Source organism: Lissotriton vulgaris, chromosome 5, assembly GCF_964263255.1.
Source record: "Lissotriton vulgaris chromosome 5, aLisVul1.2, whole genome shotgun sequence".
NCBI lineage: Eukaryota > Metazoa > Chordata > Amphibia > Caudata > Salamandridae > Lissotriton > Lissotriton vulgaris.
The window spans coordinates 299,372,500-299,516,678 of record NC_141693.1 but is presented as its reverse complement, the minus strand read 5'-3'; the positions used below and the strand labels follow the sequence as shown (position 1 = coordinate 299,516,678).

The window sequence follows — 144,179 nt, the reverse complement described above, 5'->3', positions numbered from 1 at the left end:
ATCAAGCTACTATGTTGCCAGAGCTATGCCCTTTGCTTCATAGAATCATAATTTATGTTGGACGAATAATCTTCTTCATTGAGAGTTTGCTGAAAGACATTCTAGTTTTAGAACAGTATTCTGGAAATTGGGTTTATTGGGAAAACAAACCTTGAACTGTTTTTGAGCATAGATAAGTTATGTTGTGATGGGACAGAGCAATTCCAGAATCTAACATCGTTAGATAGAAATATGGATAGATAGACAGACAAAACTACAGACAGACAGACAGACAAAACTACAGACAGACAGACAGACAGACAGACAGACAGACAGACAGACAGACAGACAGACAGACAGACAGACAGACAGACAGACAGACAGACAGACAGACAGACAGACAGACAGACAGACAGGTAGATAGATAGATAGATAGATAGATAGATAGATAGATAGATAGATAGATAGATAGATAGATAGATAGATAGATAGATAGATAGATAGATAGATAGATAGATAGATAGATAGATAGATAGATAGATAGATAGATAGTGTGTTTGTACAAGATGCATTTAAGGTGCAAGCAGCATTTAGTAAGGGATACATGTGTGGTCAGAGTAGGAAACACAGACTGTTAATGAATGTGAAGTAATTTCCAGTTGCACTAAAGCAACATCAGAACATAATCCACTCAATGTCAGAAGGCAAAAGTAGTTAGAGGTAGTTATCTTGCCAATGGGAAAGGAGGTTAATTAGTGTTTCTGTGGTCATTTATATCTCACTATATTTCAGTTTCAGCGAAGTCAGCTTCATATCAAGAACAAAGAGAGTAGGTTACACAGCGGTACCTTCAAGGCATATCACTGTGACTGTGAGTGTTATTGCTGAACTTTTATAGGTGAATATTAAGGGTATTATTTGCTTTCACATAGCCATTCCTATCTGTAAACAATACCTCTGTTTTCTCGCTTATCCCATTGCCAACTCCCCAGTTCAGCTATTTTTTAACATCACACTGTGTGTGGTCAGTATTGGCGAGGGCTGGAAGAGGGCATTGTTTCGGTTTGATCCAGAGAACACGGTTAGAGCTTACTGCCAGAAAACCCCTTCACAGGCTCTCTCACATCAGATGGTGCCTCATAGTGAGAGAAAATCTCTGATCACTTTTATCTTTGTTAATTTCGTGACATTTTGTGCAGATAAGCTGGTTCTTCTGTCAGTGAGAATTATCCCAGCTACACTGAAAACATCTGGTTACAGGAGGTATTTAATTGTCAGTCTACTGAGTTCTGGACTGTCCTGGTATTCCTCCAAGTCTGAAGTTGTTGCCAGTCCTGTCGCGTTTTAAAGAACAAAACAGAGGCCTGTAAGACTGGGGATGATAGCAGTGGCATTTTTGTGGGGACCAGGTGGTGGAAGTTAATAGTCTGAAAGTGATGTAGATGTGTCCCCACAAATCTGAATTCTGCTAAATACAGCAATGCTTGTTACTTCAGTAACAACAACCTGCTTCTGGTGTCTTGCCTACACTGCTTAGTTTTCACTTGTCTAGACTTCATTCTGCAGTCTTTCTCGTGCATGTGTTCACATTATTTGAATGATTCATCTTCTGCATTTCCTGGTGTTTGTCTCTGAAAATCAAAGGAGAGGACAGTCCTTTTTTTGCAGCACGGGATCAGAATACTGGCACAGATGGACTGCTGAGAACTGTGTCGGTGATCAGCCACACATAATAGAACTGCCCCTACTAACTAACTGTGTGTCAACAGCAAAGAATTGGCACCATTTGTTTAGGCTGTCCATCACCCCCCAATCATGAACTCTCATTGACATGGCTGTGAGCGCTATGTCATGTTTTGCTTAAATGTCAAATTCATTTATTTGTTTACATTGCTCAAGCAGACATTGAAGTAAGCAGAAGGAGTTTCAGTGTGCAAGAACCCTGTGTATGAATGAATGTAATGTAATGTAATGTAATGTAATACGTATTTATTGAGCGCATCTGTCACCCAAAAGGGTATCCTGGCACTGTGACCAAAACATTACCGAAAGATGTTACGCACTACACTACTCTTGGGAAGAGATAGCTTTTTAAACCCTTTTTAAAAGCCGCCAAATCCTGGCAGCTCCGCAGGGGCAGGGAGAAGGAGTTCTAGCTGGAAAACTGAACGACCGACCGCCCATCCTCACCCTTTTAATCCTGGGAACAACTACCAGGAAGGCTGAGGAAGACCTCAGCGGTCTTGCGGCTGAGTACCAGGAGAAGAGATCTTGTAACATCACTGGCCCCAGCCCATGTAAGGCCCTGAAAACAAGGCAAGAGGCCTTGAAATGAATCCGTTGCTGAACAGACAGCCAATGAAGGTCCGAAAGCGCCAAAGACGATGACGCTGAGCGTGGACGAGAGAGGGCCAGCTTGGCAGCCTTGTTCTGAACCCTCTGCAGCTTAAAAACCAAGATGTTAGGGGCTCCTAGAAGCAGTGCATTGCAGTAGTCTAACCTACTGAGGATGGTACTACGCACCACTTCTGTCCTGGCCGCAGTTGGAAGTAACGGCAGAATCTTCCGTAAAGTGCGAAGCAGGAGCATACAGGTCGCCGTGGTTTTATTAACAAAAGCGTCAAGCTGCAGGCTAGGCCCGAACATGACGCCAAGATTACGGGCCGAAACAGCAGCAGTCACTGTGCCCAAGATTGAAGAAGGCCAGAACCCATCAGGTAGAGGGCGAGGCAACCGGTCCAGGGAGCAGTGGAGCACCTCGGTCTTCGCTCCATTGAATTGGAGTGAGTTGTGGCGTAACCAATCTGCCGTTGCAGTCATGCAGCGGTGAAAGTTTCCCTCGAAACCGCATCACCTCCTTCAAATGAAAAAATAAGTTGAGTGTCATCGGCATCGTTAATAACAGATATGCCGAATGACCTAATCAAACTTATTAGTGGACGAAGATATAGATTGAAAAGGATCGGGCTAATTGCTGATCCCTGAGGCACGCCCTGCTTTACATTCTTCACTGCTGACCGAAAAGGTGGAAGTGCCACAGCCTGCTGCCTGTTGCAAAGATAAGAAGTCAACCAGTCCAAGGCCAGACCAGTCCCCCGGCCTTCTGAAGCCTGCCCAGTAACACCGCGTGGTCAACCGTGTCGAATGCGGCCGACATGTCGAGCAGCACCAAAAATTCCGCTCTGCCCATGTTGACACGCGAGCGCAGGTCTTCCAACACGGCCACCAGGGCAGACTCCGTACCGTGGGCCGGCCTGAAGCCAAACTGGGTCGCGTACAGGCAGGCATTGGTTTCCAGAAAGTTAGACAGGACCCTTGTAACCAATTTCTCCAAGATTTTTATAGAAAATGGCAAAAGCGAAATTGGCCTATAATTGGCCGGATTCGAAGGGTCCAAGGTGGCTTTTTTTAGCAGGGGTGAAACCACTGCCAGCTTCCAACTATCTGGAACCGTAGCTGTGGCAAGTGACTGACAGCAGATGGAATGGAGTGGTGGAAAGAGCTCAGCCTGAAACACCTTTCAAAACCTGTGGGGCATAGGATCAAGTGGGGAGCCAGAAGAGACACCATTTGCCACCAAACAGAAGTCCTCCAAGGAAGGAATAGGAAAACAGGTCAACAAGAGCTGTCCTGACTCTCCCCCAGAAACTTCTGGGTTCGTTGTGCTGGCCAATTCTACAGAGGAAGGCACCAACGGTATAGTCTGACCAGAGTCCGAAAGGGCAAGTAGAATGTTCCTAATTTTTTCCTCGAAGGCTGCGGCCAAGGAGTCACATAACTCCTGAGACGCCGGAATAGCTGACTCAGCGCAAGAAGGATTGGATAGGTTGTTGACAAGTTTGAACAATGCCTGGGACTTGTTCGTGGCCTTAGTCAAGGTATCCTCCAGGAACTTTGCTTTGGCCACCCATATCTGCATTTTATATTCTTGAAGGGCTTCCTTGTAAGCCAGTTTATCAGATTCCAGATAGTGTATATGAATATGGAGGCCATTAGGTCCTCTAAAAGAAAGGTTAACATGAGTACAAATCCTATTACAGATGACCAGAATTTCATGAACTGCTGTTTTATTTTTGAGAAAGTATTGAAACCATTTGCCAGGTTTACTGTTCAATTCTTCCAGAATGTTTACTCCCTAATGTGCTCTCTCCATAATAAAAATTGCAATAGTATGCCTTCGATGGCAGAACAGGTGGTCGTGGTAGCCCCATGATCAAATGCCTTGAAAGATACTCAGGGGGTAGTAATGCACATGGCTCCTGGAGCCTGACCATTTCTCCACATGTCTGCTGTTAGTTGGATGGCTGTATCTGTCAGTGCACTTTTGTTGTAGTATAATCCACTTGAGAACCTTGGGGCAGATTTACAAGCCCCTTGCGCCAGTTTTACGCCACTGTTGCGTCATATTTGTGACGAAGTGGCGGCGCAAAGGCAGCGCCATGCTGTGGGGTATTTACAATGTGACGCATCTGGGAGATGCGTCATGTTGTAAAGCCCTACGCCACATGTAGGCGTTCCGGCGTGGGGGGGCATTCCCGCGCAGGAACGCCTCCTAAAAGTGGCTGAGTGAAATCTACAAGATTTCACTCAGTAACTTTTAAGGCCATGCTGCGTCAAAACCCTGTGCCTGCTTGAAGCAGGCGTAAGGATTGACACAGCATGTTAGGGATAGGGCACCCCCGGGCCTTGCTGGAGCTGTGTCGCGCTTGCGACGCAACTCCAGCAATGTGCCGCCTTTCCGACGGGGGATGCGACACGCATCTGCCCAATCGTGCACCACGGTGCGCCGCATTGTAAATGCTGATACATGTCACTGGGTATGGGCTCCCAAGCAGCAAGGCCAAACCCTGCCTAATGTGTACTACAATAAAACTACAAAAAAACTGCCAATGCTGCCAATATAAATCAAAGCCTCTGTTTCTAATGCCACCATATGAATTAAACACTATGAAGGCTACGTTTTAGTCCTTGTGAATTAATCTTTTTGATTTCATTTTTATTTAGATTTCATTTTTTCATTTGTTCAAGCGGATTTTTTATATTTCAAAAGAAAAACATTCCAAAAAAACATAGAATCAACATACATATACATGTTCAACATTGTGCCCCTTTAAATTCATTCATACACATTCTCTCTGAAATTCTCACACTACACACATTCACACTCTCATATTCTAGTAGCAAAAATATTTTATCTGTACATTTTTTATACAATTTCTACAAGAACCATAGTATACAGTTTGCAAAATAAATCAGTCTAATGTAAATATTATTTCTGATTTTCTTATGGTTCAAAAATAAGGTCTACGCGTTTCAAACTCCCTTTTGTTACGGAGTTCTCATCAGGACCGTAAACTCTCTAATAATCACTTTGGTTAGGGGGTCTTTACATCACCGGCAACCACGGCGCAGAACCACTTTATGTGTATGGCTGATGTTCTCACTCTCTTTGATCTTTAATTATGCCCCAGAAAATAGTCGTTTATACGTGGGACGGAGACAGTTGTTTGAAAATGCTCCCTCGACACTACCGCCAAGTGCCTGTTGTTGGTTCTGTTACTCGATTCTATCGCGGTCCGGTCTCTCAGTCCCGGCCGGTCTGTCAATGTCATTGTAAATGCGGCGCATCAGTGGTGGCGCACGGGTGGGCAGATGTATCGCAACTCTTCTGGCGCATCCCTGCTGATTAGCAGAGATGCGCCAGAAGTAGTAAATCTGCCCCCTAATAGTTTGGAAAGATGTTCAGCACAAAGATCCCGATTTAAAGTATGATGGGTTGCCGGCTATTAGTTAGGATGGGCGAGGCATTTCCTCCAACACCCTGGCTGGACTACCACCCACCATATTTAGAGATCTCCTCTGGTTTCAGGTAGCACTCACCAACCCTTTCTGTTTTCCAAAAACCCCATAATGGGAGTTTGTTTTTAAAAAACAAAACAATAACCCACTTTTGTCAGGCTTTCGGTGTAGTGTTTTTGAAAGCGTGCTAGCAGGGCCACAGCCTCAGAAAAAGGAAAGTCCTCCTGACTTCTAATAGTGCTGGCAGATCATCATTTTGGTGTATACTGTCTGTCAAACTCTAAATAAGACCCATAGTTTAGGAACCCCTTTTTACTCCCAATGAATACATGAGGAGGTGAAGAACAAAACATTTTATTCTGCTTCCCATTATGTAAAAGGGCAGTTGGATGGTGTCATGTTAGGCAAAGCCTTTTCGTTGACACTCCATTCCACGTCTGGCACAGTGGGCGCTATGTGGAGGGATCATGGTCTCTTCAAAAAGTTGAGGTGGCATCGCACTGCCTTAGGCACAGGAAGAGTTCATTCTGCGGTCAACACTCTGACCATTGAGATGGTGATGGCGTTGCCAAACTACCCTTTCTGGAAGGTAACCGATTAATCAAACACTTGCTTCTTTCTCTTTGTAGATTACACTCTTGGCAAACTGCTGTGAGGTTTCAACTGACATTTTGTGGCCTATAATATAAAAAGGGACCTTTCCCCAACCTCTGCACTTGTCTTTGGCCTGAACAGCGTGCAGCTGGGCTTCTGGTCTTCAAGGAAGATTCTGGTGGGAATTATTGTATTCAGTTCCCTTCAGTAGGTGCAGAGTGTTTGAAAGGAAACAAATATATTTCTTTCCTTGTCATGGCCTGTAAATTATTTGAGACTGCACGACTGCTGGTAAGCCTTATCTTGTTATTTTGGGTTCTGCGAAGCCTGCACTGGTATCTGGGCTGTGGGGTGAGATGGAGAGAGAGTTCCACCTGGAACTCGTGCACTACATGCTTTCCCTAGCTAGTCCAGAAAACTGACCTCTGAAAATGAGAATGTTGTTAGGTGCAGGAACACCCCTGTTTGTGTTTGTTGAACATTGCTTAATAGATTACACATGAAGCCACTTCATAGTCTACTCACAGATAACAGCTTCAACATTCACCAATATGCCGATGATTCACAGCTCTGCTTGAAAGACTCCTCTACTTCAGGCATCCAATGCCTGAAGCAGAGGGGCTAGAGGTCCCACGCAGGCCCTGGTGAACAAAGTACATTTCCTGGTCACAAACACCAACGCTGGATGCGTCAATCTTCTCCACGCAGTGAAGGCGCAGCGTTAGTTCCAAAGATGGGTGCCAGAGCCGAGAGCCTTAAAGTGATGCACTGGATTCTGCCAGCAGTTGAGGGGATACATCAATCTCACCATGCTGCAGTGGCAGCGGTTTGCTGTCCGATTCGCCAATCCCTGAAGCCAAAGCACTGGTTCTGAGGCAATCGATTTTCCTCCGGTAACCTGGTCAATGCGCCAGTTCTGCTACACACAGACAGGAGCTGCATGGAAATCCGTGTTGCAAGTATCCGGGCCACTTCCAGTGAGCAGGAGCAGGGGTAGAGATTTTGAAATCACTGAATCTCAAGCAATAGGAGGCACATGGACTGAAGGCAGAGTACAGCTCTACTTCAGCAGAATCAGCAGAATCAGAGAGCAGCAGGGCAACAAATCGAAAAGCAGGCCTTGCAGATCAGCAGTCTAGGTTAATCCTTTAAGCAGCATAGCAGTTCTTCTGGATGAGCTTCAGTTGCAAGTCCAGTAGTGTCTGATTTTAGGGGGGTCACAGACCCAGTACATATACCTAAAAGTGGCTTTGATGTGGGAGTGACTTCAAAGCGGCTCTCTGAAGTGCAAAAGTATCCCTTTTAAACCTGTCCTGTCTACCAGGCTATCTGTTGGAGGTAATCAGTCCTTGTGTTTGATACAGTCTATTCACTTGAAGTTGTTAGTCTCCCCCTTCTATCCTGCCCATGCAAGGCCATCAGAATGCAGATGCACATAGATGGGTATTCAGACACACCTATCCTTCCTGTGTTGTGGCTGTCTAGAGGAAATACAGAAAGTGTAGCCGTCGCCCACCCCAGACGTCTATTAGAGACAGGCTGTCAGGCACACAGAGCAGTAAGTACACAGAAATGTCTGCTTTCTAAAAGTGACATTTCTGAAACAGTAATGTTAAATCCAACTTCACCAGTAAGGAGGAGTTCTCATAACCATTTCAAAGATATGAAAAGCTACTTCTCTCGGGTTAAGGAATTACAGCTTTAAAGAGTGTTAAGGAATTCCCAATGCTAGCCTAGGAGAGGGCTAGGCCTCACAGTAGTGAAAAACTACTTTGGGGGTTTGTCACTACCAGGACAGATGAAGATTAAACACACATGTCCTACCTTTCAAATACATGGGACACTTCCCTTCGGGTTACTTAGGGCCTACCCTAGGGGTGATGTATATGGCTTGGCAAGTAGTTTTAAATGCCAAGTCAAAGTGGCAGCAATATGCACACACTGTCACTGCAGTGGCAGGCCTGAGCCAGGTTGGAAAGGTTACTTATATGGGTGACGCAGTTAGTGCTGCAGGCCCACTAGTGGCATTTAAAGTACAGGCCCTGGAGGGTATATGGTGTACCACTTTACAAGGGACTTACCAGTACATCAAATGTGCCAATCAGGTTTACACCAATGTCACAGGGGCGGTGCGTCCATTGGGGCGCAGGGACGTTGCCCCACCTGGCCAAGTCGCACTGCACGCAAGCAAAATACTAGCAAGCAGCAAACTTTAAAGAACTCGCGAGTCGCTCTTCTCAGGCAGGCATTCAATCGGCGCTGAAGGAGGGTGGGGGTGGGGCTGGCTGCGGCAGCAAGAAGAGTGACTGACAGCAGCGCTTACTAAAGCGTAGCTGCAATAGTGCGCATGCTCGATTTTGGGTAGGTCATTTATATGATTTCATATACAAATATAAACAGTTGTAAACAAATAGGTCAGCAGGTACAGTAGAGATATGTTAATAAGTAACTCTACAGAGTTACTTAAATCAATAACCAATAACAATAACCTTTTTACTGCCTGATAAATTCTATTTTTCTTATACACCTCTTGTGTTTGTTTTTTATGTTTATTGTATGTATTGTGACAGCTTGTGTTTACACATAACCAATAATCATTTTTGGAAGAATTGATTTCTTGAAAGGATCATTAATTTATCCTATAAGGTTAGTTGAATCATCAATTGTTGTTAAAACAAATTCCCTTGAAGGCAACTTGAGGTCAGGCAGGGGGGTTGTGGCCTTGGTGTTAAGTTCAGTCTTGAAGTCCGCCAGGTACGCTAACAGGTCTTCCTTGGTCAGCACCATTCCAGATTCAACACTCTCCTGGTCGCCCACCTGTTTTTTCTCCGCCGGTGTGAAGTAGTTTGACACCTTGGTTACGGCTATTTTAGGAGGCATAGATGTGATCACTGCCCACCGCCAGGGAGTCCTGGGCCGATCAGATCTCCGGGGGATCCCTCTCCGTGTTGTGGGGATCAGTCGCGCTTGTAGAAAGGCTACTTTGGTGTGTGCCTAGGTCCTTCTTGGAGTCTGAAATGGTGGGTCTCCTCGAGGTAGAACTTAGCAGTGGCTCGTGGCGGCCATCTTAGGGTCAGGCAAGGGCTGTGAGTTACTGTGTCTCCCTGTACCTGGGCCTCCCTTACCGCCAGGCACTTCGGGCATGTCTCCTGTGATATCTCCTTTGTGGGGTGTTCTGACCTCCATTATGGGGTCAGGTGGGCCGAAATGTTCACTGTTCCTCCCTCCCTGCGGCAGTTTTCTTGGTCCCCTCTCTCTCAGATGGCGAGGGATCAAGGTTGGTCAGACCCAGGGAGCTCTCAGCAGCCTACTCACCGCCTTTGGACTTTGTCACTCGCCGGTAAGCCCTTCGGTGTTCACGTCTCCCGCAGCTCTTCTCTGTGTCCCTCCTATGATTGGTGGGCTTGATTCAGTGCCAAATTCAATTGGATGATAATAATCATATATGAAATATGCTGTGTAAAGTGTTTTAAATTAAGGCACTATATGAATACCAGATTATTATATTTGCCAGCGGTAACGTAATAAACAAAACCTTCATTTTTGTACATTTTAAGGGCTGCTGGCATTGCAGTAAACGCTGAGTGCTCGAGAGAGGGAAACATTTTTGCATGGAATGTCTCAAGTCTGTGTGCATCTTGAACTGAGCCCTGAGATAAGAAAGCTTCTTCACAAATTTGTGACTGCCAATTCATGTGTGAACTGATAAGAACACCTGCCTGTTAGTATTATCTTCTTGCTTGAGCACTGCAAATTCAGAAATACATTGTTAACTCTTTCTGTGGCAACCGTCAAATAGTCTTGCTAGGTGTGTGCATTTTTTATTCGCCTAGGTTGGTAATATGGTACACTGATGCAAGCGTGTATGGGTGTGCCCTGACTGTATCAGGGGCAGACATAAATGGAAGGCCTCTGAGAGATAGGAGACATTTGTAAAATTAACGGTGGACAGATACGATGCATTAAAATACGTTTTGAGTACATTTATAAAATGCTTAGAAAAAGGGGATGATTGTGAAGAGCTTAAAGCAGTATGTTTTGTTTAACAATCTTTTGCTGTCCATGCTATCACACCCTTCATGAGGGCCTCACAGTAACTGTTGAACAAATGAATGCAAGAAGATATGGGGCAGTTTTTAATGTGTTTAATATTTCAAGGCTATACGTTCCCACTGCTTAATAAGCCTTACTTTATCGCTGCATTCATTTGCTTTAAAATGCACCATTTGCCAATCTTTTTTACATTTCTTTCTCAGGAGAGGGACTCTCCCTAAACCCCAGGTTTGTCCATTGAACTTGTTCACATCGCTAACTAGTGTTTTCTATTGAAAAGGGTAGGTCCAAAGCAGTCTTGCTTAGTACCCTAGGCCCCTTCAGAAGTCAGACTTGCTTGGCAACCCAGAAATTCTCTGAAATAATGTATGAGGTTTTTTTTATGAATGCCTAAAAGAACTGAATTTTTCGTCCATTTATCACAGAAATAGTGCTGAAAATCGCACCCAAAAAATTTCTTCGCTGGGGGAGAACCTCCCCGACCCTCCATATTGCTGTCACGCTCGCTTGCTGCACTCGCTCGCATTCGTTGATTTGTTCTGCATACGTCACACCAGTTTCAAATTCCACCAGCTGCCACTGTAATGTCATCCTGTTTAGGGGAGAAGTACATGCACTTTAGCACTGGTTAGCAGTGGCAAAATGCCCAGAGTCCTAAGTCTAACAAAAAGAGTCAGCAAAAACAGGAGGTAAAAGGCAAAATGTCTGGGGGAAGACCACCCTAAGGATGCCAGATTTAACACAAAGTCACTTCGATTTACTCTGGACACCAAAATCACCTCTAGGAACCTTGCAAGAGAAAACATAAAGACAGTTTGGTACCAGCTTTGTCTTCTAAGGAAAGTGAAACAATGTCTTCCAGAAAGTGACTTGGGAACTGTTGATTGTTTGTAACGCCCTGTTTCAAGGCCTTCCAGACTCCACACTGGTACAACTTAAGAACTTCCTACACTTCACAGAACATCTTATTCAGGGCCTGAAGAAATATGATGACAACACCCCATCCTGATAAAACTCCATTGCCTCTCCTTGCCAGCCCTCACCATCTTCAAAACCAGCTGCTTCACCTACTGAGCCATCACGACCAGTATCCCGTTTATCTGCAAACACGCTCAACATCTCCAGTGGTTCTTGGCATGCCGGCAGCCAGGACTCCATCAGACTTCATACTAAGAAGTGTAAAAAAGATAAAAACAAGTCAGCATTTCTTTTCCATCTTTGCACCCAGGTCCTAAAACACCATTCCAGAGTTGATGACTCATCTCTTTAAAGAACACTACTTTACAATGGATTACCAGTCCACAAACCAGCTACCTCTTCTATCACTCGTTGACTTTATGAGTGTCTTTGACCCTGTACTGTGCTCAACTGCCTTTTGGCCTTGTTCCTTCCATAGAAATATCACATACATATATACATACATACATTCAAGAAGTGATTAATTGATTATTGTTGAAACACCACTTTGATGAACTATGAATATGATTTCTTAGAGAAAAGAAATGAGAGATTATTCTTAAAAAACTGAAATAGGTTATTGATTTGAGAACTGTGAACTGTGAACCTTGATTCACTGAGGCTAAGTGCAAGGGAGGAATGAGATACAAATTTACTTTTCTTTAAATACTTACTGAGAATATTTTCACATAATGCTAAGTCATCCTTTTTCAGGAATAAGCACATAGTGTGCGCCTCTCATTCCAGGTCCCCTTTCCTGGTGCATCCTCTGAAAAACTCTTCCCTTCATCTAGTCACTCCGATCCACTGTACTCTTTAGGGTGGAGTCATAACTGCTGTGAGGTGGGTTTTTGGAGGCACGCTTTTCCAGAAAATCACCAGCCTGGCATGTTATTATAGCCTTATAGCCCGCCGTAGAGGGCTATACCGGCTATTAAAGGTCCTCTCCAGCGTTAAAGGCCCCGAGCCGAAGGCGAGGGCCTTTAACAAGGGAGAGGGACTTTAATAGCGGTATAGCCCATCTACGAAGGGCTATAAGGCTATTAGAACATTCTGTCACTAGAGGACAGAATGTTCTAACAAAAAAAACAAAGCCTTTTGAGAGCGTGAGGGGATTGGAATCCCCTCAGGTTCCCTGAAGCCTTTGTTCACAGCCAGACCTGTGAACAAAGAAACATTGGAATGTTGGAGCTCCAGGCTTATACCAGCCATTATAAGCCCGGAGCACTCCATTGTTTTCAATGGAGCTCCCAGCGTTTCCAAATCCAAGCTGTGCTAGTGGTTTGTTGTTTTTGGCTGGCAGCACATAAGACTTTGCTGAAGTTGTGGTGAATGGGTGTAAATAATCTGGGGTTATATGTTCCCATGTAGAAGTTACAAATAGAGACATGCTAGGAGCTACTAGGCCTGGTATTTTCCTGTCATCCGGATGTGTAGTAGAGTACCTAAATGACCACTTTCATCAACTATATCTGGAAGTAGCAGTCCCATTTTCTACCAGTATTTCCACACACATGTATGTGTGACTCTCAGGTGAGTCAATTCACACCCAGTGCCAGGATGGTCGGGCAGGGGTGCGGTGGTATAATAAAGGTGGAAGTTTCTGTGGTTGTGGTTATGGTGTTTTATCTTGCACCTTGGTACTACTTGACCTCTTACCCACCTTCAACAGGGTCTGTCACAAAATTCTTCTTTTCCATCTTCAGTCATAGGGACTCCATGGCAAGGCTATTACCTGGACTCAGTTTAATCTAGGTCCTCAAGGAGCCTACCTTAGTCCCATAATCTTTAACATCTGTATTTCCTGCTTTGCCCTTATCATCAGGGCTAAATTTGTCATATATCTTGTATCTTATGCTGATGGTACCCAGCTCTTCATCCATCTGACTGTGACTACTCTGAAGTTCGAAACAACAGCTTAGTTCATTACATTTTAACAGTTAAGACAGAAATCTTGCTAGTTGACAAAGATGCATCACTTTGTTGTCCTGACTGGTGGCTTGTGTGTCTTGGACCTGCATCAACCCCAGTCTCTGAAGTTTGCATGTGTGGGTCCTTTTGTAATCAAACGTCTCCTTGTCCATTAAGATTCATAACGATTCTACCAGCTTCATACCCTCAGCGCAATTGACCCTTTAATCCCTCTCACAACTCATCAAATAGTATTTCAGACTATAGGCCTCTGCCGCCTAGAGTACTGCAATTTGCTGTACCTTCGCCTTCCATCTTATGCCCTCCAGTGGTTGAAGGGCATTCAGAACACTACAGGCATCTTACTTTTCTTCATCTTAAGATTCCCTCTTTTCGCTACCTCTCTTCTCTGCACTGGCAAACGATTACTCAACATGTCATTTTCAAAGCTCTTTGCCTGGTCCATTATGCTTTCTGCACTCTCTGCCCTTTCAATCTATGGTCCAAAATTCATCGATACTCCCAGTCACAATCTCTTAGATTTTCAACACTCCGATTCCTGGTCTTACCCAGAATTTGTCTAATGTGTTCTGTAAACCATTCTTTCTCATACATGGCTATCAGACAGTGGAACAGTCTTCCACACTCTATCAGATCCCATGGAAATATCTTGCGTTTCAGAAAGCATTAAAAGCCTTTCTATTCTCTACTTAACTTTTTTTTTTTTGCTCCTACCTCACTTCACTGTTCGTGATACCTTAGCACCAGGGTGCTCTTATGGGTGATGGTGCATTCTACAAGTTCTTAAGCATTAGCATTTCTTGCTGCCATTGTTTTGCATTTCTGTGGAAAAAAAAGTAATCTAACAGAGACAGCAGTTCATTCTGTGTTAATAGACATTTTCTCAGACCCACTCTTTCCAACAATTACAACTCCATTTTCATTAGTGTCATTAGCAGTGTGCCTTATAACCAGATTTTTCTGAACTTTCTTTTTACCATGGGACTGTTTACACCTGGGCTTGATGGCATGTGGGAGCAGGGCCAGGTCCTATCACCATCATCAGAATGGGGGATTAGAGAAACTGGGGGCCCGATTCACAAAGGTAAACTAAGATCTGTGTTCTAAGTTTAGACCCGAAATCTAAGTTTATACCTGAAGTCTAAGCTTAGACCCCAAGTTTAACTTTAGACCTGAAGACTAATGTTAGACCTGAAGTCTAAACGTAGACTTCAGATCTAAATTTAGGGCCTGATTCACAAAGGTAAACTTACACTTCTGTGTAAGTTTACATTTGTTTTGGAATTCACAAAACTGCATTTTAATAGTAAGTTATTAATGCAGTGACTCCGTAGTCGGGTGGAGAACGCAGCACATAAAAAGATAGGCATGTCGTATCTTTTTATGTGCAGAGTTCTCCGCCCAGACTGTGTAGTCTCTGAACTCATATACTTACTGTTGAACTGCAGCTCTGTGAATTCTAAAAAAAACGCAAACTTACACAAAAGTGTAAATTTACCTTTGTAAATCTGGCTGTCGGACTTCAGGCCTAAGTTTACCTTTGTGAATCGGGCCCTGAGTGACTTGGGGTGTTTGTTTCTTAGAGACGATGGTGAAGAAGACACTGTTACTGATTAAATAGCCTCTACCTCTGCTGCCACCTCAGATGGATCCTTTTTTGCCACTTCAGTTGGCTGGGACTTGTTTGTGGCACCCATGATTTGCTATAGTTTAGCTGTAACTGAGAGAGAGGACTTTTAAGGGCGAGCCTGGGCAGTGCATGTGTTGGTCTTCGGGCCATGCTGTATTTGAGTATGGAATAGAAGCCCCGCCCACTCTCTGCCCACCTTTTCCATTGGCTTGTGTCATTGTGATTCGTAAATGATTGCTTCTGTTTCGTTAATAGGCTTGTTAGTCCCTCCTTAGTACTGCCTTGTCTTCATTTGAAACCTCCCATGAGGACTGGCCCTTTTACTTCGGTTGTTATGGTTTGTCTTCTTTAGTCTGTAAGCACTATTTTCTTTTGCTTTCCTGCAATGGGGTCACTTTTCAACTCTGCTGACTTTCATATTATGCGTGGCGTATCACACGGGCATAAAGCGGTGCCGGCTTTCTTTTGTTTTGCACGCCCTGGGCCACATGACTAGGTGTAGCTTGCAGTTGGTCTTTGTATTTTATTCCCATACAGTGAGACAAAGGGTGAAAAGCTGTTGGTAGAATGTGTCATCTCTGACTTGATAGAGAGGCAGAGCTGTCCCCTACCACACTTGCACATCACAAAGCCTCTGCCTCGCACACTCAGAAAGGGTTTGATACTTGTCTTTTGTTCCCCCAGACAAGCTGAAGTCAGGGCAGGGAGGCAGGAAATTCCAAGGGTCTCTGGGGGTGGAAACCCTCCAGGAACGTTTCCTACGTGAAAGCTGGAACCAAGGTTAAATAGGGGATCCTCATACACAACTATTCAGTACTCATCCGGACCAGCGAAAGACTCAGAAGAAAAACTGCTGGTCTGTTCTGGTGCAAAAAAGACCGCTACTGTGCTGTCCTGCTGCTCTGCTGCTTTGCTGTCCTACTGCTCTGCTGTGTTTGTGAGAAGGACTGGACCTCCATCTTGAACCCACAACCAACAGAGTGACTCCAAGGGCTATTTGGCTGGTCTCCTGGTCAGAGACAGAAAAGGCTACAACTCTCTTGGGCGCTGCACATAGACTCTGCCTGTTATGAGTCCTAACCCCCAACTGGGACCCTTGCAGTCCTGGACCCTTAGAATTGGGGATAGGGGTGCCTTGCCAGGCTAGCTGTGCTCTTCACCCAAATCCGTACCTCGAAGCGAAGCCTTACAAAGCCTCGCCGAACAGCTTCACCAGAACTCAACGCAGGTCCTTGCATTATGGACCGCCGAGCTCCTTGGAACCAATGCCGGATGATGCAAAGCCTCCCAAAGCAACGCCGCACAGACTGCACACTAGGAAGTAAGGTACTGCGATCAGGAGTCCTTACTTGATCCCTGTTGCTGACCCATCCTCAATCTCAGTCGGCCTAAACTTGTGACTTTTTTCCTGTTCCCGTGCAGCCAGTTAACACAGTTGCCGTTTTGTGCTTTTTAGAAAAATTGTTTCCTAAATCTTTAAATTTGCATAACTCTGGTTCTACTATTATGATTTTTGATGTTTTGGTCTCAAATAATTTATAAAATTGTATTCTAATTTTCCAAATTGGTATAGGGCTTTTGTATGTTGTTTTCCCACTTCATTACTGCGTGAAGTGCTGCATAAATACTTGACACATTGTTTTCAAGTTAAGGCTAACTGCTTTGAGCCAAGCTAGCAGAGGGTTGAGCACAGGTTCATGTGGGGTTTTCTTGTGTTTCACCCTGACAAGATTTGTAGCTGCTGCTTGAGTAGTGTTTCTCCCCCTTAACCAGAAGCCCAATGTCCTACAGAATCTTATATACCAGGCCAGCTTTTGTGGTATTTAAATAGAATTAGCTGTGGCTAAAATAAGCAGAGTCTGGGGCCAACAGTCCCAGATGCTTCCCTTACCCCCTCATGGGTCCTCCCCGTCCCAGTCCTTACCATGTGAGGCAGTCCTGCCTCCACCCAGCCAATCAAAACGCCAGAAATCCAAAGGTCGAAGGTGACATAAGCCCCTCCCACCCACCGCCATGCCTGTTTTTTTTCTGCTCCAACGGCTGTCGGAACGCTGGTGCTCCCGGTTCCTGCCTCTGTTCCTGTTTGCTTCTGGGTGGTTTGGCGGTGCCGTGAGTGTTTCTTTTGCATTTTTAAATGCTTCTGTTTATGGTCTTTTCATGTTTTTACCGGCGCGGCCGCTCCGGTCCTCCGGCCGGCCACGCTCCTGTTCTGGGGTCAGGATGCTCCCCGTTCATGTGCTGGGCTGGGGCGGGGAGCCCTCCTGGTGTTCTGGCCCCAGGTCGTTCCGGCGCTGGTGCTTTAGTGCAGTGGCCGGCCCCTGCGGCCATGTTCTTCATATGTGGCTGTGGGTGGAGACTGCAGGGCTGCCCTTTTTTGTTTTTTTTCTGTTCTCACATGTGAGATTACTGTTTGGGGCAGTGTTTCCTGGAGGTTGCTGGGCACTTCCTTTATTGGTGTGTTGGGTCCTGGTGCTCGCTTCGGCAGCACATATACTGAGCTTGGAACGATACAGAGTAGATTAGCATGGCCCCTGCACAAGGATGACATGCAATTCGTGAAGCGTTCCATATATGGGGTTTACTCCTTTGCTCGCCATGTTTGAGGGGACTTCCTCTCCGATGCATCCACGGAGCTGTTGCTTATTGGTATGTCATATGCCTCTGGTATCACAGGCTATCATGTGCTGAGGGTTCAAGTCCTGCCTATGCTGTCAATGTGACTTGGGATGTTCATTTTCATGCTGTGCTTTGGAAATTTGCATTCTCTTTGTCCACGTAGTATCTTTTGCAGTTTTTCTTGGACTGTTTTCCACTGTCTGCGCTGCTGGTGCATGCGGCTATGCCATCATCTCTTGTTGGTGGGATCGTGGACGTTTTTTCCCTGTTGGGGTATACATTCGGGGATGGTCCATGAGATTTCTGGCGTTTTGTTGCTGGGTCTTTCTCCCTGATTCATTTGCTCCGGCGGGGTTTATTCCCATTTTTTACCGGCCATTTCGTGCTGTCCTGTTGGCTGTACTGGCTGCGGTGTGGCTTGGCATTGCCATGCGGGGTGTTCCTCTCTTTCTGGGGACACGATTTCGCCTGGCGGTCTTTGTCACCTGGTATCCTCCATTTTTCTTCTTTTTTGCACCTTCTCCCTTGGTCTTCGGAGGCTTCTTCCCTGGAGGTCCGGGTTGGGCGGTTGGTGGATTCCGCTCTCAAGAGTTCGTATGCTGCTTCTCCTTTTTGGGGTGTGTGCTTGCTCTTTTGCGGTCTGTGCTTTCTTAGGGGTCCCTCCTTCCGGTCCCGGATGGTTGGGCCTTGTCCTCGGCTACCGGGGCGGCGGGGGCTTGTGAGATTTCTCTCTGGCCTGCGTTTTGGTGCTTTGCCATTCCCCTAGTGCCTTGGTCCTATGCCTGCATTTTTTGCACTACGTTTGGTTCCCTGCCTCTGCGGCGCCTGCTGCTGCCCCTGAATGTCAGTCGGATATGTTGTGCCCGGTAGGAGTCTCCGTGGCCTGGTGGTTGCATCTCTTCCTCTTCAGGTTATGTGTTCCGCTCCTGGTGTTGACCTGCTTGTGGGTCGCCTATCTCCTTTGGTGTTATTGGTCCGGTCTGCTTTGAGAATGGTGATTCCTGTTGGTCGTCATTCTTGGTTGCCGGTTTCCATTCCGGGCCGTCCCCCTTTTAGGCCCTTCTTCTTTGGCGTCGGCCAATTTTTTGTCGCTACGCTCTTTGGTGCTGGTTTCGGTGATGGAGTGGGGCCTGGGGTCCTCTTTCTCTCTGTTCCAGGTCCTGGCTCCCGTTGGTCTTTCTGTTCGGTTCTGCCTCCCGGGGCTTTGGTCGCGTAGGTGCGGCTGTGTCCCTTTCGGTTGTGCCCCTGGCAGCCCGGTTTTCCCCTCTTCTTGGTGGGTAATTTTGGCTTCCCTAGGTGTGGGAGTTGCCTGTTTTTCTCGTTCCCCTCCATCCGGCTGCTCAGAGGTTTGCGGTGGTTGAGTTCCGTTTCCTGTTTTCAGGTGTTTCCTTTCGGTCTCTCTCATGCTCCTCTGGTTTTTTCCACGGTGCTGGCTCCTGCTGTGGGGGTTTGCTGGCCTGGTTCCGGTTTCGTGAGGCGTTCCATATATCCGGATCTGTTCTCTGTCCTGTTGGATCTTCTGCGGGTCCTACTGGGTCTCCCTCCTGCCCCGGCTCAGGGTTGGTTTTGTGTCCGGCAGATGGTGGTTGCCTCCTCGGCTGTGGTTCCTTGGGCTCTTGTGCACCTCGTGTCCTTGGTGTTTCTTCTGATGACTTGTTGGGTCATTTTTCTTGCTGGTTACGAGGCTCTGGTTCCTCTCTCCCCTGGTCTGGTGGCTTTGCTCTCCTGACCTGGTGTGGGGGGTGCATTTCTGGTTTCCTCTCTCCTCTTGTTGTCCTTGGATGCCTGTCCTTGGGTTGGGGGCCCCTTTGGGGTCCTTGGTGGCCGGCTTGTCTGTTGTTCGGGCTGGCGCTCTGGGGGCTCGTTGTTGTTTGGGCCTTCTTGGGGGGTCCCGGTACGTGTCTCTGTTCCTGCGGGCTTCCCTGTCTTGTGTCTGGGCGGCGACTTCTCTGTTGTCTTTCAGAGGGTCTTGAGAGGCATTCCTGTTACGGCGGTTGGTTTCTTTGATGGATGGTGCTCAGGTTGTGCCTTCTTTTGGTGGCTTATGCCGCTTCCTGCCGTCCTCTGTTTGGTGCTGTCTGGTGCTTGTTTCGACGGGACATGTCCTTTTGTTGGGACATTGCGTGGGTGCTTGGGACTGTGCGCTGGTGCTTCGAATGGCCCTGCGCTGGGTTGTCTTGCTGCTTCGTGTAGCATTCCCTCTGTCTGTTCCTCTGTTCCAGGTCCTTTTGTCTTTGGTTTGGGACTCTTGGTTTGGTCATTTTTGCTTCCCCTCCTGTTGCTCTTCTCCCCCGGTTTTTGTTCCGGGGTGGTCTGTCCTCGGGGGTTGCTCTCTCGTTTCCTTGGCCTTCGGGTTTTCTGTATACCTTCCCTCCCGTTTTTCTCCTCCCGGGCGCTCTGCGGAGGTTTGGGGGGTGTCGGTGTTGTTGGGTTGGCCTTGCTGTTTTTGGTTTCCGCTCCTGCTGTTGCTGTTGGGAGTCGGATTTGGCCAGCCTCCCTTGCCTCCGGCTCTGCTTCTGGGTCCGCAGCTGTCTTTGCCCTGTCTTTGGCGCTTGCTTCTGACTGCCTGTCTCTTGAGCGGCTGTCTTTAGCGTCTTTGGGCTGTTCTTCTGTGGTGGCCTGTGGCATGTGTTGGTCGCGTTGGCCTTCCGCTCTTTGGAGCTGTGATGCACTTTGGGGCTCTTTTGTTTCCTGGTGCTCTTCTCTTGGTCGGAATCCATGGTGGGGTTCCTGTTTCTGTGCTGGTTTCTCCGGCTTGGGTTTGTTGGTGGGATTTTTCCCCTTCCGCTTTGTCTGCTCGTTGACGGCGGTCTGTGCTTGTCGGGGCCATGGGACTTCCTCGGTGGTTGTTGCCCTTTGGTGGGTCGGCTTCTTCGGAGCTTTTGCTTCGTTGTCCGGGCTCTCCTGTTCTCATTTCTTCTTTGGGCCTTGCCTGCTGTTTTGCATGGTCTGCGGTTTCCCCTTTCATGTGCTTGTTAGTGGTGGACGTGTTGTGGTTGTCCACTGCGGTGTTTTTTTTGCTGGCCTTCTCTTCCGCTTGTCGGTTGGGTGGGTTGGGTGCCTTGCTCGTTTTGTTTCCTTCTTTGCAGTTTCTGCAGGTTTGAGTTGTTTTGCGGCTTGGATCGGGCTTTTCTGCCTGTTTCTTTGTGTTTCCTTTTGCGGCTGGAGGTGTTCCTTCCTGTTTTGCCTGCTGTGGGGGTTTCTCCTGTTCCCCTTCTTTGGGTGTTCGCGGGGCTCTTCTGTTTTGCCTCCGATGTTCACTACAGTCTCGGGTTTCTCCTACCCTGTTGGTCTCCTGTGGGTTCTGTGTCTGCTTCCTGTGCTGATGGGGCAGGGTCTCTATTCTGGTGCTTTGTGGGGCGGCCTTTTGGCGGTCCCGTCACACTTTTGTGCGACATTCTCGGCTTGATGTTTTTCTTGCCTCTTCTGACGATTTCTGTTGGCGTCTTGTACGCTGCTGTTCGTCGATGCTTTTTTGTTTAAAGTTTTGTACTTTTGCATGGATCCCTGGTGTCCTGCATTTTTTCTTCTTGGTTCTCTGCTTGTGAGTTCCTCACGTGGTAAGGACTGGGACGTGGAGGACCCATGAGGGGGTAATGTCTTTTTACTTACCGGTAATCTTCATTACCCCGATTAGGGTCCTCCCCGTCCCAGTCCTCTTCCCTCCCTCCCTCCCGCTGTGTTTGTGTCTGAGTCTTGTTGATAACAGGCATGGCGGTGGGTGGGAGGGGCTTATGTCACCTTCGACCTTTGGATTTCTGGCGTTTTGATTGGCTGGGTGGAGGCAGGACTGCCTCACGTGGTAAGGACTGGGACGGGGAGGACCCTAATCGGGGTAATGAAGATTACCGGTAAGTAATAAGACATTTCTGATGGCTTTGAGTGGCAGTGCAGAATATCTAGCCATTGCAAGAAAGTGAGCAATAAATCTTTGTCCCTGATGTACATACCCAGCCTTACACTGTAGAACTCTCGTGTACAGCATCAATTACGAGAGGGACTTGCAAATGAAGACCATTTGCTGGAGAAGGAGCACCATAGGGAGAGGTAATTTTGCCTGTGGTGGATATAAATAACCCTTTTACTGAAAACCATACTCGATGCACACAAATTGTATCATCTTCGAACAGCCCCAATGATGTAAGAGGTCTCTCGCTAAACATATTTTGAGTGCTATAAGCCAGGGACGCAGAAATGTTAAGCTGTACATTACCGGGTACCATTTCTAAAAGAATCTATTTATCCCTTTCATTATGGTACTTGTAGTCCTGCATTTATAAGGAGCCAAAGAGAAACGACAGGTACTCATTTGAAAAGAAATGGCATGACTTTATGAACTACTCTCACGTCTGACGCAGGAAAGATTGCGATTTGTGACCTCTGTGGATGTAAAATTCCCATTTGCATTTCTTTTGGAGTGTAAACATTTCAGTCAGCCACAAATTTGTTCGAAGACGCTCTGGGTGGATGCGGCCTTTGCACCTTTGCATTTATTTCCATTGCCTTGCTTTGCATATACCTTGCATTCATTCTACGAAATCTCTCTCCCAGAACTTTAATTTTGGTTTCCAAGCTTTAAAGTCAAGCAATATGCATAGCTTAAGAGTACATTAGAGGTTTCTGTGATTTGTTTTGATTATTGTTTGAGCCAATTCTTAGTTCTAAAGCTATATAAATGCTTTAATTAAGTTGAACACAACAATATATTGGAAAAGTTGCTCTAGTGTCACTAATAACTTTGACCTAGCTTGACCAATCTGCACCAACTGTGCACTTCGATACTACAACATTTGGTGTAGGTTGGTCCAAGGGAGGGAGGGGCCAAGCTATAATGAGGACCTAGATGGGATTACAATGGAATTTTCTCAGGAAATAAACAGGCTTTGGCAAAGCCAACAGATCTCGCCTTTGAGACCTATTGGCTTTGCCAATGGTTTTTATAATGGCTGATGCTGTGTAGCATGGCTAAAGAGGAGACAAAGCGTATGAGTAGCAGCTGCATCATTTTGTGGCTGCACATTTTTCTGTTTATTTACCTATCAGGGTTGGATCAGTAAATTAAAAATGAAGCGTCACAAAAGCTTTTATTTTCTTTTAAAAATCGGTGGGCAAAGAACATGGAAGAGGGTGGATGAAGCAAACTGGAGGGTCGGATGAGCCAGCAACACTAGGATGTTCAGCTAGTTACACCGTACGACCACAGTAGGTGAAGGCTTGTACCTTGCCCTATCGATCTGCATTCCATACCTTGCTTTTAATTTGTTGTGGGTCTTGCAGTTTTTCTTCGTACTTCGTTCCAGATGCACAAATTAAAAGGAACTGCAGGTGAGACTGTCATTGTCTCCAAGGAGCTGTCTCTTAAAGACCAGTAAAAACAAGCATTTGCAATGCAATGGTCTCGGCATCATTAAAGGTAGAGCTATTGGCATTGCTCATGACATTTCTTTTTTTTTCTTTAAATCATAAATAAATGGCATTGTCATTTACATTGCCAATACACAGCACTCTGCACTCAACAGCACTCACTGCTCTGCGCACTCACTGCTCTGCACACTCACTCTGCACTCACTACTCTGCACTCACTACTCTGCACTCACTACTCTGCACTCACTACTCACTACTCACTACTCTGCACTCACTACTCACTACTCTGCACTCACTACTCACTACTCTGTACTCACTACTCACTACTCTGTACTCACTACTCACTACTCTGCACTCACTACTCTGCACTCACTACTCACTACTCTGCACTCACTACTCTGCACTCACTACTCTGCACTCACTACTCTGCACTCACTACTCACTACTCTGCACTCACTACTCACTACTCACTACTCTGCACTCACTACTCACTACTCTGCACTCACTACTCACTACTCTGCACTCACTACTCACTACTCACTACTCTGCACTCACTACTCACTACTCTGCACTCACTACTCACTACTGTGCACTCACTACTCTGCACTCACACCTCAGTACTCTGCACTCACTACTCACTACTCTGCACTCACTACTCACTACTCTGCACTCACTATTCACTACTCTGCACTCACTACTCTGCACTCACTACTCACTACTCTGCACTCACTACTCTGCACTCACTACTCACTACTCTGCACTCACTACTCTGCACTCACTACTCTGCACTCACTACTCTGCACTCACTACTCACTACTCTGCACTCAGTGTACAGTGTACAGTGTTCAGTGTCATCTTTAAAACACCATTGCTGAGAGCACGAGTTCTTTCAACAGATATGGGTTTGGTCCAGGCATTACTGTGTCACCTTCAGATGATGACCGAGAGATGAGGCTTGTCAGGCCAGAATCCCATGCTATTTTATGGGAGGTTCCCTCCAGACGACAGAAGCGTGTGCTTTCAATCCTTATAAAACATAGATATGACATTCTTTTGAGGACATTACAGTGTAACATGGATCAGCTGCTCCAGATGTTTTGCAAGAGGGACAAATGCTCCTTTAGATGATGGAAGACTTTCTTTGTACCTTTCTGAAAAATGAGCCAGAGATAAATAGCGCGGTGCACTGTCACCCTGTGATTATGCAAACAGCTGCATGTGTGCACCATCTTTCTATCTCGGTTGAAAAGAACTCAACAGTCATTTAACAGCTGCTTGTGAATACATGTAGACTACCTCGATGATTGCCATTCACGTGGCATGTTTATTCATGTCGTGCTCATTTTAACAAATGCCATTCATCTTCCCATTGGTTTTCCAGTACATTTGCGTGATCGAAAGTGAAGAATGCCATTCGGGTCACTGTGCCCTTCTTCACGTCAGAGCTAAAACCAAACACAAAGATAACATGCACTTTTGACCAAAAATACGCAATCAATAAGAACGGTAAAACTAATCAATAATGCACCATACTGCATCCAGTGACTGAGTTAATAATGCACAGGCTCCAACTCTCACCCAGACATATGGTAAAAAAAATGCCCCCGGAAGCCCGCCGCGGCCGCCCCGGAAGTCAGGCACGGTCGCCTGTGACGGGGGCGGGGTCACGTCCAGACCGGAAGAGGAGGCAGGCGGAGTCGATGCGTCTCGCGGCCCGGGGCTCCTGTGAGCGGTGTAGAGCCCCGGGGCCGCGCCAGCAGGAGGTTGGGCGCCGCGTGCTCAGAGCAGAGTCCCCGACATTGGCCAGGTAAGTTCCAAAAGGCTGGGGGGGGCTTGGTGCACGTGTGTGTGTGTATGCTCGTGTGTGTGTGTATGTATGTGTGCGACGATGACGGCGGGGGGCCTCGGTGCACTTGTGTGTGTGTGTGTGCGCGCGCGTGTGTGTATGTGTGAGGGGGGGGTGTCTCTGTATGTATGTGCGTGCGTGCATGGGCGCTTGTGTGTGTGTATGCGCATGCGTGTGTGGTGTTGCTGCTTCCCAGGAGACAGCAGCTGAGCGCGTTCGCGAGCGCGTGGCCAGCGGAAATCACCTCCTTGAAGAGGCAATGCGGGTGGCCGAGGCTGTCTCCTGGGAAGCACAGTCCCTGACAAAAGATCTCGGCGGAGACGCGCTTCCGCGCGGCTAGCCGAGACCTAATGATCCACAGCAGAGGTGGGGGGAAGCAGCACAGAGGGCTGTGGGAGCAGAAGGGACAAGGGGAGCACCGGTGGGGGGAAGCAGCACAGAGGCTAAGACAAGAAGTCCAAGGAAAAGAGCAGAACACGAGTGAAAGAGAGCAACATGGAACTAGGCGGGAGAAGCAGACGGGCAAGAAAGCAACACAGGGGAACACACGAGGGCACATGTCTCACAGATGGGGCCGAAAGAAGCACATGGACAATAGAAAATGTGGCCATTTAAAAAACTCCCCCTGATGTTTTTGCACTTCAGGAGGAACATAGGGAAATAAGTGGGCAGAGGGTGAACCAATTCTGCATTATGCAAAATCGGGAAGGCCTCGAACAATCCAATTATGTCTTATCCCTTCTCTGCATGTTATATGATAGGAGAGAGATCAAAAGCTGAAGGACCCTTATGCCCACCCTGCCCTGGCTAGGACAAAATGGATTAAAAAATCTCACTAGTCTTGGAAGTGGCCAAGGAGAGTTGTCCTGGCACTCTTATGGTCCAGCTCTCCACTTTATATGCCCACCAATAGGAGCCAGGTTCATTAAGTTATTGGTAGGGTCTAAGAGATAAAAAAGCAATTCCATGGACATGTGTGATGGCCAGAGTGCCCCTTAGCAGCCCTTACTCACGTGCATGATGGTCCATGGAAACAACCCTGGAATGCAAGAATTCACCCCAAGTCAAGCACAATAAATAGGCAACTTATTAATTTTCTGTAGCACAAACCATGATATACAGTGCATGTTTTCATATACAAATCATATGCAGGGATCCAAGATCTTTATGCTCTTGATGTTTTTATTGGTGCCCTTTAGGAGGCCTCCTGACTGTTTGAACGCTATAAAAATTACCTAGATATTTTCCCAAATGCAAACGTTATAAGAATATTTTTTATTTTACGCATGTAAATCAAATGCATATTTTCCACGTTTTGAGTAGGTGAATGAATTGATTAAGTCAAAATATTATTTTAAAACAAGGGGTACACTTGCTAGATGCATTTAAAAAGGGCAGTTTTTCAACACTCAGGGGCCTATTCCGATGTCGGACGGACCTGAGTCGTAATTGACCGACCTGCTGTGTGTGGTTGGTTGCGGCCCTGCTAGTGGGATGCGACCGAACCCTGTTTGGTCGCATTTGTATGGGTCACAATGCAAGCATGCTTTCCGAGCGGAAAGCATGCTTGCAATGTGAAAAGCAGGGGTGCAGTTCATCCCTGCACCCTGTGGCCGGCACCCCAAGGCGCCTGCCACCGGGTGCAGGGATCGACAGAGGGGCACCATAGGTGCCCCCAGGCTGCCATTCAGCAGCCTCACACCTGTGGGGGCCCTGCTGGGGGCCCACAGAGACTGTTTCCGACTGCCTTTTCATGCCGGACACACCGGCACGAAAAGGGAGAGGAAAACTGCCATCGTACTCCCTCGGTCGGAAAGAGGCGACCGGGGTAGTACTGGAGGATTTCCGGAACGGCAGACGGGCTCTCTGAGCCCGTCGTAGGCCATCCGAAAATCCGAGTCGGATTCCTTTCCAACCGGCCCCATCGGAACGGCTCGGTCTGTCGCGTTCTAATCTAGGACCCTGATCAATACTGTGACCTTATGCCCCTATACGGCTATAATCCATTTATTCCCCTATAATGGCATAAACGATCAAGAGCGATATTTCAGAAACTCGTCTCTGGCCTAACACGATCAGAGCCACATTTCAGAATCTCTTCCGCTGCAGCTCATTAGAGCAAATGACACAGCAGAAGCCACTATCTAAGATTCCTAGATTACACTCCGAGTTCTTCAACAAGATAAAACTCAGTAACCTGGGAAAGCCCCGCTTGCTATGTTTTGATTAGTAATAGAACTCTAATGAGCACTGAGAGACGATCACTTCCTAGTGACATCTTTATCGACGTCTTATGTCCAAAAACTTACGTCAAACAAGGCACCTTTCAGGTATAAATATTACCAACGTTGCCTTAAGCAAACGCTGCCTCAACGACATCGATGATAGCGATGGTGTGGTGAACACAGGAGCAGAACAGCTGTCCCTTGCAGAGCCCAGCAGATGCAAGCAGCCCACGGACGCTGCCCCTCCTCCTCCTTGACGCGCTGAGAGAGACGCTGTCTTTTCTCCTGCCGAGAAAATCCAGCTCCGGCGTTTCCAGCCTACTCTTGCGAGTGACTGGGATATCGAGTCCTGGAAGGAGATACAAGACCTCCAACATTCTATTCCAGAGGTATGGTGTTGACTAAACCCTTAGAGAGAATTCTTGAAGCAAACCTTGGCAAAACCAACTTAACTAAAACTGCTACTTACTTACTCCCTCCCAAGTATTAGGCTTAGGTCAGGTACACTGGGGTAGGCGTAGTTAGAAGCACCAGTTGAGTACGTTAGCTAAATGTATATATGAATGTATATATTTTATTCATTTTAACCATTGTATGGCTAAGAAACCATATCAATGCTTTTACAGTATTATTTCGCAATCCTCTTTTTACTGTACACACTTTTTATAATAACTAGTCTTGCAATTGTGGCAATTCATTTCTCTTGTATGAGAAGAAAGACTGTTCAATAAATAATACCTTTTATTGAAAACGCCCGTCTCTCTACTCTCTACATCTTGGTGAAAGTAATCTGCACAACTGACTGAGTAAAATAACTGTCTATTGTTTCATACGACTCTAGAGATTGACTCTTATTCTAAGAAGCAAAGTTGTCATGTTTATGCGGTTGTTGGAAAACTGAATCCCTTCTTGTCTGTACCAGGGAAGCTGATCACTTCCTATTCAGTCAAGAAAGTTTCCAGTGACCTCTGAGCTAGTTGGTAACAAACCCAATTAAGTTTAGCATAGTCAGTAGAGACCTGGAAGATCCGCACTTCTACGTCCATACTATTGTTTATGTTATTTCAATGCGCAGGGCCTATAGGGAAAATAGGAACTACACTACATGGCGCCCAACGTTTGGTAAGGCGATAAAACTAACGCAAGACGTTAGAGTAACTCAGTCGTGCATTTTTTCACATAGACCCCTTTCTACCGTAAATACTCCAATAGACGTCTGGAGTGGGTGAAAGGTTAAAATCCGCCCGAACTTAGTAGGAAGAGATTCCTATGTAAAGCTCTGGTTTATTCAACGTTGAAGGATACAGTGTTCCAAAATATTGTGCACCTAATCTTTGTCTCCTTGGAGACCTGCTCTGCAAACCTTGCATTTATACAATGCCAGGAGAAAACGGAACCTCTGCACCCGCAGTAAATGCGACTGAGCAGGGTCCCGACGGTACTACTGAACCGGGTGCAATAATCATCCCGGCACATTTAAGAAAATCTATAACGTCAAAACTTATAGAAAATTGACTGACCACACAAGGTGGCACAGTCGTCTTCGTGATAGAGGCACACGAATATCGGCAGACAGAGGTATTCTCTTCATGGATAAAATTTCCAGCGGCAAACCCGCAACACACGAGTTCCACTACTATATAGTAGGGGATCCACTGGAAGAGTACGCTCCTTTCGAGGAGATTGAAATCCCATTAAAATTCCAAGAGCATCTGCTCTGGTTTAAAGGCGCCCTAAAACATAATGATCATATTACCAGGCTCGGTCCACTAGGTAGACCAGGAGCAACGTGGCCGGTTCTAGCCAGCTACACACCACACCCAGACATTGATAAAATGTCAAGTGAAGAACTCTTAGTTAAAATAAGAGAATTAACAAAGGCATATAGAGAGTTAGTTCAATTAACAATGGAGGATAAAACGATCCGCCAGAAGTTGAAGGAAACAGATTTAACAGATCAACCAATTGAGCTTGCCAGAATTATAGAAAAATGTTATGAAGAATTAGGTAGAAACAGCTTGGGTGGGAAACCCGTGAAACCCCAACTGCTCGAAAATCCTGAAAAATTATTTATTAAAAATAATTCAAACACTCCTAAAAAGAGCTGGGATGGAAATAAACAATCCACTCCCAAAGGAAAAAGTTTTCCAGTCCAGAGGAAGGTCTCCTCGACGGAGGGAAAGAACTCCGACTCGAGAACACCAGTCTCCCCAGAGGGAGCCCTCTGAGAAAAGATATAACCTTAGAAATAGGGATAATTTGAAAAAGCCTGATAGATATCAAAGTATTGATACACGTCCCTCTCGATCTTTTTCGCAGAAATCAGAAAGAAGAGGACGGTCAGACCCAGGAGAGCACACCAAGTCCAAAGACAAGAAACCTGCTCAAAGTAAAAAATCTCAATTTCCAAGAAAGAAGGTAGCCAGTATTAGAGTAATCGAACATGCCGAGAATACTGAGGACACAGTTGAAAAACGGGGAGTGGGCACAGACAATGCTAGACAGTGCAGCAGAAATCAGTATAGCTTGCAAGATCCTGATGAGTCATCTGGAGACAGTGGAACGAATGAATACATTCACGTAGAAACTGCCGACACCAGAGTTAGCGAACCTCATAAGATATACGAAATAACATTGCGTATAGAGGGAGATAAGACTAGGAAAATAAGGGGTCTATTTTGGGATAAACTCTCAAAAGGCTATGACATCCTGTTAGCTGAAAAAGACTGGCCCCCAGAGTTTGTCAGGGAGTGCCCTCGTGGCGAAGAAATGATTATGCCTGCCTTCTCGAATCACATTCCGATTCACACTAAATATATATATGCAAGGAAATGGGCAGTGGCCCAGGCACCAGCATTATATAAAAATCATGTAGGATGGGATGAGGACTCTCCTCCTCACAAAATCCAGTTAAAAAGTCAACCGACTGCACAAAGGTTGTATCCCATTAAGCAAGAAGCTAAAAAACAAGTCAGGGAGATTTTAGATCAACTTGAATACCAGGGGGTGATTGAAACATGCACCTCTCAAATGAACAATCCTTTGTTTCCTGTCTCCGAACCAGACAATTCATACCGTCTAGTTTTGGACTACAGACACCTTAACGCATGTTGCTAAACATTTGCAGTACAAAATTCGCATAGTGCTGCACTAATGAATAACATAGTTCGTAAAAAATATAAAGCGACATTAGACATATCAAATGGTTTCTTTTGTCGAAATATTGCACCGGAAAGCAGGTACTTCACCGCTTTCTCAGTAATGGGGTCACAGAAAAATTTCTGTAGGCTCCCACAGGGATTCAAGAACAGCCCAGGACTATTCTCAGCCAGAGTAACAGAGTTACTACAAATATATGATGATGAGGCATTATCTTATGTCGATGACATCTATCTAACAGACGACGACTTGGAGACTCACTTGAAAAGAGTGAACACCATTATACTTGGGTTCGCAGCAGAGGGTTACAAATTCAACTTTAAAAAGTCTAGAATTGCCCATCTGACAGTATTATTTTTAGGATACGAATTATCAAGTGAAGGAAAAAGCCTAGCGGACAACTTCTTAGAGAAGTGCGCTGTACTCCAAGCACCAAAAACGCTGAAGAACTTACAATCGATTCTAGATTTTCTGAATTTCGAAAGAACTTACATTCTAAATTATGCGGAGAGGGTTAAACCTCTCTACGAACTAATTAAACCTGATTTTAAACCAATCAACTGGACTCAAAAACACATAAATCATTGCAAACAGACATGTTAGCTCAAACTAAATTAGAAACACGTGACAATACACGAAATCTTGTAATCCGAGTCATCCCAGGAAGATGCGGATTCACGTACCTGACCTCTAATGAGGGAGAAACGGTACCAATAGCTTACAAATCACATTTGTACACAAAGGCTGAAATAAAATTCAGTTCAACAGAGAAAATTCTAACTGCGGTTCAGACTGCTGTAGCGAAAGAAAGGGCCCTAGCACAAGGTAAACGAATAATAATCGTTACAACCATACCGGCTTTAGAAGCGGTAACTAAAGCAAGCATTCCTAATGCTAAAGCTTTACATCCGAGATGGATACAATGGGTTAATTCTCTCGTTGTAACAGACGTAGTATACGAATTTGATCCTAACCTAAAGACACAGGAATTTTTACAATATGAATATGAATGTCCTCTGCCAATTGAAATCCTGCCTCTGGAAGAATACGGAAGTATCATATATACAGACGGATCAGCACAACCCGCAGTTGTGGGTAAACAAGCTTACAGTGCTGTGTGCGCGATTGTTAAAGGTCGTTGGCACAAAGGTAAATTTAGACCACTGGTCACTAAAACACAATCTCTAGGAGATTGCTCAGCTCAACGAGCTGAACTGGTAGCATTTAAGATGGCGCTAGAAAATACTGATCGCGAATTCCCCACACTTATAGTGTGCGATTCATATTATTGCGTCCAATCTTATAATGAATACTTGCAGAATTGGGTGGAAAATGGTTTCAAAGATGCAAAAGGTGGCACAATCAAGCATAAAATGCTTTGGGAACAGGTAGTTCTTTTACAGAAAGAACTACAAAAGACTCACGTGATACACACTCTGAATAATCAACGTGATGGCGTTCACGTTGCAGGGAATTCATTGGCTGATGAAGCCGCGAAGGCAGCTGTGCAAACGGCTTCCGTAGCTGCGATTACTCGGTTACAAACAAAAATAGACAGCGACATTCTACAAGCTGTCAGTGCGTCAGTAAAAAATGATAAGAAAACACTCCCAAAAGGCTTTCCAGAAAAGTACTTATATTTAACAGATACGAATAATGTTCCTTTTGCTCGAATCCCTGGAGTGGGGGATAGAGTAATTTCAAACATGGAACAAAGGTTAGGACTAATCAAAGCGGCACACGAAGGGCTTGCTTCTGCACACGCTGGCGTTTCCGCAACAATATCACTATTAAAACAGAGACATTGGTGGCCTCGCATGAGAATACAAACTAAGAAGTATGTATTAGAATGCGAAATATGCCAAAGAATGAAAGTATCAACAGTAAAACGACCAGCGCAGACACCCCTTCTCCTCTCGGATAAACCATTTGCATGTGTTTACCTGGACCACTGTGGTCCCCTGCAAACGGACGGCAACTATAGATATATCATGGTAGCAGTGGATTCCTGTACGAGGTTCATATGGATGTGGCCCCAGCGCTCGGCTGACGCCAGAACGGTTATAAAAGATCTGCGAGTCTTTATCGGCACATACGCAATTGCCATGTTCCATTCTGACCAGGGTCCTGCTTTCAGCTCTCGAGCTTATAAGGAGGCCATGGCCAGCATGGGCGTTGGCTTGCGGTATTCTTGTCCGTCACACCCCGAAGGGAACAGTGTGGTAGAAAGAAAAAACCGGGACATAAAGCAATCTATAACAGCGAAGGTATTAGGTTCGGGTGATGGGTGGGTCAAACATTTAATAAGTGTCCAGTTAAGTCTTAACAATTTGCCAAGAAATTCTCTAAAAGGTTTCAGCCCATATGAACTATTGTTCGGAACTAGAATGTACATTCAGGACTTAGATAGTCAGGTATCAGTTGTAAAAGATAAGAAAACAGACTTTGACATCAAAGACCGTTTGGCTGTTTTACAGGACTTGAATGAAACAAGAAAATCCTTAAGCAACATAAAATTAAAGCAACAGCCAACTACCACTGACGAGGCACCACCAGCCCCAGCAAGGCCTGTCTGGATTCCAAAGATTGGGGATCTAGTCAGAGAAAAAATAGCGGTGAAGAAGGAATTTGGGCCTTCTTAAAGAAAAGCAGTACCTGTCTTAGCAATCAAGGGAACAAGATCAGTAGTACTACCGCCCCTTGCTGGTAAAAAGGAGAACAGAGTTGTATCAATCGACCTGGTAAAACCACAAGCATGTGGCCTATAATCAACAGTAGGCCCAGTGGACTCCCAAGAAACAACAGAATACCCAAACTTGCAACAATTCAAGAGGTTCAAACTGAAAGACTAATCACATTTGATAAACCTGCAGTGCACTGGGAGGGACTATGCAATAATGCCATGGAACTCGTGCCTCTTGAAACACAGATTGAAACAGTTCGTCAAGAAACACCAGTCTACAATGATGTGGCATCAGAATGTGCTACCGAAGGACAAATTGAAAGAACAATTCCAACAATTGACAGAACTGCCTCTGGCTACTTCATCAACTTCGATAACTTTTCTGAAGATCAAAACGACCCTGAAGTGATGCCAGAAACTAAAAAGACTTTTAAAGAAAAAGCAACGGAACTCTTTCATCAACTCAAGGAAATTTACCTTGTCTCTCCATGGTTAGAGTTCTGGTTTGGTCTTGGTGTATTTTTCCTCCTGCTTTGGCTCATCATGGTACTTTGTTTGGGAAAATTCATTGAAGGAAAATACAGTACAATGGACACAGCAAGTCAGAACATCAACTTAGTCCTCAAACCACACAGATCATCCCACGTGAAGAAAAGAGAACTGTCAACAGTAAATGTCACAGCCATTCCAATACCCGGCGGGGTAGTATGGGACAAAACTGACTATAAAATATATGGTCCGGTCGAAATCCTGAAATATCCTCATCAGTTCAAGGTTTCCTTAAGTGACTTTGTTAAACCAAGTACATTTTCTGATGATTGGGATTTTGAAAGTATTAATAATATGATGTCTGATTTAGTGTTGTCAGCAAGATTTACAGAACATGATTATTTACAAGGTTCGTCATTTAGTCTGGATGAGGGAACAAGTAGGTTTTCAGATGTTTCCTAAATGCCAGGTGGCAGTCCATAAGTCTGAGAGCCACGGGCAATTCGTTCCATTTGGATGCAGCTATGTGGGAGAAGGCTCTCTCTCCCATTCTGGCTCTCTTCACTCGAGTAGTTCCTGCTCTAGCCGTGAATTGAGAGCGGAGATTTCTAGTTGGTGCATAGAACTGAATCCTATTTCTGAGGATAAGTGGGCCTGTGTTATATAGTGCTCTGTGTGTTATACACAATATTTTGAATGTTGCTCTCTGCCTCATTGGCAACCAGTGAAGCTCTCGTAGGCAGCTCTTGGCTGAGTCAAACTTTCTCTTCTTTCATATGGCTTTGGCCGCCGCTTTCTGCACTAATTGTAATTTGGTGAAGAGATATTCTGCCATGCCTACAAACAGGGAGTTTCCATAGTCCAGCCTGCTCATCAATAATGACTGGACCAGGATCCTTCTACACTCCATGGGAATCCAGGGAAAGACTCTTCTGAGCATCTTTAACATGGCAAAGCCTTTGCCGCATATTGTAGCTACGTGGGATTTCATAGATAGTGTGGTGTCAATCATTACTCCCAAATTCCTTGCTGTCAATGTCGGAATTGGAGGGGTACCCAGGGATACTGGCCACCAGCTGTTGTTCCACAATTGAGTGTGTCCACCGAACAGTAGTATCTCTGATTTGTCTGCGTTCAGTTTTAGGCAATGGCTATGCATCCAGTCAGACAGTTCGGTGAGGCAATTTATCAGCTTGTCCTTGGGGTCGTTGCCAACACGAGGAGTGGGGGTTCTGGCCGCGAATACCTTAATCCATTAGTGTTTACATTAAAGTATGTATCTTTTGCTAGTTAAGGGCACTATCAGCAGCCGCCACTTAACTCATAATTGGAAACGTTTTTGCACAGTAAGTGTGTCACAGAACAAAGCAGAGCCATTCGTTTCATCTCTAGCACCAAGCTAGAAATGGCGGTTATTTTCTTTTTTTCTTTTATTTTTTTAGTGCATTTTTATGAAGCGCGGACATTACCCGAAGGTGTCAGAGCGCTGTAAAATAGAGCCAGTTACATTACACGAGAACAGTGGAAACTCATTAAAACATTACAAAGAAAAACAGGAGACTAATAAGCATTTGCAATGCAATAGGTCTCGCATTAAGAAAGTGTGAGCTATTGGTATTGTAAATGACACTTTTTTTAATATGTGTTGGCTTTGAAAATATATAAATTAATCGCATTGTTATTCACAAAGCCAATAGCTTACACTTTCCTAATGTGAGGCCTATTGGCTATGGCAATGCTTATTGGTAGCAAGCAAGGACAGTGCTGTTGTGGTGCTGAGTGATGATGTGGTTGGGCTGAGTGATGTGGTGGTGTATTAGAGTGATGTGGTGGTGTATTAGAGTGATGTGGTGGTGTATTAGAGTGATGTGGTGGTGTCCCAGAGTGATGTGGTGGTGTCCTTGAGTGATGTGGTGGTGTCCCCGAGTGATGTGGTGGTGTCCCTGAGTGATGTGGTGGTGCTCCTGAGTGGTGCCCTTGAGTGATGTGGTGGTGCCCCTGAGTGATGTGGTGGTGCCCCTGAGTGATGTGGTGGTGTCCCTGAGTGATGTGGTGGTGTTCCCGTGTGATGTGGTAGTGTCCTCGGGTGATGTGGTGTTGTCCCTGAGTGATGTGGTGGTGTCCCTGAGTGATGTGGTGGTGATCCTGAGTGATGTGGTGGTGTCCCCGAGTGATGTGGTGACGTCCCTTAGTGATGTGGTGGTGTTCCCAAGTGATGTGGTGGTGTCCCTGAGTGATGTGGTGGTGTCCCTGAGTGATGTGGTGGTGCCCCCGAGAGATGTGGTGGTGTCCCCGAGTGATGTGGTGGTGTCCCCGAGTGATGTGGTGGTATCCCTGAGTGATGTGGTGGTGTACCCGAGTGATGTGGCGGTGTCCCTGAGTGATGTGGTGGTGTTCCTGAGTGATGTTGTGGTGTTCCCACGTGATGTGGTGGTGTCCCTGAGTGATGTGGTGCAGCAGCATCGACACTGAAGCTAAGAACACGCAGGGTTGAGTGCTACAAAGCGCGGTCAGTTTATCAAAGCACGGAATGATTGAGCCGGGAAAAAGCAAGGGTTAACAGGAAAACCAAGCATTTACAATGCAATAGGTCTTGCATTATTAAAGTTTGAGCTATTGGCATTGCTAAATAATGCAACACCAATAGCTCAAACTTTAGTAATGCGAGACCTATTGCATTGCAAATGCTTGTTAAGAAATCCTATGTACATGAGTGGTCGAAGTGGGCGGTATCGGCAGGGCACTTACTTTTTTAATTTAATAGAATCCGTTACTCTACTTTTTATTTTAAAAATGTGTCCCAGGATGGCACAAATTGCCAAGGCCTATAGATAAGGCTTGGCCGTTCCGGGATAGGTAGGGTGGCCAGAGAAGGAAAAGGACGCTGTCTGTTGGAGTGAAAAACGTTTAATGTTGTTCAGGGATGTGGTCTTTTTAAACCATACTGCTTACATTTGGTAAGGATATAAGTGATGGACATTCGAATGGGTCCCTTACGGACCTTATAGTGATGTCCTTAACATTTCAGGCAAAAACACTGATTGATTTCTGAACAATAAGTGCAGAAGCGTTAAGGTAACCATCTTGTTCCTGCCTACATTTCACTTGCTTTACTCAATCTTGCATTCCCTATGGGTGTTTGCTTTTTTCCAGGATGTTATTACTTTTTTTTCAGTTAGCATATTACTCCTGTCCAGTGCATAATTTCAATTGAGTCGCATACAGGTGTTTATAGCAGGCACAATTGGGTTGTAGCTGAAGCCAGTGTGGGTTTCTCTCAGGTTGGCAGCATGGTATTCAGTGGGGTAGATGATGTGGCACTATGTCTAGAGCTGCCGAATTTGGAACTGGAGAACCAGGTTCAGTCTACATGACCAGTTCCCCGGACCACTCTCCTCAGGGAACACATTTCCATGTTAGACCTTACAAGGCCCCGCAAGACCTTAGAAGGTCTGGTGTCTTAGCACCAGCAGGTGAACCCTAGCAGTGGCAAGTGTGGGTTAACCGCGAAGGCCTGTCCACCACAATCCATACTGAAATTTACCTCCAGTCTTGCTGGCAGGCCTATGAAGCAGCACACCCTAGAGTAATTGTGACTTTGTCACTGAGGTTACATGACCCTTGAGCCCAGTCTACCTCACACATTGGTACCTCAAATGGCCTTGTTTCAGCAGTAGTAGTGCAACTCATCAGGTTTCGGCAATGCAGGATTGCATGCACACAAAACTAAGGGGCCGATTACGATGGCGGACGAACTGGAGTCCGTACGCCATCGTGGTGGTGACCGGGACAGTCTGCAGTACATGCAGAATTTCTGCACACCACATTAGGATGCGACTGCCACCATGGCTGTCGCATCTTGCATTTTTAACATCTCGGCGGGTGCTACTTACAGCAGCACCCACTGCACCGCTGATATTTTTGTGGGGGTTGGTCCGACCCAGGTCCTTCTCCCCTGCAGATTACTCTCCACAAGGTCCAGCCATTCTGGGATATGGAGGTCCTGCTTAACCTGCCCCAATCTTGCCTTCCAACTCATTCTCATATCGTCACAGTCAGCCCTGCTGCGATCGAGACCAGTCAGAAAGGGGCAGATCAGCTCCCGCCGCTGCTAAGAAAGGGCTCACAGCTTTGGACCCAGCCCCACCCCGGTCGTGGGCAGAAAATCACAAGATAATTGATTGGTCAGCGCAGAGCTGCAGACTCATGCGTCTGCATCGCTGGCTACCAAACCATGCCCCATGGCCACTGCCTTTCTTTGTATTTCTTATTGTAGTTGTATTAAAAATTGATGGCTTGAGGTTATCCATACAAAACAATGTCTGTAGCCAGACATAAAAATACAGCCTGAAACCCACTCCTGGCCATTGGACAAGGCAGAAAAAAGCTTGCAGTAGCATACAGTCCCCACCCCCAAAAGGTTGAACATCAGCAACTGTCATGGCCCTTAGGTAAGGCCAGAATAGGAGCTAACTTTTAATCTGTGGAGGTATGACATCTATTAGGCTTTCAGGAAAAAAAAGCTCCCTGGGGCCCCCCAAAGAGATTGAAAAGAAGAAAAAAAACACAAAAGATAGCACCAGTCTTTAAATCTGTGTTGACTAACAACACCGTTTTGAATACCGAACTATAGGTCTGATTACGTTGGCGGTGAACCTGCCACCGGCAGGCTGCCAGTGGCGGGTTCACCGCCATCGTAAGGCCAATTACCACCCGCCAGATTAGGATGGCAGGCAGTGTGCCTGATGGGCGAAAAGCCCGTCCACCACGGGCCTGACAGAGGCAATCATTAGGATTGCATGTCGGACCGCGCCGCATCCGCAGAATGGTGGTGGTGCCGAGCAGGCACCGTACTCCAGATCAGGATGCTGGATCCCCGCCAGCCTTTCCATGGTGGTTCAACCGCCATTGAAAGGCTGGTGGAGATGTACTTTGGGGACCCGTTGCAGGCCCCCCTTGTGCAAGGGCAGTTGGTGTGTGGACTTGAGGGGCACCGTCCATTTCCTTGCAACATGTGGCAAGCACCGCATGGTGCCTGGCACTTAGTGAATTGAAATGTTAACAGTGCTTTTTTAACAATTCAGCGGGTGCTGCAGCCAGCAGCACCAGCACCAGCTGCAATGTAAAACATGCCGTTTGCGGCTGCGGTGATGGCGGTCACATCCTAATTTCGTTTGCGGGACCACCGTCTTATAGGCGGGTGGTCCCCATCCCCCGGACGATGGCGGACAGACTGAAGTCCGTCTGCCATTATAATGACCCCCAATGTTCCTCTCATAATTGTACCAAGAACAGCATTTTGATTTGTGCTGCTGTTTTATAATCTCTCTTCGTGTTCTTGAAGGCTGAAGGGGATTCAACAATCTCAGGAAACATATTGTGTGTAAACTTTGGGATAGGTGTATTATTTAAAACTGCAGCCTATAATGGCCCAGTTTTCTGTCTATACACTGACCTCTATGTTTACACAGGTCTTACAGGTTGAGTGTTCAGACAGCAGAGCTGTCTCTCGTGGTACCCAGTTTACACAGGCGCAAAATTCAAACTGAAAAGCTATTGTTCAGTTTCCAAAAGCCCTAAATCACAAAACTATATTCAGATTGACCCTGATATTAGGCTAGCAAGTTTCAGACAGCAGAACTATCCCTCAGTTTACATAGATCTTGCAGGTTCCAAACCTAGACTGCAGATGTATTCTCTTCAGTCCTTTTGAAGCTCATTTCCGGGGCAGTAGGGCTATAAAAAGTTACCCATGTTTGCCAGGCACAAGTCCTGGACCTACTCCCCACTTGCTGTGGATTTTACAATCTAGGTGCCTCATATACAAGAAAATGACACAGCGCAGCACCACAAGCCATTTAGCTGCGTCGTGCTGCATCATTTCCAAAGCACAGGAATGAGTCGTATTAACAACAAAAAGAAGCATCCCTGCGCTGGCGCATAATTGGCTGCCATGCACCAGCGCAGGCACCTTTGCATCATTTTCCAGGGGGCCTGCGCCGCGTGGATGATTGTTTTTGTGCCGGAAGGGACACCTTCCTGCACAAAAACAATAATTAATGGCATTTTCCTCTTTCTATGCATAGAAAGAGGAAAAAACGAGGAGAAATAAAAGTATTTCTCCTTGTTACACTATTGTTACGTCATTCCTACACCTCCCCTGGGGAGGCGTAGGATTACTCCTCCTGGAACCTCGGTAGGATTCTGAACCATTCCCAGTTTTCCAAAATATTGTAAATCTGGGAATGCGTCAAGTTGATGTATGTTGTGTGGGAACACCCACAGTAACACCCACAGCAACATCCATGGAATGCCCCTTTCACAGAGAGTAATGCGTGAAAGGGGCCCATATTTACAAGGCCATGAAAAGTCGCACAGGGTGACTTTACCTGGCCGTGTAAATAGGGGCAAGCCCATTGCGCTGCCTGTGCATCCAAAAAAGGTCATGCACCGACGGCGCAATGGGCTTGTAACTAAGCCCCTTTCGCTTTAACTACTGAGCAATAAATTGTGTTGCTCATATTTTCAAGACTTGTGCCTTACACCACAGAAATACACCTCAGGGTATTCATCAGTGTGACACTGTGCTGTGTATCAGCAGTTGGAGAGGATGGTGCTCTTCTGTGTATTTCAGAAAGGGATTCAAGATAGTGAGGCAATGGCAGGCAGGCGGGTCGAATTTCGGGTCTTTCGGCAGGTAGGTAAACTGCTGTGTTTGGTGACAGCACACCGAGAAGGAGGTATCATATCCTGTTAGACGAATGTGGTGTTGAAAAATACTCGATGAGCAGCCAAGTATTAGTGGTAAAATTCCTAGAGTTTATTCTTGAAGAAATTCCAGTAATAGAAGTCCATGACTTGGAAAGGCTCCGCCAAGCTCTCTTTTTCAAAAAAAAGTTTTTATTATGTTTAGAAGCTTTGTTTTTTGGCAACAACTATTTTTATTGGAATAAATTAAGTACTAAAAAATAACAAATATGCTAATAAACAAGTGTTCCCTACTACAGTGGAAGAAGGAGATGTCACCACGAGTCTCTTTCTTGGATGGGCAGGTGGCGTCAGCCACAGGTCCCGGCATAAGGAGAGAACATGGAGACTCCAACCTCCATTTTATGTCTGACGAGAAAAGGGAAAGACCCAGTCAATCAAACAATCAACCAATCAGTGTTCTTATGAAGTGTGACTACTCACCCGTGAGGGTCTCAAGGTGCTGGAGGGTGGATCTGGAGTTCATTCGAACAGCCAGGTCTTGCGGTCCTTCCTGAATTATTGCATCACTTGCCTAGGGTGCAGACAGGAAGTTCTAGGTCTTGACTGCGAGGTAGGAGAAGGATCTTCCTCCAGCCGTGGTCTTGCTGATCCGTGGGATGATGGTCAGGCCAGTTGGGCAGAGCGGAGATGACTGGTGGGAGTGTAGAAGGAGAGGCGGTGGTTAAGGTATGCAGGCCTGGCATTGTGGAGGACTTTGTAGGCATGCATGAGGCACTTGAAGGTGATTCTTTTGTTGATAGGTGGCCAGTGCAGATCTCTCAGGTGGCCGGTGATGTGGCTGCGGCGTGGGATGTTCAGGATGAGTCTGGCAGGGGCATTCTGGATGTTCTGTAGTTTCTTTTGGAGTTTCTGGGTGGTGCCGACATAGAGTGTGTTGCCATTGTCAAGTCTGCTTCTAACGTCAGTAATTGAACACCCAATAACGTGGTGTCATCGCTCGCTCTTCCAGGTTGGAGAGGGAAGAGGAATCAATCCCAATCCTTGCAGTTATCACTTGTTGTGGGTTACTATGAGTTTGGGGAAGTGGACACCCTGCCAAGAAATGGCATGGCTCTTGGCATGCCAAAATCACAGTTCCCCTACCTCATTTTAGAGGCGATGAACTGGTAGCTATAATCAGATGCTAGAGGTTCAGCTGTCTCTGCCACCAGAAGCCTCACCTGGGACCCAGTCTGCTACAGGAACGCTGGTGAAGACCGGACTGGCCATTCTGCCAAAAACAACCTTAGCAACTTAAAGCATCAAGGCAGAGCACTGGAAAGACATAGGAATAAATCAAAGCTGCCTCACTGTACCGCTCGCAGAGTAGACTTTAGGAGCTACAATAACCTTGCACCACAGCTAGAACGAAATACTTCCAAGTCCGAAATACTGAAGAAAGTTATTCAGCCAACAAACGTATTCATACCTGTAAGGAGTTGGTAACCCATAGTCCAATATTATAATAAGCCTTCTGGTACATTCTAATGAGATATGTTACAACCTCCTAGCCTACTTGAACAGGGAAATTGTTGCTCTAAAACGCAGCATCTCTTCCCCCACCCCCTGATCTGACGACCCTCACTCAATAATACCTGACTGATGTACCTCTTTGGTGAGTTCTTGTTAGCCACTGATTATATCCGAAATATCTTGATATCCTTCAGAAACTTCTCCCCATCATGGGATGTTTGTAATGCGAACATGGTTTGCCTCTTTCTGAATATCATCACCAGAATATTCAATACCTCCTTTTCTGGTGGAGCAAGACCTCAAAAGGCCATCATCACCAGTTGTTTAAAAAAAATCTTTGCCGACCCACACAGTGTTTCAAGCTACTGACTTATCTCAGGCGTACCTTGTTTTGCAAAGGCACTTGGAACAGTAGTAATGCATCGCTGTTAATCGAACCTAAAATCAAATGGCCTTCTCATAGATTTCCAATGGGATTTCAGCCCACTCAGGGGGACAGAGTCAGCACTGCTAAATAGGCAGGAACAGCTCCTCAATGACACAACGTAGGCATCGTCCGCACGATGTAGGTATCGTCCGCTACTTGATTTCATAAGGCCTCTTGCCCCCGTTTCACCACCATACGTCAGCAGCTGCTCCTCAACAGCCGCTGTAATACTACTTTAATTTACCTCCTGCTTGTAGAAACGAGTTTTAGCAATCTCCTGAATCTGAGTAAGCCACATTCCATTTTAAGAGAACGGTAAATAGTTGGATGGGGATGAACATTGCACATGAATGGCCATTCCTCTGAATGTTTTGTTGCAAGCCCAAGGGATGGACAGTAAGTTAAGAATGGAAGACATAGACACCTGGTTGAAAGATAGTGGTCAACTTTGTAAAGCGGAACGTGGCCTTGTAAGACGTTGTAAATGAGGCATCTGAATTTGCAGGGTGCCAAGCGAAGGGGAGACATGGCCTTGTTGTTTCAGACTGACGGTAGATGGGCAGGATGGGCTCTTTGGGGTTTGGTTAATTTGTTAGGGAGTCCAGTGTAGACGCAGTGCTTAATTTATCAAAAAGATACGTGTCAGGGCTCTTTTCCGGAGGCCACTGCAGCTTGCACCACCCATTGCTCCTGCTAGGCTGCCAATGGTTGTAACAACACAACTACTAACCATCCCACTCCTACAAGTGTGCCAATTCTGACTGTTCTAAGGGTGATCGTAGACACAAATCTGCCCTCTGACCACCAGTCTCCACATGCTTCTGCATCATTAGGATCCTCCATAAAGTGTTTCCTTTAACCCAATACAAACCCATAAACAAGTGGTTCTGGCTCTCATAATGCCCAAGCTTGACTGTTGTAATACACTCTTTCTGGGCATTAACAAATTGGCTTTAATCAAGCTGCAACCAGTACAAAATGCAGCAGCCAGATTGATACTAGACATTCCTATGTACCAGTCAGTCTCAGTAATCAAGACGCACTGGTTACCTGTGAGAAAGTGCATTATGTATAAGGCTCTGTACCTTGCTCACATGGCTATACATGGACCACAACCTGGAGCAATGAGATCTATGCCCCAGTGGTACGTCCCTCTACCAGACAACTTCATTCCGCTAATCAAAAAATGTGGTTGCTGTCCCCAAATTTCAAAAGGCAAGATGGGGAGGTAGAGCCTTCTCAATTGCTACACCCAAGCAATGGAACTCCCCTCCATGACAGGACACTATTTTGAAGACACATTCCTCCTTTAAAAAAGCACTGAAAACTTAGCCCTTCACTATAACTCCTTGGGCATAGAACTGAGAGACTTTTCCCCAGTACATGTTTCATCTGAACTACTAAGTTTTTAGTGCCTTGACACATCTGGCTATTAGTGCGCTTTGATAAATCTAACTTCATTCATTCACCGCTTCATTCAGAGTTGCCCTTATGGCTCTGCCAGACTGCCCTATAAGGCCAGTCCAACTCTGGTATTCTGATAACTGGCAGAATGTGTGGCATACAGAGGGGACTATACAACAGAATAGGGTGTGTAGGGTTGACATTTCATTTTGTCACTGCCTTTGGCCATCCTGCTTTTCCTTTCATTATTCTGATTGGCTTAGTTTGTTGTCTTTGATACTCTTGTCATAACATATATCCGACAATCTGTGCCCATGATGAAAAAGACTGTTCAGCTACTCCCCAAGCTGGCTCTCCTTTCATAGATCTAATTAATCTATCATGAATGAGCCCCCGAAATACTGCTGAGCATAAGGGGTTTGTATAAGTAAACGTAAATGTTGCTTAACGCCAACATATGCAATGTAACTCCAATCAGTTTGCATTGTAACACAGTGTTGTTCTGCAATTTTATACAGAAAAACTGTTCTGTAGAAAAGTAAAAGTGTGTGTATAATGACAAAATTGTGTGTACAGTCACAAAAAAGCCTGTATGGTAACACGCAGGAATTTTTGTCTGGTAAAACATTTCTGTGTAGCGTAACTCGTTTGTGTACAAAGTAATATACAGAGAACAAGGTGATGAGTATAAACAATGTAGTTGTTGCACGCTATGCCGTCAAAGGAAATCAGACACAATTTGTTGTTAGTTGTGTTGGATGTAAACCAAATGCATGAAAAAATGACCACATCTGTGAAGATGTCATTTGGTTCCATGCCCTATGTTCCAGCATGGAACCGGGTCAGTGTAATGTTCTAAAAGAGTCAGTTGGTCCCTGCTGGCTGTTGGATGAGGTTGTTTATTAAATATCTCTTGCTTTTATCACCTAAACGTGTGGATCTGCTTTATTACAACATCCTTATCTGGCCAGGCAGTTATAGTAAATCTTTTGTTCTTTCAGATAAGCTTTGCGGCTTCTTGCGAAATGCTGAGTGACAACGAGGCCTTCCCATCGTTTCTAAGGACGGTGCCGAGTGACGCGATCCAGGCCCGGGGGATGATGTGGCTCCTCAAAAGACTGGGGTGGGACTGGATCGCAGTCTTGGGCAGCAGCAATAAATATGGCGAGGATGGACTCTACCATTTCTCCCTCATAGCCAATGAGATTGGGATCTGCATTGCATATGAAGATTACCTCCCCAGTGATGCTTCTGCAGAATCTCTTCACAAATCTCAGAAGATAATTGGAAAGATCCGTGAAGCTAAAGTCAGTGTGGTTGTCCTCTTTTCATTGGAAGATCAGGCTCAAACCTTCTTGGCCGTGGCTCTGATGGCCAAACTGAAAATGGTTTGGGTCGCCAGCAGTGGATGGTCGCTCTCCAGCACAATTCGCCAGATGCCGGGTATAGAAAATATTGGCACCATCATTGGCTTCACAGTCAAGAGTCAACCAATAGCAGGACTGGAGGGCTACGTGAGAAATGTCCTTGGACTCCTGGCAGTTCAAGCAAAGCGGCCCTCCACAGACCACTCTGCAAGCACTTGCAATGAAGGTGCAGAGGCGGACTATGAGCGCCAAGCATTCCAGAATTCATGCACGGAGTGCAGCAATCTCAATCCTGACAATGCCTCCATGATCCATGACCCAATGACACAGAGGATGATGTACGGTGTCTACACTGCTGTGTATAGCGTGGCGCATGCTCTGCACAAGATGCTCCTCTGCAACAGAACCCACTGCCAGCTCAACGCCTACCCATACGCATGGCAAGTATGTTTCACTTTTCGCTTCTTTTTTTCAACTCAGTCATGTCGCTGTCCCACTGGTAAGGTACATTACCAGAATATCCTATCTTAAATATGCTACAAAAATATTGTAGCCAATATATCCCTCCACAATGTCGTGAAGGTAAGAATATACAGGTAAATGTAGATTTACAATTTTTACCTCCACTTATATGTACCTTGATCTACCTCTGCAGGGTACATATACGCAGAGGTAAAAATAGTAAATCTACATTTACCTGTACCTTCTTACCTTCATAGCTGTGGAGTTAAGAATAGTAGATATATACTTACTTATATATCCTATACTTACCTTCACAATATTGTAGTAGTGAACATTTTGGCTTTGATATTTTTGTAGTGCAATGTTTGTCAACAAGGTATTCTTTTATACAACCCCCTGGGAAATTCCCACAAGCCCTTTAAGCAAAGAGTAAACCCAAACATACAGGGTAGAGGGAGTGACTCTTATACAAACATCTAATACTTTACGTTTTCAAAGGTGAAGATATGAAGGTCCTTTGTAGGTTATTTTTATATCTCTCTGATGTACTACTCAAGAAATATAAATGTTTTTATACTAAAGAGTGGTTTTGAAAAGTTGAAAATTTAAATAAACAGAACTGAAAAAAATATAAATAGAGCATTTTAAAGGCCTTCATTAAATATGTAAGTAAGTAAGTTAATCCTTATTTGCAGATTAACAAATTAACAAAAATCATTGCAATGTCGGAAAAGTACAAAAGTTAAAATTTCATGGAGCATACTAGATTAAACACGACTCTGTGCAATACATCTTGCCGTGTAGGAATGACGACAAGCTTAAAAACCCTTTAAATATGTAATGATTGTCAACTTTATTATTGTCAATATAGATTTTCAATGTAAAAAAAGAAATATAAATTGTCCGCGCTGTTCAGACTTTCAGTAGCCAACATCGCATCAGTAATTCAATGGCGCTCCACAAAATACGTAAAACCTAACCCAAAAACGCATTGATCCAAAGTAGGAGAACACTAGAGCCATCCTAATTTCTGTCCTCAAATAGTATAAACCGCCCTATTTATATTAGCCAGTCCTTTCAGATGTTTCAAGCAATTGATTATCATTCACCAGTGAGTGCATCAACAAAACCTAATGTAACTTGACATTAAAAGTCCAAGAAGAATTTGCAAGGAGCCTGTCTGAAGAAAGCTTCTTCCACAGCATAACTTTTAAAACTTAAGAACCTTTCCTCTGATAGCGGCTGACACTGTAGCCTCGGTGGAAAACCATGCCTTCTTTTTAGGTTTTGCGCCTAGCGTTGCAGTGCGCAGCAGTACTGACGCAGTGAGAGACTTCTTGTAGGGGTTTGAAAACTAACCTAGGAATCGCTCACGCTCGTACGTGTGCTTTTCCTTTTGGCCCACGCTATTGGCCTTTGAGTGCGTCTTTTTAACAAACACAGCGCGCAATTGGCCAAAAGTGGCGCATTGCTCTGCCCTTGGCCTATTGGTGTTGGTTACCTGCACCGCCGCGGGCTTGCTGTTTTTGGATCCATTTCACAGGGAAGCAACTAAATGAAAGAAGGAAAGAGAGGTTGTGAACCGTTTCTTCAAGTCACGGTTTAATTAATTTCGTTTTTCTACTTGTTACACTGGTTAACATTTGCAAATGTATTTGCACATGTCGGCTTTTAAATGAGCAGACACACAGCATTGAATACATTTAAACAGGCAGTGTGGTCTAGCTCGGTTCTAACTGGGAAGGGCGGTGTTTCAGTCCGGACCCCGCCTTCCTAATTTGGGTTTACACTACTGCACATTTAGATAAATTGTCTGGTGCATAGGCAGCACTTGACACCACAACTAGCACCTTGTCCACTGTTTTTTCCTTTTCCTTTACTTTATCACAGCTGTGTTATGGGTTGGTGGTTGGTGATGATGAGAACCTGAGGATGCAGGTGAGTACCTTCCTGCTCACTCCCATGGTGTTACTTCCGTGAGGCACCACCAAACTTTTTCTCACTTTTTCTATCTTTACTTTCGCTCACATGAGCTTGGTCCTACCACACCAGGGGGTGGGTTTGACCATGGGAGACTTAAACTAATTGACGCAACAAAGTTTTTTTAACAAGATGGTGATCCAGATCCCTCCAGTACAGACGGTATACGGTTAACCACTGGTTCAATAGATTGAGTTTATCGATTACAACGGATTGGAAGGGTTCTGAGAAATAGATTCACTGTGTGAACAGGTCCGTTGTTGTTTGTGAGCACAGATTGATGAACCAGACTTTAATGTTCTAATAACAGGCTTCGAATAATATCTGGGGAAAGTGTATTTTCGGAGCTCGCTTCCAGAGCCAAGGTCTCCCGTAATACACTCTCTCCAAATACTCTCGTTAACATGCCTGTGTTAGTGCATGCTCGTCACCTGTGTCCCCGTGCTCGGCCAGATTGTGTGGGACTGAATCTGTATGGAAGAAGAGTTTGAAATATGGTCCGCCGGTTGGCTGGGTATTTGTGTCTCGATTAGTGACGAATGGCAGAATTCACTGCAGGAAAGGAATGTGTCCGTGACTCGTCACCTGAAAGTTGTCTCCTCCCCAGGTCATCGCCTTACTTTTGTGTCTTTCACAACTGCATGTGACGCAAGACCCGCTCCAAGAAGTCCGGCAGTCTGTGTGTCGGCGCAGACCCCAAACGGAACTGGGATGCTGGATTCTGAGGTAGAGGCTGGTGCCGTCTTTTTTGATGTGTTATTTTTAAATATAGCGTTACTTTGGGGCATAACCAGGGGCGGATTGGCAAGGCGGGCATTCGGGCATGGGCCGAAGGGCCAGTGCCTCAGTGCCCTCTGTGGGCCGTTTTTTTTTTCTCCCCTGTCCCAGTCCACAGAGAGTGGACTAGGAAAGGGGAGAAAAAAAAACGGCCAACAGAGTGCACGGAGAAAGAGACACAGAAAATGAAAGCAGCCTCGCTGTGCGGCCAGACAGCGATTGTCAGCTGTGGCCTCTCCTTCACCCCTACCCTGCCAAGCAATCAAGCTGAGGCTGGGCAGGGGTGATTGTTTGCAATAATCGGCCTCCCTGGGGGCCAGGTGTTTCTCAGGCCTTTGAGCCATATGCACCTTGGCCCCCTGGCGCCCATGCAGCCCAGAAACGGTGTTAGTCTTAACACCTCGCCCACAGCCCTTCACATTCAGGGCATAGTGGGCGAGGAAGAATGGGTCTTGCTGTGGGGGCCTGGTGATGTTTGGAATTTTTTTATTTTATTTATTTATTAATGCGATTTTATATAGCGCGGACTTAACCCGAAGGTGTCAGAGCGCTTCACACTAGGAACAGCAATAATACATGAGTAGAAAAATATAAGTGGACAAATTACAAAAGCAAACGTTAAGTTACATGAATCAAAAGTGACAATAGTGAGCAACCAAAATACAAGAGGAGCAAACGATGCATTACAGGAGGAAAAAGAGATATGTGTGCAGGTTACAAAAGCGTACAAAATACAAGTAGAGGTATAATACTGCAATTAAAAGCAGACACTCCAGCACAAGAACAAACATTACGTAGGCAATGGTGGCACTTGTGCAAGTATCTAAAGCAAACAAAAGTGAGAGGTAGCAAACAGTGTGTTACAAGAGAAAAGTGACGTGTGCAAGTTACAAAAGGGTACCATAGACAGGTACAAGGGTAATACTACAATAAATGTCAAATACTCAAACTGCCAGTACACACTGGGAGGCACTTCCCATGCACCAGCTTCACCTCAGCCTCCCCCCTGGCTACCTGGCTACCTTGGATGACCCAGAAAGCTGTGTTTTGTGCTCTCCTGCCAGGACATTTTCCCAAGGCCTGGAGGGTTGATTAATTTACTAATTGCAGGGGCCTTACCTCTGTTCATGTGCTCCTGAGCTGAAGGTCTGGGGAGGGCTAAGTAGGTTAGTAATAGCAGGGGCTTTGCTGCTTTTCAGGTGCTCCTGTGCTGGAGGGCTGGAATAATTTTGTGACAAAAAGGGGCCTTGCTATTTTTTTTAGTTGCTCAGCATGTAGGCCATTGTCACCTTGGCCCTGTGTCCTGTGCAAGAACAGTATCCTCCCACTTTCATTCCTTGTCTGTGCAAATGGTGTTTCATGAAAGGGCACGCCCCTTGAATGTGGGCCACGCCTCTTAAATATGGGCCACGCCCCTTGAATGTGGGCCACTTTTTTCGTCAGTGCCCGGGCCGAATTGTGATCCCAATCCGACCCTGGGCATAACCCCATAAATAAACAATTACTTTGACCACATTAACTGCGCCCCTCCATTAATTGTCCAACATTACTTCCTTCATTCCTCTAGCCCCGCCCAATCCTTGCTGTCGTTCTTTCCTTCTTCCCTCATTCTTAATCCCTCGCCCACAACATTGCTTCCTTTCTTACTTCCCCTTTACCGTCTTTAATTCCCCGATGCCTCTCCTCTGCCTTTCTTCCATTTTTCCTTGCTTTCTTCCTCTCCTACATCTCTTCCACCCTCCCTCTGCCTCCATCCTGCGATACTCACCACCCTTCCTTTCTTCCCCACTCTCTCTTAACAACCTTCCCTTCTTCCTCCCACAATCCTACCGACACCGCATTCATTACTTTCCTTAATGGCTCACTGTCATTCCACTTTCTTTTCCTCCTTACATTGCTCTCTCCCTTCCTCCTCCAGTCAAACTAACTTCATTTACACATAAAGCAAGTACGTGATTCACAGCTGTGAAGCCCCACAGCTCCTCGTGCAGAGCCTCGACACACAGCAGCAGCACGCGCTCAGAAAATGTGGAACTTAGCAACATTTTGAATGTGATGAAATGAGTCACTAATCTTTTGTTGGAAAACCGCTGTAGGCTTCTTCAAACATTGTAGTGTAACAACAGGTCGATGGGGTGCTAGTAGGGCAGGTGTTGCATGACACGGGCTCATTAGAATAGACGTTGTGCCGAAGAAGACACCATACTGCCGCGGACCCGCGTACTTCATAGTCCGTTCTTCTCATGCAAAGACCGTGTGCAGGGGCTCGAAGTTTTTGTTAGGAGCTAGTTTCCAGTGCTGCTTCTGAATCCCAGTGCTGTTGAGTACCAGGGGTGCCTATGCCTGAATCCACCCAACGCCACTTCCTCCCATCGCCCTCCACTTCCTACCTATTCCTCTCTCTCTTGCAGTTTTTTCTCATCCATTTGATTTCCTTGTCGCTGTTTTCCTAGCTTTCTCTTCTACCTTCTGTGTCCCTTTTTTACATTTCGATCTCCGATCCCCAAAAATGAGTGCCTCTCCCTACTACGTGCAAGGACCGGTACAAATTAAGCACTGACTGCGGGCGCATCCTTGGTAGGGCAGTTCCTTCCCTAAAATCCTAGGTATGGTGGGTGTCACTTTCGCAGCTTTGTCCTTACCCAGTAAGAAGCACCTTCAATGACTCCACAGCAGCAGCTCTGATTTTGGACACCCCTGGCAGCAGAACGCTGAGTCAGCAGATACGTCCCGCCTCTATAATTCTCACCCTGTTTCCAGGCACTTTAATTAAAGGGGTCTCCCTATTCCCCCACACGGTCTCGGCACACAATGGCCTCCGTGACGTGTGTCTCAGAAACACAAAGAGGCACTAAAAGATGAACTGCGCCGCCCTGCATAGCTCTGCGCTACCAAGGCGATCGCCTTTGCGAGGAGCGGCCCTGGCACCAGCAGTGCCCTGGAAAGGACCCTTCACAGACAACCTGCCCGCTTTTTGTTTCATTTCTTTCATGCATTGAATTTAATTACATTAAACAGCAGTTGAATTAAAAAGACATCCTGTGCATTTGAAGGCCGCAATCACTGGAGGAAAGCCTGGCACACCTTTCACCGCAACCACGGCACAAGTTTTCACGTTTTGCAAATTATGCTTAATTTTTTAGGTTTTGACTGGCGATGCGTACGAAGTACGCATGCGCCCAAAAACTTTATGAGTTGTGTGTGGGATCGGGTCTACGCCCCCTCCTCCCATTGGCTAGCTCCATAAATGGAGGCTAGCCATTGGGAGAGGGCTCCGTCCGTCAATCTCGGACCAGATTCGGGGGCGTTCCCGAGAATTTTTGGCTTTTGGCTACGTCAGCCGAAAGCCTCTTCTCGGGAACGCCCCCGAATCTGCTCCGGCATTGAAGGCACCCGGAAGAAGTCCAAGTGAGTGCTTGCTCTTTTTTTGTGCTTTTTTTTTTTGCCCGTTCCCACCCCCTCTCCCGCTCTCCGTGTCACCGGACCCGTTCCCGCCCCCCTACCGCTGCCTCGGCTCCCGTTCCCGCCCCCCTACCGCTGCCTCGCTCTCTATGTCTCCCCGGCCCCGTTCCCGCCCCCTACCGCTGCCTCGGCTCCCGTTCCGCCCCCCTACTGCTGCCTCGACGCTCTCTCGGCCGCTCTGCTGGTTCTCCCGGGTCCTGTGCGCTGATTCCCGATCGTGGTCCGCGGCGCCGCCTGCCCGGAGCCCCCTGAATCCGAGGGGCGGACAGAGGACCGGGGCGGTGACAGCCTGTCACTGGCGAACTCCGGAGAAGCAGCGACAACTTCGCCGGATTTCAGGGGAAGAGCAACAGTCCTGTGTGCATGTAATCTTATTTGGCGCAAGAGGGGAGCATTCTGCTGCTTTCCACAACACCAGCCTTTATTTAAAGTTTTTTTTTCCAATGCTGTTAAAGTAACGTAGACTTAAACATATGCATGTTTGCAAGAATGCTTTAAATTAGTTAATCTAAGAAGACTTCCTCCTGTTTTTAAACGTTTTTGGGAATGTTGGCTCTAAATGCTGCACGTGAGATCCTCTGCTCTTCTTTTGGCGTGTTTAGTGCCATGAGGGAGCACAGTCCTGCTTCGGCCTTTTAACAGTAGTCCCTTGGCATCGAAATGAGAGACCGCGTCTCCCGTTCTTTCGTCGCCACTTCCAGCCCTCCTGTAATAGTGTTGCTGTGTGTCATGCTGCCGTGGACTTGTACGAATGCTCATCGTGCTTCTATTGTTTGAGCGATGAGCTTGTTTCTTGTGCCTGTCTGCCCCGAGGGGGCTACACTTTTCAGGATCTTTAAGGCTGAAACTGTTGCCTTTATCTGTTGGATGTAAATGTAAATGTAAATGTAAATGTATAGGCATTTATATAGCGCACTACTTACCCGGAGGGTCCCAAGGCGCTTCGACCGCTGCGAAACCCTTCCTGGCTTCCCTGAGAGATGGTCCCTTAATGGGTATCTCCAGGGTGAGACCAGGCATCCCCGGCGGTCTGGTGGGGCCGTTAGTGAAGATGAGGCAAGCTAATGCCCAGAGTTGCCGAGTGTGATCGCTGATCAGAGTGGGCACCGAGGCGAAAGAATTATCGAGTCCGCTGACCCTGGTCCAGAAACCTGCCGCGCCGGGAATCGAACCCTGGTCCCGGGCCGTCCTCTGCTCTCGGGTCTGCCGCCTCTAACCAGTGAGCCACACTACTTCACATTCATGGATACAGCCATGTATGCTTCATCCGTGTGCTGGGCACCTCGACTGTGGCGTGGCTTCTGGTGGGTGTCTGGCAGGCTTCTCGCAAGTGAAGGGGTTATGCCAGGTGGAGTGAGCCAGCTGTTACTAGCCCATACTAGCCGGTCTTCCAGAGGCTTTAGCCTCCAATGGATAGTGACTTCGTCCGTCTTAGGAGCCCTCTACTCAAACTGAACGTGCATCCTGTTCTCAGAGGAGACATTGGAGTGGACACATGGGGGGCTAGAGGAGCAGTCTGAGTTTGTGTCACGGCGGGGCCACCACAGGGGCCCAATCCACACAAAGTTTACAATAAAAAGCGCCAACCCAGGACGTGCTGTGGATGACATTGTACAGCATCGCCACGTGACTCCTGCGACAAACGAGGCTCATTCGAGGCCGACAAAGGCGCGCACCGTCCCGCGCTCGAGTATTTGCAGACAAATCAGGTAAGTACACGGTTGGGACTGAAAACCACAGCAGGGAGAGCAATAAAAAGGAATTAATTGTGCTTTTTCCTGGTGGGAGGGTGGGTGGGGGAGGCCTGCCTTGTATATTCAGTAATTGCATGGGTTGCTTGATGTGTTTTTTCCATTTAATTATGCTCTCTGCTTATTAAAGGGACTCAGTTGCAGAAGTAAACTGCAATTTATGGCGCAAACAAGGCAAATGATTTAGTTCTGGTGGAAGTCGGCCGAGCTTTTAAAGAATTGCTTATGTGGGCCCCTCCGGCCTAGGGGGCTTCGAGGAATCCGCTGCAGCGAGCGGTCAGGGGGAGGCTGGGGGTTCACTGACGTTTTCTACTATTGACCACTGACGTAGCGCTCACCACAAGGTGACAGGTTTTTAGGCACTGGGCCTTGAGCAAGGGAGTAGCCAGGAAAATAAAATACCCAACTCTTCGTGTGACACAACGGAGCAAAGCGCGCGAACTCGAGCTTTCCTTTGGAAGCCAGTGACACTTGTTCCTCTTATTGAAATAGTGTGGAATTATGCAATTTACAGCATGATAGAATTTTTTTGTTCAAAACTGCATGTATCTGAATTGACATCTTTTGTTCATTTTTTTCTTCCTTTCATCTTTTTTCCTAATGTTCTTCTTTTATCTTGCCCTCCTTTCTATGCATCTTTCTTCTCTGCTTTCTATTCTTTCTATTTCCCATTCTCCTTTCATTTATTACGGCGCATACGTTGCTTTTTCTTACTGCATTATTTAGTTACGTCGGCTCCACAACCATGCACATAATTCCAGTGGCCTTGGTTATAATCTCGCCTTCAGCATTTGTGCAAAAATCGTGTGCGAGTAAGCACAAGAGTTTGTTGAAAGTAAAATAAAAGTAAAGTCTTTCAAAAAGGGGTCTTCCTCTCCTTTGGTAGCAAGGTTCCCACTGCAGGTTTAGTCCCCGAGGATAGGGACAGGCTCTCTCCTTCAGCTTCCTTGGGTCCTTCTCCTCAGGCAGAGGGGCGTCTTGGTTCACAAGCAGGATCTAATTTACAAGGAGCAGGGCTCCTACTTTTATACCACATGTGCCCCTGTTGCCTGCGTGTGCCCTCGTGTGCCCCTGTTGCCTGCTTGTGCCTCCGTGTGCCCCTGTTGCCTGCTTGTGCCTCCGTGTGCCCCTGTTGCCTGCTTGTGCTGTGTGGGTGTGTGTGGAGGGCTCTGTGTGGCTGTGTGTGTGGGAAGCTTTGTGTGGCTGTGTGTGTAGGAAGCTTTGTGTGGCTGTGTGTGTGGGGGGCTTTGTGTGGCTGTGTGTGGGGGGGGCTCTGTGTGGGTGTGTGTGTGGGGGGGGCTCTGTGTGTGTTTGTGTGTGTCATTTGCGAGAGATAAAGCTAGTGGCATTGTAAATGACAATGCCATTTATTTATGTTAAAAAAATAAATAAAAATAATGTCAAGAGCAATGCCAATAGCTCTAACTTTAACAAAGGCAAAACCATTGCATTGTAAATGCTTGTTGTTATTATGCAACAATACTGTATCCTGGCATCGCCATGGAGAGAGTAACTGAAACATTTTGCAAATGTTCGACCTGGCACCCCGTCACCCTGAGGTTAACCAATTCCATTGGTTGGCATTGGAGTCTCGAGCTTGTTCCTTTCTATTGAGAGTGATTTTTGTGTTGATCGTTATTTTTGTGTAGCTGTCTTTTGGCAATAGGCCTCGCATTACTAAAAATTAGAGCTATTGGTGTTGCATTATTATTTGCAACGCCAAAAGCTCAAACTTTTACTAATGCGAGACCTATTGCATTGCAAATGCTTGTTATTTTTCTGTCATTGCACATTGTTTCCTGCTAGGCCTATGGTAAAAATCACATCTTGTCTAAATCTTACTTTTGTCAAGAAAAAATCACAGTAAGATTTTTGTGTAACCTTTATGTATATTTTAGTAGTACAAAAGAAAACAAGATATAAAACACAGGCTCTACCGCGCAATGTCATGAGAGAAGATAAACAATAGGAGAGGCAAAACCCCAGGATGAGGACGGGATGGGGGCTCGATGGGTGACCCTCGACTCCTCAATTAGTCAATTACAGAAAAAGAAACTAGAGGGAAAAGGAGGGCGATGGCCAGGGTCACGAAAGAAAGAAAGAGGTGGAGGCCGAGGGGAGGGAAGACCCTGGCAGTGCATATGTAGTGACACACAGAGAAGGGGGCACCACCAAACCACAGGGGGGAGGGAGACATGATGAAAGGGCAGTGAGGGGGGGAAGGGGTGGAGGGTGGAGGAAGTGAAGTTGGGGAAGTGAGGAGTCCAAAAGGGAAGGGATGCCCAGAAGTATGACACACCTCTGAGTTCTGGGGCAGGTCGGGCTAGAAAAAACCTGGTCTCATCAAAATTCGTCCGTTAAGAATGGGGCCCACACCTCCTGAATAGGCAACCCTGTGGCCAGGGGTCGGGCGCCCTTAGTCGTACCACTGGTCGGAGCCCTGCCGGGCACAGGAATGGCAGGTATGGGGGACAGGGCAGTGACGTCCTCTGGAGGCACAGCCAGAACCTGGGTGGCCATTTAAGGCCTCTTTGTCCCTTTTAGATCCTGCCCGGAATTTGAGTCAACATCAACGCGGGGTCAATCACCCACCCACCCTCGCAGAAAGGTGAGGCTCTGGCAGATAATTATAAATGGGCATGCACGAGAATGAGATTTAGAGACTGGACTGACCCCAGGAGGGGGGGGAAGGATTGGTGTCTACACCGGGCAGGCGGGTAGGGGTGGAGCGACCTGCTGGTGGTCCTGGACTCTCCTGCCCTAACCTGTGACGTATGATCTGACTCAGGGGCGCAACTAGGTCTTAATTTCGGGGGGGGCTAACATGGCAAATGAAGGGGCGTGGCTAATGTTAATCAATGGGGCGGGGCTAAAATGGCAGATAATCAGAATCGATTAATGCTCAGGTCAAGCGGAGAAAACATGTAATAAATTCTGCATTTGAAACTGGACAACAATTAGCGCACACGTTTTTGTTAATTTGATGCATTTATATGCTATTGTCTTATGAAAAAGGAACAGAATGTACTGAGTTAAAAGGCCAATTTAATATATTTTACTACAAAGTAGTAAACTACCCTGGCACCCCAAAGCCCATCCCCACCCTGAACCCTAAAATTAACCCAAAACCCATACCCACACTGAACCCTAAAATTACCCCAACACCCTAAAAGCCATTGCCACCCTGAACCCTAAAATTACCCCTGGCACACCAAAACACATACCTACGCTGAGCCCTAAAATTACCCCCTGGCACACAAAACCCATACCCACCCTGAACCCTAAAATTGCCCCCCTGACACCCGACAACCCACACCCACCCTGAAACCTAAAATGCCCCCCTCACACCCTAAAACCCATCCCCGCACTGAACCCTAAAATTAACCCCATGGCACCCCAAAACCCATTACCATCCTAAACCCAACAATTACCCCCTGGCACCCCAAAACCCATACCCACCCTGAACCCTAAAATTGCCCCCCTGACACCCGAAAACCCACACCCACCCTGAACCCTAAAATTCCCCCCCTCACATCCTAAAACCCATACCCACCATGAACCCTAAAATTAACCCCATAGCACCCCAAAACCCTTAACCACCCTAAACCCTAAAATTACCCCTGGCACACCAAAACCCATACCCACACTGAACCCTAAAATTACCCCCTGGCACCCCAAAACCCATGTCCACCCTGAACCCTAAAATTGCCCTGCCCCCCTGACTCCTGAAAACCACACCCACCCTAAACCCTAACATTTCCCCCCTCACACCGTAAAACCCATACCCGCCCTGAACCCTAACATTAACCCCCATGGCACCTCAAAACCCATTACCACCCTAAATCCTAAAATTACCCCCTGGCACCCCAAATCCCATACCGACCGTGAACCCTAATATTACCCCTGGCACCCCAAAACCCATACCCACCCTGAACCCTAAAATTACCCCTGGCTCCCCAAAACCCATACCCACCCTGAAGCCTAAAATTGCCCCTGGCACCACAAAACCCACACCCACCCTGAACTCCTAAATTACCCTCCTGGCCCCCAAAACCCATACCCGTCCTGAACCCTAAAATTACCCCTGGCAAACCAAAACCCATTACTACCCTGAACCCTAAAATTACCTCTGGCACCCTAAAACCCATACCCACTCAGAACCCTAAAATGACCCCCTGGCACCCCAATCCGTAACCCACCCTGAACCCTAAAATTAATCCCTGGCACCCTAAAACCCACACCCACCCTGAACCCTAAAGTTACCCACTAGCACCGCAAAAAATGAACACTACAAACTAACACTACACTTGCATATTCGATGGGGACTCTCCTCTTTGACGTTTCCATATATGTAAGTCAAAAACAACATTCATTTAGAGTAACCTAGATATGCAGGCAGTAGGTAATGCTGTGCTGAAGAATGCATTAAAGTTACTGAAACTTACATAAACAAGCATTTTCAATGCAATAGGTCTCGCATTATTAAAGTTTGAGCTATTGGTGTTGCATTATTTAGCAATGGCAAAAGCTCAAACTTTAATAATGCGAGACTTATTGCATTGCAAATGCTTGCTCTAAACTGGTGTGGACTCCTTTTATAGTGTTTTTACTGTGTTACTGTCTGGGTATGCACAAATACTTTACACATTTCCTCTGAGATAAGCCTGACTGCTTGTGCTAAGCTACCAGGGGGTGAGAAGGTGTTATATTAGCGGTGTAATCCCCTTACCCTGACTAAAATAAGGGTCCCTACTTGGACAAGGTGCAAACCTCTGCCAACTAGAAACCCCCATTTCGCCTATTATGCAACTTGTTACCTTTTGAACTGCACTGCATTTAACACTTTGGACAGTTCCACAAAAGTTTGAAATGTGTTCTCGTCTGCTAATTCAGAAACATCAAGATGCAATGACCTGCTCTGCCATACATTTCAAGGCATTCACACTGCCTCTTCTGCCCTTCACGAAACTGCTTGCAAACTGCCCCTTCAGTCAAGCACTGTCATGCATGAAGACTGAGGTTTACATCCATCCAGGGCTTTAAGTGAGATAGAAATATTGGGGGGGTTTCTCGAAGGGGCGTGGTCAATGTAATTAGGGGCGTGGCTTAAAACATGTAAGCTAAAAAATCTGTGTTTAGCATAGTGTGCCGCTGGTCTTGAATTTTGCTGTTTCTGTCATTGCATACAGATATATGATACAACAAGTAACATCATAAATACAACAAGTCAGGACTATTGGCTTTGTCACAGGTTGTTAGTTGCATAAGATAAATAAGCAGCAACTATGGCTTGTATATAATATTGAAAAAGCTTCTTCTTAAAGCCCTGGTGACACCACGACAATGTTGCTGCTCCCGAGATTCAAAAACAGAAGGGAATTCCAGAGAAAAAATGACTCTCTTTAAAGGATTTCCCTTCCCCCTGCAGCGCTCACCTGGCATGACATCATGCCGTAACTTGTGTACTAGTGAGAAGTGGGCAGTGTGAGCGCGGGCACATTCATGTGCCTGCTGTCACTGCAGTGTGGGGAAAAAATGGGACACAGCCCAATGGAGAGCCGTTACGAGGCCCCCTTTAAAAAAAAACTGCCGGTGCTCAGCACCAGTGAGGCCTGTCCCACTGAAAGCCCTGCGTCCATCGTCGTTTTTTAAACACATAGTATTTCCCTTGACCACAGCTTCACATTAGCTGTCCCTAAGAAGCTGCAGTTAATGAAGAGCACGTTGCCAGCCCTGACAATAGAGTCCGAAGGCGCAGCGCTGCATAGACTGAAGCCACAGTCCACAGTACCCGCTTTCTTTTAATCACCCCCTCGTACTTATGGGATAAATCGGTGCTCTGCAGGCAGGAGATTACCTGACTTGCGCTGTAACTCCTGATATAGGCACCGGACCAGGGACGTAGGTTTCATTGATGCAACAGGTGCAGCGGCACCGGGTTCTAGATGCCTGTGGGGCCCAGGGAGCCGTGATTATTGCTATAGTTTATAATTGAAACAACAGTCAGATGCAATTCGTTCCTTGCACTAGGGCCTGTGACACACTGGCTGCGCTGTGTTCTCCTAACATGAACCTCAGAGCACCAAACTGCTCCGGTGACACAAGTTATGACCCGTCAGACATTCCATCAAGTAAACCTCCGTTCCTTTCAGAGGCGCGGGAACCGTGTTCTGTGTGAATTCCATTGTTTGCCAGTCCCCGCAAGACTATCCACTGATGCTGTCAGTGTTGCAGTGCTGAGCATGATGGACGCCGCAGTAAGCAGCTGCGTGCCGCGTTGTTTCCTGTGGAGCAGGACATGCTCCAGTCAGAGCGCGGTTGCTGTGGGCTGGGGAGTCAGCACCATTTTCCAGGTGTGGGAGGGGCCGCGCGAGAAGGGAGGCCTGGTCAGACTTCTAGTTCCCGACCTATCGTTCTGGGCACTCGTTTCTACTCGTTGCTCGCAAACTGTGTGATATAGGACATGGCGGCTAGGACCCTATGCCTGAATTTCTTAACAGAAAGCCAGAAGCGCTGAGAGAGTGAGCGTCATTGCTGAACAAAAGCTCACAGAACCAGTAGCACAACTAACCAGGCAACCAACCCCAGATTCAAACGAGCGCAGGCGGCCCCGCGGCCCTTGTACCTTGTACTTCCATGGCCCTGGTCTGCCCGCTGTCCTCGGGCTCGGTCGGGCGCAGGCGCAGCTGATATTAGACCCGGGTCTCTCTTTCCGCGGCGGGCGGGCACGCGCGCGCTCACTCAGTGCGTAGGAGCTTTCGCAGCTGTATAGGAGGCTGAGAGGGGGCACGCATTGGCAGTCAGTCAGACAGACTGACGGACCGAGCGCCATGGAGCCGCCGCTGCTGCTCACCGCCTGCCTCCTGCTGCTCGGCGGGGCCCGCGCCGACCTCTCCGGTGAGTGTGAGGAAAGAGGGGGGGGGACATCTCACCCCTGGGCGGGTGGGGGTGGCGGCAGGCAGGCGGGCGGTATGTGTGCGTGTGTGTCTGCGTGCATGTGCGCTCGTGTGTCTCTCTGTGTGTGTGCTCGTGTGTGTGCGTGCGTGCTTGTGCGAAAAGCTGTGGCTGTGTGTGTGTGTATGCAAGAAGTGCATGAGGCACAAACTGTAGAGGGTCGCGTGTAAAACTGAAACTGACATGCTGTTCACAGTTGACGCGCGCGACCTAATCCAAGTAGAAGATCTGCGCGTTCACATCTCTTGTCTCTTGTCTGTTCCCCTTGAGTCCTTGAAAGATGAAATGATCACAATAAGTCTCGCAGCGACGGATCGCTTTCGCGATCCGGTTCGCAGTGCGAGACCTAAAAAACGTCTGCCTGCTCTTCTGATACTATTCAGTTGAGTTGGGCTGATCAGCAGCACTGCGTCCTGGCATCCAGCCCCTCTCTAAGATCTCACAGTGTAGATAGGGGTGGGTCAAATGTTTCCTGGCTTCGTTGGTGCCCTTGGATGCAATAAGAGAAAGATCCATGGCCCTGTTCACCATTTATCTGGTGAGCAGCGCCTTGGATGTTAATTCCCTACAAGTGCACAGACAGCAGGGGGAAAGGGATGTCCAGTGCAGGTGAAGCTTTTCCTTTGTAAATTAATTCCTGCTGGCGTCATAGCCCAGGGTTTGCTGTCTGTTCACTTGTATGGAATACACATCCATTCAAGTGATAAGAAAGCACACCCTGGGATATGACTCCAGCAGAAATTCCTTTACAAAGGAAAAGCGTCACCTGCACTGGCCGTCCCTTTCCCCCTGCTGTGTGCATCTTCCCACTCCCACCCCATGCTGAACACATCAAGTGCTTAGGCAAATTCCCTGCCTTCAGGCAAGGATATCACCTCGGGGAGAGTAAAGGAAAACAAGAGGTGGGGGCAGGGGGTTCACTGAAACTGTTCAGAGGCTGGCTGGCTCGGCTGCTGGGCCACTCAGAAAGCATAATAAAAATGACTTTCTCGGCTCCATGCGCAGCCTTCTTTCATCATTTCAGTGCGTGTCAAATTAGCCCGGGCTGGAGAAGACGACGGGCGGGGGGGTGGGGGGGGGACGACGGGGGGCTGAAGCCCGGTGAGCCCAACGGGTGTTGCGCGCCTGATTCTGACTAGAACTTTGGGGAGGTTACCTGTGTTCAGGTTCCCCAGGGGGCCAGTGCGCAATGCAGTGTCCTGGATTTCAAGTAGTGCAATCCTCTTCCTGGCCAGGCCTCATTGAAGGATGCAACATGGTTCTGCAGGGTCATCCTGAGAGGGCTGTTGCACGTTGGGCCCTTCTGGCACAATGTGCACAGCCGATGTTAAACAAGAGGGGCTGGATGTGCCTAGAAGGTCATGTTTAATGATGTGCTTATCTTCCTTATTGCTTTCTTTATTTGTTGATGCCACTGCACGTATATGTTTTTATAAAATTATATGCAAGTATAAGAATATTTCTCTTTCTCTCCTTGGTTTGATTTGAATAACCTTGTGTAATATAAACAAAGGCTACGCCTTGGACAATCATTTTATTGAAAATTTCTTTATTGACAATAAAGGTCACTTAATACAGTACAATCTTCCGTTCAGTGTGTCTCAGCATCGTGACATACAACTCAATATTGTAAACCAGGATTATCATTTTCCATTTTCTGTTAATAGTAATAACCCTCAACTCCCAAACACCCTCCCCTCCCCAGCACTTACTCAATCCTCAAATTAGTTCTATGGTGGTTTGGTTTCAATCTCTATGTTTCAGTTGGCATCTGTCGGGAATATCGGTCCCCATGTATACAACATACAATTACAACAGATTGTGTTATCTAGGTCCGCTTCTCGGTTCTCGGTTCTTGGGCATGTCCGTTCGCTCGCACATTGTTCCCCTGTGTCGGGCAGTAGCCTTGTTCTAGTCCCAGTGGTCCTGTACGCCCTGTTCAAATGCTAGGAGTAATGCATTCCACTCTAATGAGATGGGATGTTTCCTGAGTCCTCTGCGCTCTTCCCTATGTAGTTGCTGTCCCTCAGCTTTGCCCCACCTGATCGCCTCCCCACTCCAGGTCTCTACTTCCGGGGGCCAAGCCGACTTCCATCTCATCGCCACCGCCCTCTTCGCTAATAACAGTACTAGGTCTACGAATCTAGTATCCACACTTCTCTTTTTCTCTTTGTTGCCTAGCCCCAGCAAACAATAAGAAGCGGATGTGTAAGGTCTACCTGGCGCTATGTCATTCAAAATGTGGTGTATCGTACCCCAGTAGTGTCCCAGCTTAGGGCAATCCCAGAACATGTGCATTATGCCTGCATCTTCCTGTTGGCATCTGGGGCAGTTTTCAGCTGCTTCCAGGAACATTACGTGTATCTTGTGTGGAGTCAGGTATGCCCTATGTACGATCATTAATTGTATGAATTTAAACTTAGGGTTTCGGGACACTTTCCTTGGTAGTCTCAGTACCAGCCCCCATTCCTTGTCACTCAACACTCTTCCCATATCTACCTCCCAGCGTAACCTCAGAGGCTGTAGGGGGTCAGCCCTGCCCTCTCGTATTCCAGCAGTCAGCCATTTTGTCAAATGGCTACCCGTTCCCATAAGGTACTTCATAGTAATCAGCGTGTTGGTGACGGGCTCCGCTCCATCCCTCAGCCAGTGAGTGCCTATGTAATGAGTCAGTTGTGCATGTTGCAGAAATAGTGCTCTCGGCGTTTGATGGAGCCTGGCGAACTCCACGTATGGCAATAGCCTGCCATCCGAGAAAAAATCTCTGATTTGCACCACTCCCGCATCTTGCCATGCCCGCAGTCTCCGCTCCGTTAATGTGCCTGTCCCCAGTGGGATGCCCAGCAGTGGTATCGAGGGTGCATAATTTGAACGCCTATTGGTGTACCTGACCGCTCTCTTCCAGTACGCAAGTGCCAGTTTAAGTAGGGGTGGAGTCGTAGCTGGTGCCCTGCTCCCTGGTAGCAATAATTGATGTATCGCTCCCCGGCTTCTATCCGCCTCCGTCATGCCCAGTTCCTGTAAGTTGCGGCCTGCTAGCCAATATGCTAGCCACTGTAGTTGGCACGCACAGCCGTAGGCGAACAAGTCAGGCACTCCCAAGCCGCCCTTATCCGTGGGAAGCTGTAGTTTGGCCATGCTTATGCGTCTTCTGCCCTTCCCCCACACCAGCTAAACTAGCAGAGTATTTAGCTTCTTAAAAAAGGGCATAGGGACTAAGATTGGCAAATTCGCAAAGAAATACAACAGTCGTGGCAGCACCACCATCTTTGAGATAGCCACTCTGCCTGGCTGCCACCGACAATGGCAGGGTATTCCAGAATTGCACCTGTTTATTTAGGTTGGTCAGGGCTCTTCCCAGGTTACCGTCCATCAGATCTTGTGACTGCCGGTATATCTGGATACCCAGGTACTTAAAGGTCACGGGTGCTACCTGTAAGCAGTGCGGCAGGAATTGGATGTGTGTTCCTGCCACTGGGCCCCGGAAGCCAAACCCGTACGACTTCGTCTCGTTGATGGCGAGGCCCGACAACTCGCGGAAATCCGCAAAGATCCGCCTCAGTGGTGTCACCTTGCTATTTATATCCTTGAGGAACAGTAGTATGTCGTCGGCATACGCCGATATGACATGGTGAGTGTGAAGCCTAGTTATCCCCACCGTGGTCACCACCGATCGCACTTTCAGTAGTAAGGGCTCTAGAGCGATTATGAACAGCAAGGGCGAGAGCGGGCATCCCTGCCTCGTACCCCTCGCTATCTCAATCCGATCTGAGATGCATTTGTTGGTTCGAACCAGTGCCGTGGGTTTCCGGTACAGCAGGTACACCCAGGCTATGAATTCAGCAGGGAACCCAAATCTGGTCATGACCGCAAACATGTAGTCCCACCTGAGTGAATCAAAGGCCTGTCTGAGGTCCAGTGAGACACAACCCTCGGTGTCACCACCCTCTGCGTCCGGAGACATTAGTTGGAGTAGTCTCCGTAGGTTCAGAGCTGTACTCCTACCTGGCACAAACCCACACTGATCGGGGTGTATTTCCGGGATGTGCTGGGATAGGCGCATCGCTAGTATCTTACTGAGGATTTTGGAGTCAGTGTTCAGAAGTGACAGTGGTCTGTAGTTGTCTAGTTGTAGGGCGTCCCTCCCTGGTTTCAGAGGGGAGACAACTAGGGCCTGCAGTGTCGTGTCAGGCAGTTCGCCTCTCTCCAGTGCTTCACCGTATAACACATGAAGGCGGGGGGCCAGCAGGTCTATATATGTCAGGTAAAATTCCGACGGGAGCCCGTCTGTCCCGGGTGCCTTGTTTCTCGGCAAAGCCCGAATGGCCATTCTAATTTCTGCTGTTGTAATGGGCTTCGCTAATTCTGCACTGTGCGCTGCACTCAACTGAGGAACACAGATATCGGAGAAAAATTCCTCAAATGCCAGTTCCGAGATTGGAGCGTGTGGGCCATATAAAGTAGCATAATAATGCCGGAATACCATATTAATCTCCCGCTGATCCTGAATCAGCTCCCCGGAGGTATCCTGTACCTCCATAATAGGGGTGACTGCTGGGGCGTCCCTTGTCAGACGTGCCAAAAGCACACCCGCTCTATCCGCCTGTGTGTGCTGTTGTGCGGTGTACTCCCTATAGTCTAGCACTCTTAGTTTCTCCAAGAGTTCCGCATGTTGTATGATAGCCTCCTGCAGTTGCGTGAGGGAACCGTCCGTGCCTGCGGCCTCGTTTTCCAGCACCGCCAGACTGTTCTCCACTGCCCGCAACTTTCCCATTACCAGGTGTTTGACGCCTACTTTGGTACCTATGGCCACTCCACGTATGGTAGCCTTAAAGGCGTCCCATTCGACCTGTCTGGAACTTGCTGTGCCTGTATTCTCGTTAAAGTAATGCGTGGTGGCGTCTAGTAGTGTGGACTTAAGGACCGAGTCTTCTAGAAGACTCGGGGACAGCCGCCACGTCGGTATAGGAGTGGGTAATCTCCCCCATTGTATTGATAATTCCACCGGGTTGTGGTCCGACAACGTCTTCCCCATGTGTTGTACCTTCACGATTGACGGCGTGAGTGTCTTGGAGCAAAAGATACGGTCTATCCTAGTGTGTAATTTGTGCGGTGGGGAGTAGAATGCGTATTCCCAATTTGATGCATTAAGTGCCCGCCAGGCGTCATCTAGGTCCCACCCTTCTGCCCACTGTGCCAGCGCTTCTGCCTGGTTCCTACTTTCAGTTGCATGTAGAGCGGGATGTGATCTGTCCAGCGTGAGGTCTAACACCGCGTTACAGTCCCCACCTATAATCCAGTCATACTCCACCCAGTCCGCTAACACCCTACCAATCTCCACAAAAAACTGCGACTGGTCCACATTCGGAGCATACAAGCATCCAAGTACTACACACACACCGTTCAACAGCCCTTTAGCAAGCGCATATCGGCCCTCCTTGTCTACCCTAGATTCAATGAGCTTAAACGGAACCGTGTTTCTAATCCAAATGGCCGCCCCCCAGGAGAACGCAGAGAACTTTGTGGCGTAGAGCTGGCCCTTCCATTTTCGTAGCATTTTAGCACCCTCCGAGTCGTTTAAATGTGTCTCCTGGAGATATGCTATGTGTACCTGTCGCCTATTTAATTGTGCTAGAACCCTGTGCCGTTTGTGTACCGAACCCAATCCCCGTACGTTCCAAGTGCAGACCATATAATCATTAGGGGATGCCATAACCCAAGATACCCTCATTACGATCCAAAACCATTGTCCACAACAGTATCGACCACATAATGGAAATTTTCAGTGCTACGTATGCATACATTACCCCAACTTGCAGGTCCCCCTCTAAAACCGCAGAGGACCAAACTATAATACCAAACAGGGTTATGAGCATTCTAGAACTGTGCCTAGGCCTGAGGGTGTGAGCCCAGACAAACGTTCACAACAGTTCGCTGCAAAAAGTCTCGTAACCATTGTCCCCTATGGTCGTAAGTGTTCCAGGTCCTAGACCCCCCACCCACCTCTTCTAAACATAGGAGATCATCCGCTACGTTACCAGATCGCCGTCTGCTGGGATAATGTTCACATGTCCGCCGCCATCTGTGCCGTGATTCGGGGAAATAACTGCAGGCAGCCTTCGATGTCAGAGGCTGCTGTATGGGAACTTGTCTGGCTTGCTGATGGTGACCCAACGTTCGCATCATGCTCCGCCAGTGCGTTAGCAGTCAGTCGCTCTATTGTTGTCGGGCCGTCATCTTCCTCCTCGCCCGGTCGATCAGCTTGAGGCCCCTCTGAGTCCGGGTGCCCAGGGCGGTCCTGAGATTCCGTCCGACTGTCAGACCTCTGTGTTTCCGGCACTTCCTGTTCTTCCCGTAAGGACGGCAGTGGAGTGAGTGTCACCTCCAGCCACTCCGAAGCTTCCTCCGGATTGTCGAAGAAATAAGTCTTGCGGTCATGAATGACTCTAAGACGCGCCGGGTAGAACAAGGCATATTTCACATTCCGCTCCCTGAGTGTTCTCTTCACTCCCCAGAAGGACGCCCTGGCTCGTTGGACCGCTTGCGTAAAGTCCGGATAAATGGAGATCGAGTGGTTCTCGTATTTTATGGGACCTCTCTCCCTTGCGGCCTTCAGGATGGCGTCTCTGTCCTTAAAGTGGAAGAGACGTGCTATCAAGGGGCGAGGTGGAGCCCCAAGTCTCGGCGGTCTGGGGGGAACACTGTGCGCTCTCTCCACACTGTACATCTGGGTAAGGTCCGCTGGGTCTGCAACAGTCTTTAACCATTCCTCCACAAAACGGGTCGGATTAGTCCCTTCGCTGCGTTACGGTACGCCCAAGATGCGTATGTTGTTTCATCTTGAGCGCCCTTCCGCATCATCGACCCTGTCTCTCAGGTTTTGCATTTGCTTCTCCAGGTTTTCCAGTCTCGTGGAGTGTTCTGTGTGTTGAGGTATCAAACCGGCAAGCGCAAGTTTTTGTTCTAATAATTTTTCTGCTAATTTCTTGTGGTCGTCCTTGAGCAGTGACAGCCCTGTTGACATTGAGTCCATCCGGGTTTCAAGAGCCTCTCTGGATGCCCTTATCTCAGTTAATATGAGGTCCAGCTTGGCCTCCTGTGTGGTAGTTCCTGTCGGTGGGACCACGTCTTCGTTGGAGGAGGCCAGGGGATCGTCCGATCCGGAGGCCTGCGCGCCACCACGGGGGTTCCTGTTCCTGCCCATCGCGCACCCTGCGGGCGATATGGAGTTGTCTTGTCTATTCGCCACTGCCACCCCTGGTCACTCACCACCGGATCATTTCAGCTACGTGCAGGCGCCACACAACTGGGTACCCTGTGATTGATCTTGTGCCACGTTATACTACCCGGGCAGGGAGTCCAGATGCTGCAGGAGCGAGGACCGCGTTCTTGACCGTATCGGCCGTTTCCCGGCACACCGTGTTGTCCCCTTCACCAGGGAGGATAGCAGTGTTGTTGTGATCCCGGTATTCTGAGTCGGTGGGTGGGCCTGTGGCGGTCATCCGAGGCGGTGAGAGAGCATCACAGATCCCGGGTTGGTAAGCCCCCTGCACCAGAACGCCTGGGCTGTGCCAGTCCTCGGCAGGGGCCGTGCATTGGTGGAGATGTCCCAGTAGTGACCCGGCTCCCAGCTCCCACTGACTGCAATGCGTGGCGCGCCCTCCCCCGGGTCTCAGCGTCTCCACGGCAGCACCCAGCACCCTCAGGGGAGCGCCGCTGTTTAGGCTGTCCTCCCTCCTCGTGGTGTTGCTGCTCCAAGGCTTGTGTGTCAGGGCAGTCCTGTTATTTCATTTAGTGCCCCATGGCCCACACTCCAGCTGTGCTCTTGTGCTTATCTCCCCAGCATGTGATCATATGCCCATCTACAGTCACAACTATTCGTCTCCCTCCGGTACGGAGGGGGGGCTAGTGGTTCACTGCCAAGCACCTCGCCTGCAGTCTCTTCTTCAGCCCCGCCGAGACTCACCAGCAAGCTTGGTTCCTGCTATAATCAGGCCGTCCTCCCTCAGGATAGGCCCCTCTTCACACCGCTGCACTGTGTGGTGGGTTTCGTCCGAGGCCCCAGCCGCCCCAGATCCCGCCGGGCTCCCGGGCTCAGATGCCGAATGTCCCGGAGCTCCGGCAGACTCCTGCAAGCTCCGACGGTCCGTTCTCCTTCCCTCAAGCACTTCACTCGCAGCAGGGGCCAGTAGCGCCGGTCCGCGGGCAGTCGCCGCACTCCGGTGGCTCCGGGGCACGTCGGGTTGCTCCGCCGCCCACAAGGGCCCCCACGCAGCCGGGCGCAGGCCACTTCCGGTCCGCCTCCCAATGTACTGTGGGCCGCGGTCGCTCCTTCGGCTGTAGGCCTCACTTCCCACATGTGATGTTACAGCTCAGCGTCGCGTTCCGAGGTCCCCAGCGCCGCCGATCGGTCAACGACAATGAGGACCGTAAGTCGACAGGTTGCAGGTAAGGGGTAGGGGTCAGACACCTCTATATCGGGATGTTTTTCAGGATTTTAGGGGAATTGTGGACGGAGCGATCCTAGCTCACGTCCACCATGTTCGGCTGTTGGCCACGCCCCCACGCCTTGGACAATCATAACATGAATCTAGGGGCGAGTGGCATGTTGTGCGTGTACTATGATAAACATCAAGCTTGTCGGCAAGAGCGTAAATGATCTTCTCAAAAGACACTGTCTTGAACATTGTCACAAGCCATTCCATGTGAGACGGGACATGGGGGGAGCGCCAATTTTGCAGGAGACAGAGATTCACCGAGGCTTGAGCCGTGGCTAAGAACTGGCACTCATGGTGAGTCTTCGTGAGGTGGGGCGCTAGCACAGTCATAAAGTAGCAAGAAAGTGAGGAGGGATGAGGCAAAATCCGGTTCAGTGTGGTTGCCACCTCCGCTAGTAACCCCCTGATGGTGGGGCAGTCAAACAAAATGTGAGGAGTGTCACAGCCCGATAGACCACACTGCCAGCAGGGGTAATAGAGTAGGAGGCCCGCCCGCTCCAGTTTATATTGTATTTCAAAAACACAAGAGCGACCCATATGTCCATGTGAATGACGTATTATCTGTGTATTAGCTTGTATGGTGTCCAGTGCCAGCCCTACATCATCTTGAAGAGGCAAAACGTCATCCTGGACTCCCTCACCCCATGGTCCAGGTTGTCAAGGCACTCCACCCATTACTCCCCATACTCAACATGCAATTTCATCTGCCAGGAGATGCTCAGGTCTGCAATTTGGGCAACCAATACTTGTGCTGCACCATAAGGTTGTAGATGCCTTACTTCACTCCACAGAAGCGGCCCCATACTCGTAGATAGGTAACAATGGGAAAGGATGGCACACACCACAATGGTGTACCCAGACTACTTTGAAGGCAGTGGCAAAGCTGGAGGTACTGCCAGGACTCAGTCAAGGGAGATTGATTCCTCCTGCCGGGCCGCACAAGACTTAAGAGAGCCATTATTCAGGATCTCAGAGAACTTCTGCATACCCTCCCGCCATGATGGAAAAGGCAACATTTGCAGAGCGGGACTCCACATGTAGTCATGGATCCACCGAAAAGAAGCCATTAGCCCGTTTCCAAGCAGAATCCATTGCCTGGAGCATGGGGTTGTACGAACAGTCCTTGAGAGCTCCATAAACATAGGGCAGTTGGAAGCCAGATGGGCTGCAGGTCAAGCCCTGCTCAATCAGGAACCAAAGGGGGGGTCTGGCACCCTGTCTTGCTTGCGCCTATCAGATGATACAGAACCTTCCACACGGTAGCCCAAACCCATAAGGCGAAGCAGAAGACATTAACAAAGCACCTTTCGAAAAGGGTTTTATTTTACAAAATGCAAGGACTCTCTCTTTTAGAATAAGGCTTGGGGTTTGATTTTACATAATGCTCTCTAACAGAAAGACTTTCCCAGATGCCAAATGCACAAGATTCAAATACACAAAGAGATATATATGTTTATATGCAAGCAATAATCTAAATGCATGAATAATACTGATTAATAAACAAGCAACCAAAATTATGAGATAAGACTCAAGCAAATATACTGGACGTCCTGCAAGAGATCAGAAAGATATATATATATATATTTATATACATCTAAACATCAGATGATTACTTTGGATGTGCACCTCAACGCACTCCCACATCACAAAGAAAACACCTCAAATGATCAAAGCCACTGGCCAAACATCACAACAGCAATAACCAAAACTTAATACTTCACCTGGTGCAAACACTGCATGTCACCCACTCCTGACTGGGGAAGTTATACAGCCGTGACTGAGAGCCTCAGCAACCAGGGTCCCACAGTCCGAGGTAGACGAGTCCGTCCCCACTCAGATTCTGAACTCCCGGTTTCTGAGTCAACAACCCTCAGCTTTATAATCTCAAAGCACACTAGAAGGTTCGGGAAAGACCTCCCCCGGGCCAGAGGAATCTTACCTGAACTGGCCAGGTTCCAAGCAAGCATTCCCATGGCAGGAAGGAGGTCTCACGTCCCCCTCCAAATCTCACATGTTCCAGCCTTTATCTTGACAAAGCTCACAAAGCCTTTCAGAGTACATTAAACAAAAAACAATCCTTGAACGTGAATAACCCAACTTGCAATCACTGCTGTGCGCGCAAAAAAGCTGAAGCAAGGCAGAGTCAGGAAAAAGGATGACATGAGGCCATGTCAAAGCCAATAGTAAGAACATCATAATTCTCATCAATGTACAACACAATGCACAATTGTGCACAACTGCTTATAGATTCACATCCTTCATCTCTCAATGTCCTATAGCATCACATACTTCATCTCTTAATGTAAAACACAGAGCACGTGTGCATCACTGCCCACAACACTGCACTTTGAAACCAAAGAGTACATTCCGCACCTCTCTCTCCCTCTCACACTTTCAAATGCACATCCCACACCTTCTGTTCTTGGCAAGGCTGTCCTACTCAGTGACAGCTCCCATTGAAAGACTGCAAGATTACAAGACAGAAACTTTTAAAAGAAACACGCATATGCAGGACCGTCTTACATTCAGGCTAGGGTAAAATAACACACTAAAGTCAGTTAAAATAATGGTAGTCAAAGGTCATCACAGGGTGTCAGACCACAAGAGTGCCTCTAGACTACACCCCCCACTGCAAGAACACCAATTGTAAACGCTGTAGCGCCAGGCAGAAGTGTTCCACCGAGGGCAAGCCCAGACCTCTGCACTTACTGTGGGCCATCATCCTAATAATTCCCTGCTGTGTCCTAGCTGCGCCCCATACGAACCCCTTAATGTCAATATCCCGGAGTAGGAAGAGTAGGACCTGGACAAACATGTTTGTGAACCATGGGGGGTTACCATCTTGACAGCCTGTACTCACCCCCAGAGCGAGAGATTAAGGTGGGTCCCTTTCACAAAGTCTGCCCGCATCCAGTCTTGCAGGGGCTTGATGTTTTCCCTCGTCATGTTCGCCAGCCCCCCACTAACAAGGATGCACAAGTATTTGAGGCAGGATGGCATCCAACAAAAGCGGTAGCCCTGGACAGCGACTGCCGTGGTGGACTAGGTGAGGGGCAGCTCCTCACTCTTCCCCCAATTTATTTTGTATCCTGTGATCTGCGCAAACTTGTCCAAGAGTGTGAAAAGAGCCAGAAGGGATCTAGGGAGATCCTGGAGTATCAGCAGGATGTCATATGCATAGAGATGGATGGAAGAAGGACTTCCCCCCCCCAGCATGGGAATGCCCACAGTCTCCGGCAACTGACAAATGGCTGCAGCTAGATGTTCCAGAGAAAGCATGATTAGTAGTGAAAAGAGCAGGCACCCCTGCCGCATCCCCTTCTGAATCAGGAAGGAGGAGGACAAGTAGGCCCCAGAGTTCACTTGAGTCCTTGGGCTGTCATAGAGCCAGCGGACCTTCAAACCAAACTTACAGAGGGCCGCAAAAAGATAGCCCAATTCAATGCGATCTAACGTTTTTTCAGCATCCAAAGGCAGAGCCAGAGCCTCATCTGGCAGGTCTTTAACCATCCATAGGACACCAGCCAGGGTCCTCAAATGATTGCGGGAGGTCCGTCCCGATACAAAGCTGACCAGTGTACGATGGATAAATTGGGGGGGGGGGCCTTCTTGAGCCTGGCTGCCAGAAGACCACCAAGGATCTCAACATCCACGTGAAGAAGCAAAATGGGGTGGTAACTGTCATGGGACAGTAGGCCTTTGCCCGGCTTGTGGAGCACTATTATGAGGACTTTATTAGTGATTGGCCCCAGATCGCTCTGCTCCTCCACCTCCTTGTAAGCCTCCTCAAGAGAAACCACCATTTCAGCTGAAGCCCATTTATAGAATGAATTTGTGAAAACGTCCTCCCCGGGAGCTTTGCTGTACGGGGTAGCAGATATCACCTGCGCAATTTCTTCCTGAGTGATCACACTAGAGAGGAGGACCAGCCCCTCGTCATTCAGCTGCGAAACATGGACCGCCCCTAAAGTATTGCACAATGCGCTTTTCATCGGTGGGCACCTCCAGAGTATAAAGGCGGCTATAGTACTCCACAAAGGCATCCGCTAACCCCTAGAAGTGTGTGACGAGGCGGCCGGGCCGTTACCTAACCACCAGGATGGCAACCACCGCCACTAGTGAAGCTGTGCCAATAGCAATCTGTCGGCCTTCTCACCCTGCTTATCACCGAGGGTAGTGGAGTTTGTGGAGCGCATATTCCGCCCTTGAGGTAAAAAGATCATTCAGCTTGAATTGCTCCTTCTCCAGCCAGCGGCATGTGGAATTAAGAGAATGGGCAGTGTACAGCCTATCCAACCCCAGTTGTCCACTTTCAAGGCAAACTGCTGTACCATCCTCTGCTTATAATGGAGAGTGGCTTCACACATGGGTTGCCCCCTATTCATGGCACTTGCGACTGCCTAGAACATCTTCGCGATTTCCACCGAGCCTTAATTGTCATCGAAATATGTCTGGACATGAGAGCAGAGGTGCTATTTTCGCTCAGGCTGACAACAGTAAGTAGCATTAAACAGCCAGGGCTTCTGGACTAGCCAGGCAGACCCCTATCCAGCTGAAGGATGACTGGGGAATGATCACTGAGCAAGCCCACCAGGATATGGGCGTCCGATACCAGTGAGTTGAGGGAGTGCGAGACTAGGAAGACATCCAGCCTGATTGGGTGCCATGGACAGGGGACATTAAGGTGTAGGACTTATTGGTTGGTTGCAGCAGATGCTAGATGTCGAGTAGACCACTGTCTTCATGTATGTCGCGCAAGGTGGCCCTATCTCCGTTAGCCGCCCGATCAATCGGGCCAGTGTGGTCAAGAACAGCGTCCACAGCCAAGTTCCAGTCGCTGCCCAACAGGACAGGCATGGAGCTAAATTAGGTAAGGTTACGGTTGAGGCTGAGGAGGAAAGTCACCTTGGCCCCAGCAGGTGCATATATTGAACCCACACAAACAACTCTGTCCAAAGTACTGAGGTGAACTAATGCATACATCCTCTCTGGGTCCACCAAGATCTACAAAACGCTATGGGGACGTGAGCAGCACAGAAAGATGGCCACCCTACTTTTGTGCAGTGTGGGGACATCCACGCAGATTGGTCGTGGCGCACAGCTGCTGTTAATAACCCTGCCAACCCATTTGTGCCTGAGTTTATCAGACTTGGGGCACTGAGATGAGTCTCCTGCAAGAAGGCAATATCGGCCTGCTGTGTGTTCAGATACACCAGGACCTTCTTCCGCTTGATATAATGGGTGAGGTAATGGACATTCCAGGACAGGACCGTCAGGGGGGCCAATGTCGTGGGCAGCGGGAATGAGCGGAATGAAGGTGAATAAGTGAACCAGAATGATGGGAGGGCAACGGGTCAAGCAGTAGAGTAGAGGCGAGGAGAGAAGGAGGGTGGGCATCCAGGAAGCGGAGGGAGAAGAAGGAGAGGAAGAGTAGGGAAGTGAGGATGGTGACGGAGAAGGGTTAGAAAAGATAAGAAGAAAGGGGTGATCAAGGAGGGAAGCCAATAACACTGTAGTCAGGGGAGTTGAGAACCTGTGTATCCACTGCGTACCGGACGCTTGACCAGGGCTGGAGACAAGAACTTGATGGGTGATATGTCCATGGGGTTAACAGAAGCGCTATAATGTGGTAACATGGAGGCACCCTGCAGGCCATGGCCAGTGGGAGATATAACACAGTATATCGGGGGAGTTGAAAGTCTGCGTATCCACCGGGTCCTGAGCGCTTGACCAGGGCTGGAGACAAGAACTGGATAGGTTCTATGTACGGGGGGCTAACGGGGGCGCTATAATGTGGAGACATGGAGGCACCCTGCAGGCCATGGCCAGCTGGAGAAGGAAGATGAGGGGTCGTGGGAGGAGTGGCAGAGCAGGCTCTATGAGCACACAGCCAGGTGGGGGCTGTAGGAAGCTGGCTCTGTATATACTATACCAAAATGAGGTATAGTGTGCAAAAAGTCCAGTGGAACCCAAAAGGTAGGCAGTGGTAAAAGTAGATAGCACCTTACTCTCTATTTGTGGTATTGTGGGTGAACAATTAGGCTTTATCAGAGGGTAGTGTTAAGCATTTGTTGTACACACTCAATCAGCAAATGATGGCACACACTCAAAGACTGAACTCAGACTAAAGTCATTTGTATAAAAATATTATTTAGTTGTATTTATTTCCTAGAACCAAGCAAACCTGGCACAGGTAAGTGTATATGATAAGGCAGGTTGAACAATACAAGCAAGTGAATTAAAATGACTTTGTTACAGGTTTGTAAATCCTTTCAATACAGTGGAAATTACTGTTAGATTACTTTGGATTGCTTTACAGATTACTTTGTGGATTCCATTTTCTACTCAGTGTGATATACCTAGATATCACTCTGGGACATTTCCTAGAGGAAATGTAAGTATGCAGTTTTTAGTTGTTTGCCGTTTTTTTTTTAAATCAATTTGTTTATTGGCATTTCTTCAACAGAAAAAAAACACAAAGTACATTCCAAGCAGTTTCAGGTTTGTTTGCCGTTTTTTCAAAGTTCCATACAAAACCAACTCCACACAATTTTTAGGAAAAGCAGTCAATGTGTTCCTATGGAGAAAAATGAAGTTAACGGTTTGCAGGTAAGTACAAGTTAGTGGGAGTTGGTATTCTGGGGTTAGAAGCAGGGTTCTTCACGGTCGAGGATGCACTCTCAAAGCACCCTCAGTGGCACTAGGGCGGCCGGGTGCAGAGTGCTGAGGCCCAATGTTATCCAATGGGGGTATGGAGCCTCCGGTTGGTGGCTGCTCACGAGCAGGCCACAAGGTTGCGGGAGCAAAGCTCCTGTGGTTTAGCTCAGGGCAAAGGGGGATCCGTTTTATCACTCAAAGTACACCCGCAGCGGCGCAGGGGCGGCTGGGTGCAGGCTGCTGGTTTGGTTTCTGGTGCCCTGTTGATTTCAATGGGGATTCTACGGTTTCAACACAGACTGCAGGCTCGGGAACGGAGAGCTTCTGGAGGTGACCACTGGTTGTAGAGGTAAGTTGGGATGCTTGGGGATACTGGGACACCATCGGTTGGGCCACCCAAGGCTGTGGGACTTCAGGTGCAGGGTTGTCTTTTGGCATTGGGTTTTCCTTACCAGCTCTGGCCACAGTCAGGGGGATCCTCTAGAAAGAGGCTGCAGGCTTCGCTGGGAGATTTGAGGCAGGTTAGAGATCACCAGATCTGAGGTCAGGATCACCGGGGAGACCTCTTTGTGGTGTTGGGCCACTCAAACTCAGTCCTTGGGCGTCGAGTGCAGAGTGGTGGTGCAGACTCACAGATTTGGCCTATGCCAGAGTCTGTGGGTGGGCAAATCCGGTACTCACGGGAGACAGAGTCTTTTCTGTGGAAGGCAGGCAGGTCCTCGGGGTTCTTGAGGTTGCTGGCTGCAGGACACATCGGTATTTCATTTCTGCAGGTTCGAGGTGGGGACAAGCTGGTAGGGCTGGGACCAAGTCTGTGGGCGTCCTCCTTTTCTTAGCTTTAGCATGGCTTCTTCGGTCCTTTTTCTTCTTTTCTTCTTAGTCGGTTCTTGTCTGAGGAGGCAAGGTTGAGGGTTGCCCCTAAATACTAGATTTAGGTGCGTTACAGGTAGATAAAGGTTGGGACCAATGGGTCCCTTCCTTGGGGTGGGTACACCCCCTATTATGCCACCCTCCAGTGGGAGGAGGGCATATGCCTCACTCTGGTTTTCTAAGTACCCCCATCTGCAAGATGACAGGGACTGAGAGTTGTGCTTCACCTTGCCTCCCCCACCTGAGGGGTGGGGTTTGGCAAAGGTGGTCACCCCCTCCTCACTTGATTTTCCCGCCGATTCTCCCGCCTAAAGTCGGAGTCAGAACCGGTAGTTGCCTGTTGCTGGAAGCAGCAAAAGGCCTGGGGAAGCTCACAAAGGCGACAAGCCTTTGAAGCTTCCCCTGCATGGACCCTGCCCATCCGGGGGGGAGGAGGCTTGGCACCTCGTCCCAGGATGTGCATTGTTTCAGACCCCCGAGAGGAACAGGCTCTCAACACAGGGGTCCAGAAACATGTCTGGAAGTGGCAGCTGGCGAGCAGACGATTAGCCTGGACACTAGTGTTAGGTTATTTTTCAGGGGGCATCTCTAATATGCCCTCTGAGTGAATTTTTCATTAAATCCCACACTGGCATCAGTGTGTGTTTAATGTGCTGAGAAGTTTGATACCAAACTTCCCAGTTTTCAGTAAAGCTATTTGAAATTACAAACTCCCAGTACCATATACCCTTAATGGCATTACTGCAATTACAATGCCTATGAATTGGCTTAGACACTGTAGGGGTACAGGGTTTATGCACCTGTACCCTCACCACTGGTATAGTGCACCCGGCTAGAGGGGTGGCTGACCTATGCTAGGGCAGTGGGCTGTAGGTATGGCACACAGGGATGTGTGCCATGTATGTCGACTCTTCACTTTGTTCTGCACCACAACACGCAGACTGCAAAGGCAGTGTGTGTGTGTGTGTAAAGGTACAGGACCTCTAAGGGTGGCACAATAAGTGCTGCAGCCCTTAGAGGCCTTCCCTGGCCACTGTGCCCTTGGTACCTGTGGTACCATTTACAAGGGACTGACCTGAGTGCCAATTGCATTTTGTTGTCAAGTTAATGGGCTAAGAAATCTGGCAAACTGCCGAAGCAGCAAAGAACAGAATAAAACAGCACCATCAAACATCGTCATCATTATCAGTGCCCCCCTCACTTATGTGCCACGATAAAACACCTCATTACAACAGGACATAGCCTGTCACTAGCAACAGTCGGGGTGAAGAACAGGTCCATGAGGCGCAGAAGGATGTCACAGAGGAAGCGCCCACATTGTCCAGCTCCACCCCTCTGGGGCACCGATAAAACAAATATTGTCCCTTCAACCTCTGTCATCCAGGTTAATGACCTTTGTTCCGGGAGTGCAAGAGTTCAGACTCCCAGCCATCACTGATCATCATCTGCTACTCCAGCCCAGCGATAAGGTTTTTCCCTCCATACAGCCAATGTTGGATCACCCCTATTTCCGCCCTGATGGATTTTGTTTCCTTGTGATGTAGTCCATCAGGGCATCCAGGCGCATCGGCTCAGCCAATGTGGGGGCCTTGTGTTAAGCCAAGGCCTTAGTAAAAAGCAATTGGTGGGACGCCTTCTCGGAAGCCATATGGGCAGAGGAGGCCTGGTGTGGCATGGAGTGGTTGAGAGGGTCCGGTGGGCCCCCAATTAATGACCCGGCAGCAGGCCAGGTGCAAGAGTATAAGGGAGAGCAGGAGCGCTCAGTGGGCCTGCCAGGTATAGAGAGAGGGACAGTGGGACTATTCAGCGTGTAGAGGCTGCAAAGTCCAGAAGAGATGGGAGGGTGGCCCTTCCTGAGAATACTGCACCCAAGGGTCCCAGGAGGGGGCCTATGCATGTACCAGGCCTCGGCAATAGGCAGAGAAGCCTCCCGGCACCAGAAGATGGTGGGCCTAATCCAGCCAGGCCGAGGGCAGCAGGCAACAGACAAAAGATGCTAAAAGGGGAGGTAATTCGAGAAAATGGAGGGGGAAGGAGGGGTGAGGTAACCAGACCCAGTAGGCCACACAGGGGATCCTCCGGCAAGTGCTGGCAACTGGGCAGTCCCCGGCGTATGCCAGCATGGCCCTAGAATAACACGGACTAGCTGAGCTGGCCCAACAAGCCCCAGGCCCCAGACTCCATGATGATGTCTATGCCCCCAGCAGTCACAGTCCCTACGGGTTGGGCACCCCATACCGTAGGGGATGGGGAGTTGATGTGGGGGGCAGGAGGCCAGGATGGGTCAGCCTACAGGAGGCAGAGCGCAGGATCCAGGCAAAGATGTGGCCAGGTCCAGGGCCGATGGAGTGACACCAGAAGCAGGGCCTACAGGGTCGGGCACACCAGAAGACAAAAGGAAGGCCATGCGGGTATCAAGTAGCCGATCACAGTCAGATTGAACCTCACAACAGATTCAGAACTAGAGTCTTCTATTTATGTTATGTTATGTGGCAAAACGTATTTTATCACTTGTCTGCAATGTGTGTCACCTTGAAGAAGCTTTAGAAAGAAGGCAAAACCGTCACACATTTGTGGGGGTGAATGGCACACACACACACACACACACAGCTCTGCTGTCAGCAAGGACCTGCTCCACTTTATAATTCATGTCTAGCTCGTACTTAGCAACTTCTAAATGTGCGTAAACTGAGGATAAGCTCTGGAGAAATTCTGACATTCCCATAATAGAGCTTTGACTCAATTTCCTGTTTTTTTTGTTGTCATTTTTCACCTAGGTGGTATCCAGGAGCGGCTAATATCTAACTAGTTGTAGCAGTTAGACTGCAGGGTACATTGTTACTGTGCATTCCTGGATACCCATTAAGGGCAGTGACCCTTGTTTCTCGTACTATCACTTGCACCACACTTTACTTATTTTGTTGTTTTGGTCCTGAAGAATTCCACGGATCTGTGTGGACCACCCAGGCACGAAACATGTTGACCTCTTTAGTTACCAAGGGCACATCAAGCCTACATAGGTAACACCTGACCTACGGGTTTTTTAGTCTGCCAAGGGTGCCCCTCTTCATTAAAATTTCTATTCTGGTATACCCTTAGGCAGTTTTAGACTCACTCTGCACACACCACACCACACACCCGCATGCACCATTCGGCGTTTTGTCTCAAAAGATCTCTGCTAAAGTGACCCTTCAGGGGACCCGTAGGGCATTGCAGCGCCGACCCGACGAGGAGCAAAGCGCCCAATGATAAAGCATGTCATCCCTCGGGATGTGTGAGGGCATTAGGAGACAAGACATGCTCTTCCCGCTCACACGTGGGCCTCAAAAAGCCTAGGACTACCTATACCTCTAACTTACTCTTCCTAACTCTACATCAAGTGGGTGACTACGTTCACCCCTCATTTGAAACAGTGACCTCTGTTTTGATTAATTAAACTCCCTTCCGCCCATTTGCAGGAACCGCCACTGTTTCTTTTTCACCTCCACTTATCTTGCCTACATCTACCTCTCCTTTCTCTCAACCTCATCTTTCATTATCTAACCCCTCTATTTATCACTCCATATTTCTATTTCTTTTTTCCTGGTGGTTTCCCTAGAGGGCATGTTCCAGCTCTGGACTGAGTGGGATGAAGGGTGAGGTTATTGTTTATCCATAACCTCTATAAGGTTTATGCTGGGAGGAGGGTCCACACGCAGGGAGCCTGACATTGCAAACAGTGTGTCCTGCCTCCCATGGACTTACCTGCAACCAGTCCTCCGACCAGTCAAGGCCTTTATGGACCCGGCACCAGCACCTCGAGGCACAGTCCCTCTCTTCCTCCTGCTCTCACTCTCTCTTTCTTTCTCTCTCTATCTCTCTGGTGTACTCTCTCTCTCTCTCTCTCTCTCTCTCTCTCTCTCTCTCTCTCTCTGTGACTTTTGTGCCATTTCTCATTCTGCCTTTTCTCTCACTTTTACTGCAACTTTTTGTGCCTTTTTTACCTGCTCTTTGTGACTTCTCTCTCACTCTTTGTGATTGTCTCGCTATGTGGCTTTTCCTCTCACTGTGGCTTTCCTGTGCCATTTATCTCGCACGTTTTGCCTCTTTGTGCCCTTTCTCTCACACTGAAGTACCAGAAAAGTCATCAAGATTCCAGGTGCAGGTCATCCAGTAGACTAGAGTGGTGTATTATTTATTTATTGTTATTTATAAAGTTTTATATAGCGCAAACAAGTTCTCGAAGCATATCGGAGCGCTTTACAAAAGGATGTAATTAAGGACATAAATGCAATATCGATATCTAGTAAGAATAAGAGAACAGGAATAATCTCATAATTACAAGACAAATGAGTCAAGGAGAGTAATACAATAAACAGGTATATAGTGGATTACGAAGGGGGGCACACTATGCTGTAAAGAAGAGCAGCATCAAAATGATGGTACAATGCTTGTAGGATCAATGGTTTCGAACAGGTGTGCCTACCCCAATTAATGTAAGAATCTATTCATTAGGAATCTTTTAGCTTCCAGTTTGAAAGCAGTCGCTGAGGAGATAGTGGAGATATAATCGTTATTGGAGATATAATTCTTTTATCTTGTGTATTCCTAAGACACAGATTATTGATAAAGGCTTCTGAGATGCGTACGGTCTGCAGCTGAGTGGTAGCGGAGTACCACTCGTGACGTGAGGCGAACCTGTACAGCAGCTGCAAAGGCTACTTGAGTAACATTTGAGAAAAGTATTTAAGTACTATACATACATATTACTTGAAAACAAACTACAAAATTAATTACATTCGCCTCATATAAGTAACTGGCTGCCACCAATGAAGACTACTCCCATGAAGTGTGTGTGGGTACCCACTAGGATTAGTACTAGAGTATGTCCTAAAGAGTAGTCAATACCACCTCTGAAGGCAAACTGACCCCCACCCATAAATGCTTATTGTGCACCACTGATGATTATCACTTAGGGACTACCTATAAAGAGTTCTTGCTTACTTCTCATGAAGAGTACTTGAGGACTGGGCACCACTCACTACCACAATACTAAGGCATGTACTTTGTTTTGACCCAAGATGCAAACTTCGGTACTGCCCCTGACCATGAGTACCAGCCATAATGAGTACTTGAGTACCCCCCATCCACAGTACCTTACCATCACCTGTGAAGAGCACTTGTGTAATACCCACCACTGTTTTAAAAGTTTCATTAATTTTGCACAACATACTTGCTTTTAATATCGAGAAAAACACCTTAATTGTGGAAGAGATAACAACCATGTCACAGTTTGAGACTGTTGTACAAAACAGCCTGTGTTTCTCACATTGGTATGGTGAGCGCGCGCTTCCTCCGGAGTAGGTCTCCGTGTTGTGAAAACCAGAAGGGCAGGATCATGGTCTTGTGAAGGGAACTTTAGAGAACTAGGGTGATATCTCTTTTAATTGTTGGGTTAGGAGTATTTTTTAAGACTCTAGTAGAGTCCTTTGAAGGGCTTGTAGAAGAGTACTTTTCGAAGTCCAGATGAAGAGTCTTTTATAAGATCCAGTGCCAGAAAGAGAAAACCTGCCGCTACATGCATAAAGTAGGTATTTTGCCTAAATAGAGAGTATATTTCATGGTGCAAACGTGCATGCTTTTCATGGTGCAGGGAAAGGCTTCATGCTTTGGTCTATGAGGAGAAGGCACCTTCAGGCTTATGAGGGCAGAATGGTCCACAGAGTGGACAAGAATCATGTTTAATGTCTTGGAGCAGAGTACTTTCAAAAGGCCATGAGGACAGTACGCTTTATGGCGGGGCAAAGAGTCTTGAAAGAGAGTCCTTTTCATGCTTCTGTTGAAGAGTCTTTGCTTGTGGGCCAAGTGGAAAGTAAGTTTCATGGCCTATGCGAGAGAACATGTAATGTGTCAGGAGAAGTGCGCTTGTCATGAGTAAGGAGAGAAGTATACTTAATCACGGGAAACAACCTTTACAACACAACTTTTACATCGCACTACCATTACAACGCAGTCATTAAATTGCAACATCCCTTACATCGCATGCCATACAACGCAACCATTACATAACATTACACTACAACGCATACCATTACAACGCATAGTATCCTTACACTATCCAACACTTACCCTACTGTTGCACCCCCTGGAGTTAGAATAGTAATTCTTACCCCTATACTATCCAATACTTACCAGAACTGCAATGTAATGGTATGCATTGTAATGGTATGCATTGTAAAGGTAGTATGCGATGTAATGGGATGCGTTGTAAAGGTAGTTTCTTAAAATGCGATGTTGTGTCATGCGATGTAATAGAATGTGTTGTAAAGGATGTTGCAACGTGAAAAATGCGTTGTAAAGGCATGCATTGTAAAAGTATGCGTTGTAATGTCATACAACCCTTAATCACACATTGTCATGAACAGGATCTTATTGCCATATTTGTTGTTTTCCAGCTGCTGAAAGAATTAAAGACTATAAACTTCACCATGAGAAACAGCACCTTCTACTATGATGAATTTGGGAACATGAATATTGGATATGATATTCTGACCTGGACGGTGGACAAGAAGGAGATGCCTTTCCGCACTGTTGGTGAATACACGGGGAATCTGACCCTTAATGTTGATCAGATTCAGTGGCACAAGGAGAGCCAGGTAACAATCTTTGATAGCCCTACACTGCAGTGTGTGTCAAAGAGAGAGGGACTGTGCAAGCTCCCAATCGTAGAGGCCAAGTTAGAAATGTAACGAATATTGGAATCCACTCCAGTCTCTCAAGCCAAGTACTGGAAGCAATATCACACTCTCCCTTGCTAATAGTTGACAATCTCTTATTCTTGACAAACCAGGAGAGTCTAATGGAAGCCATGGTGCGCCTTTCCATTCAAAACAGAATCCACTTACTCTCTCTCAGCCAGCAGAGAGTAGTGGAAACTACTCTCCCTCTCTCAATACAGCATATTGGAAGCAATGCCACATCCACGCAAGAGAGAGTAGAGGGTGTTCTTTCATTCCCCCCTTCCCAGCAGAGAGTAGTGGACGCCATCGCACACTTTTCCACCCAGAAGAGAGTCCTGCAAGTCACCCTACTCTTCCTGTCCTGCTCAGAAGAGAGAAGTAGAATCTTCCTACTCACTCCAGCCAAGACAGACTAATGAAAGCCAACCACCTCTCCACCCAGAAGAGAACAGTAGCAGCCATGTCACCTTCTCCCCCCAGCCATTATTCTCTCTCCCTTTCTCACATTGACAGTGCCAAGGGGCTTCATGTATGAGGGTTAGCTTCCGTCTGTGAGCACACCTGTGACAGACGGATCCAGGAATATTAACAGCTCCAGAGACCTCTCTTTGACAAACCCATGTGTTGTGGTTGTGAGGCAATAGATGAAGGGACCCTCTTACACCTGATCTGGGCTCCTTTATCAAACCTTTGCAAGGACCTTAACCTTCCTCCCTGCCTTACTGTGGTGCACTAATTATCACTGCAACAATTTAGATATAACGAAAAAGTATAGCTGAGCTTATACCAAATATCCTTCTACCCTGAGAGGCACCTATAATGCATCTTCATTTCAAGGGAATCGACGCTGGAGTGGTGAGATCAGACTCATCCCTTCAGAAGCTCTGGTCTGTTAGCACATCCACCTATTTCCTCATTGCCTGAACCTGATATGTGCTACATAAGGAAGACCTCATCACATTTGCTGACTAATAAAGCACCATTGGGTGTTAATGACTTGCAGGAAGGGCTTCCAAAATGAGGTTCAAGGTCAGTTTTCACAGCAACCTCACTGTTTCAGCTTCCTGGCCATACAGGGTCCTAAAGACTTTTTGCCCACTCGTTTTTTAAAATTATTTTAACACTTCTTGAGAGAGGTCCCTCTTTTTGTCCTGATGTCACTCACTACAGTGGTACCCTACTCCTCCACTATAGTTTTTTAAATAATAATTCTTTGTTACTTTCCTTCATGATGCCGATTCCTTTCAATGTTCAGAGATGGCCGCTGGGTTGATGATCATCTCTAAATCTGAGGGTCGTGGTCCATCAGTATGGTAATGCTCTCCGCCACCCTGATGAACAGAGTACCATCTGTCAAATGCTAAAGCGTCCCTCAGTAAAGAATAATTATACATGAACTCAATTTGTGGAATCTCACACATCCAGTCATCCTTATACTCTTTAATAAAACATCAGAAATATTGTTTGATGGTCTGATTTACTCTGTCTGTCCATGTTTGTGTTGAAACCTGGTCTTCATGCCCAGTGGTGACATTAAGGCTATCCAAAACTTCAATGTAAATTGTGAGCTTCAATCTGAGAGTAAGGTAAAACATGTAGACAATAAAAGAATAGGCCATTTCTCATGATTTTTTTCACCAGAAAATATGTCCACTAATATAATTTGAGATTGAAGTCCAAATATTCAGTACCCCTACGATTTCCCAAGCCCTATTAATATTCATGAAGTGACTCTAGCCATTAAAATTTATTTATGGCAAGGCTCCTGGCACTGATGGTGTCCCAGGTGACATTTTTAAATCCAACATTAATTTGTGGGCCCCTTTATTGACAAATGTTTTTAAATATGTAGTGTCAGGCCCTATTTCTGATTCCTGGAGGACAGCTATTGTTGTCCCTATCTTTAAAAGGTGGGATAGGTCCCAGCTGAAGTGCTATGGGCCACTTTATTTATTGGACTGTAGCAACCTTGGGTAGAATGTTACTGTACCGCTTGTAAGGTTGGGCTGTGGAATGCAATGTCCTGACAGAAGCCCAATACGGATTAAGACCTGGAATTGGCACTGTAGTGTCTAGACGTTTACATAATAGCAGGGAAATATCTATGTCAGGGCTAAAGGGAGTTCGTCACATCTGGCGTTCCTCGATCTATCGAGTGCCTTTGACTTGGCGAATCACTCCAAGCTATGGGATATAATTGAAAGGATGGGTGCTGAGAAAGAACCCCTCATCCTTATAGGGCGCTTACATCTGACCTCACAGTAAGGGTCCGTTACAGTCCCTCAGGGGAATGCTCCCTTCATATTACCTCTACCCAGGGCATTAGACAATGGTGTTTTGGCTCCTTTCCTTTTCCTGCTTTATTTTAATAGGATTAATAAATACTTAGAAAATGTAAAGGAGATGCCACATATGGGAAACAAATCAATACCCATTTTGTTATACGCTCATGGCATGATGCTTGTTGCCTGCGCGGCAAATGGCCTACAGACCCTTTTAGATTTGTTTTTAATTTATATGAATGACTTGGACCTGCAGGTAAATTATTACAAAACCTATATTATGACCTGTGGCAATCCAAGTACGAAGTCCAAACGTTTTGTTATGGGGGAAAACATTTAGCAAAGACTGCAATATTAACCTCAAGAGCGCAACATCTTAACAGGAATATTGAGTCCATATTTAGATTTGCACATAGGTTAAAGCACAAACCAAGGAAAGAAATGCTAAACTTATATGAAAGCAAATGTATTTTGGTAAGCGTATACAAAGCAGGGCTTTGGGGCTATTGTAACACAGGGTCCTTCAACGTGTGAAAATTGTTTTATGTATAGGTTAGTGTCTGTTCCTGGGGGTACTGCCACCCTTAAATGCCATGAGGAACTTGGAATATCTTGCCTGGAGGATTTGATTGGGCTTGCACCACTGTTACTCTGGATTAAATGTTCAGGAACCCTGGAGGCTGCCCTCATCAGAAGTCATATTACTGATTGTTTGTCGCTTGACAAGGTATACCTGATTCCTTGGCTTTCCTATTTGAGGGAAATTTTTGAGACTATAGGCCCCCAGAACTATACAAAAACCCTCTTAAAATGGGTTTACACATAAAGAACTAGTTGAACAGCATTACTTAGTGTATTGTACCAACGTACGCCTAGAGCAGGCCCACTTCAAGGAATCAATTGTTAGACACTCATTAGTATCAACAACAGGGAGCATTGAAGCCTATCTAGAATGGATTATGAACCCCACTTATAGTCACTATCTTAAATGTTGTAGGTTATGCACATTGCACTTTAAATTTGCTTTCCTCAGTCAGGGGTCTGGCAACACGATCTACCTTAATGTTATTGTGACAATGTTGGTATGTAAATCACAAGTCACTGTATATTGTTTTGCATTTTGTACTCAACCCGCGGTCTTTCTATAGGGTCCCCATTTTACAAAAGATAAAACTGAGACATTAAATGGATGGGCTTAAGTTCCTGCAAGGTTTAGGACTTTTAGACATTTGCCATGCAATTTTAAACTACTTTTGAGTGGCTTTTATTATTAGGAAACGTTATGTATATTACATTTTTGTGACACATATGCTCTGTGAATTGTCCATGAACACTCTATCGCCCACTGTAGGAGTCTATGCCTTAGCTGAGATGTCAATATTTTGTATTTTATTGCTGATCCTCTGCTTTCCTGGCCGATTAAAGACATTTTGATTGATTGATTTTGGAAGTGTGGGTAATGGAATGAAATATCCCAGTTTATTAAACAGATCCACTACCACCCATAGGACTATGCCATACTCAAAAGGCAGTAAGTCTAACATAAAGTCCATCACTATTATTTTCCAAGGCTGCTAGGGTGTAGGCAAAGGTCATAACAATCCCTTAGGCTTAGCATGGCTACCCTTGGCTTGTCAAAAAGGGGATTGTGACTCGTGGCTTACGGGTCACTAAAGGAGTTGCACAGCTTTATGCACATTTGTGTTGAATTTTTATCACATACTCACTAGTAAGCCCGTTTCAATAATTTATTCATTTTTGTCCGTCACGTCACAGAAAACAAAGTTCCATATTTTCATGCTTGTTAATTGCTCTCGGATTGCCCATCCTGGCCTATCCAAAGGCACGTAAAGAAAACTTCATCAGTCCATTACATATCTTCACCCAATGCATTTCGGTCTCGTGTTCGACCTTCCTAAGGGGTATCTACAATTATTAAGAATGCATGTCAGTCCCACATTTTTTACAAATAACTGTGAATAAACACAAAATAATTTTTTGCTCAAACCCCAACATCATAATACATCCTACGTAAACAAATATTTACTCCCCACTGTTCAACTGTTTACCTTCTGTGAGCTTTCCCCAAACGTTACCCCTACATGCTTGTAGCCAAAAGTTGCATGAAGACACATAACGGTATATAGACTTGTAGATGAGACTAACAGAAATTAGGAACTAACCACTCTTCAGTGCGTCTGATCAAAGAATTACCGGCCATTGGAGTATCATGATACCACTGTAATAACTGATTTTATAGTTGTGATGTAGGAACATAAAGCTTACCCTGAAGAAAGAGTAGCCCACTTTTGGTCCTTCGTTTAGTGGGCTGTTCTTGTGCCCCTTGAGTCATATCTTTTTGCTGAAATAATAAGAGGATAAAAGGAGGTTCCATTTCTTTTATTGTTGTACTATTTCTTGACAATGCATCTGCCTTTCTATGTCAATTTACAGGACAAAAATTGATCTAAAATCACAACTGTGTGAAAATTGGATCCAATTAAGCATGGGCGAATTTTGCGAATCTCGCGTTCGCGAATTTTGCGGATTTGCGAATTGGCAATCCGCGAATTCTCGCGAATTCTCGCGAATTTGCGGATTTTTTTTTTTTGTGTTCGCAAGTGTTTCTACCAGTTCGCGAGGATTTGGTACTAGTTCGCAATTGCGAACTTACTTGTCGGCTCGCAACGGTCGCGACTATGTTGTTTCTACGTCTGGTTCATCATCACAGCCTCCCAGCACCCTCTGTTTTACCACTGGCACCCTCTCTTTGACCCATGCCACCCTCTGTTACATCAATGCCACCCTCTGGTTCATCATCACTGTAGAAGATGGGGGGGAAAAGCAAGCCCACCTGCCCTGCTTGAACTGACATGAATTAATTTGGGGTTAGTTTATTAACAACACCTGCCCTGCCCCAACTGACAATAATGAATTAGGGGCTAATTAATGTGTCACTGAAAGAATTTCAAGTTCCAGCCTGGCACCTGCTTGTCTGCTCCTTTAGCTGTAAATCAGGACCTTTGTGGCATACAGTTAAGGTCAGAGCAGGGTCACACAATAGTTGCAAGCAGGCAACCGAATTCTGGAGGGCCCCCTCAGGAAGCACTACAAAGAATCGTTACAAATCATGAGGTTGACCTTTTGCACCTGCTCATTGCTTTTGCTTTTGCTGAAATCGTTTTTCGGTTTTTTTCGCGCTATTCGCGGGGCGCGGCGTCGTGCGAAACCGACCGCGGAAGCCGCCAATTCGTGCGAATGAGCATTTTATTTTTTTGCGGCTTGTTGTTTCGCGAGTTTTTTTGCAGTATTCGCGAGCCGCTTGCAGCGCAACACGCGAATTTACCCCAAGGTCGAGTACGGGCGCGGCCATTTTGTTTGCGTGACGTATTTCCGTTTCCGCCCGCTATGTATAATCTCGCGCAGTAAGCGCATTGCGAGTAGAGGTTCACACGAGATCGCGCGGGAAATCTAGAGGTTCGCACGAGATCGCGAGGAAAATCTCGCGCGAACTTACTTTCGCGCTCGTGAACGGGCGCCGGCCATCTTGTTTTTCATTCATTTCCTGTGTCTGGGCATGGTGTTTAATCCTCTTGGTATCTTTGCCATCCTTTGCTTGTTTTCAGTTTTTTTTTTACGATTTTGCTTCTTATCTATCCCTCTCTTTTCCTAGCTGTATATTTTTGTCTTTTCTGCTATTTTCTTTACTTTTAAACTACTTTTTTAAACTCTTTTCTTTTCTTCTTCCCTATCCTATTCTTTCTTAATTTTCTACTTCTTCCTACCTTACCTGCCCAGACCATGGTCAAGCCAGGCGCCGTGAAGCTGCCCAGGCACTTGAGGGCCACAGCGGCGGCGGGGAGTAGTGCTGGACCCAGTGCCAGGACAGCATGCGGGAGATTGAGGGGGGAGCAGGTGACGCGACGGGAGATATTCAGCCCGGAGGAAGTGGGCGCGCTGGTCTACTTCGTCCAGCGCCGCCTGCCCAGGACCATCGCGGGAGGCGGCAGGATCGCGGCCGGCGGCTACAACATGCGGGAGCGCCGGAAGCGGTGGGAGAAGGTGTGCTGGGCCATATCCCACCTCTACGGGGTCCAGCGCACCTACAGCCAGGTCACCCATCGCTGGACGGACCTCCTGGACCGCGAGCGCGACCTGCTGGACCAGCTCGGCTTGGAGATCCCCGGGCTTGGTGAGTAGTAGTAGCCATTTAATCACTCACTACTATGATGTTTTCTCCTGCTCTGTGTTGTTGTATTGCAAATATTTGTTTTTTACATGGAGCAAGCCAATAATGCCGCTGATGACGATTACATTGTAGTTAAATTATATTTCAAAATCTTCTGTGCATTTCAGGTGCACTGCTCTCCTTCTCAGTGGCGTTGCTACTATGCTTATTTGTTTTCTATTTCGTGGTCTCATTGGCCTGAGTAACTATTATGTATGAGTGTACTTTACAGAACTGCGTAATGCTAGACACTAGGGGGCAGATTACATTTACAAGCCCCTTGCGCCACGTTTACGTTGCCTTGCGTGACGCAACAGCGGCGTAAACGTGCCGCATCCCTGCGAGTCATTTACAGCATGACGCATCTAGGGAGATGCGTCACGTTATAAAGCCATGGGCCTGCACCACAATGGGTGCGTTCCTAGTACGCAGGGTGGGCGGTCCAGCGGCTGTGCGCCTCGCAAAATTGCCTGCGTGAAATCTACAAGATTTAACGCAGGCACTTCTGCGACGCTGCTACGTCAATTCAATTCCTTATGTCTGCTCGAAGCAGGCGAAAGGACTGACACAGCATGTTAAGTATTGGGTGGCCCTGAGCATTACTGGAGTTGCATTGCGTTGGAGACGTGACTCCAGTGATGCGCCGCTCTTACGTGACGAGATGCGTCACGCAAGTGCCTACCCTTGCGCCAGGGCACGCCGCATTGTAAATGAGGCACATCTGCCGTGTCGCAAGGGTAGTTTTGCGTGACGCATTTGATCTGGCGCATCTCTGGAGATGCGCCAGAACGCGTAAGTAAGTATGCCCCTAAGGGGCAGAATTGCAATTACCGTCGCATCCCTGCAAAGTAGCAGGGATGCGCCATTAATTGTGCGGCCCGCTACCACCACCAAACATGGTGCGCCGTATTTGCAATGCGGCGCACCATGGGCCCAAAACGTCACCGAAGCTTTACTGCTGGAGTTGCGTCGCAACGATGGCGCAGCTCCATCAATGCTCTGGGGTACCCTATCTCCCCAATGCTGGGTCAAGCCGTACGTCTGCTTCAAGCAGGTGCAGGGTTTGTGTGACGCATCATTGTCCTAAAGGTGACTGATTGAAATTTTGTAGATTTCCCTCAGCCACTATTAGGATGTGTTCCAGCGCAGGAATGCCCTCCCTTGCGCCGGAACGCCCCCTGATGGCGCAGGGCTTTATAACGGGATGCAACTCCCAAATGCGTCACGTTGTTATAATATTATACGCCGCACCATGGCGCCCTTTTTTGTTTAGCTGCTGCGTCACAAAAGTCACGCAAGAACGGCGCAAAAGAGCCGCAAGGGCTTAAATCTGCCCCTTCCTTTGTACCCCTGACAATAGAAAAATAGTGGCGGTGGATTGATAGTTTGACTATTTAAATGACTGGTAATGTAGCAGGCAACTGTTAGTGTTGTCACTGATCTGACTGAAATCACAATGGAGTTTGTCTGTCACTTTGCGTCTTGCCTGCGGACTGCTGCCTGCCAGTCCTAGGTGAACGTTTCAGTACTTTGTTTAGTGAGTTACGTGACTTTCGAAGTCACAGGTCCGCAAATAAATGAAAACTAACCATAATCAATATAATTTCGCGGAAATATTTTGTTATTGTTCTTTTGAAATGTTTGATTTGGTTGACATTGACAAGCAACAATCATCCATGTTTTCTGTTCTTTCTTTCATGTTGTACGTCAGCTCCCCCCAGGGGCGAGAGGAGGACACAGGAGCAGCAGGCGGCGGATGCTGTTCAACAGGGCCAGGATCGGGCAGGCGAGGGCTCCTCTGCTGGCCCCAGTAAGTTTTCATTTTAGACTAGTACCTATTTTTCCTAGCGTTCCTCATTTGACTTTTTTCAAAATTGTCTTTGCTCTTCTTGTAGACTGTATCTAAATTCTTATCCTGCCTCTACTATGACTCCCTGTGGTATTACTAGATTATTCTTATTAGTCTGTCTGTGTAGCTAACTAAGATTGCACGGTTGGCGAAACTCCCATGATTCTAGTCAGCAATAGCTCTATCAACTTAGTGCAGTCCTCTGGGATTGTCCATAATGTCTTTTGAAGTGTTCTATCTGGACTCATGCTTGCAAAAATTGCAAAACCTTTCGCTCAGTCACTCTAGTCTGGACCAAAAAACACAGATTGTATTTAAGTTTAAAAGCTTTATTAAAAGTAAACACATTTATTAAAATGAAGTCATAATAAAACTAAACGTTTAACTGATAATGGAAAAGTGGTTAGTGCTGACGATTAATTGAAGACATTTCTTGTGGTCGAGCCGAGCTCTCACCTGGTTTCAACTTGATCTTGTTGTTAGAAGTCCATCTTCTGTCTGTGTGGAGAAAAATGGTGCGTGTTAAAAAAACAGCCTTCATCAGTTGTGCCAAAAAGTGCAGCAAGACAACCTTCCCTGGAAAAAGGGAATTTTTTTTTAACTTTAACGTAGACAGTCACAAATTACATTGTTTTCACATGTCTTCATTCCTAGACCAAAGACTAGTGAGTGCTTTATTCTAACATTCTTAAATGTACTTTGTAGGTGGAACATCTGGTGGCGGGGCCAGTGTGGAGGTGGTGGTGCTCGACACGGAGGCGGAGGGCGATTCTTCAGGGGAGGAGGCGGCGGCTGTGAGAGTTGAGACGGTGGTGGTGGCGGCCAGAGGTAAGCTCTTATATATTCCTTACTTATTGAGATTGAAGACTAGCTGGGAAGGCAAGAATATGAGATGCATGGCTGGGTGAATGATGAAGCAATGATGGGTGGAAGGACAACAGCCTGGGTGGGTGACACAGAAACTGTATGTGTCCATATACCTGGATCATGCTACTATCTGACTCTTAGATAGCATATGTGTATCTAGAGCAGGGGTACTCATAGTACGGCCCGCGGGCCGGTGGTGGCCCGGCAAGCCTTCCTTGGCGGTGCGCAGACCTTGCAGACAATCACTGCTCCCCCGGCCCCCACAGAGCAGAGGCTTTTTTGTATTTCACCTGTTAGCGCCCCTGCATCTCCACTCTGACAATCACTGCTCCCCCGGCCCCCACAGAGCAGAGTGGAGATGCAAGGCCACAAAGAGGTGAAATAGAACAAAGCCTCTGCTCTGTGGGGCCGGGCAAGCAGTGATTGTCAGGGTGGAGAAGCAGGGGCGCTACAACAAACAAAGCCTCAATAATATGTTAATGGTCTTTTAAAGACCTGTTAAGTACTTTGGTGTTGTTGTCTGTGTGTGCGCGTTGAGGAAGCGGTCTCAACCCGGGCTGAAGGCTGACACAGATAGACACACACACAGTGAGATGACAGAGGGGGAGGGAGAGGGAGGGCAGGAGGGAGAGAGAGATGGAGGGAGGGCAGGAGGGAGAGCAGGAGGGAGAGAGATGTATGTAAATGCTGGGTCTGGTGGCTCAGTGGATGAGGGCATCTGCTGCAGGGACCTGTGTGCAACCTCATGGTCACAAGTTATCGTTTTGCTTTAGCCCCGCCCCCTCTGACTCCGCCCCCACCAGTGCGGCCCTCGGCCCCAAACTACACTGTAAATGTAGCCCCTGAGAGAAAGTTTGTGAGTACCCATGATCTAGAGAGAGTAGACGGTCAGTGGATGAACTAAGTGTAACTTTGAAGAGCATGTAACACTGCACCCGCACGTCCGTTCCAGTGTAGGAAAGGCAAGGAAAAGAACTTTTAATTTTGTCCAAATACTACCATAAATAGTAGCAGTAGTTTGTATTGCAAGCACTGCATAGATCCGGTTATTACGGTGGCCACTCCCTACCTCTCTTAATAAGTTTATTAGTACTCAGTCATTCATGTGTGGATGTATCACTGGTCACTCAATAAAAAGCAAAGCACCTAAAGTCATCCCATATATAAGCAAAAACATCCCATGTGAAGTGATAGATAATCAGATTATTTATCTTCTTCAATTTTCCATTTCTAGTACTCATTTCCACTGTAGGGTGAAAGTTAAATTAATTAAGCAGTAGCCCTTGAGTTGTAACAGAGTATTCTCAGTGCCACCCGTAATAGAAAAGTAAGAGCTTCACCACCTGCATGTACTGGACGGGTACAGTAACGCAACGCAAGTCTAGGTCACTCCTCATGGCGTGCGTCTCTTTTTCTCGGGTGCAAGTTTACTGCGCTGGCATTATGCCGGCTTGCAGAAAATAACGAACCAATTTTCCAAAACAAGAGATAAGAAGAAGAATAAGACTGGTGTACTTTCATAGTCGACTCCAATGGAAGTCCACAGTGCTCGTAGAATTTGTTCCTTAAACTCCCACTAATGTTAGAGCAAGGATGAAGAAGTGTGAGGTTAGATAGATACTGGCCTCAATAGTTATGTAATGCGCTTGCAAGTTGCTAGTTGTACTGCAACACAAATTTCTGCTGAATGATTGAGTTAATCTTAAAGAGCATTGGTTACAGACTATGTCTTTCTTTCTTCATATAGATGCTCCTTCCAAACGAACAAGGAGGAAGGAGCTGGCTAGAGCGGCCCGGCAACGGAGGATCGAGGCCACTGTTGCGGAATATCGGCGGCTGGTGGCCCTGGAGGACGAGGAAAGTGTGCAGTCGACAACAACAACAACGTCGTCTGCATCGGCCTCCGTGGCCCCACGGGCTGCCACCCAGCACAGTGGTCCACCCAGACTGAGCCGGGCTGCCAAAGGCAAACGCCACCGCCGAGCAGCAAGGCCAACAGCTGCCTCTCACAGGCATTGCACCTGCAAGGCAGTGAAGGCACGCCTGCGCCGCACTACCCTGATGGTGTCCCGCCTTCAGCAGGAGCTCGCCTTGCTCCGCGAGGAGCATGATGCCCTGGCCCAAAAAGTTAACAGCATCCACCCATAGTGTCCCTTGCCCCTTTTTTAGAGACTTTTGGGGGGTGGGAATTGGGAGTTGGGTTTTTGGGGACTTTTGAAGGACAATCGTTGGGGTTAGGGAGGGTCTTGCGGGAGATTATTTTGTTAGGGATATAAATATACTTTTTCAAACTTTATCTGAGCATACCTGTTTTTTACTGCTTGCCTGGTGGGTGGGGGTTTAACGTTGACTGTTTTCCTGAAAGTTTAGTTCCATTTTCTTCCTTTAAGTGTAAATGCCCAAATGTTTTCAACACTAAGTGCCTCTCACAGACTAAGTGAAGTGAATCCAAGAGTCCTAGGACTTTAGTAGTACTACCTTCAGTCTCTCGTCTCTCGTACTAATACTCCATTATACCCCCAAACCACCAAACGCTTATCTTACCTGTAATTTGTGTTTGAAAGTAGGGCTAGACCCAGGGCTGGCTCCACGGGAAACACCGAATAAGGTTGGCAATCTTGGTCGGATAAAATTTCCTCATAGCGGTGGTACTAGTGGTGTGACACAGTGGCAGTTGCATGCCTATGAAAAAAAAGAAAATGAAATCTGGTTTGTCCTCCTGAGCAATTCAACGGTACAACTGAGAATATAGCAGGTGACAGAAGTACAGTAGAACAGTGCCACATTGTAGCCTAACAAATGGTAAAGTATAACTACTAATTCGGTTGAAGTTCTTTCACATTAGCAATGGTTCTTTGTCAAGCAGAGTAAGAATATATCCTCGGATTTCTTCACCAGCCTGTTGCTATCCCCTTATCCTCCCCAGCAAGTGTGTGGATTTATTGCTGTAATAATAATTTAGTCACACATCAATCAAAACCACACAGCCCGGGGGAAGAGGGTTAGGGTTTGAAAAATGGATGGGTACGGGGGTTTTTGGGAAAGGTTTTGGGAGACAAGAAAAAATAGCACAGCATAGACAAACAATTGTGAACATAAACAAATCTTTGGGTACAAACCTATCCATCAATCTTTGAAAGTGCATGCACTACTGCATGCATGTCAGTGAAAAGTAAGTAGTAGATTCGACAACTGTGGAAAGAAAGAATGCGACAGTACAGGGCCTGTGTGGAATTATTGATAACGATATTTAACATAAGGTCTCTGTAGCCAGATACCCGAGAGCCTTGCTGGTCACTATAAATCCATTCACAACAACACTCAATGGGGTTGGTCTGGAAGGTGTCAGGTTTACTCCCCGTGATCCAGTCGATGCAAATATGGTTCCACCTCCAAATGTCACCAACACCCAGAAGTGTAAACACAGGGTGTTCGAGCCATTAGGCGGGGGAGAAAAATAACAAACTAAAATAAAAAATGTGGGATGGGTAAAGGTAGGGTCAGCAGGGAAAGGATACCTGTAACAGAAGACAAGACAGGCATCAGTGAAGTGCTGTCCTAACATACAAGGCTACTCTCATATAGTCTCACTAAATAACCAAGGAAGTAGACAAGTACCTGAGCACCAAGAAAACATGACCTTGGATAGGAAATACTATAGCCCTTCTGCCACAATCTGTGAGGAAGGCCTAAGAAACACATAAACATATAGTTAACGAACACACTCCTGTCGCACCAAACACACTCGCGTTATACTAAGACATCAAACCCACTACTCACAACATACCACAAACATGGTAGAGGACTCAATGTACAAAGGGGGTTCCAAATAGTCAAAGCAAAGATGTATGGTCCAACAAAAAGGAAGAGGGAAACGGTAGTGTGTAGGAAGCAAGAACTACAACACTGCGCTCTCTAAGTAATGACCCAGTAGAGAATCTTTGGTGAAGGTCAAACAGAAAAACGTAGTTGCGACCACCACTGAATTCTGCCAACAACACACCCCACGGTGCACTACACAAAGAGAACTGGGGTAGCCTGTAGTTACCTCACTACATGCCCAGTTATGGAGGTCCTTTGAAATACACAGTTATACAACGGAGACGCGTAGTTGTCCTTACTACCGCGCTCCGTTTTAATAGTACAAAAACGATCCCCGATGTGAACGGTAACACGTGGTATAGACCGCCACTGTGCTCCGCCACACACAATTCAACCAAACAGGAATTCAGCAAAGGTAGAATTCTGTTAGAAAACAGTCACAGAACCTCCCTTAACAATCCGTTCAGGCAGTAATCAGCTGACCGCACGGGCGGCCGAAGAGTTTAGAGCGGCTTTACCTGAAGACGCGTGAAGTCCGTCTACCGCCAAGGACAGAACACGGAAGCGCTCCCCACTGAGCCTCAGGGGGGGGGGGGGAAGGTGATAGTCCACAGGAGACACGATAGAAAAGCATGCAGAGCGTCCGCTCTCATGCCGGTGCAGAACAGAAACCAGAATAACGCGCAACAGGAAGCGCGTCTGTTCGCCAGATAAACTTCCTGCAAGTCTCCCGCCTACTCATGGGAAATGTAGTTTCATAGTACGGTAGGCGCTTAGGGGCTGCGTAACCTGACAGAAGGTATAGTAGATAGAAAAGGAGAAATTGCTTTTTTTCTAGGTGTCCCCTCACTCACCAGGGTTGCCCCTTGGTGACATGCTTCATCATTGGGGCCATCCCAGTCCTCTACGGCCTGGGGCGTGCTGCGACTTGCGAATTACGTAGGAGCACTTACAAATGACTATGTGTGGTGCAGATGTGATAGTGGAGTGGACTAAGTGATGTGTTAAGGGATCAATTTAGAAGCCGAGAGAGAGCCAAGAAATGCAGTCACAGTCAGAGAAAAAGGCAAGGGATACTGTATCTATGTGGTTGTAGTGGTCCTGTTGGAAGTGGTAAGTAAGTTGCCTGCAGAAAAAAAATCCTCCTATTAGCGGCACTCCTCCATTGCAGCCGACGCTTCGTCCATCGATGTTGGTCACCAGAAGACACCCTGTAAAAAAAAGCACAGCATAGACAAACAATTGAACATAAACAATTCTTTGGGTACAAACCTATCCATCAATCTTTGAAAGTGCATGCACTACTGCATGCATGTCAGTGAAAAGTAAGTAGTACATTCGACAACTGTGGAAGAAAGAATGCAACAGTAAAGAGCCTATGTGTAAATTATTGATAACGATATTCAACATAAGGTCTCTGTAGCCAGATACCCGAGAGCCTTGCTGGTCACTATAAATCCATTCACAACAACACTCAGTGGGGTTGGTCTGGAAGGTATAGTAGATAGGAAAGGAGAAATTGCTTTTTTTCTAGGTGTCCCCTCACTCACCAGGGTTGCCCCTTGGTGACATGCTTCATCATTGGGGCCATCCCAGTCCTCTACGGCCTGGGGCGTGCTGCGACTTGCGAATTACGTAGGAGCACTTACAAATGACTATGTGTGGTGCAGATGTGATAGTGGAGTGGATTAAGTGATGTGTTAAGGGATCAATTTAGAAGCCGAGAGAGAGCCAAGAAATGCAGTCACAGTCAGAGAAAAAGGCAAGGGATACTGTATCTATGTGGTTGTAGTGGTCCTGTTGGAAGTGGTAAGTAAGTTGCCTGCAGAAAAAAAATCCTCCTATTAGCGGCACTCCTCCATTGCAGCCGACGCTTCGTCCATCGATGTTGGTCACCAGAAGACACCCTGTCCACTGCCTGCCTGATGCTGAATTGTGGCTCGCTACTGTGAAGCCTGACTCCATCCTTTTTTCCCCATTGCAGAGACTGAAACCCGGCCTGTAATTATTCAACGAAAAACAGGAAGTGATATAATATTACAACACCACTGATAAATAAATATAAGGTATGTAGGCTGTGGAGTGCAAAAAGTCACAATTTGATTTTCCTAGTAGACAGTACAATATTTTTGAAAGTGCGTACTCTGAGTCACCTTTTGAAGGATAAATAAGTATGGGCAAATTAATGTAGCGGATCTTGCCCCTCAAGCTAGGTGTACTGTAAACTGTGTTTTAGAACAAAATTAGATCTTGCTAGCAGTGCTCCCACCCAGACCCTTACTAAAGCCAGTCGCAAAAATGTAGAAGACCCCCAATCAAATCTCAAAAAACGAGGCCTAGCAGAAAACTGGTGACAAAACTTACTTTGAAAGTAAAAGTAGGCCGAAGTACCCCCTTCCTAATTACCCATTACCCACCGTGGATTGCATTCAAACCACTTGCAAGCAACCAAGCAAAAGTAGCCATAGCCAGCATCGCTCCAAGACTCGAAATCCCCCCCACTCAAACACATGCAATAGAAATACTGCTAACCCTAACGAACCCTAAGTTAAGAATAGTGGCAAAGGCTTTCTTTAACTATGCCAAATCCCCCCTTTCCCACCATGGATTTTCTTCAAATGACTTGCAACCAAAATTACACATTCTCACGAGTGCTCTAAGACCCCAGAACTCAGTTGGAAAAATCTAGAACACCCCGAAACACATGCAATCCTGCTGCTAGGGCTAACCCTAACGAACCCTAAGTTACAACAAGCATTTACAATGCAATGGTTTTGCCTTTGTTAAAGTTAGAGCTATTGGCATTGCTCTTGACATTATTTTTATTTATGTTTTTTTAACATAAATAAATGGCATTGTCATTTACAATGCCACTAGCTTTATCTATCGCAAATGACACACACAAACACACACAGAGCCGCCCCACACACACCCCCACACAGAGCCCCGCACACACAGCCCCCCACACACACAGCCACACAGAGCCCCCCACACACACAGCCACACAGAGCCCTCCACACACACAGCCACACAAAGCTTCCTACACACACAGCCACACAGAGCCCTCCACACACACCAACACAGCACAAGCAGGCAACAGGGGCAGACGGAGGCACAAGCAGGCAACAGGGGCAGACGGAGGCACAAGCAGGCAACAGGGGCAGACGGAGGCACAAGCAGGCAACAGGGGCACACAGAGGCACAAGCAGGCAACAGGGGCACACAGAGGCACAAGCAGGCAACAGGGGCACACAGAGGCACAAGCAGGCAACAGGGGCCCACAGAGGCACAAGCAGGCAACAGGGGCCCACAGAGGAACAAGCAGGCAACAGGGGCACAAGCAGACAACAGGGGCACACAGAGGCACAAACGGGCAACAGGGGCACAAGGAGGCACAAGCGGGCAACAGGGGCACAAGCAGGCAACAGGGGCACGAAAACGGAGGCACAAGCAGGCAACAGGGGCAGGTGGAGAAAACACAATTTTCAACAGCCCACTTGGCTCTGCAACAGTTGCCTTTGAAAAGCAATACGGCGTAAAAAAGTGACATTAAAAATCCTACTGGCAGCTTGTAGGGTTTGGTATCAATTAAGAGTGATACTATGAATCCCCTATTATAGCACTTATGCCCCAATATGGAACTCACCCGAACACCAGTATGCTTATAAGACTCTCTTGCAGTTCCGAACCAAGCAAAGGGAATCGAGAGATGGGGTGAATTGCTAGAGGGGTCGGAGCTAATTTCATGGAAAAAGTTACAGGACATTACAGAGGGGGCTGTCTCTAAATTTAAATTCTATCAATTATCAAGCTGGGCCAAATCACTGAGAAGAGGCGGAAACGGCAATGAACTTTTTGAATGTAAACTGGTTTCCATTTCTTTGGGGCGGAAAGAAATTGCTGAATGCTAGTTCAACCCCATGAGGACTCAGCCGTGGTTTAACCCTTTCGCTGCGGCGGATATTTCGCCGCAGTGCTAAGGGGCGGGGGGGCCGCGCGGCGCTCCCGACGCTGGTGACGGAACCGCTCCGTCACGCCCCTCGGGTGAGCTGTGCTTGTGACGGAACGGTTCCGTCACGGCCCGCCCAATAGAACGCACCGCGCAGGCGCGAAATCAGCGCCGCACAGGCGCAGCGAGCGGGCCGTGACAGAACCGTTCCGTCACCAGCACAGCCCACCCGAGGGGCGTGACGGGGCAGTTCCGTCACCAGCGTGGGAGGGGTTAAATCAATTTGGAGGAAGAAGCTGCTGAGCTACGACCTTGATACTTTATGGCAAGTGTCTCTGTGTTTTTTATGGCAAAGTGTTAAGTCTGCACCTCTAAGAAAAAAATAATTTATTTACTATCCATAAAGCGTATTGGACCCCGCGAAGGTTATCCAAAATCGGTTCCAAAGGAGCGAAGTGCCTTAAGTGTGGGGAAGCTGATGCAGACGTAGCACATGTTTTGGCAGTGTCCTTCAATCCAAACCTTTTGGGGAAAAGTAGGTTAGACGATTTCCAGCATTATGGGGTATGAAGTCACGGTGAGTCTTTCACAGGGCATTTTTGGTGTAACTCAAGATGAGGATGTAACAACTAAAGTATCTAAACACCATAAAATTCTTATGTTTTTGTTAATTTTATTGGCGCGTAAGGAGCTGTGCATTAGTGGATTCTGCCTGTCCCCCCCTCGCCCCTCCTTGTGGAGTGTGAATGGCTCATGTCGATACTTAGGATTGCAAAACTGGATAGGGTAATACGCATTACAAAAAAAAACTACATTCAGGAATGTTTGGTGAAGTAGGCAAATGTAAAAAAAAAACTGCCTAAAGTATTGTTTTTAATTTGTCTTCTGTGGTAGCTTTTTTCTCTTTTTTTAAATTTATTTTTCTTTCAGTTAAGGGTGTCTCTTTCTCCAACAATTTTTATAGTGATTAATTTAATCCTATGATTATGTGGTTACAGGCCAGGAAAGTCCAATATGGTTTGGACTGACAGCCCTGGAGCGGATTTTCCGTGTGTCCGGTCATAATGGAGAAAGAGAATCGGAAGGAGGGAGATAAGAAAGGGGTATAAGGTTGGACCAATTGAGGGTCCGAGATGTCTAGTGCATACCCTCCGCAAAAGGAGTGACTGGATTCCCTCACATATTGGCGCAACCAAAACTGGAAGTTTAAAACCTTCTTTTCTTGTTGCTCTCTCTCCTTTTTTGCGTCTCCAATTTATATTGGCCAATTACAAATGAGGAAAAAAATTGTTTATTTCTATCTCTACAGTCCGAGATCAAGCACTAGCCCGTTGTGGGAATGTGCAAGTGAAGGAGTGGCTAAGGTGGTCAGCAAAACTGCAAAGTAGACCGTCCCTTCCAATCGGATTAGGCTGAAGGGATATCAACCTACAGTATACAAAGCATAAAGAACTAAAGAAATGAGTACATCATTTGTGTTCCATTCTCAGGGGGCACATTATCTTTAAGGATATTTCACAAGCTGCGAAGACCACCAAAATAAGGTAAGCTACTTTTCTGGAGCTAAAATGATCCAATAGCACATTATAATTATAAATAAAACGGATTATGACTAAATTCATTACCCGGGCACGTAGGCTTCCACTTGCTTGCAAAAACGAAATTATTTTGGCTTCACACCCTTGATATAAAATTAAGCAACACAGTTTGACATCTTATATAAATAGCTGCAAATGATGTATAACAAAGAATACTACTATGATTTCATCCTGGTTACCCTATCATTTCACACCTTCAGTGACATTAAGATTACATACATTTTATCGACCGAAGATGAGTCCCAAAAGCAGAAAAAATATAATTGCGTGGGTTCCTTACAATTGGTAATTGCTAAGAGGTGAGTGACCAATTCAGAGACCACTAAAGCTGGCTACTTTTAATTTCTACTGCTATGGTCGCACACTATGTAAACTGTTGAGTTTGTGCTGAAAGTGGTAACTGAACTGTTCAAAATAACTAGTAAAACACGTGTCGGTTTCAAAAACATAAGAGTAAAAAAAAACTGGAGTTGTGGTTGCACGTCTTTATGTCTAATGAGAACAACTCCACTATGCAGAGGTTACAGAAAAAATTCCCGATTGCTGCCAGTCCAAAATAAATCGTGAATTTGTCATCCAAGCAGCACGAGGTAGGAAGGCTCCTCCCAACACAACTACCCAAGGCATCAATAGGGCTCACTCGTTTTCTGAGGAGCAGCTGTTTTCACGCCAGACCCAAAAAAAACATTTGTCGTGCTTGTCAATCTTAAGAGCCCTATTGACAATGCGTTTGCGATGCTAATTGTGCTTGCCGACTATTATTAAAAGGATCAAAATCCATCTCAATTCCAGAAACATCCAATATGGCTATCATTAGAAACAAAATACATGCAAATAAGACCGTTATTTTTTACCTCATCAAAAAAATACTCAAAAAAAACACCGTCAACACCTACTCAAAAAGGAGAGTAACGAGATTAACAGAGAAAAGTTAAGAACGTTACAAAACATAGGAGCATTTCGGCACTATCGAGCAGTATTCAGCCCCTGACGGTACTAGTACAAGGGACTACTCTCTCTTTCCTCTCATTGATAAAGTTGCAATATAGTCAGTAGCCAAGACTCGGAGTAGTACAACTAGAAAAACCCTTTCAAGTCACCTAAACTTCAAGAACATTGCTGAAATATGCAAGTTCGCTTCGTTTCCCAAGCAACAGTAGGAATAATAATCACACCGGCTTCACGATGCAACGGTAGCATTTCTACCAACTCTCCCTGTAACCAAATGAAATAAAACTTAGAAATGGAATAATTAATTTCTAATCCCCCACAAGAACATACTTCCTATCATCTCCAAAGAAACTTTCAAATCCTACCAAACAACGAGTCCAACACCCGTCAAACTGATCCATAGCAGAACTACTAACTTTCTAAACGTGGGAGCTTTTTTAAACATTTTATTTAAAACGGCTCTTCCTGCCCTACTCGCTCTGAACGAGAGGCTTCTAAACCCTCAATTATTTTTCCATCCGCCTCTTCTCCACAACACGCACATTTCCTCGTAGTGTACACCTGCCTGCCGGTTCAGAAAAAATGGGTAATCTTCCATTCTTTAAATACAACACTCCTCCGAAAAGCGTTCCTTACACAACTGCAAAACAGTGCATAGTCACCCACACTACCTGCTGCGTTCTGCTCGGTTTCCCACAATTAGGGATGCAAGTTCAGTCCCATGCACACTATATACCACGACTCATACCACTGAGCTCACACAAAACTGACATGGCCTCTACCCCACTCAAAGTGTAGTTAGCCTTCAATTTGACACCCCAACTTCTCGGAGCATGAATTATCAACCCACAGCGACTCTATATTGCAATACCCAGTTCTTTGCATTGCCTCAACCCATCGCAATTCGTAAACATGGTCACATCCACAAATCTTTGCAAGCACGGTCCACTATCTCTAGCCATATTTCGATATGAATGTATGTGTCCCCTCTAGGGTCTTCCACAACCCCCTTCCATAACCTCTCTCCCCTTCCTAGCGCCTCTAGGCTCTAAACCAAGCCGCTCATCTTCGTCGTCTGGCTTTCAGTGCACACCTCCTCCTGCTCAGTTGCAACACCGACCTGTATCAAGCTAGATGTGTATGGTTATACCAATATGCTGAGTTAATAATTACTTATGCATCACAGTTTGTTTATACATAGGTCTAAGTTATATATATGCCACATAATGAGTGCAAATGCACTTATTAATCTACAGGCACGTATCCTGAATGGAGTGATTGGGCACAAGGGGAACCGCAGGAATATACAAAACCTTCGTTTATAGTACAGATATCCCAAATCCACTGCCACATGTCACTATCTAAAAAGTTTAACAGGCATTCCCTGTTCAGGAATAGGTCACATTGTTAGACACGTAAAAGAGGAGTAACCCGAAGAGATAATAAACTACCAGCAAGACCATGCCATAATAATACACAGCTACCTAAAGTTCGCAAAGCTAGTATCACACCGTTTCTTGCCGACAGTAGTGATGCTAGAAACATAACTAGGTTGAACGAAATTTATCCAAAGCATTAGTAAAACAGACATATTGGATTAAGTTAAATTCCAAAGCAGTTCACTGCCCAAAGATAGCGCGTACCCATCATATTAAGCAAAATAACAATTGTAATGGCCCCAGACAAGCCTCACGTTATATTAAACAGCAGTACGCCGAATTGCCGTAGACCGATGTTAACCGAACCAAGGGCAACCCGTCAATGTTTGTAAATAGCCATGCACCATTATTGATATGCTCACAAAGCCATGTTTGTAAAAAGAAGAGGAGATATATGCATAATCAAAAACACCTCCCCTTGGTAAGACATAAAGTTAAACGTCCTATATCGAAAAACGGGATCCTAGTTTATTTATTTATTTATTTATTCATTTAAAAACTGTGAAGTTAAGCGGAGTAAGGGAGCCAACCCTCCAAAACGACGAGTGGTAATCCTATATTAAGCACCTACTATTCAAAGAGAATCAAACCAGCCGTGTCGTATCCAGCATAGATCACTCACCAGAATCAGCCGACATCCTCTTCATCGATCGTCTTCCTTCTTCCCCCGGGCTGCCGGGGGCGGGCACTTCCGGCCGGCCGCGCTAGGATTGGCCGGCCGGCCAGTCACGGGGCGGGAAACGGGAAGAAGAGACGCAGTAGTGCCGGCAATGCCGGACCAGACACGGGGGCGTTCCCGGCGTCCCGTGACGTCGGCAAAAGCCAAAGAATGTCGGGAACGCCCCCGTGTCTGGTCCGGCATTGACGGACAGGCCCCTCGTCCAATGGCAAGGCTCCGTTTACGGAGCCAGCCAATCAAGGACGAGGGCCGAACCAAGCCACACTACAGTTAACATCAGGTTTTCGCCTGCGCCGAAAAGATGCGCAGAGCGCATCTTCGGCGAGGCAAAACCTAAAAAGTGCCAAAACTAAAGGCTTTTCCGCGCGGATTTTGTCCCAACCACTTCTACCCGGTATTAGACCTTCCCAGGAATGCCCCAAGACCCGGCAACCCACCCGCCAAGAAGCATAACACCCCCAAACAGGCCAAAAGCAAAATCTCATACTTGCAATATTTCTGGGCCTTCGGTCCAAACGAGCTGCGTAGCTAGGCCATAAGTCGGGGTTGGCACGACGGATTTCCTGAAAAGCAAATGCAATCAAGATTAGAGTGTCCCAGCAATGCTCCCAGACCACGAAACTCACCCACAAACAGACGGAACCCCCCCTAAGAGCACCTCAAAGGCAAGCAAGTCATCAAAAACACAAAAAAAATTCCGCCTGGGATTTGGTCCAAAACACTTTTATCCGGTATTAGAGCTTCCCAGCAATGGCCCCAGAGCCGTCAACCCAGGAGAAAACGAGTAGAAGACCCCCAAACAGCCAAAAAGCAAAAGTACAAAAATGGGGACTTAGTCAATTTTTCACAAATTTCCCAAATCACTCCGCGCGCGCTCTGCAGCTAGGCCCTAAGTCCCCTCTGCCACCATGGATTTGCTTCAAACCTCTTGCAAAGTAAAGTATATATAGCCAGCAGTGCTCCCAGACCACGAAACTCACCCACAAACACCAGGAAGCCCCCCAAACAGGCCCCCGAAAACGCTACATAGAGCAAAATGTCAGATATAGCCAAAAAAAAAATCGGCCTGGATTTTGTCCCAACCACTTCTACCCGGTATTAGACCTTCCCAGGAATGCCCCAAGACCCGGCAACCCACCCGCCAAGAAGCATAACACCCCCAAACAGGCCAAAAGCAAAATCTCATACTTGCAATATTTCTGGGCCTTCGGTCCAAACGCTCTGCGTAGCTAGGCCATAAGTCGGGGTTGCCACGACGGATTTCCTGAAAAGCAAATGCAATCAAGATTAGAGTGTCCCAGCAGTGCTCCCAGACCACGAAACTCACCCACAAACACCAGGAAGCCCCCCAAACAGGCCCCCGAAAACGCTACATAGAGCAAAATGTCAGAAATAGCCAAAAAAAAATCGGCCTGGATTTTGTCCCAACCACTTCTACCCGGTATTAGACCTTCCCAGGAATGCCCCAAGACCCGGCAACCCACCCGCCAAGAAGCATAACACCCCCAAACAGGCCAAAAGCAAAATCTCATACTTGCAATATTTCTGGGCCTTCGGTCCAAACGCGCTGCGTAGCTAGGCCATAAGTCGGGGTTGCCACGACGGATTTCCTGAAAAGCAAATGCAATCAAGATTAGAGTGTCCCAGTAGTGCTCCCAGACCACGAAACTCACCCACAAACACCAGGAAGCCCCCCAAACAGGCCCCCGAAAACGCTACATAGAGCAAAATGTCAGAAATAGCCAAAAAAAAAATCGGCCTGGATTTAGTCCCAACCACTTCTACCCGGTATTAGACCTTCCCAGGAATGCCCCAAGACCCGGCAACCCACCCACCAAGAAGCATAACACCCCCAAACAGGCCAAAAGCAAAATCTCATACTTGCAATATTTCTGGGCCTTCGGTCCAAACGCGCTGCGTAGCTAGGCCATAAGTCGGGGTTGGCACGACGGATTTCCTGAAAAGCAAATGCAATCAAGATTAGAGTGTCCCAGCAATGCTCCCAGACCACGAAACTCACCCACAAACAGACGGAACCCCCCCTAAGAGCACCTCAAAGGCAAGCAAGTCATCAAAAACACAAAAAAAATTCCGCCTGGGATTTGGTCCAAAACACTTTTATCCGGTATTAGAGCTTCCCAGCAATGGCCCCAGAGCCGTCAACCCAGGAGAAAACGAGTAGAAGACCCCCAAACAGCCAAAGAGCAAAAGTACAAAAATGGGGACTTAGTCAATTTTTCACAAATTTCCCAAATCACTCCGCGCGCGCTCTGCAGCTAGGCCCTAAGTCCCCTCTGCCACCATGGATTTGCTTCAAACCTCTTGCAAAGTAAAGTATATATAGCCAGCAGTGCTCCCAGACCACGAAACTCACCCACAAACACCAGGAAGCCCGCCAAACAGGCTCCCGAAAACGCTACATAGAGCAAAATGTCAGATATAGCCAAAAAAAAAAAACGGCCTGGATTTTGTCCCAACCACTTCTACCCGGTATTAGACCTTCCCAGGAATGCCCCAAGACCCGGCAACCCACCCGCCAAGAAGCATAACACCCCCAAACAGGCCAAAAGCAAAATCTCATACTTGCAATATTTCTGGGCCTTCGGTCCAAACGCGCTGCGTAGCTAGGCCATAAGTCGGGGTTGCCACGACGGATTTCCTGAAAAGCAAATGCAATCAAGATTAGAGTGTCCCAGCAGTGCTCCCAGACCACGAAACTCACCCACAAACACCAGGAAGCCCCCCAAACAGGCCCCCGAAAACGCTACATAGAGCAAAATGTCAGAAATAGCCAAAAAAAAAATCGGCCTGGATTTAGTCCCAACCACTTCTACCCGGTATTAGACCTTCCCAGGAATGCCCCAAGACCCGGCAACCCACCCGCCAAGAAGCATAACACCCCCAAACAGGCCAAAAGCAAAATCTCATACTTGCAATATTTCTGGGCCTTCGGTCCAAACGCGCTGCGTAGCTAGGCCATAAGTCGGGGTTGGCACGACGGATTTCCTGAAAAGCAAATGCAATCAAGATTAGAGTGTCCCAGCAATGCTCCCAGACCACGAAACTCACCCACAAACAGACGGAACCCCCCCTAAGAGCACCTCAAAGGCAAGCAAGTCATCAAAAACACAAAAAAATTTCCGCCTCGGATTTGGTCCACACCACTTTTAGTGCTTCCCAGCAATGGCCCCAGACCCGTCAACTCACCTGCAAAGAGGTAGAACAACACCCCCACAAGTGCTGAGTCTTTCTTCATTGGGCGTAAACCAGCCCTCTGCTTTGATGGAAATAGGAGTCTGGAGGAGGAGGATAGAGGAGCATGTTCTTCTGAACTTGTGAACCTGAGGAATGCAGACTGCGGCACCTTCAAATCAATTAGCAAACAAGTGAAGACAGTTCTGCTGATGGGCTTGTTTTTGTGATTATCTGATTAAAGTTTGAATTATATTAACTGTGCACAACAAAGAAAGACAGACACAAAGGAATAAAAGTGAATAAGGATGAAAAAGAAAGTTATTGATTCGTTGTCTCATTTTCAGGGCTCGGTATCACGGTCCAGGAATAAGAATAAGGCTTCGTCATCATACTCTGCGAATTCAGGCAGGGTGAGCTCAGTGTCACCTGACAGAGTAGAAATTCCCTCATCTATGTTGCTGCCCACCTCCTCTTCATCCGGCACGCTCTCTCGTACTCTGAAATCTGGTGGTATGAGGTGCTGATTCATCTTGATCATTGTTAACCTCTCCACATTTTTGGGCGAGAGGCGGCTCCGTTTGGGAGTTACAATCCCACCAGCCGCACTGAAAACCCGTTCAGAAGACACGCTTGCGAGTGGGCAAGACAAGTAGTTTAAAGCCAGGTTGGTGAGCTGTGGCCACAATTCTTTTTTCCCATGCCAATACGCCAATGGGTCAGAATTAACATAGACCTCTGTTGAGTCATTCAGATAGTCCTTCACCATCGACTCAAGGTCCTCATCCAAGGTTCCTCCACTTTGCTTAGCTCTTGCTGTGCCTCTGACATTTTGAGAACCAAACCCACGCAGAGCTAGCCAATCCTCTTCAGCCTCCAATGTTTCTGTTGTCTTTCGTGCAGATGATCCGGTTGCCGGTGTCTTTAACGGCTGAGATGTCACTTGTGCCACAGCCACAGGTGCAGAAGTGGATTGTTTTGACTGGGGATGGCCTGCTGATGTACTGCCATTTCCTTCAATTTCCAGCCGTTCTGTTTCAAACTTCTTGGCTGACAAGGCTAGCCAATGTTTGTACTTTGGAACATGTTCATCATCAAAAGGAAAGAATGCTTGGCCTGCCAGCGCCTTTTTGTAGCGTGGATCCAGAATAGTAGCACAAATGTAATGCTGTTCTGAGTGGATCTTTTTAAGACGTTCATCACCTTGTAGGAGCTCTAATAATTGCTCAGCCAGAAGCAAAGAGTCTTGGTTTTTATCTTTTCCAAACACAGAACACACCTCCTTCAGTTGGTCCTCCAGAATGTACAACAATGGGATAGCTTTTCCCAAATTAGAGTCCTCCTTGCTGACTGCACGCGTGAAGAACTCAAAAGGACGAAGCATGCGTGACAGGCTTTCAACTATGTTCCATTGCGGCCCACCCATCCTCAGCTCCTCTGCACCCTCTTTAAGGAAATATTGATCGAGTTCCGTATACTGCTCATACAGACGCTCAAGCATGTAGAAGGTTGAGTTCCAACGTGTTACCACCTCCTGGATGAGTGCTTTCACTGGCATTTGATGTTGATATAGCAGGCTCCTCAGCTGCTTCCGGGCCTTAAAAGAATGGCTGAAATGCTTGCATATTTTTCGGCAGGTGTCCAATACACTGTACGCTGCACTGCCTTTATTACCCAAGAATTTTTGGACAACCAGGTTTATACAGTGCGCCAAACACGGCACTCTGAAATAGTAACCGTCCCTCATGGCCTTAACTATATTGGCGCCATTGTCCGTGGAAACATAACCAACCTTGCGTTTTAGTGGGGACAGCCAGTTAAGGACCTTTGTGTTAAAGACATCCAAAATGTTTTCTGCTGTGTGACGTTTCTCCAAACCAAACATGGCTAGTGTTGCATGTTTCCGAGCACCTTTAAAAACAATGTTCGTGTCAACACCTGCGTTTAGCTTTGCTTTAGCCCCTGAAAAAGAGACCCAGTGTGCAGTGATGCACATGTAATCAGCGCCTGCGCCACTGGTCCACATGTCTGTTGTCAGATGTATAGTGTGAACAGCACTCTTCTGCAAAGCTGCCCCAATCACCTTCAGAACATCTTCATGTAGTGCTGGAACCGCAACTCGGGCAAAATAGAACCGGCTAGGAACCTTCCATTTAGGGCAGAGCGCTGTCACTAATTCTAGAAAACCAACCCCTTCTACAAAAGAAAAAGGGAGAAGGTCCAGAGCTAGCATTTTAGCCAGCTTAGTGTTATACAGACGGGTCATTGGGTGGTTGCGTTCATATTGCGCTTCTGTAAACAACATCTTTTTAATGTTGCCCTGGACCAAGGATTTACGGGATGATGATGATCTCTTCGACCCAGTTACGCTCGCTGATGAACTTTTCCGCATTGATGTCTCACTCTCTCCCACACTCTTAGTGTGGCTCCCATGGGGTGTGCTGCTGACATGGGAACTGGGTGTAAGTGAAGTGTTTGAATCGTCTTCTACCTCCTCGTCATCAGCAGATGAAAAATCAACGTTTTCATTACGTGCAATTCCGGCTTTCTTGACCGCCTCTAGGTGCGGAAACCATTGGACAGGGTGCGCTCTCTCAAGATGACCTCTCTGGCCTCCGGTACCATAGTTAGAACCAAGCTTACCACGACTAAATCGAAGCTTACAAAGGCTACAAATGGCTACGTTTTCCTTTTTTGGGCAAACACTAAAGAAGTCCCAAACTGGAGACTTGAAATGTCTTCGGGGGCCGGAGGAGGCGGCGATACTGGTGGTGGTGGTCCTGCTGCTAATGCCAGATGAAGTGGAGGATGTGGATTGCCGAACTTCAGTACGTTTTGCACTTTCACCACCACGAATTGAGGTCGAGGACGAGGTGGGTACCTTCTTGCGAGGAAGAAATATGGAAGCGGTAGGTTTTGGTGTACTACTTAACTCCAAATCTAATGATTCCATTTCCATTGCCTCCTCGCCGACATCATCATCACGCTCAGCAGCTTCTCGGGATAGGGTCAAAATGTCTCTTTGCTGCATGCCCGGTGGGGCTGCAGTGACCTTTGTGATGACTGGCTCGTCGTCATCGTGAGAGGCTTCATCACCAGCAGTATCTGTCACTTCTTGTTGAGCCTCATCACACTCCATAGGTTTGAGTTTTTGGACGACCTTCCTTTTACGCTTAGGTACCGGTGTCAGATCATGGTGTGCCTCACTGTCAGACCGCAGTTGTGGTTCCCAAGACAGATCACTTGCATCAGAACGAGGTGGGCTTGAAGAAGATGTAGACACCCCCCTTGATCTTTTCCTTGCTAGGGATGTGGAAGACAATGAATGATCATCAGGAGGAGTGGCTTCCAATGATACCTCGGCTTCATTGTCGATTTCCTGATGTGCCCCTACTTCGGGAGGAACAACTATTGTGGGCACTTGTGAACCTCCATGCACCTTTGCTTGCGCATCTCCTTTTGCTGCCTCTCCTTCCACATGTACTTGGGCGTGTACTTGCACATGGTGTTGTTGTTGCGGCTGTGGTTGTTCAACACTTGTCAGATGAGTTACAACAACCTGTGTTGATTCAGGGACATTGCTGCTACTTTCTTGCGATGAGCCAACATCACTGGTCGATGGTGATTGGAGAAGTACACTGACTGCCTCTGAAGCACTCAAGGGCTTTGACTTAAGTTGGCGTGGTGGTGGAGGCACTGAACCCAATGGAGCAGGGGTGCTGCTCCAAGCTTGGTCCCCAGCAGATCCTGCTGCTGCAGGCGTACTTTTTTTTTTTGCTCCCAAAAAACGTGGCGGGTGGCACACCAGCCTCCTTGGTAACTTGCTTCTTCTGCTCCTTACTAGCAACTTTCTTGCTAGAGGAGCTACGGAGAACTTTCTTTGGGGGCGGGGCCATCTTCTTCAGAGCAGGTCAGACAGCAGGCCGCAGTTGCACGAATTGTAGAGTTGTCTGAGGCCAGACGTGACGTCGCGTGACGTTATGCTGCACACACACACCGCTGCAGGACTTCTTCCTGGCACTGGTGGTTCTCTTGAGTCTTGTGCACCTAAAAAAAATGGAAGACAGAGGAACATCAGTTCAGTTATAGAGCACAAAAAAATCGAAAAACACTGCAAAATCAGCACAATACCAATCCATCCATGCCCTCCATAATGTTTAAATTCAAGACAACCCACAGAAAGACTAGGCCCATGCAAGACTCACTACCCCTGGGCATAAATAAAGGTTGAAAAGTAGGCAAAATGGTTGGAGGCCTAACAACAAAGCCTGCATTCAAAATGGCCACTTGCCTGCCAGCACATGGCCAGTGCCTGTAGCTGCACTCAAAATGGCCACCAGCCACATGGCATGTCCCTCCCCATGAACACCCCCAAAAATCGAAAAACACTGCAAAATCAGCACAATCCCATTCCATCCATGCCCTCCATGATGTTTAAATTCAAGACACCCCACAGAAAGACTAGGCCCATGCACCACTCACTACCCCTGGTCAAGGCCCCAACAACAGGTCAAAAATCGAAAAACACAGAAAAATCAGCACAATCCCATTCCATCCATGCCCTCCATGATGTTTAAGTTCAAGACAGCCCACAGAAAGACTAGGCCCATGCTAGACTCAAATACCCCTGGTGAAAAGGCCACAAGTACAGGCCCAAAAAACGAAAATCACTGAAAATTCTGCACAATCCCATTCCATCCATGGCCTCCATGATGTTTAAATTCAAGACAACCCACAGAAAGACTAGGCCCATGCAAGACTCACTACCCCTGGGCATAAATAAAGGTTGAAAAGTAGGCAAAATGGTTGGAGGCCTAACAACAAAGCCTGCATTCAAAATGGCCACTTGCCTGCCAGTGCCAGCACATGGCCAGTGCCTGTAGCTGCACTCAAAATGGCCACCAGCCACATGGCATGTCCCTCCCCATGAACACCCCCAAAAATCGAAAAACACTGCAAAATCAGCACAATCCCATTCCATCCATGGCCTCCATGATGTTTAAATTCAAGACAACCCACAGAAAGACTAGGCCCATGCAAGACTCACTACCCCTGGGCATAAATAAAGGTTGAAAAGTAGGCAAAATGGTTGGAGGCCTAACAACAAAGCCTGCATTCAAAATGGCCACTTGCCTGCCAGCACATGGCCAGTGCCTGTAGCTGCACTCAAAATGGCCACCAGCCACATGGCATGTCCCTCCCCATGAACACCCCCAAAAATCGAAAAACACTGCAAAATCAGCACAATCCCATTCCATCCATGCCCTCCATGATGTTTAAATTCAAGACACCCCACAGAAAGAATAGGCCCATGCACCACTCACTACCCCTGGTCAAGGCCCCAACAACAGGTCAAAAATCGAAAAACACAGAAAAATCAGCACAATCCCATTCCATCCATGCCCTCCATGATGTTTAAGTTCAAGACAGCCCACAGAAAGACTAGGCCCATGCTAGACTCAAATACCCCTGGTGAAAAGGCCACAAGTACAGGCCCAAAAAACGAAAATCACTGAAAAATCTGCACACTCCCATTCCATCCATGGCCTCCATGATGTTTAAATTCAAGACAACCCACAGAAAGACTAGGCCCATGCAAGACTCACTACCCCTGGGCATAAATAAAGGTTGAAAAGTAGGCAAAATGGTTGTAGGCCTAACAACAAAGCCTGCATTCAAAATGGCCACTTGCCTGCCAGCACATGGCCAGTGCCTGTAGCTGCACTCAAAATGGCCACCAGCCACATGGCATGTCCCTCCCCATGAACACCCCCAAAAATCGAAAAACACTGCAAAATCAGCACAATCCCATTCCATCCATGGCCTCCATGATGTTTAAATTCAAGACAACCCACAGAAAGACTAGGCCCATGCAAGACTCACTACCCCTGGGCATAAATAAAGGTTGAAAAGTAGGCAAAATGGTTGGAGGCCTAACAACAAAGCCTGCATTCAAAATGGCCACTTGCCTGCCAGCACATGGCCAGTGCCTGTAGCTGCACTCAAAATGGCCACCAGCCACATGGCATGTCCCTCCCCATGAACACCCCCAAAAATCGAAAAACACTGCAAAATCAGCACAATCCCATTCCATCCATGCCCTCCATGATGTTAAAGTTCAAGACAGCCCACAGAAAGACTAGGCCCATGCACCACTCACTACCCCTGGTCAAGGCCCCAACAACAGGTCAAAAATCGAAAAACACAGAAAAATCAGCACAATCCCATTCCATCCATGCCCTCCATGATGTTTAAATTCAAGACACCCCACAGAAAGACTAGGCCCATGCAACACTCACTACCCCTGGTGAAAAGGCCACAAGTACAGCCCAAAAAAACGAAAATCACTGAAAAATAAGCACAATCCCAAGCCATCCAGCCCCTCCATGATGTTTAAATTCAAGACACCCCACAGAAAGACTCAGTCCACCCACCACTGAGTACCCCTGGGCAAAAGGCCCCAAAACAGCCCAAAAATCGAAAATTCCAAAATTTTAATTGCAGCAACTGTAATGCCCCAAACAAACTTACTTGTAAAATTTCTAATCCAACAGTGATCCAAAGAAAGTCAAAAAGGCCTCAAATCCAAATATCCAGCAGCATCCACAAAAAGTAATCCTTCCAGCTCCAGACCCAAATGAAAAGTGACCAGGAGATGGACAAAGCACTGGGAGGAGCCTGCTGAACAGGAACAGGAAGTTGAAGACTGTGGGGCACTTCCTTCCTCCCACCCCCCTGCCCCCCTCCCCAAAATGGACTCCTCGCTAAAAAAGTGCAGGCAAATGTCAAACTAAGGAGTTATTCACATAAAAATCATCATTTCTAGAAGGTTTATGCTGCTTGCTGGTGGATTTCTTGTGCAGAATTGCAAATTTATATTTTCGCTCGCCGCATCTCAAATCTCGCAATTGCGAAGTACCGCGAGACGTGATCTCGCCGTACTCGCGTTGACAAACTATCGCTGGCAAGCCGCGATGACGTAATCACGCTCGCCAATTCCCGCGGGATCACACAGCAAGATCCAAAATGGCGCAGCACTCGCAAACTATCGAAAAAAACAACTCGGCAAACGATGATAAACGCCGCGCGCCGCAAAAATTGTATCACCAACGCCGCGCGCCGCCAAAAAAATCCGCTGCGTGCGAATTTGCGGATTTTGCGGGAAATTCGCAAATCTCGCGGATTGCGGATTTCCCGAAAATCCGCAAAATCCGCGAGCGTAACGGATTTTCCGCCCATGCTTAGATCCAATATGCATGCGCATGCTTTTCTCATGTCATGTTTTGAAAAAAAAACATCTGTTTTTTCAGATCTCCCCAAAGTGTCACTTCATGATTGGCTCCTTCTAAATAATGACACCAACATCTTAATGTGCTGTAGATAGCCAACAACTCTCTGTTATAGATGGTGTAATGTCTCAAGTTTCTGTTAGCATTCTGAAGTAATAAGTGGCAGATGTAACGCCTCATCTCTTTAGGGCAAAATGGTTCCAATTGATACAGCTGGTGCAGCTGTTTCAGCCATGAATGGAAGGCTGACTTTAGGAAGTCTCAGAATGGGAGCAGGTATGAAGGTAGATATCAGAGGAGGTAAAAGCTTGTCCTTATTCAGTGTCCCATTTGAAGTGTACTCCTTTCTGTGAGTGTGAAATAATAAATGAGAAGAGTCAAGGCCAGACTGGGAACAGAAACCGGCCCTGGCAAACTGCTCAGCTGCCACCCCCCCCCTGGGGTGAGGGGGAGTGCAGCCGAGCAGTTGGCGAGGGCCGGTTTCGGACCATTTTGTTACAGGGGGGCGATATTGCTAACCCCTGGTAACAAAAACAGCCCCGCAGGGGCCCAAAACCGCCCCCACCCTAGCGGCCTACAGGGGAAACGCCCGGTGCCCGCTATGGCCAGTCAGGCCCTGAGAAGAGTAGAGAATAAGGGAATGAACAATCATAAATGTTACCATAACCTATGAATCTTTGGATAGCTTTAAAAGATTTTGGTGGCAGCCACAGGATAAAGGCTTGTACCTTTGATTAACGCACATTTATTCCATGTATGGGAAGAGTGCACCCAAGAATGATTATTGAGATGACGTTGAATTCACATTATGGAGTTTGACATAGGCATTGCATGATTTCTCTGACATGCTTGTGTTATTTTAAGGTGCTAGACAAGATAAGAATGTTGTCCTTGTAGACCACCACAAATTGATCTAAATATTCTCTCAATACTTCATTGATAAAGTGTTGAAATGCAAGTGGGGCACTACAAAGGCTGAACAGCATCACAAAGTACTGTTAAAAAGCTGTTTCCACTCATCTCTGCGATAAATGTGCACCATATTCTGTCGCCCACAGTGGTCAGGATTGCTAAACCATTGCTCAGTATAGTTGGTCTAAGAGAACAGAGAGGAGTAGTAAAAAATCTTTGTTTCTCACAGCAATTGTATTTGGTTTTCATTAGTCAATGCAGGGCCTTAGCTCACCATGGGGCTTGGGCACCCTTCTGGAAATGTTGAATGTCAAATAAAATCCATAGCTAGGTTTTCCTCTGAGTAATTTTTTACTTCACTATCATTTCTTTGAACAAGGGAATAGAAATAAGACCATGAGGTAGCACTTGGTACCAAGTCGGTCATACGGCCTGAGTGGAGACAACTGGTCAGCACCCTCTTCTCAGAAATCATCCTCAATATCTTTTTATTCATCTGGAAGTACAGATGACTCCGGTTTCTCTATTTGTTTATGGCACTATTTTCGTTAGGAAAACATGTTTCTTGACACTTAGGGGAAGAGATCAAATCGTTCCTTGTGGTTAGTCTGTTTGCAGATTGTGGCATTTGCAATCGGTTTCCATGGTATCCACGTCTTCCTGGTGAGTTTCCATCCTGCACTATTCTTGGATGGATGACATGAAGTGCTTACTGTGGTAATAATATCAAGCAAGAAGGGCGAGAACCCCTTGCAGGCCTGACAGCTACTGGCAGATTGCTATGAGATGACTAATGTCAACCCTTCATTGTGCAGTCAAAAGAGTTGGGACAGTTCTTACACAGCTCTATGACAAGGACAGGAGCGCTTGGTTGCCTTTATTAGTCGGATTCTGATTCTGGTGAACAGAACAGGCTGCTATTGAAAAGAAGTGTCTTCCAGTAGGGTGTGCCCCTTGGAAGATTCAGGTCTTACCTTTATGGCACCCCGTTTTTGGTCCAGATGTGTCACAAACACCTCTACTGGCTGGAGGCTATGAAAGGTGAGGGTGAAATGCACCTTCATGAATTATTGCTGTGAGAGAACTCATAAATTGCCCTGGTGCTCAATGTCTTTACAGGGATTAAACTTCACAGTAGAGCACAATTATGCGATTCCACAGTGTTTTCTGCATAGTTATGGATTCACCACATTTGCCACATAATTTATCATCTGATGCATAATATGCAAATTTCAACAAAAACATTTTTGTGTTGGTATACAGTGGAAGGCCCTCTGCAAAGGTTGACTGGTCATCTTTCAGTGGCTTTTATTGTATTTAGATGCTATACTTGTAGTAATCAAGTGAAAGCTTTGCCCAAGCAGTGTTAATGTGTGAACAAATAACAAAATTATGACATAATACTACAACAAAATGTGCTGCATTAGGTTACATAATTCGGCTTTTCTTGCTGCATATTCTAGTCAACCCTGCCGCATAATTTGATCTTCCCCTGTCACCACTGCCGGCCTGACTACGTCTGCTCTGTGGAATTCAGCGGCATCTGCAAGGAGGGAGACTGGATGGTTAAAGAAGTACTGACTGGGCATCTGTACCAATAAGGCACCCACCCCGATTGAGTGCTTCGTACAGATAAATGGTCTCTCTTAGGTCTATAGGGGCCTGAGACTTTCAATTTTAACACTGATCGACCGTTTAGCGTCCCCAGTACTGTTAAATTCACAATTGGCATAAAAGAACTCAAGAACAGATCCAAGTGGTCATAGGCAGAAGCCATATCACTCAAAACACTGTGAAGCATTGCCTGTCTGTTTCCAAAAGGTGTTAGCACATTCCTGATGTAGTAGCTGATTTATTTGTGTAGTGTTAGGTCGAGATTAAAAGAAAGTGCTTTTTTTATAAGCAAGGTAAAGCATTGGCTAGACATTCAATTTATCAAGAATTACTTTGTGAGTGTCTGAACTTTGAGTCTTTAATCCCCACATCAACTCCCTGAGTAAGCCTTGGAATGCTCGTCTTGCTACCCCGAGGGTTAAATGCTAAAGTGTAATTGGTGCTTTGGTTTTGGTTTGCATACTAGGTCATCCCCAGGGCTTCAGACGACCCAATTCCCACAATTAATGCCCAGAAATCCATGTGTGCCTGTGGCTCCCAAACCAGTCATAATGTTCCATTTGGTGCATACATTCCTTAAACTCACAACTTCCAACTGATTCACATAAAGCTGTTAGAACTAATTCAGGCATTGCATGCGCTCTTCTGGTGCTAAAGAGTTTGTAAACCCGCAATCCTTATGTGATTACATTAAGCAGCAATGAGGCTTTTTTCTCCCCTGGGTAAATTTTTCAATCTCTCTAACCCACTCATAAATCAATAACTATGCCTTGCATGGAGGCTAAGTCATAGGTTTGTCTCCTGTGCATTACAACAGGGATGCATGTGGTTATACTCATGGAAGTCCACTTTGTATGTTTTTACATAATTCTATCAGCACAGGAATCTACTGTCAGCTGTTAATGCTGCCTGCTTACGTTACTATCTACATCTGTGAAGAGTACCGATTCTTATGATATTTCCAATGCAGTGTTTTTAAACTCCATGTCAGATGCTGATTGGGCATTCAGCATACATGATGTATTCTATAATAAACACTCTGTGCAATTTCCATTTTCCCTTGGTTGCCTGATATACCACTACACAATGGCCTTTTGACCTTACGGACAGCTGGTCAATAAACAGTGATCATTTTGCAGCAAGAGTAACATGGTTCCTGTGTTTTCTAGCTTATTTCATGACAGCATCTTCCTTGTTCTCAGCAGAGTGTGTCTTTGTGTCTGCACACACTATTCTCTTGTTCTTTGCTCCCATAGGGACTTTCCAGAATGCTCATTGGCCCAGTCTTTGTTAAATGATGCTTAAATGTCATGGGCATCTATTTGGATGCACAGATGCTCATCTCTGCTACAATGCTCAGCGGGGACACCTTTCTCTACAGTGGCTCTAAGAATCTACTAATTAGCAGTTTGTTCCCTATAAGGACCCTTACCGGCAACCCAATACATTAGCTAACACATGATGGAAGATTTACTAGCAAATGCTGCTGGCTATGGTCTTTAGTTGCCAAATGTGAAGATCTGCTAATAGGCATGAAGCTGTATGAATCCGGACAGTAATGCCTGGATCAAGTTCAATACCTGCATGACTGAAATCACCCACTGCACGAAGACCAACTCTCTGAAGCTGAACACCGACAAGACCGAAATCATGATCTTCGGGAAAAGCGTTTCACTGTGGGACTCCACCTGGTGGCCAACAGAGCTAGGACCGTCACCCACATTTAACGTCCATGCCAAGAATCATCTTCAACAGCAAATTCTATATGACTGCCCAGGTCAATGCCATCACTGCCTCGTGCTTCTGTACCCTGAAAATGCTGAGGAAGATTTTCAAGGGGTTTCAAGTCAGCACCCAGAAAACTGTCACGCACGCCCTTGTCATAAGCAAGCTGGACTATAGGACCACCCTCTATGCCGGAATCAACAAAAACTCACCATAAGGCTGCAGACCATTCAGAACTCGGCAGTCAGACTCACTCAAACCTCACACGCCACACTCACATTACACCACACCTGAAGGAGCTCCACGTGCTCCTAATGTACAAATGAGCACAATTAAAACTTCTCCCCTTTAAGACACTACACAACACTAGCCAGCATAACTCAACAATTGCATCTGCTTTCAAAAACCTTCCAGACACCTCTACTCGTCCAGACTCCTACTTGCATACAAAAATGGAAAACCAAATCAGACAGTCACACCTTCTCCTACATCGCCCCTAAAGTGTGGAATGACCTGCCACTACACATATGAGCCTCCTCATTTCTTGAACTCTTTAAGAAGTGAAAGACCTGCTTTATTCAGTTGTATCACTAGGTCCTGGATTTGGCCATACTCAAATCTGCTCAGTGCCAGTATACCTTCTGGGTGGCAGTACACTCTATAAATCTTTGTAATAATGAACATTTATTCAGACACCTGGCCATATCAAATGCAAAGCTCCAGTTGTTCTAACCATTTAGTCCTGTGACCTTATAGCCTTGCATCCTACATTGACACCCAGCTTTCTCTCACACCCTACACATGCAGTAATCATTTCATACATTCGATTCAATACGTTCACTCCTCACACAGAACCACATCATAGTTAATATGTGGGTGAGCTTCAGAAGAGACTATGAAACAGCCATTATCAAAGATCAGTGGGCTGAGCAGCTGCCCAGATACCCACTAGTCACTGGTTCGAAATCCAGCAGAATGAGCTAAGCTTTTCATTCTTTCAAGGCTGATAGACTTAAAACCATTGTGTCAGAGAATAATAAAGGCTATATATACTCTATTGGCCTACTACTGCATACAGGCCACTACACTGAACTGCAACTACACTGATCGACAATAATGTAATTAGACGCTATACTGACAACAGTATATAATACACCTATATTAACCCACAACTACCTCTTAGCCTAGCTGGACCATAAAACCAACCCCTCATGCAAGCCTAACCATTGCACTATCAACCTAACCCTATGCCTCACCCTTCTACTTACTGTATCCTTAATAGTAACCTAACCATCACGTGCAATAGAGCTGGACAAGCTTTGCCACCACACCAGCACATATCAAACACTCAACTTCACACTGCTGCTATCATATGGCATTTATGCATTGGACACACCCCCAGTATGGACTCAATAGGACTGGAAGCCACACAGTGACTAAGTGTTACCACCTCAACAGAACATCTACATGAAGTCTTATTCAGACTTTGCCCTACAGCTACAGTACACATTAGACGCAGCAGAATTGCAAGCCAATAGCTGGCTAAGAGTTTGCCACCTCAAAAGCAAATCCATATCCTCTCACGAATCTATATGTAAACCACCCAGAAGTCAATGTGTATCTACCACAACCATATGCACACAACTTTGCATCAAGGCATCATAAGGCCAGCAACCGGTAACTGTGCACTACACCAGAATTAAACATATGGCAAAGTAATTTGCTATACACATCCATGCATATAATGCTGTGCTTTGATCCATAATAGGAACTAGCCTTCCACGCAATGCTTAATTTGTAAAAAAGTAAGTGCCAGGCCCCCTCTCAGGAGGCCGCTGCGGCGTATGCCACCCATTACCCCTGCGAAAATTCAGACTATCCCAGGACGCTAAAGCTATTAGAATAGCAGAGTGGAGTGGCAGATATTATTCATTCTTAATGTACATTGAAATATTAAACATTGTTCTTGTGCGCATCTCAAAATTAGACAGACAGCGCCACCATGCGGTGGAGTGTCATTAGGACCGATGTTGAGAATTAAGTGCCGGTGCTGAGCAGTGGAAACCACTGGCTCAAATTCAGCACTACTTCCACATTCTCTATTTCATAACCTAACAATACATATGTATACGCTGTCCTTGTTGGCTACTATCTAATATAATTGCATTTTTAAACAATACAAGACACAACAAATACAATGTCAACAAATGATTTTGAGTCTGATCAATAAGAATCCCAGAACTGGAAAGGGTGCCCGGTCTTCAAAAGGAGCTCAAAAATAATAGAATGGCACTATGCAAATGCATGTAACTTATCAAAAGAAAAAAAATATTTAAGAAACCCCTGTTCGTATTTCAGCATGAAAGTTGAGATCAGTACTGATGCAGCTAGATGCAGCTTTCAGGCTACACAACTCTTCATTTTACATTAGGCATCTAATCAGTAAGAACTCTCTGGGGATCTGACTTCAATGAAGCTGTTCGCTTCACAACTCCATCTAAGACCTTTCCCCTCTAACATGTGTCTTAAAGCTGTGGGTATAAACAGGAACAAGAACTTTCTCGGTTAGTCTGTGGTTAAGTTGACCTGAGACCTTCATGCAATGACCATATGTATACTCATATGACAGGAGCTTGTAGAACAATAGCGTAATTTACATTCATGCTGTAGCATGTGACTCCTTTCATACAAATGTATAGCTTTACATAGTTAGGAAAGTAGAATGGAACTACTTACATATGAAATATTGATCAAATACCAAGAAAGTACTACCATAAGAATAAATACCATTAAACTCAAATATTGCAAGGGCAAACTTACATGCGAATTTTAAATCAAACAAAATATTCAATAAACATGTATGTTAAATATGCTGTTTTCCCAAACTAATGCAAATAAATATAGAGCTTGAATATGGTGATGAATGGAAATACAAAAGGAAAACTGCATCAATATTGGGAAACCGCTTCGGGAGGACTCTTGAGCACCGCAGGCACACATGGATGCCGAGCTGTATCTTTTCCCAATTCCAGGGGCCACAGTGAGAATCTGGGACAGCATTGGCATAAGCGGGAGGTTGAAAATATACCCTTTCCCATTTACACCTTTATGGGGAAACAGGAGCTTAATACCAGTCAGAAAGGTAAACCATCTGAACTTGGAGAGATGGGGCTGCAAAATAGAGCGATACGTATTCTGAGGGGGGAGCTCAAGTCATTTGAACAAGCGAGAGAGGACTTCAATCAGTCTGAAGTTGAACAACTTAGATATATGCAAATCCAGCAGGATTCAATGTCCCTGCATAGCAAATATGATAATGAGGGTTATGGCATATCATTCATCCGTTGAAAACTGAGTACCTCAAAGGCTTTGGAGAAGTTCCTACTCCAGAAGGCATGGGAGAGAGAATCATAGATATCCTAAGACAGAGAACAACAGAAAGATATCCTCCCAGCACCAACACCTTTGTAGGATAAGTGTGGGTTGAGGTCTTCTAAAGAACCTACACCATTGGCATTACACCCTATTGGCACTAGTAGATGTGGGGCACCTTGAAGGTAGTTCATGCTAGAGGGGATGCTGAGATGAAGGTACATTAACACACATTCAAGGATCCTACCCTCTGATCCTTGTAGAAACAGGGTACAAAGGTATTCAAAAAAGCTATAGAGTCCTATGTAGTGAAATGCTCACAGGTTATACTGAAATAACCTGCCCTTCCATAATTGAAAAGGTAAAGCAATGTTGCATGTTACCACCTGAGAAACAGATCATCCTGGTTCAATGAGGTTCGCTGGTAATCTACACTGAGGTCATGTGGACACAGACACTATTGGGCATGGAGTAGATGGCTACAACAGTAACAGTGAGAAAAAATAAACCAGAAAACAGTTGAGGACTTACATAGAGTATCTGAGTGTAAAGACTTCAAATAACTGCAATACCCCAAGATACTGAGAGTGGTACATATTCTAGTGGACACTAAACTAGACGAATGCTTTGAGGCAAAGAAGGATGCAGTATCATTCTACAGAGGCAAACAGAAATTAGCTTCTGTCCAAACAGGGTGTAATCCACCTAAAGGAGTGGACTAACCATAAATGAAGGGACTGCGGGTGGATCATGGTTGAGAAGACCCCTGAGCCTGCAACTAAAACCTTTCATCTTAATTGAAATCAAACTAGTTGAGGAGAGTGGCCATAATCAGGACCTACCAAGGTCACTGTCTCTCCCCATCTCTCCTGGACTCTAACTGATTCAGTCAGGCATTGCCCTTACAACTGGTTCACACCCCGCACAACTCACATCATGGAGGCTCCATCCAGTTTCAACTGCGCAGCCTCGAAGCCTGAGCCACATCAAACATACTGCTATGACTTTGGTCTTAATGCATTATGCAATGAGGTTTACTGCATGCAAACAGAATGCTAATAGATCATTTTAGAAACAGATTACTCAGTAATGACTGCTCTTTTTCAATATATCATTATTATACTAGTGTTCAGTATAACTTACAGATTCAAAAAGCAAAATATCTATTCGATGACATAATGTTCACATTTTATTTTTGAAATATTTCTAATCAATCTACTACCACAATAGCATATGCTATGCATTATGAAATATGCTGCTAGCTGTACCTAGCTTTAAATATTTTAAGTATGTCTGTCTTAAAGTTGTGGTTTATGGGTGCTAAGATTAATATATGAGTTTACTAAACATTCTTGGGCCAAAGAGAAAATCATGCCTTCACAGTCTCCTTCAGTGCACCTTATGAGCATAATTTTGGGTTGAAGCACATGGTATCCATCATCTGTGAAGCAAGCAGACACGTCTTCCCTCCCCTGGTCTTCAGTGGGAAACATAATTTACCATGCATCAATTACAACGCGGTATTTTACATCGCGGTTATGACTACGCAAGTCGTCAAATAGACTTGCACTGGAGGGCGCTCTAGACTAAGGAATAGTGTAAATTACTATCCCAACACCTTCGCCACTATACGTAGACTGGAGTTTGAATAGTAATTCAAACAATCCCTAAGTCCAGCACCCTCCAGCGCAAGTCGATACAATAGGCATCTAATCAGTAAGAACTCTCTGGGGATCTGACTTCAATGAAGCTGTTCGCTTCACAACTCTAGACTAAGGAATAGTGTAAATTACTATCCCAACACCTTCGCCACTATACGTAGACTGGAGTTTGAATAGTAATTCAAACAATCCCTAAGTCCAGCACCCTCCAGCGCAAGTCGATGTAACGACTTGCGTTGTAAAAGAACGTGTCGAATCGTCATACATCCGTCTTCAGTATAGATAAGGCTGTAAAGTTATATAATGCAATTTCCATAAATTGGATTCTCTTTTCTAAATTTGAATTATTTACTGGAAATATGTATATAATGCTTTATATATGATATGCATTTCTAAGTACTGTATGTTAATTACATGGAGCAGGGCTGCAGGTTGAGGTACCCCAGCATCGACTTATAATTCATAAGCTGTTGACGTCTTTCCTTCACAGAAGCCTGAATCCACCTGCCTTAAGAAATGTGATAAGGGTTCGATGGCAATAGCGAAAGGATCCCAATCCTGCTGCTTTGACTGCATCGCGTGCCCAAAAGGCACCTATGCCAACTATACAGGTTTGTACTGCTATGGAGGACTTGCGCTTCAAGGCACTGGTGTCCAATGGCAACCAGGGATGGGAGCGGGCAATTTTGTAAAAATTTTAATAAACAGAATGCATATACTGAATGTACAGATTCAACTCTTGCAGTTTATATCTACACCAGAGGCAAGCTGGTTGGTTGTTCAGCAGGTAGACATGCCAAAAGAACAGAGGACATTATTTATGAGAAAGTGGCTCAGCGCAGTGCCGCAAGCCATTTTGATGCACGCACTGAGTCACTTTAAAAGCACAGGGATGCGTTGTACCTAAAATGATATGATGGATCCCTGTGCTCCCACCTGCGCCGGTGCACAGTTGGCTGCCATGCACTGATGCAGTCACCCTTGCACCATCGTGCAAGGGTGCATCCGTTGCGGGGAGACTGTTTGTGTGCAGGAAGGCACACCTTCCTGCACAAAAAGAATCACAAGAGGTGTTTTCCTCTTTCTATGTGTACTGCATATTATAGCATGCATAGAAAGAGGAAAAAAAGAGGAGAAATTAAAACATTTCTCCTCGTTGTGCCTCCCTAAAAGCAGGATTACAGCTGTTGCGGTTAAATCTGTGGGCCTGATTCACAAAGGGTGTACAAATAAGTGAAAGGCAAGGGAGGTCTCCTTTGAAATCCAATTCGGGACAAGGAGACTAAGAGTAAAGAGAAGTCCCAAAACACTCAACTGTTAAGAGGCCCTTTAGTGTATTTCCCTCATAACTCACAATGCCAACTTAGTCCAGAGATATACAGTATTATACATTTTAAGACTATATAATGAACAAATCAAGAATCCTAAAGAACGTGTGTATTGTGTTAAAAACAACAGTTTATTACAAATCAATAAAATCAATGTTATATAACATAATTATAGTGCCAAACATCCAAATATTAAGTACAGTCTTTGGTAAAAAATGTTATCGGTACAAATACGAAGATAAAAAAATATATCATAAAAATCACAGTTGTTAAGGTTGTCGACGCAGTGTTTCGGTGTATAACGATACCACCTTCATCAGGACAAACAATTCTATACAAAAAAGCATATAATTAGATACATACAATGGTTTATAAAAAATGGTGTTTTAAAAACATACTTTTCACAGTATTAAGGCACATTTTTATTTACACACGTTATGCTATTTGTTTTTATCAAGCAAAGAAGTATTATCGTTAATGCTTCATTCTGGCATTTCAGTTATACTGGGCTATACACGTGGTTCTTAACTATAGTGACACGAAATCACCATTAAGGTAGCTCTAAGATAAAATCATGATGCATACCTGTGAACTAATTTTTTTATGGTCCCTCTCGTGTTTAATTGGAGGCAGTTTGGATCGTTGTCCCTCAATTGATAGATGATCTGGTCTATTAATTCCAGTGTAATATTCCTTTCTGTAAAGAGCATAAGATCACATAACTTATCTCTAATTTCTAGGGCTGAATTCAAATTTATCAGAAAAAGGCCCGTTGTCTTTGGTTGGCATGTGTTTGTTACCTTTCAATTTCAGGAACTCATTGGTGAAGAGGGTATTGCTGGAGGGGGGCCACCGTATTATTGCAAAAAATTACTAGAATGAAATAGAGTAATGAATTTAGATATAGCTAGATATGACAAAAGTTATATTTTACACAATCTATGCGACCAGGTGGTTATACCTATAGGTGGTCTGAGTACGAAGGGTAAGTTTTCTTAATGTGGGAAATGTTAAAATGGAAATGGACGGAATACCACTCTCGTTTCACTCCTAGTCATTCTAAAATAATAATCGGGGAAATGCCAGTTATTTACTAGCACATAGAATAAAGATATGGCCTTATCATTATAAGCAAAGACAGGATACAGTCCGTTTTTTCGAAAAAAGGTATATTGATTTATCAGTATGGATAAAAGACCTGCCGCTAGATAAACGCGACCATGTGATTCCAATAACATTGCCCCATAAAGTGGAGGCAATACGGGCGGGGTCGGGCCAACTTTTAAAGCATTGATGTTTTACTACTGCTACAATAATCTTACGAATAAGACCCATAACCAGAGGGTTATTGAATTACAATAATACCCTAACTATGCCGCAATACGGATGGCTGATACACAATATAGAATTCCCCACCTTCGCTGTAATAAAGATGTTTGGAACACAGTAATACCATTACCGGACAGTTAGCCTTTTACTTTAACCTGTGAACGAATAATACAGGTTCAGTCACAAAAATATCATGAATATGTAAGTGTGACCTAACATTTATATGCAAGAGACTCGAGATTTGACTAGCACAGAAAATCAATTACGACATCCAGTCGGTTAATATATACAAATAATCCTTTTTTTCAGGCTTTCATCCTCAGAAAGAACTAAAATCAGTCAGTGATCCGAAAGAAAAATAAATCTGTTTTGAAATTAATAAATCTAGTCATTTTGTATACAAAAAAACAACAATTGTAATATAATCATCTACAGGTCAAATTGATAAAAGACACTGTATAAAGATATTCCAACGCTGGTAGCAGAGTTAATGGAATCCAGTGACGCTGCATTGAGGGCCATATAACCCCGCTTTGAAGGTGAGTATGTTGTTTAAACTCTTGAATTTCTGAAAAAAAACAGATCCCTAAAAATAGGTCTGCCATGATTACTCCATTCTGTTAAAATTTAAAAAAAACACCTGCAGGTTTACTATGATTACATTTTTCTGTTTACATATAAAAAAATACCTGCTGTTTTTATCATTTCCCACATTGAGAAAACCTACCCTTCGTACTCACACCACCTATAGGTATAATCACCTGGTCGCATAGATTGTGTAAAATATAACTTTTGTCATATCTAGCTATATCTAAATTCATTACTCTAATTCGTTCTAGTAATTTTTTGCAATAATACGGTGGCCCCCCTCCAGCAATACCCTCTTCACCACTGAGTTCCTGAAATTGAAAGGTAACAAACACATGCCAACCAAAGACAACGGGCCTTTTTCTGATAAATTTGAATTCAGCCATAGAAATTAGAGATAAGTTATGTGATCTTATGCTCTTTACAGAAAGGAATATTACACTGGAATTAATAGACCAGATCCTCTATCAATTGAGGGACAACGATCCAAACTGCCTCCAATTAAACACGAGAGGGACCATAAAAAAATTAGTTCACAGGTATGCATCATGATTTAATCTTAGAGCTACCTTAATGGTGATTTCGTGTCACTATAGTTAAGAACCACGTGTATAGCCCAGTATAACTCAAATGCCAGAATGAAGCATTAACGATAATACTTCTTTGCTTGATAAAAACAAACAGCATAACGTGTGTAAATAAAAATGTGCCTTAATACTGTGAAAAGTATGTTTTTAAAACACCATTTTTTATAAACCATTGTATGTATCTAATTATATGCTTTTTTTGTATAGAATTGTTTGTCCTGATGAAGGTGGTATTGTTATACACCGAAACGCTGCGTCGACAACCTTAACAACTGTGATTTTTATGATATATTTTTTTATCTTCGTATTTGTACCGATAACATTTTTTAACAAAGACTGTACTTAATATTTGGATGTTTGGCACTATAATTATGTTATATAACATTGATTTTATTGATTTGTAATAAACTGTTGTTTTTAACACAATACAAATGTTCTTTAGGATTCTTGATTTGTTCATTATATGTCTTAAAATGTATAATACTGTATATCTCTGGACTAAGTTGGCATTGTGAGTTATGAGGGAAATACACTAAAGGGCCTCTTAACAGTTGAGTGTTTTGGGACTTCTCCAGTTCTTTACCCTGATTCACAAAGGGCCTCTGTACTAGTGGCGGAGGCAGCACAGTGATGAGAGAGTCTCCACATTTGGGGCGGAATCTCCATAATACATTGCATTGCGGAGATTCTACCTCGAGTACGGAGACTCCCCACGAGTACGGAGGTCCTTTGTGAATCAGGTCCTGTGTTTTTCCCTGGACAAAAACACTTGTGAAAAGCAGGTGGAATTTATCTGGAGTAAAAGGCGTAGAATGAGGGAAAAAGTGCACAAACAAGTGCACAAACACTGAGTTCTAGAATTAATATTCATCGATTCGATTAGAAACTTTATTCGGTATGTAAAAAACAACCATAAAAGCATACTGGAGAAAAGAGAGGCAAACACAATAAAGCACCCGGTTAGGTTAAAAACATAAGTACAAAACAACCCCCATTCTGAGTGTTGAAAACAACCCCCATACTCAGTGTTGAATTCCACATGTTACCATAATACCACACTCTGGGGCAGATTTACATTAACTGGTGCATCCCTGCATATCAGCAGGGATGCTGCAGGTATTTTGCGTGATGTTAGAAACCCCTTGCGCCACCATGGATGCACCGCATTTACAATGCAGTGCACCGTGGCGCGAGGATAGACAGATGCTTGACGCACCTGTCAGCGTACAGGTGACATAGTGCTGGAGTTGTGTCGCAAGCGCGACGCAACTCCAGCAAAGGTCAGAGGCGCCCTATACTTGCTGTGCTGCGTCACTCCTTAGGCCTGCTACAAGCAGGCGTAAGGTTTTGATGCAGCGGGACGTAAAAGTGACTCAGTAAAATCTTGTAGATTCCACTGCATCACTTTTACGGGGCTTCCTTGCGACGGAACACCCACCCTGCATACATTATACCTGATGCAGGTATAATTTAGTGCAGGGCTTTACATTGTCACGCATCTCACTAGATGCGTCACTTTGTAAATATGTTGCATAGTGGCACATTGTTTACGATGCTGCTGCGTCACAGAAGTGACGCAACGTTGTCGTAAAGATGTCTCAAGGGGCTTGTAAATCTGCCTCTCAGTATGTACTGTTCCCCATGGTATTGGGAATTCCTGGTCCAGTGCTACTGCATTGGTATTCACACAGGACTCACAATGAGCCCATTAGAATATTTCTATAAATTAAATACTACCCTTTTTGAAGCCAATAATGCCCTGATTAAAATTCTTTATGTTTCCATGAATGGGAGACGTCCTACTTGCCAAATTGGAGCCAGAGAGGTGGGTGCCAATTTTAGATTTGAGCATCAGAGTATTTAAAAGGTGTGATAAAGGCAAACTGCAGCAATAAAGACTAACGGCCTGATTATGAGTTTAATTTGACCCCTGCATAAACCCCGGTTTATGCAGGCGTCGGAATTAAAAGTTTGCCAATTTTAACACATCCATTAGTTATCAGATGCGTTAAATACCTCAAGCTTCATTACATTTCAGACGATCTATTCTGCTGAAATTTAATAGGGGAAATATGTACATTATTTACCGCACCATGCAGATTTTGGTGCATTATAACACCAAAATCTGCATGTTATTCCCCACAAACTCATACTAGGTAACCTGTGGTATGGCTATTTCTCAGGTGTGCTAAATAGCACCTATACCTGTAATCAGGGCCAACACACGCAGCTTCAGGATGGAGATGAGGATTGAAGGATTATATGGCTCCTGCCCTGATGATGAAGGTTGATACAGTCAAGAAATGGACAGGGTGTAGTAATAACAAAAAGTATATTCTAAAATTCTGAACCAAGTGAAAAACTGTAGTTCAGGAAACATTGAAGCTGCAAGAAAGCGAAATCTCAGCAAAGTAATGCTCTAAGTGCCCCAAAGAGTGGAGAACTTGTCAGATTTGACCTAGTTGTATCATTACCATTCCTTTTAACACCCTTGTTGTGCTACAATATTCTATTGAGCTCAAGGTTGAAAACATTTGGTCTTGACATAAACAAAGAGGGCCTGTCATTGTCTGATGATGTAATGAGCACTAGCAATCAGACTTTATACTTCTATTTGTATTTTTGTTTCTTGAGCACTGTATTGAAAAACAAGACTTCCAGTGTCCTTTTCTAAGAATCGATCAACCACGTTTTTCCTACGAGTCAGTGTGGCTTAATACTTTATTCGGTGTGTACTACACTTGAATTGTCAGGCCTGATTCACAATGTTTTTATTTTTATTGTCTCTCACTCCCAGGATATTGCTTGCAGTGACAGACAGTAAAAAAACACACATCCCACTGTCCACTCTAAGTAGGACAGACAGTCAGACGGCTTATATCTGACGACCTGCAATCCCTTGGACCATCAGAGGATGTACACCAGGAAGTCTGGCCCGAGAGTTTGGCGAAAAGGGTATCCCATCACTCTTGCAATGAAGTACCCTCTCTGCCAAACTCTAAATCGGACCCAAGTCTGAAGTAAGACTCAAAAACTCACAAAAAATGCTTTGTGGATCAGTCTCATGTACTAAAGAATCTGCAGTTTGCTCACAAAAATATGTTCCTAAATCCTAGATGATAGTGTCAACAGGAAGGGGTAAACATGACTGTATTTGAGATTCTAGGTGAATTACTTGCCCGTCGGTTTAGGATTATCTGGGTCTCACTTAAATGTTAATATCTGAGGCGAGGAGAATTTGTGTCTGTCATAGACTATTAACCCCTAAGATAAGGAAGAACTGCGTCTGTGATGATTTTAAACACCTGATGGTCTCTGCCTGGGATGTTGGGATGTATTGAACCAGAAAAAGCAATCGTAGCAATTGATACTATAACATTCTCTAATGGTTCAGTATGCACCCATTGGTAATACTATTATACACCAATTGACCCGTCAGTAAACCAATTCTCCCAAATTGTGGTAAAGTCTGTGGACCACTTTGAACGAGACCATTATAAGAATGTCATAATTCAGACAGAAATTATGCATCTAGAGTTGTGTAAACAGATTCATAAAGTTTACATTAATGCCACAACAACACATGTAAAGTACCACATGGCATATACCCCTTAATTCAGGGAAACACATCAAGGTCAAAACTCGCGAAAGCAGCAGCAAGGTTTATCGCTTTAAAGGCAAGAAACCATAGCAATGTATCTCTGTACCACTGGTGTAAAGAAGCTGAACAACTATATGTAATGTCCTGGGAAAAACAAATAATGACACAATACAAGATGAAATGCTATATAGAGTCTAATTTGAGACAAAGTAACCAGTCCATCACCCTCCCTGTCCGTCCACCCAATTTAGATTTGGGTGGACACCAGGTTTTCAGCGACACAGTGAAGTTTACTCTTGCAGCATAAATCTTTGTCAGATGGCCCGAGGGAGTATGGGTTGTCAGAGGTAAGCCATCTCACAGTTTACCCTGTTTAGAGTAGGCAGTCGGAAGTTTTTTTTTCTTTGCTGTTCCTCACCACCAGGAATATCCTGCATTGAGGAACAGTAAAAATAAAACTTCCACTTTGGGAGTTTGTTTTTGGAAAAGTAAAAACTTTAAAGAGTTTGGTGTACGCATCCATTACCAATGAAGGGGGTTCACCGAACTTCTAAATGGCTTTGTATGAAACGCCGTAGAGGCGGTTTGTACAAACACCTACAGTTTACTGCAGAGCAGGTGGTGAATTCTAAATTTGGCGGGCGTAAAGTCATGGATGCAGAAGTAAGGTCTTTTGCCACCCTGGCTGCCTTCACGCCATCATTTGACCTCTAAGTCAGACCCTTACTTTCTTTATCACTGTGGCAAATGTGAAGCTGAGTCAAAGTCCTGAGACGGACCATCAAACCCCGAGATGAGTAGAGAGTGTACCTGAAACGGATCACTTGTTCCTGGGGTGAAGAAGGTCATTACCTGCAATGTATTCTTTCCCTCAGATGCAGCAGAGGTGTCCTTGAGTAACCCCTGAGGTTAGGAAACATTTCTGCTTGATATGCATTATTAACCCTGAGATTTGAAATATCTAACCCTGAGAGTGATTTTAACCCTCCTGAGGTCAGAAATCTCTATTTGAGATACACAATTAACCTCAGTGAGTTCTAAGAACTATCAAAGGTATAACCCATTAGCCACTGCAGATTTCAAGGTCTGTGGATAAGACCCTGAGATGTACAAATAATCTCAAAGAAGTGAACATTTTCAGCCGTAGGGCTCTTACTTTTCTTCCTCGGCCATTGTTTTCTCATGGGTTTGTCTGTGTAGTGTTCTTGCTTTTCCATTTTCTTGATTCTGCAGCCTGAAATGTCTTTCTTTCTTCTAGTTTTTCCTGGAACTTGCTCGCCATGCCCTGAGCATCAGTGGTCCGAACCTGGAAGTACAGTCTGCCGCCCTGCGACTTACCTGGCCTTGACATGGACCAACAACTTCGTCATCACCCTCATGGTGGTCAAGGCTTTTGTGATATTGATAGTGGTGTTCGTGGCCTTACTCTTCCTGGTTCGGCGACAGACACCCCTGCTGCAGGCCTGCGGGGCTAGTCTGAGTATCCTGGCCCTAGCTGGCCTGGCAAGCATGTGTTGTAGCGTCTTCCTGTTTGTAGCACATCCCAGTGATCTCATCTGTCAGTTACAGCAGCCATTATTTGCCAGCGCCCTGTCCACCTGCCTGTCCAGCTTTCTGGTCAAGTCACTCCGCATTGTAGCATGCACAGCCTTTCCCCAGCAACTTGGCTCCTGTACCCATTGGTTAATAACCCAAGGAGGCGGGCTGCTGGTCCTACTATTATTGCTTGTGCAAGTGTTGTTCTGCACCATGTTTGTACGGGCTTCTCCACTGCTATCGCAAAAATTGACTACCATGAACATCACGTCATTGACCATCAGCCTCAGCTGCTCTATTGATCGAATCATTGAGTTTTCCATCATGTTCGGTTACAATGCCCTGTTAGTGCTCATCTCCTTAATGTGTTCCTTTCTGTCACCAAAACCAGTCCACCAATATAACTTGGCACGTGACATCACCTTTGCCATGCTTATCTTCCTCTCTGCCTGGATTGTCTTCATCCCATGCTACGCCAGCGTCACTGGCCAGGATAAGGCCATGATCCAGGCTGCCATCATACTTTTCAGCTGTCTTGGTGTCCTAGTCGCGGCCTTCCTGCCCAAGTGCTACATCTTACTCTTCAAGCCAGAGCTCAATACATCAGAATTTTTTGCCACATATTTACTGCGCGGCCATGGCCAGAAGGACTTAGGCTCGTAGCGCCAGGTCACACAGTAGTAAAGTCCTGGTTTTTCTGTTGTTTATGAGAAGCCTGTGGATCGGAGAGGGGGGTTGTACTAAGAAAGAAACAGGATGGGTGCTGGAAAGCCGACATAGCTGTGGAAACGTCTGTCATAGTTGGTGTCAGTGAAAAGCCAACTAGACACCTGACATGAAAGTGACGTTGTACCCACATTATGGATTTTTCGCGGGGACAAGTTGTTCGGAAATTCTTGAATTTCATATAATTCTCACAGACAACCAAGATCCCTATCCTGTGAAAGAAATCATATGCTGCAAATGTATGTGTTGGGCTGTACTAAACCCAAAAGGCTGGGAGCTGGGGCATTATACACAGCTTGGTGGGAGCGGAAATGCACCACTGGTTAGGAAAAGAGGGTGAGGGTAAGTTCATCCGCCAAATCCCGGACATGTCATATCAAGATGAGCATATAAGAGTAGCATTCCTACGTTATCACATAATGTATTCCACCCAGAGTGTATTTGGGCAGAAAATTAACTCACAAGGAGAAGACATTGCCTCTTCCTCATCCATGAACCACGCCAGGAAAGTTCTGGTGAAAGAGCAACCCTTTGGAAGAGCTGGGTTATTTGTTTCCAGTTGAGGTAGGGTTAGGGTTAATACACCAGGATAATGAAAACGTCTTACAAGTAATAGCAACATTTATGGAAATCTTTAGTGTTTGGAGAGCCTGAAAAAGGGGGGCCTCTTCACTTCGTCCTTCTCTTCCCCTCCCCCCAAACCACCTGCCTGTCCAAGTCTTAATCAACAAAGCCATCTTGCCTTCAAGGTGGAGGGATCACCTCTTGCCAAACCCCGACATCAAACTTACAAATTAACATAATGCATCAAAATCATTGTGTTTAGAAGTGAAACAACTTGACTGTTGGGTTTTAAATCTATGTAAACATCTACGAACCCTTTCAAGACAGACCTATGGTCTCCTACATACAGAAACTGGTACCCTCAAATGGCAGGACCAATGAAATAAGGTCATAAGGATCCTGCAGTCTGCGAGTAACAGGTCTGATCATTAGGATGAAATGTGCAGGGCCTGCTTTACGGGGAAAAAAAAGTTAACTTAGAAAGTTAGATTTAGATCTGTGCACGAACATACTTATACATGTTTTCTAAATTCACAAATATTCCCAGACATACCCTGAAAACCCGCATCAGAATGTCAACTGACATCCCCCACATGCTCAAATTTGATTTTTTTACTTTGCAGGTAAAATATTTTACGCCATGGAGAAAGTTTTTCCCCTATATTCTCGCCAAAAAGGGGAGTTAGACTATCTAATGGCTGTGGTAACTCTCCAACCGTTTCCAGGGTGTGAAGGGGTCAGATTTGAATTTGTGAATGCCCAAAACGTATATTTGTGGCCATTCCCACACTAAGAAGAGAAATCAAGTCCTGTAACACCCACTTCCCTGCCTCTGCGTTCCATTTAATGCTGCAGGTTTCTCCGTGCTTGTGGCAGAGAACGCCACAGTAAAATCCATTACTTTTGCCAGAATTCTTTTTGTGCATGCTTGGTGGACACTAATAACATATTTTCACTCATAAACAAACTTTTATGGCCGGAAGCACCTTAGTGAATAGGGCCTGTGGTGTTTCCAGCCTGCCCCTTATACTAAATTACAGGATGGATGTTTTGTGATGCACATAATAGCGTCCTTTGACCTGATTGCGTCTTAGGAAGTGATTTCATAGGAAGTGGATAAAACAACCCCTTTCAGAAATCACTTAAAAAATCACTTCAAAGCCTTTGTAATTGTCCTCACACAGTGAGCTTTTTGACACGTTTTAGCTTGGTTGTGCTTACGCATAATTTTTTACCACATCTACACTCTACAGTCATTTTAAACAAGTATGCTTGTGAATAAATTGTTCGATATTTCTTAGAATTAAATGTGTACTTGTGGCTTCCCTTTATGTTTCTCAATATTCTAATTGATGACGTGAGTCATTATTCACTGACTCCAGTTAGTTGAAGTCATACCATACCCTCAAATTTAAGAATCGCGTCATCTTCAATATTTTTAGAATCCAGTGATGCACATGAAAACAAGGTTTATAATCACGTGGCATGTCTCCAGTGCTTAATTTGAGCCTGTGGAACCCACTCACACTCATTTGTGGGGACAATAATGGATTTTTGCTCAATAAACTTTGACCCAGAGCAAGAGGAGAACAAGCATTTACAATGCAATGGTCTCGGCATTATTAAAGGTAGAGCTATTGGCATTGCTCATGACATTTTTTTTTTAACTTTTTTTTTAAATAAATGGCATTGTTATTTACAATGGCAATAGGTGAGCATTAGAGAGTAGTAGAGAGTATTCGCGGACACAGAGCCACACACACACAGACAGAGCCGCGCACACACACACACAGATAGAGCAGCGCGCACACACACACACAGACAGAGCCGCGCGCGCACACACACACACATAGACAGAGCAGCGCACACACACACACAGACAGAGCCGCGCACACACACACACACACAGACAGAGCCGCGCACACACACACGCACACACACACACAGACAGAGCCACGCACACACACACATAGACAGAGCCACGCACACACAGACAGACAGAGCCGTGCACACGCACACACACATAGACAGAGCCGCGCACAGGCACACACACATAGACAGAGCCACACACACAGACAGAGCCACCCGCGCACACACAGACAGAGCCACCCGCGCACACACAGACAGCCACCCGTGCACACACAGACAGAGCCACCCACACAGTCATTCAGACAGAGCCACCCACACAGTCATTCACATAGAGCCACCCACACACACAGCCACCTACAAAAAAAGCTACAGACACACACAGAGCCCCCCACACACACACACAGCCACACACACACACAACCACACACCCACAGAGCCCAACACCCACAGAGCCCAACACCCACAGAGCCCAACACCCACAGAGCCCAACACATTGATGCAGCAAAGAGCAACTAAGCGGCAGGTGCACTGCTGAGCCCATGTCAAACATCAGGAGATCCACCATCCAAGCTTTCTACTGTGCCATTGTTTCCAGGCTCCATGCTGACCCCCTGCACCCCCTCACAGTTGCCAGCAAGCAAAGCTTTCCTGGTGCCGGAAGTTCTGCCCATGAGACATTTACAACAGGAGATCCAGGTTTGCAGCAGGCAGGGCACAGTGTATTCCCTTAGGATGATGCCGGATAACTTAAGCTGGTGCCGTTGAAATGAATTTTCCAACTTTGCCCAATGTTGCTGGCAAACATTTTCCCTACATGCCCCCTCCCTATTCACGTGCCGAAGTGAGTGCAGCTTGCACTCAACTCGCGATAAGCAATAGCAGCAATATGGCATGTAGTGGGATTGATTCTTGTGATATTTTAATTTCTGGTACAAAAATGGTGATGGAATATGTAATGGCTCAGGAAAAGTGCTGGCCATTATTTCCTAGTACTGTATGAAAATGTGACATGATTTTCAGCGGGCATTTGTAGGTGGTGCACACTGCATCAGATTAGCAGTGCTTCTCTTTTTGCACACACATTTGCCTGCTGTGCCTCCAGCGTTTTGGACTGAGAAATCAGTCTTCTAAAAGGTGCATACATGATCTGCTGTTATGGTGAAAAATTGCTCCAGCATCCTTTGCTAAACCTTAAACTAATGTATTAGTTCTTTAGTTCACATTTGGGACTACTGATGAGAACCATTTATAACCAGCTTTGTAAAGAAAGTATTTTGAAAATTGCAGTGAAATGCACCATTTAAACCCAATGTATCTAGCATTCCCTGCTATTGAAGCTTTAGTGCGCTAAGTGCAATCCGAAGCTGCTATGACGTCTCTCAGGGCTGCTCTGGATTGTTGTTTTATCCCTGCCAACTAAAGATCTGCAACGTCCTAGAGCACATTGTCAAAAGGATCATCAAGCACTTACAACCCTGCGAAGTTGACTTCATGTTCATTTATCACTCCTGGACGTTAATATATTGCACCTCATGTAATATGTATACATGTTTACCAAAGCTTGTCCACCTCCCTAAGCCAGAACCAGTTGTAGGATTGTCTTTGTTACACACAAAATAGCAATTTGTTGTTGCAGTAATCATTTTCACTTAATAAAAAAGCAATGTGTTGATCTTGTGATTTGGCGCTGTCTGGTGTAGCACCCTACATCTGCTTCCTTACCTTGCTTTATGGAAATGCCGGCCCTGCCTTACATACTAGTTTTGTTATCAACTACTGCTAAATTCCCCCAAACTTTTCACATAAACCCTAACCGAGCCATTCCGATTCGCATGCCCAGCAAAATACAAAAAGACAAATAAAAGTCTTTGGCTTTCGTTAGTACCTTTGGTGAAGACTTAGAGTAGATTAACAGGTATCGCCTGCTCTGAGCTGGTGGAAACGCCGAAAAGATGGCAAACACCCACTTCTCACAAACCTAATGTGTGCATTTTTAGATTATAAATTGTTCACAGTATAAAGGGTGGTCTGCTCTTAGGTTCATAACAACAGCTCTGCAAAGAGTCTTCACAGCACGAGCACCTCGAAAGTTTGGAAGTCCGAGCCCCGAAACAATATGGTCTGCAGTGCAGAATGCATTAGGCACTACACAACAGCAATAAGCTATATTTTTTTTAAAAAACTACAGAACAGTGTTATGGAAAACAGCATTGGCAAAGCAATATGTTGCGCCGATGAGGCGATGTGTCGGTGACTCTAGTGCAGGTCTCTCTTCTGGGAGCTCCGGGAGTTGGGGGCGACGAATAAAGTGCTGGCTGCTCTGTGGGTGCTGCTTGTGGATGGCACGGGGCAGGTTGTTCTGTGTGGATGGTGCTTGTGCGGTACATTACAGAACTAAGTTCACACCTTGGAGGGGGCAGAAGCAAGAAAAACGGCACTCACCGGCTGTTTGGAGAGGCGGCGGCTCCTCTCTGCCGCGGGCAGGGCTGCTGGGCTTCTCCGGTCAGCGGCGGCTGGGGACGGGCTTCTTCTCCTTGCCGGGCAGGAGCGCGGGGAGACCTCCCGCCTGCTTCCTGCCTGGCCCACTGTACATCCGGGTCGCGGCTGAGGTAACCAATCGCACCGCGGCCCTGGAGTTTGAAAAGGTTTGGCTAACACGTAAAGTTTAGCAAGTTCATGACATTAGAGAGCGCACGTGCAAGTATTAAGACAACCTCCCCAAAACGTCTCTAAAAAGCACACCAGTCGGGGAATGACATCCAAGTGAGGCCATAAGAGAGGCACATCAGTAAATACCTGCCCGTTGCCCGGTCAGAGTCGGAGCCTAGGAGCCGTGTCCGGTGTACATCACAGTCGCTGGATCGAAGTACGTCCGGGCTGGTAAACACGGTTGAAATACCGGCTGAGTTTTGCTTCCGGTTTGATCAGTAAAACACACTGAGTATGATCATACTCCCTTTCCGGGTTAAGTACGACAAGAAAAGCTAGAAGGCTTCTCTAAAAAACAAGTCACAGGCACAAACAAAAAAAGCATTGGAAAAAATAAACGGGGGCAGAGGCAGAGGCTCGAGGCTCATCTTCACTGTGGGGGGAAAGAAAATGGCGGCTGCAGGCTTCTGAATTTTTCGGAATCGGGGGCGTGGTTTTGCTGTCCTGAGTGACGGGCTACGTCACTGGCTAAAGAACAGCAAAATGTACGCCCCAGAATCCGAAAAAGACGGAGCCTATTCGGAGGGACAGCTCTCTCTTCCAATGGCTGGCCTCCGTTTAGGAAGCCAGCCAATGGGAGAGAGGCAAAAACTGAGGCGGGACTAATAGTCCCACTAAGTAACAATAATTTTCGGACTTCCGGTCTGCCTTCGGCAGACCGGATATTACCTCGACCTAAAAACACAAATGAAGGAAATTAAGGAGGAAGCGAAAGACGGGAAAACAGTGACAAAGGGCGAAAATAGGCATGAAAAAGAACCTGAAAGAGCGACATAAAAAATCAGGGAGTGCCCCCCACTTACAGAATAATTTAATGCCCGCCTGTTTCCGAACAGAAAATGCCCGCAAGTTCCACAACCATGACATGTCCCACATTTCCAGGATGACAGACTTCTCTGCATTTGCCAAGTCAGGATGAGTCCATCAGCCTCTGAAGCATGGCACCTGCATGGGTTCTGGGATCACTACACGCTCCCTCCATTTTAGAATCGCAGCATGTCCCCCGATGTACCAAAACAAAGCGACTAGTGTCAGAAACACAGCATGTCCACTAGATTTAGAACTATGGCATGTTTACTGGTTTTAGAAATATATCCCTTTCTTGGTAATGGAATGGATAAGACACATCATTTAGCCATTTCCCGAATGTTTTTTTCATTACTTTTTAATGATTTTTTAAGTGGAAACATAAGTAATGCTTATTATTAAGTAATGGGGTAAAAAGTCAGCAAAAAAGTAGTTCTGTGTTTTTTCCTGCAAAACATTTTTGCAGACTTTTCTTCTTGCAAATACACTTTCCAAACGTCATGAAATGTGCAGTTTCTCTCCCATTTACTACATTTGCATGTGTAAAGTCCTAGTACTTTGCATGCACACTCCATTAGTCACATATCCGCATGTCATTGTCCACACCACACACTTTGACCAGGCTCTGTGTCAGACAAATACCCTTCCTCTCACTCCTCAGGGCTATTACTCCACTTTGCTGTCATACACTGATAACTGCCCTTCATTGTCGTGTACTCCTGCCTCCCTATTCATTGTTGTATGCACATATCTCACTCTCAGGGCCACATACATATGCCTATCATGGACATTGTCCCATACACCATTTTAGCTGGAATTAGGCTGCAATGGAGCACCAAATTATATGGCAGGGTTGACTAAATTATGCGGAAAAGATAGGCGAATTATATGGGAACTCTGCAGCACTTCTCTCCTTTATAAACAGCAACAAAAGCTCTGAACATTTCTTATTCATTTGTGTCTTACTGTAGGCGGAGGAATCCTGAAAATATTACGCCCCAAAAGTTTACCCCAACAGAACACCCAGTGGTTGATGAATCAGAAACGTTGAAGAATCAGATATGTTAAACCTCGGTTTCATGAGGCAATGTGACTCTGAGGTAAGGCACCTCAATGCACCCAAAAATACAGTTAATTAGGTAAAAAGCCCATTCAATATTTGAGTTCTAGATCAGCGGAATACATTTTAAGATTTATTACAAAAAAAATTAAAAATTCCAACACAGAGTCAGCATAAAGTCATGGCCATTAAGGCTCTTAGCAAATATGGCATACAAAATAAATTGCAAAATCTAAATAATTCTAAGTACCATATGAGCAACAAAATCCATAGAGAAACGGACAGCATCCATAGTATCATCAGAAAGTCGTCTGGCTCCACCCTTATATCGAGGGTTTATATACACTATTTTCGCATGCTAAATTACTAAAACTTCTAATTCGTCGTGGCATGATAAAAAAAATTACATTTTCTGCAATCAGAGCATAGTTTTAGTAAGCGCTGTTTTGACTTAGCACCTAGGCACTGTTCTACTACATGAATATTGATACTGCCTACTCAATGCTAATGTCATCCAGGGATGACAGAACAAAGTAGGTACATGAACAACAGCAAACTATTATGAATGAATAGAGCACAGTGAGATGGAAGAAGGTCCTTGAAGAAAGATACTATACTGTGACTGAGATAGGAAATAAAGAACAGTGAAATGTGCAGGAGAAGATATCTGAGGCATCCATTTTGAAATAGATGGTGACGGGGCATACATTGATGCCTAGTTACACGAGCTAAGAAAAAACACTTTGACATGTCATAGGAAATTTGTTTAAAATGCAAACGCACTACATAAGTGTATAAATATGTAATCAAGAGTCATTCCACTTACTGCACATTGTTAATGATGCACCCCAAAAAAATTCACTAAAACTCTGACAATATTATGAAAACTTTACATTTTGACAAATGCAACGTTAAAAAGAGATACTCCAAAAACTCGGAAGCCTATTGAGAGTTTGGCAGATGGTGTTAGTATCTTTGCCATGGTGTAGTGTTTTACTGACGCCATAGAGAGGGTACTGCATCTACCAAATTTTAGAGATATCCACCAGCCCAGCAGACATCTCAAGCATTTACAGGAACTGTAATGATGGCTGTTGCTGTAAATGCATTGAAAGCGTGCCGTGTGGCTCTGTCAACATGACAACACACTTTAATTTTCTTTTATTATTGTCAAAGACAAATCCTAAAGCAGCAATTTGTTTTTGAACAAAAAAACAACATCCCCCTCACCATGGGAGTTTTCTCTCATGGCAATCACTGAAAGTTTTTATTTTAACTTACTGCCACGTTTTGAGTGGCAGTTTGTAAAAGTAAAAACTGGCCATGTGTCCGCCCACTCTAAATTGGGTGGACAGACACATGGCCAAACAAACTTCCAACCGCCATCTGCCGGTCTGTCAGGAGGGCATTAAGGCAGCGGAGACAGAGTAGTCTCTGTTGTCTACATACAGACCGCTCGCCCATCTGTAAATCAGGCGGGCAGACCTTTGGTTTGTTGGAGAGGGCACTCTGTTGCCTTTGTGTCGAAGTACTTTCTCCGCCACACTTTAAGTCGGCCCTAAGTCTCCTGCAGTATTTAGAATTGAACTTAAGTATGGAAAGTTTTTTTTCCCTACTGCAGAGAAAAGTCATTACCCAGTTGAACTTTTACGCTATCTGGAAAACACTGTCACCTCTTTAATAAAGTGATTACAGCAATCAACAGTCGAAGGTGACCAGGTTATTTGTGTGAAAGTGCCTGGGATTGTATTGCATCCCATGTGCATCAATTTTAATAACTTTTCATCCGTTTCAGCTACAAACAGTCTTGTTAAATTCTGCAAATCATGCAGCAGAATATGGATTGTGTGGAGTGTGAAAAATCTGAATTACGTGGAAAATGCCATGGACACACAATTGCGTTTTCTGGTGCTTTTGTCAAACACACAGGAAGAAAAACTAGGACAGTTCTACTGCTCAATAGAAATAACAACTAAAACAAACAGGCATCATAGGTACCATTAAACTCTTACAAGGTGAAGCTGGAATAATACCGAATGTTAGCTATAGGACATATGGCCAAACCCCTACCTACCAGGATCTGGTACCGGGACAATCCATGTGTGCCTGTTCAGCTGCAGTTTCTCCAGGAACACAAGAGTTATTTGATTTTGACGGTTCTCAGGAGGCCGTGTGCCACAGGGCCTGCTCTTGTAAGGCAACAAAACACCTTCCTCGTGAAAATAAAACAATTCAAAGAAATACTGTCTCAATTGATTTATCTTGAACATGTGCCTGCTGTTTATATTCACTGCCTGAGCCTGTGAGCACTAAAGCACAGGCAGCAGTTATTTGAAAAGTATTGGAAGAATGCTGTCAATCAAACAGAGACAAGAATGGACGTGATTTGTTTTGGAGCACAGATAGAGATGTCTTTTTGCAGCTAATAAAGAACACTGGCAAAAAGGTGGAATCTGTGTTGTAGAGAGTTGTGCTATGTTACATTATTTATTCATACTAAGGAGAGGAAGATATGGCCTAACGGCCAGGGCTGCAACCTTGGAAGTAGAGAATCAGGTTAGGTTTGAGCCCTGATGTTATCTCAAAATCTTGGGATTTTGGGCACATCCCTTAATCTCACTACACCCTAAAATAAAATCCGACCTTGTGTAATGTAATCGGGCGTTCATGTAAAGTCCTCTAATAACTCCTGGGCCAAGTTCATGCTACATAGAAGTGCACACAAAAAAGTACAACTCATTTTTGCACATTATGGGGCCTATTATCATGGTGGGCGGATAGCCACCGCCCGACAGGTGGTGGCGATCCGCCCGCCAAATTGCACCGATGGATGGCTATTTACCCCCCACCACATTAGCATGGCGGGAGGTAACGCGGCGGATGGAAAGTCCGTCCTCCGCTTTTCCGCCTGCAGGCAATCGTCACGATTGCCAGCCGGGTGGAAAATGCCCATAATATGGTGGCGGTGCCTTGCAGGCACCACCATTCATATTACGATATGTGCGGTAGTATGCCTTTCCTTGGCGGAGACTCTGCCATGGAAAGGCATGCGGAGTTCACTTTGGGGGCCCCTTGACGGCCCCCGTGGTGGAGGGGGGGGTCAGAGCTGCACTTGGGGGGTACCTATTGTACCCCCCCTACATTGGCATATACAAGTTGGCAGGCACCT

General features: G+C 46.0%; 1 protein-coding gene, 1 non-coding gene and 1 pseudogene across 2 annotated transcripts; all 3 read left to right on the top strand.

Annotated features, from left to right (window-relative positions):
- The first annotated feature begins 17,413 nt into the window (after positions 1–17,413).
- LOC147710767 (U6 spliceosomal RNA) lies at positions 17,414–17,519 on the top strand. Its single transcript, XR_015296239.1, has one exon. It is a non-coding gene; the product is annotated as a U6 spliceosomal RNA (small nuclear RNA).
- Positions 17,520–44,747: 27,228 nt separating this feature from the next.
- On the top strand, positions 44,748–133,956 carry LOC147710765 (taste receptor type 1 member 3-like; annotated as a pseudogene).
- Positions 83,870–94,398, top strand: LOC147710766 (uncharacterized). Its single transcript, XM_086922717.1, has 4 exons — positions 83,870–83,906; positions 91,099–91,197; positions 91,942–92,064; positions 93,851–94,398. The coding sequence occupies exons 1-4, from the start codon at positions 83,870–83,872 to the stop codon at positions 94,249–94,251; spliced, it is 660 nt and encodes a 219-aa protein (XP_086778843.1). The 3' UTR covers positions 94,252–94,398.
- Positions 133,957–144,179: the final 10,223 nt, after the last annotated feature.

Bases quoted from the DNA above. Each gene is read 5' to 3' on its own strand.
- LOC147710766 (XM_086922717.1), top strand. From the start codon at position 83,870: ATGACTTGCAGGAAGGGCTTCCAAAATGAGGTTCAAG. The intron at 91,198-91,941 runs GTAAGTTTTCAT...TGTACTTTGTAG, and splicing joins GGGCTCCTCTGCTGGCCCCA to GTGGAACATCTGGTGGCGGG. The intron at 92,065-93,850 runs GTAAGCTCTTAT...TTCTTCATATAG, and splicing joins GGTGGTGGTGGCGGCCAGAG to ATGCTCCTTCCAAACGAACA.